At 44.2% G+C, this 130,780-nt stretch overlaps 5 protein-coding genes, 1 long non-coding RNA gene and 2 other non-coding genes across 13 annotated transcripts; 2 read left to right on the top strand and 6 right to left on the bottom strand.

Moving 5' to 3' along the window:
• Positions 1–17,765: 17,765 nt before the first annotated feature.
• Positions 17,766–17,898, bottom strand: LOC123741962 (small nucleolar RNA SNORA35). Its single transcript, XR_006769485.1, has one exon. It is a non-coding gene; the product is annotated as a small nucleolar RNA SNORA35 (small nucleolar RNA).
• A 348-nt stretch (positions 17,899–18,246) lies between these two features.
• Positions 18,247–22,219, bottom strand: LOC106596289 (40S ribosomal protein S8). The gene is made up of 6 exons (XM_014187600.2): positions 21,987–22,219; positions 20,912–21,018; positions 20,479–20,578; positions 19,945–20,120; positions 19,179–19,308; positions 18,247–18,400 (listed from the first exon to the last, which is right to left on the bottom strand). The coding sequence occupies exons 1-6, from the start codon at positions 21,988–21,990 to the stop codon at positions 18,291–18,293; spliced, it is 627 nt and encodes a 208-aa protein (XP_014043075.1). The 5' UTR covers positions 21,991–22,219; the 3' UTR covers positions 18,247–18,290.
• LOC123741945 (small nucleolar RNA SNORD38) lies at positions 20,351–20,419 on the bottom strand. The gene has a single exon (XR_006769468.1). It is a non-coding gene; the product is annotated as a small nucleolar RNA SNORD38 (small nucleolar RNA).
• A 24,917-nt stretch (positions 22,220–47,136) lies between the features above and the next one.
• Positions 47,137–62,930, bottom strand: LOC106596230 (SLIT and NTRK-like protein 5). Its single transcript, XM_014187542.2, has 2 exons — positions 62,539–62,930; positions 47,137–49,159 (listed from the first exon to the last, which is right to left on the bottom strand). The coding sequence occupies exons 1-2, from the start codon at positions 62,549–62,551 to the stop codon at positions 47,862–47,864; spliced, it is 1,311 nt and encodes a 436-aa protein (XP_014043017.2). The 5' UTR covers positions 62,552–62,930; the 3' UTR covers positions 47,137–47,861.
• A 4,803-nt stretch (positions 62,931–67,733) lies between these two features.
• Positions 67,734–81,020, top strand: LOC106596239 (zinc finger protein ZFMSA12A). 2 transcript variants are annotated; one of them, XM_014187551.2, is made up of 9 exons: positions 67,734–67,900; positions 69,920–70,122; positions 73,224–73,316; positions 73,538–73,633; positions 75,011–75,121; positions 76,291–76,414; positions 78,231–79,008; positions 79,737–79,854; positions 80,001–81,020. In XM_014187551.2, exons 1-9 carry the CDS (start codon positions 67,897–67,899, stop codon positions 80,580–80,582), a joined length of 2,109 nt encoding a protein of 702 aa, XP_014043026.1. In that variant the 5' UTR covers positions 67,734–67,896; the 3' UTR covers positions 80,583–81,020. The 2 variants fall into 2 exon arrangements, with proteins under 2 accessions (XP_014043026.1, XP_014043023.1); XM_014187548.2 differs by having other exon boundaries at positions 67,751–67,900; positions 69,917–70,122.
• znf414 (zinc finger protein 414) lies at positions 81,021–100,324 on the bottom strand. 5 transcript variants are annotated; one of them, XR_006769034.1, is made up of 8 exons: positions 100,023–100,324; positions 99,697–99,805; positions 95,612–95,725; positions 92,574–92,679; positions 91,841–92,415; positions 90,166–90,233; positions 81,361–81,513; positions 81,021–81,213 (listed from the first exon to the last, which is right to left on the bottom strand). XR_006769034.1 is itself a non-coding variant. In XM_014187585.2 (8 exons), the coding sequence occupies exons 1-7, from the start codon at positions 100,023–100,025 to the stop codon at positions 81,418–81,420; spliced, it is 1,071 nt and encodes a 356-aa protein (XP_014043060.2). In that variant the 5' UTR covers positions 100,026–100,324; the 3' UTR covers positions 81,021–81,213; positions 81,373–81,417. The 5 variants fall into 5 exon arrangements, 4 of the variants coding, with proteins under 4 accessions (XP_014043060.2, XP_045570350.1, XP_045570351.1 ...); XM_014187585.2 differs by having other exon boundaries at positions 81,373–81,513; XM_045714394.1 differs by lacking the exon at positions 90,166–90,233.
• On the top strand, positions 100,299–102,056 carry LOC123741590 (uncharacterized). The gene is made up of 4 exons (XR_006769035.1): positions 100,299–100,562; positions 100,825–101,160; positions 101,358–101,467; positions 101,676–102,056. It is a non-coding gene; the product is annotated as an uncharacterized lncRNA (long non-coding RNA).
• Positions 102,057–103,411: 1,355 nt separating this feature from the next.
• Positions 103,412–110,435, bottom strand: LOC106596202 (serine-rich adhesin for platelets). The gene is made up of 6 exons (XM_014187518.2): positions 110,262–110,435; positions 108,213–108,238; positions 107,306–107,980; positions 106,403–106,754; positions 104,612–105,761; positions 103,412–104,475 (listed from the first exon to the last, which is right to left on the bottom strand). The coding sequence occupies exons 1-6, from the start codon at positions 110,433–110,435 to the stop codon at positions 103,436–103,438; spliced, it is 3,417 nt and encodes a 1,138-aa protein (XP_014042993.2). The 3' UTR covers positions 103,412–103,435.
• Between the last annotated feature and the right edge of the window lie 20,345 nt (positions 110,436–130,780).

Genomic DNA, 130,780 nt, shown 5'->3' with positions numbered 1-130,780 from the left:
ACTGCAGTAGCTGGACTCCTCTCTGACCTGGTGGGAGTCTCCCCTACTGTCTCTTCCTCTTCTACTGCAGTAGCTGGACTCCTCTCTGACCTGGTGGGAGTCTCCCCTACTGTCTCTTCCTCTTCTACTGCAGTAGCTGGACTCCTCTCTGACCTGGTGGGAGTCTCCCCTACTGTCTCTTCCTCTTCTACTGCAGTAGCTGGACTCCTCTCTGACCTGGTGGGAGTCTCCCCTACTGTCTCTTCCTCTTCTACTGCAGTAGCTGGACTCCTCTCTGACCTGGTGGGAGTCTCCCCTACTGTCTCTTCCTCTTCTACTGCAGTAGCTGGACTCCTCTCTGACCTGGTGGGAGTCTCCCCTACTGTCTCTTCCTCTTCTACTGCAGTAGCTGGACTCCTCTCTGACCTGGTGGGAGTCTCCCCTACTGTCTCTTCCTCTTCTACTGCAGTAGCTGGACTCCTCTCTGACCTGGTGGGAGTCTCCCCTACTGTCTCTTCCTCTTCTACTGCAGTAGCTGGACTCCTCTCTGACCTGGTGGGAGTCTCCCCTACTGTCTCTTCCTCTTCTACTGCAGTAGCTGGACTCCTCTCTGACCTGGTGGGAGTCTCCCCTACTGTCTCTTCCTCTTCTACTGCAGTAGCTGGACTCCTCTCTGACCTGGTGAGAGTCTCCCCTACTGTCTCTTCCTCTTCTACTGCAGTAGCTGGACTCCTCTCTGACCTGGTGAGAGTCTCCCCTACTGTCTCTTCCTCTTCTACTGCAGTAGCTGGACTCCTCTCTGACCTGGTGAGAGTCTCCCCTACTGTCTCTTCCTCTTCTACTGCAGTAGCTGGACTCCTCTCTGACCTGGTGAGAGTCTCCCCTACTGTCTCTTCCTCTTCTACTGCAGTAGCTGGACTCCTCTCTGACCTGGTGAGAGTCTCCCCTACTGTCTCTTCCTCTTCTACTGCAGTAGCTGGACTCCTCTCTGACCTGGTGAGAGTCTCCCCTACTGTCTCTTCCTCTTCTACTGCAGTAGCTGGACTCCTCTCTGACCTGGTGAGAGTCTCCCCTACTGTCTCTTCCTCTTCTACTGCAGTAGCTGGACTCCTCTCTGACCTGGTGAGAGTCTCCCCTACTGTCTCTTCCTCTTCTACTGCAGTAGCTGGACTCCTCTCTGACCTGGTGAGAGTCTCCCCTACTGTCTCTTCCTCTTCTACTGCAGTAGCTGGACTCCTCTCTGACCTGGTGAGAGTCTCCCCTACTGTCTCTTCCTCTTCTACTGCAGTAGCTGGACTCCTCTCTGACCTGGTGAGAGTCTCCCCTACTGTCTCTTCCTCTTCTACTGCAGTAGCTGGACTCCTCTCTGACCTGGTGAGAGTCTCCCCTACTGTCTCTTCCTCTTCTACTGCAGTAGCTGGACTCCTCTCTGACCTGGTGAGAGTCTCCCCTACTGTCTCTTCCTCTTCTACTGCAGTAGCTGGACTCCTCTCTGACCTGGTGAGAGTCTCCCCTACTGTCTCTTCCTCTTCTACTGCAGTAGCTGGACTCCTCTCTGACCTGGTGAGAGTCTCCCCTACTGTCTCTTCCTCTTCTACTGCAGTAGCTGGACTCCTCTCTGACCTGGTGAGAGTCTCCCCTACTGTCTCTTCCTCTTCTACTGCAGTAGCTGGACTCCTCTCTGACCTGGTGAGAGTCTCCCCTACTGTCTCTTCCTCTTCTACTGCAGTAGCTGGACTCCTCTCTGACCTGGTGAGAGTCTCCCCTACTGTCTCTTCCTCTTCTACTGCAGTAGCTGGACTCCTCTCTGACCTGGTGAGAGTCTCCCCTACTGTCTCTTCCTCTTCTACTGCAGTAGCTGGACTCCTCTCTGACCTGGTGAGAGTCTCCCCTACTGTCTCTTCCTCTTCTACTGCAGTAGCTGGACTCCTCTCTGACCTGGTGAGAGTCTCCCCTACAGTCTCTTCCTCTTCTACTGCAGTAGCTGGACTCCTCTCTGACCTGGTGAGAGTCTCCCCTACTGTCTCTTCCTCTTCTACTGCAGTAGCTGGACTCCTCTCTGACCTGGTGAGAGTCTCCCCTACTGTCTCTTCCTCTTCTACTGCAGTAGCTGGACTCCTCTCTGACCTGGTGAGAGTCTCCCCTACTGTCTCTTCCTCTTCTACTGCAGTAGCTGGACTCCTCTCTGACCTGGTGAGAGTCTCCCCTACTGTCTCTTCCTCTTCTACTGCAGTAGCTGGACTCCTCTCTGACCTGGTGAGAGTCTCCCCTACTGTCTCTTCCTCTTCTACTGCAGTAGCTGGACTCCTCTCTGACCTGGTGAGAGTCTCCCCTACTGTCTCTTCCTCTTCTACTGCAGTAGCTGGACTCCTCTCTGACCTGGTGAGAGTCTCCCCTACTGTCTCTTCCTCTTCTACTGCAGTAGCTGGACTCCTCTCTGACCTGGTGAGAGTCTCCCCTACTGTCTCTTCCTCTTCTACTGCAGTAGCTGGACTCCTCTCTGACCTGGTGAGAGTCTCCCCTACTGTCTCTTCCTCTTCTACTGCAGTAGCTGGACTCCTCTCTGACCTGGTGAGAGTCTCCCCTACTGTCTCTTCCTCTTCTACTGCAGTAGCTGGACTCCTCTCTGACCTGGTGAGAGTCTCCCCTACTGTCTCTTCCTCTTCTACTGCAGTAGCTGGACTCCTCTCTGACCTGGTGGGAGTCTCCCCCTACTGTCTCTTCCTCTTCTACTGCAGTAGCTGGACTCCTCTCTGACCTGGTGAGAGTCTCCCCTACTGTCTCTTCCTCTTCTACTGCAGTAGCTGGACTCCTCTCTGACCTGGTGAGAGTCTCCCCTACTGTCTCTTCCTCTTCTACTGCAGTAGCTGGACTCCTCTCTGACCTGGTGAGAGTCTCCCCTACTGTCTCTTCCTCTTCTACTGCAGTAGCCGGACTCCTCTCTGACCTGGTGAGAGTCTCCCCTACTGTCTCTTCCTCTTCTACTGCAGTAGCCGGACTCCTCTCTGACCTGGTGAGAGTCTCCCCTACTGTCTCTTCCTCTTCTACTGCAGTAGCTGGGAGTGCCACCGCCAGGTCATCTCTCTACAGCCGACTGGCCTGTGCTTTGCAGTGATCCCTCCCCGAGGGGTGTCTCTCCCTCTTCCCTGGAGGATGGAGTTAGTAGGATGTTCCTGTTCTAGAACCTACCAACCAGCCACGGAGGCACGTCACTCACCGCGGAAGTCGAAAGCAGCCGTCCTTTAGCAATGGGGCCACACACACACACTGGACTGGATCCAGAGGTTCTGGCAACCTTCATTCCTGGGGGCTTCCTCTTCGAGATCGGATCCGGACGTACCTGCACCTTCATTCTTGGGGGCTTCCTCTTCGAGATCGGATCCGGACGTACCTGCACCTTCATTCTTGGGGGCTTCCTCTTCGAGATCGGATCCGGACGTACCTGCACCTTCGTTCCTGGGGGCTTCCTCTTCGAGATCGGATCCGGACGTAAAAGCACCTTGCTCCTCTGTTTTGTCTCCCTCTCAGGTGGCTTCTACCTCAGGTTCAGATCTTCAGAGCTCCCCCTCATTGGGACCGTGAGGGTGTCTGAGACTCCAGACCCTCCATCAGGCTGATTGAAATATTGACTGGCTTTCATCAAGCTGCCCACTTAAGAAAAAGCTTCAAACTGTAATCAGTGCCTGCAACCTGGTTCAGGTTATCAGTCAACCTACCAGGGTATTTACAAACAGCACAGGAATTAAATCATCAACATGTATCGATCACATCTTTACTAATGCTTTACTAATCTGCTTTAAAGCAGTATCCAAATCCATCAGATGTAGTGATCACAATATAGTAGCCATATCTAGGAAAACCAAAGCTCCAAAGGCTGGGCCTAATAAAGTGTACAATAGGACATACAATACGTTCTGTAGTGATTCCTATATTGTTGATGTAAGGAATATTTGTTGGTCCGTGATGTGGAACGAGGAGCAACCTGAAGAAGGCACAGTGATGCCGAAACATTCGTGTTTTTTTTTTTAACCCAATAAATTACCGACTTTCTTTGTTTTTATAAAACTTACAGTGTAATGAGGAGCAACCAGAGATGTTGTACTTGACACTTTTATTAAATTGCTTATTCCAGTTACTAATAAGCATCGACCTATTAAGAAAATGACTAAAAACTGTTCAAACCCTGTGAATTGATGAGGAATTGAAAAATGTTATGGTTGTAGAGGGGATGAGGCTAAAGGAATGGCAAATAAGTCTGGCTGCACAACCGATTAGCAAACGTACTGAAAATTGAGGAATCATGTGACTAAATTAAACAAAAAGAAAAAACTACTAATGAAACAAATATTCTTTATATTTATATCTTTTTATGTATGATAGTAAAAAGCATTGGAGCAACTTAAATGACATTTTGGGCAAAAAGGCAAACTCAGCTCCACCATTCATTGAATCAGATGGCTCATTCATCACAAAACGCACTGATATTGCCAAATACTTTAATGATGTTTCCATTGGCAAGATTATCAAATTTAGGCACGACAACAACAAATTCTGAACCTACACATCCATGCATAAATGACCAAATTATGAAAGACAAGCATCGTCCAACATTTTGACTGGTACTGTGTTATATATACACACACAGTTGAAGTCGGAAGTTTACATACACTTAGGTTGGAGTCATTAAAACTCGTTTTTCAACAACTCCACAAATTTCTTGTTAACAAACTATAGTTTTGGCAAGTCGGTTAGGACATCTACTTTGTGCATGACACAAGTAATTTTTCCAACAATTGTTTACAGACAGATTATTTCACTTATCATTCACTGTAATCATTCCCATGGGTCAGAAGTTTACATACACTAAGTTGACTGTGCCTATAAACAGCTTGGAAAATTCCAGAAAATTATGTCATGGCTTTAGAAGCTTCTGATAGGCTAATTGACATAATTTAAGTCAATTGGAGGTGTACCTGTGGATGTATTTCAAGGCCTACCTTCAAACTCAGTGCCTCTTTACTTGACATCATGGGAAAATCAAAAGAAATCAGCCAAGACCTCAGAAAACAATTGTAGACCTCCACAAGTCTGGTTCATCATTGGGATCAATTTCCAAATGCCTGAAGGTACCACGTTCATCTGTACAAACAATACTATGCAAGTATAAACACCATGGGACCACGCAGCCACCATACCGCTCAGGAAGGAGATGCGTTCTGTCTCCTAGAGATGAACGTACTTTGAATGCGAAAAGTGCAAATCAATCCCAGAATAACAGCAAAGGACCTTGTAAAGATGCTGGAGGAAACAGGTACAAAAGTATCTATATCCACAGTAAAACGAGTCCTATATCGACATAACCTGAAAGGCCGCTCAGCAAGGAAGAAGCCACTGCTCCAAAACCGCCATAAAAAAGCCAGACTATGGTTTGCAACTGTACATGGGGGCAAAGATTGTACTTTTTGCAGAAATGTCCTCTGGTCTGATGAAACATAAATAGAACTGTTTGGCCATAATGACCATCGTTATGTTTGGAGGAAAAAGGGGGGAGGCTTGCAAGCCGAAGAACACCATCCCAACCGTGAAGCACGGGGGTGGCAGCATCATGTTGTGGGGGTGCTTTGCTGCAGGAGGGACTGGTGCACTTCACAAAATAGATGGCATCATGAGAAAGGAAAAGTATGTGGATATATTGAAGCAACATCTCAAGACATCAGTCAGTAAGTTAAAGCTTGGTCACAAATGGGTCTTCCTAATGGACAATGACCCCAAGCATACTTCCAAAGTTGTGGCAAAATGGCTTAAGGGCAACAAAGTCAAGGTATTGGAGTGGCCATCACAAAGCCCTGACTTCAATCCTATAGAACATTTGTGGGCAGAACTAAAAAAGCGTGTGCGAGCAAGGAGGCCTACAAACCTGACTCAGTTACTCCAGCTTTGTCAGGAGGAATGGGCCAAAATTCACCCAACTTATTGTGGGAAGCTTGTGGAAGTCTACCCAAAACATTTGACCCAAGTTAAACAATTTAAAGGCAATGCTACCAAATACTAATTGAGTGTATGTAAACTTCTGTCCCACTGGGAATGTGACGAAAGAAATAAAGACTGAAATAAATCACTCTCTCTACTATTATTCTGACATTTCACATTCTTAAAATAAAGTGGTGATCCTAACTGACCTAAGACAGGGAATTTTTACTAGGATTAAATGTCAGGAATTGTGTTTCAATGGGTTTCAATGTATTTGATAAGGTGTATGTAAACTTCCCACTTCAACTGTATATAATGGTTTCTTTGCAGCAATTCAACCATTAAGGCCTGATTCAGTTGATGTTGAGATGTGTCTGTTACTTCCACTCTGTGAAGCATTTATTTGGGCTGTAATCTGAGGCTGGTATCTCTAATGAACTTATCCTCTGCAGCTGAGGTAACTCTGGATCTTCCTTTCCTGTGGTGGTCCTCATGAGAGCCAGTTTCATCATAGCGCTTGATGGTTTTTACGACTGCACTTGAAGAAACTATCAAAGTTCTTGACATTTTCCAGATTGACTGACCTTCATGTCATAAAGTAATGATGGATTGTCATTTCTCTTTGCTTATTTGAGCTGTTCTTGCCATAATATGGACTTGGTCTTTTACCAAATAGGGCTATCTTCTGTATACCACCCCTACCTTGTCACAACACAACTGATTGGCACAAACGAATTATGGAAAGAAATTCAACAAATTAACTTTTACCAAGGCACACCTGTTAATTGAAATGCATTCCAGGTGACTACCTCATGAAGCTGGTTGAGAGAATGCCAAGTGTGCAAAGCTGTCAAGGCAAATGGTGGCTACTTTGAAGAATCTCAAATATAAAATATACTTTGATTTGTTTAGCACTTTTTTTGTTATTACATGATTCCAGAGAGTGTCTATGATGTCATGTTGTCATGGAACACAACATAGAGACTGTCTATGATGTCATAGAACACAACATAGAGACTGTCTATGATGTCATGTTGTCATGGAACACAACATAGAGACTGTCTATGATGTCATAGAACACAACATAGAGACTGTCTATGATGTCATAGAACACAACATAGAGACTGTCTATGATGTCATGTTGTCATGGAACACAACATAGAGACTGTCTATGATGTCATAGAACACAACATACAGACTGTCTATGATGTCATAGAACACAACATAGAGACTGTCTATGATGTCATGTTGTCATGGAACACAATATAGAGACTGTCTATGATGTCATAGAACACAACATAGAGACTGTCTATGTTGTCATGGAACACAACATAGAGACTGTCTATGATGTCATGGAACACAACATAGAGACTGTCTATGATGTCATGTATTTCCAATAGAAACCTAACATCACTTACACACATGAGAGGCTCTTCTGTCATTCTGCCCAGATACTTCTTCCTTCTGAGCATCATTCCCTGCGATGATCACTGGCATCTGCTGTGAAGACCAAACAGACAAACTGGATTAGATCATGTCTGCAACCAGGGTTACAAAGATGAAAGCAATGCTCAATAACAGTACACTGAACCTCCAATATAGAGCCTCGAATATCTGTGTCCACCTAGTCTCGCATTGCCATCCTTCCAAGTCTAGTTCGTCACTGAAAAGGAAGCCTGAGAGCTGAGGTTACCATCAACCTGTTATATTAGAAAAGTATGTGGAAGCCTGCTGGTCGAACATCTCATTCCAAAATCATGGGCAGTAATATAGAGTTGCTTTCCCCATTGCTGCTATAACAGCCAGATGAATTGTAACGCCGACTGTGAGCCAGGCCTAATCGCCCAACATCAGTGCTCGTCCTCACTAATGCTCTTGTGACTGAATGGAAGCAAGTCCCCTGCAGCAATGTTCCAACATCTAGTGGAAAGCCTTCCCAGAAGAGTGGAGGCTGTTATAACAGCAAAGGGGGGGACCAACTCTATATTAATGCCCATGATCTTGAAATTAGATTTTTGACGAGCAGGTGTCCACACACACCTCTCATTTCTGCTATCAATCCCTCTCACCTTGCAGAGATCTGAATGACAAGGACACCGAGAGAGAGTTGGCTTCAATGGCAGTCTGCTCTGTCCAGGCTGTCCAGGCTGGTAGCTCTCCTGTGAAACCATATGCCAGCTCTTCTGTGATGAGGCGGGAGTCAAATATGCCCAGACCCTATTCCACCACAGTCCTCTGCAATGTGAGAGCTCATCAGGCCCAGCTCCCATGCTCTCTTGATGATAGGGAAAGGATACTGTGGGATTAAAAAGGGTTAGGGTATGTTTGTCCAATATGAAGCTGCCGCTGGTTGGACTGACAAGCCACTCAATGGACACTAAGGTCATCTTTCAGATTCTGCTTCAATACAGATGAAAGCATGCCACATATTGGTATACAACTAGGTTGAGAAAGACCCCAGTACCAAGTTGAGGTCTTCTACTCACTTCCCCACTCCTGTCATTAGGCTGCTGCTGCAGCAGGGACAATCTCCCCACTCCTGTCATTAGGCTGCTGCTGCAGCAGGGACAATCTCCCCACTCCTGTCATTAGGCTGCTGCTGCAGCAGGGACAATCTCCCCACTCCTGTCATGAGGCTGCTGCAGCAGGGACAATCTCCCCACTCCTGTCATGAGGCTGCTGCTGCAGCAGGGACAATCTCCCCACTCCTGTCATTAGGCTGCTGCTGCAGCAGGGACAATCTCCCCACTCCTGTCATTAGGCTGCTGCTGCAGCAGGGACAATCTCCCCACTCCTGTCATTAGGCTGCTGCTGCAGCAGGGACAATCTCCCCACTCCTGTCATTAGGCTGCTGCTGCAGCAGGGACAATCTCCCCACTCCTGTTATAGGCTGCTGCAGCAGAGACAATCTCCCCACTCCTGTTATAGGCTGCTGCAGCAGGGACAATCTCCCCACTCCTGTTATAGGCTGCTGCAGCAGGGACAATCTCCCCACTCCTGTTATAGGCTGCTGCAGCAGAGACAATCTCCCCACTCCTGTCATTAGGCTGCTGCAGCAGGGACAATCTCCCCACTCCTGTCATTAGGCTGCTGCAGCAGAGACAATCTCCCCACTCCTGTCATTAGGCTGCTGCAGCAGAGACAATCTCCCCACTCCTGTCATTAGGCTGCTGCAGCCGGGACAATCTCCCCACTCCTGTCATAGGCTGCTGCAGCAGAGACAATCTCCCCACTCCTGTCATTAGGCTGCTGCAGCAGAGACAATCTCCTGCCGGGAAAACTTCCTGGTTAGCTCCTGGAACTCTTTCTACTGGTCTGTCATCTCTGTTGGTAGTCAGACAAGGGGGTGGGGAAGAGAGAGGGAGGGGGAAAGCAAAAGAGAGAGAGAGAGAGAGGGGGAGGGGGGAAAAGCAAAAGAGAGAGAGAGAGGGGCGGGGGGAGAGAGAGAGAGGGGGAGGGGGGAAAGCAAAAGAGAGAGAGGGGGAGGGTGGGAGAAGAGAGGGGGAAGAGAGAGAGAGGGGAGGGGGGGAGAGAGAGAGGGAGGGGGGAGAAAGAGAGAGAGAAAGGGGAGAAAGAGAGAGAGAGGGAGGGGGAAGAGAGAGAGAGGGAGGGGGGAGAGAGAGAGGGAGAGGGGAGAGAGAGAGAGAGAAAGGGGAGAAAGAGAGAGAGAGGGAGGGGGAAGAGAGAGAGAGGGAGGGGGGAGAGAGAGAGAGGGAGGGGGAGAGAGAGAGTGGGAGGGGGGAGAGAGAGGGAGGGGGAGAGAGAGAGAGAGGGAGGGGGAGAGAGAGAGAGAGAGAGAGGGAGGGGGAAGAGAGAGAGAGGGAGGGGAGAGACGGAGGGAGGGGAGAGAGAGAGGGGAGAGAGGGAAGACAGAGAGAGAGAAAGAGAGATAGAGGGAGGAGAGAGACGGAGGGGAGAGAGGGAGGGAGAGGAGAGGGAGGGGGGGCTATAAGAGACCTCCGCTGTACAGTCTATAAATACATAGCCATGTGTTGACAGAGAGCCCTGGATAACAGCTCCACAGAGAGCCCTGGATAACAGCTCCACAGAGAGCCCTGGATAACAGCTCCACAGAGAGCCCTGGATAACAGCTCCACAGAGAGCCCTGGATAACAGCTCCACAGAGGGCCCTGGATAACAGCTCCACAGAGAGCCCTGGATAACAGCTCCACAGAGAGCCCTGGATAACAGCTCCACAGAGAGCCCTGGATAACAGCTCCACAGAGAGCCCTGGATAACAGCTCCACAGAGGGCCCTGGATAACAGCTCCACAGAGAGCCCTGGATAACAGCTCCACAGAGAGCCCTGGATAACAGCTCCACAGAGAGCCCTGGATAACAGCTCCACAGAGTGACCTGTCCAGGCTACTCACTGGGAGCTGGTAGCGGATACAGCACCGCCGCTCTGCAGCCGCAGGCCCGACGGTACCCCCCCCTGCTCTCAGAGCCTTGACGAGACATGGGGAAAGGGCATGGAGCCTATCAACACCTACAATAACCTTGTGGTTGTGCAATGGGACACAGTGAGCTAACTAATATACTTCCTTGATGTACACTACTTAGTAGGTTAACGAGAATGTTAAAAAAAAATGCTAACTAGGTCATCATTAACTGACAGATAACTAAAATAAGAAGTTGATTTAACTGGTTTTAACATGGGGTTAGATGGCTGGCTGTCAAGCTAGCTCACAACACACACTAGCATGTTACATATGGAGCAGAAATAGTCCAATGCTCTTCACACTAGATTTACTCTGAGATTAGCGTTAGATTGATTAGCTAGTTAGCGATCTCTCGAGAAACATGTCAATAACAAAAAGTTTAAATAGGTCTTCTACAACGGTTACATTAAAAACAACTATGTGTTTATTATGTATATTTACCTTGTTGAACAGCATTGTTCTGATACCGCAGTAGACCGTAGTACCAAAACCACCCCAACTACATTTTGTCCCACAATGATTTAGTTTCTCTGTTTTTACCAGCACATGATGTTTCTGTGTCAGTCAGGAGATGACTTTTCACCTGCTTTCTACTAATCTGACAATTAATCTGGATGGTTGTACAGTCGTCTCAAATAAAACTGTGAAGGACCTCGGCGTTACTCTGGACCCTGATCTCTCTTTTGAAGAACATATCAAGACTGTTTCAAGGACAGCTTTTTTCCATCTACATAACATTGCAAAAATCAGAAACTTTCTGTCCAAAAATGACGCAGAAAAATGTATCCATGCCTTTGTTACTTCTAGGTTGGACTACTGCAATGCTCTACTTTCCGGCTACCCGGATAAAGCACTAAATAAACTTCAGTTAGTGCTAAATACGGCTGCTAGAATCCTGACTAGAACCAAAAAATTTGATCATATTACTCCAGTGCTAGCCTCCCTACACTGGCTTTCTGTTAAGGCAAGGGCTGATTTCAAGGTTTTACTGCTAACCTACAAAGCATTACATGGGCTTGCTCCTACCTATCTTTCCGATTTGGTCCTGCCGTACATACCTACACGTACGCTACGGTCACAAGACGCAGGCCTCCTAATTGTTCCTAGAATTTCTAAGCAAACGGCTGGAGGTAGGGCTTTCTCCTTTAGAGCTCCATTTTTATGGAATGGTCTGCCTACCCATGTGAGATACACAGACTCGGTCTCAACCTTTAAGTCTTTACTGAAGACATATCTCTTCAGTAGGTCCTATTATTGAGTGTAGTCTGGCCCAGGGGTGTGAAGGTGAACGGAAAGGCACTGGAGCAACGAACCGCCCTTGCTGTCTCTGCCTGGCCGGTTTCCCCTCTCTCCACTGGGATTCTCTGCCTCTACCCCTATTACGGGGGCTGCGTCACTGGCTTACTGGTGTTCTTCCATGCCGTCCCTGGGAGGGGTGCGTCACTTGAGTGGGTTGAGTCACTGACGTGGTCTTCCTGTCTTTGTGGGCTACACTCGGCCTTGTCCCGGGATGGTATGTTGGTGGTTGGAGATATCCCTCCAGTGGTGTGGAGGCTGTGCTTTGGCAAAGTGGGTGGGGTTATATCCTACCTGTTTGGCCCTGTCCGGGGGTATCATCGGATGGGGCCACAGTGTCTCCTGACCCCTCCTGTCTCAGCCTCCAGTATTTATGCTGCAGTAGTTTATGTGTCGGGGGGCTAGGGTCAGTCTGTCACATCTGGAGTATTTCTCTTGTCTTTTCCGGTGTCCTGTGTGAATTTAAATATGCTCTCTCTAATGCTCTCTTTCTCTTTCTTTCTTTCTCTCTCTCGGAGGACCTGAGCCCTAGGACCATGCCTCAAGACTACCTGGCTTGATGACTCCTTGCTGTCCCCAGTTCACCTGGCCGTGCTGCTGCTCCAGTTCCAACTGTTCTGCCTGCAGCTATGGAACCCTGACCTGTTCACCGGACGTGCTACCTGTCCCAGACCTGTTGTCCCAGACCTGCTGGAAGCCTGACCTATTCACCGGACGTGCTACCTGTCCCAGCCCTGCTGTTTTCAACTCTCTAGAGACAGCAGGAGCGGTAGAGATACTCTCAAAGATCGGCTATGAAAAAGCCAACTGACACTTACTCTTGTGTTACTGACTTGTTGCACCCTCGACAACTACTATGATTATTATTATTTGACCATGCTGGTCATTTATGAACATTTGAACATCTAGGCCATGTGCTGTTATAATCTCCACCCGGCACAGCCAGAAGAGGACTGGCCACCACTCATAGCCTGGTTCCTCTCTAGGTTTCTTCCTAGGTTTTGGCCTTTCTAGGGAGTTTTTCCTAGCCACCGTGCTTCTACACCTGCATTGCTTGCTGTTTGGGGTTTTAGGCTGGGTTTCTGTACAGCACTTTGTGATATCAGCTGATGTAAGAAGGGCTATATAAATACATTTGATTTGATTAGTAGACCTTACAGTGAAATACTGAATACAACAGGTGTAGTAGACTTTACAGTGAAATACTGAATACAACAGGTGTAGTAGACCTTACAGTGAAATGTTTACTTACAGGCTCTAACCAATAGTGCAAAAAAGGTATTAGGTGAACAATATGTAGGTAAAGAAATAAAACAACAGTAAAAAGACAGGCTATATACAGTAGCGAGGCTATAAAAGTAGCGAGGCTACATACAGACAGCTGTTAGTCAGGCTTATTGAGGTAGATTGTACATGTAGATATGGTTAAAGTGACTATGCATATATGATGAACAGAGAGTAGCAGTAGCGTAAAAGAGGGGTTGGCGGGTGGCGGGACACAATGCAGATAGCCCGGTTAGCCAATGTGTGGGAGCACTGGTTGGTCTGGCCAATTGAGTTAGTATGAATGTATAGTTAAAGTGACTATGCATATACAATGAGGTAAAAAAGTATTTGATCCCCTGCTGATTTTGTACGTTTGCCCACTGACAAAGAAATGATCAGTCTATAATTTTAATGGTAGGTTTATTTGAACAGTGAGAGACAGAATAACAACAAAAATATCCAGAAAAACGCATGTCAAAAATGTTATAAATCGATTTGCATTTTAATGAGGGAAATAAGTATTTGACCCCCTCTCACTCAGAAAGATTTCTGGCTCCCAGGTGTCTTTTATACAGGTAACGAGCTGAGATTAGGAGCACACTCTTAAAGGGAGTGCTCCTAATCTCAGTTTGTTACCTGTATAAAAGACACCTGTCCCACAGAAGCAATCAATCAATCAGATTCCAAACTCTCCACCATGGCCAAGACCAAAGAGCTCTCCAAGGATGTCAGGGACAAGATTGTAGACCTACACAAGGCTGGAATGGGCTACAAGACCATCGCCAAGCAGCTTGGTGAGAAGGTGACAACAGTTGGTGCAATTATTCGCAAATGGAAGAAACACAAAAGAACTGTCAATCTCCCTCGGCCTGGGGCTCCATGCAAGATCTCACCTCGTGGAGTTGCAATGATCATGAGAACGGTGAGGAATCAGCCCAGAACTACACGGGAGGATCTTGTCAATTATCTCAAGGCAGCTGGGACCATAGTCACCAAGAAAACAATTGGTAACACACTACACCGTGAAGGACTGAAATCCTGCAGCGCCCGCAAGGTCCCCCTGCTCAAGAAAGCACATATACATGCCCGTCTGAAGTTTGCCAATGAACATCTGAATGACTCAGAGGACAACTGGGTGAAAGTGTTGTGGTCAGATGAAACCAAAATGGAGCTCTTTGGCATCAACTCAACTCGCCGTGTTTGGAGGAGGAGGAATGCTGCCTATGACCCCAAGAACACCATCACCACCGTCAAACATGGAGGTACAAACATTATGCTTTGGGGGTGTTTTTCTGCTAAGGGGACAGGGCAACTTCACCGCATCAAAGGGACGATGGACAGAGCCATGTACCGTCAAATCTTGGGTGAGAACCTCCTTCCCTCAGCCAGGGCATTGAAAATGGGTCGTGGATGGGTATTCCAGCATGACAATGACCCAAGAGCAATTCCTGAGGGGGACACCAAAAGTATCGCTGTAACACATAGCCTACATTGTAATATGGTAAATGTATATTGAGGAACCAAAGAAATAAGGTGTTTGCCGTACTCCTAACTACCGGTACCCAAAACTACACAACAGCAATACCATTGCCTTTAACAAATCTTAGTTCAGTCACCAGTTTAAGTTGAGAGTGGGGGTATCCATGGCATTTTCCAATTATGTTCCTATTTTACAAGTTAAAAAAATTGAGAACCTTTCATAATGTTGCCAAACAAAGACTCAACAAACTTACCTGAGACTCCCTGTCTCTGCCAGTCTGTCCCTGCATATCTGTCCCCAACTCTGCTGTCTGTGTGCTATCTGTTGCCTGCTCTGCCTAATGACATCAATGTGAAACATTTCCATTAGAATTTCATTTCTTTCTTATGAACATTTTATCAACTAGTCTTTGAGATATTAGGCTACTAGGGTTCTTTGCGTTTTGGTGTACTGAAAAATACTCTGATGTCCGTCTTTTATTTTTCTGCCTTTTTTCTACCTGGCTGGCTGGCTACACACACACAGTGTGTAGGTTATTTACAGTAGGAGATGGGCTTCTATCATCTTATCTCTTATCATTCTATTTGGGCTTCGATCTAAAAGGTAGCTAGCAAATGTGAAACGGATTAAAATGATAAAAGTTGACACCATTTACACAACATATGCTGCAACCTTTTGTAATTTTAATAGTTTGTTTCATATTGGCTGGCTTCCAACAATAGCTGAATTTGCAAAGCTAGCGAGCACCAATTCCGTTTCAGTGGTGTTTGCTATAATCTTTGCTACTTGGGTTAAATAAAGGTGAAATAAAATAAATAAAAGTTCCCTTGCGGCAATTTAGCTTTTGCAACGAGACCATTAAATATATTTAAGACAATGGTAGAAGAGAGTGTAGTTCTGTTCAGTTTGGACTTCAGTTTATCGCTAACCTTATCACAGGGACTTTGAAGCACTAACTTACATCATCTGCATGCTGATCTTGGAATAAATTGACAATAGCAAAGATTCCATTTTTGACGAGGCCACATAAATGGAATAGGTACTAGCTAGCTTAATAGTTAATATTTGCATGCTAGCTCTGCATATTCAGCTAGTGTGTGTGCGCGATTGACTGGATTAACCTCACGTCAGTTACGTTCATTGCCTTTCAGACAGTAGATACGACCTCTACGTTACCTTGCCAACTAAGGAACTGGCAGTGGATCAAACCATTGTGAGGCAAAGGGTAGGGGGGTCGCAATCTTTTGAAACTTAAAAACGAGCTATTAAGTGTCTATAATCAGCACAATTGCTTTCATTGCGTATTATTAATATTATTTAAATTACATAGTTATGTTTCAGTGATATATTGGGGGGGACAAATCATATTTTTCCCAGGATGGGGGGGGTCGTGTCCCCCCCGGGATTTCCGCCCCTGCCCAAAACACACAGCCAAGGCAACAAAGGAGTGGCTCAAGAAGAAGCACATTAAGGTCCTGGAGTGGCCTAGCCAGTCTCCAGACCTTAATCCCATAGACAATCTGTGGAGGGAGCTGAAGGTTCGAGTTGCCAAACGTCAGCCTCGAAACCTTAATGACTTGGAGAAGATCTGCAAAGAGGAGTGGGACAAAATCCCTCCTGAGATGTGTGCAAACCTGGTGGCCAACTACAAGAAACGTCTGACCTCTGTGATTGCCAACAAGGGTTTTGCCACCAAGTACTAAGTCATGTTTTGCAGAGGGGTCAAATACTCATTTCCCTCATTAAAATGCAAATCAATTTATAACATTTTTTACATGCTTTTTCTGGATATTTTTGTTGTTATTCTGTCTCTCACTGTTCAAATAAACCTACCATTAAAATGATAGACTGATAATTTCTTTGTCAGTGGGCAAATGTACAAAATCAGCAGGGGATCAAATACTTTTTTCCCCCACTGTATGATAAACAGTAGCAGCAGCGTAAAAGAGGGGTTGGGGTGGGCACACATTGCAAATAGTCCAGGTAGCCATTTGATTACCTGTTCAGGAGTCTTATGGCTTGGGGGTAAAAACTGTTGAGAAGACTTTATTGTCCTAGACTTGGCATATTGAGATGTACCAACAAACTAGAATGGTCCAAAACACACCAAGACAGTCGTGAAAAGGGCACGTGAAAACCTATTCCCCCTCAGGAGACTAAAAATATCACACTATGTATTTATTCATGTAAGTTTTCACGTACTGAATAAAAATCTAAAGTTCAATGTGTTTCCATTTGTATTTTCAACTCCACCGATAGTTTTATAACATTATATGAGTGAGATTATTTTTTATTTTTGTCAAACGGCAGTCAAGCATCGACCACCAGAAAAAGACCCTCTATGCTCCTTCACCACCCTGTGAAGTTCATTATAACTTATTTCATCTGTTGCCTAATAAACTTCACGGTTTCCCCCAGGTCCTAGTGGGAGAGGTCCAGAAACACCGTATCATTACGTGACCTCCCAAGTTTACATCCGATATGGTTACTATAGCAATATTTCCACATAAATGCAATTCCTCCACCATTTCCAGTTATAATAAATCAACTAGTCTACAAGTAGGGAGCAACTTTTGTTTTTACTTGCTCTCTCTCTCTCACACACAGGAATCAGTCCCATTGACCTGCCAGTGGTGTAAAGTACTTAAGTAAAAATGCTTTAAAGTTCTACTTTAGTAGTTTTTTGGGGGGTATCCTACGAGCTGGGCGTAAATCAGGCAATATAGAAAATGTACTACTTTAGCAAGGAAAATACTCAATGCTGCTGCGGTCAGACAGGGGTAAGTCCTCCATTCATCTGTATGGCCCGTTGCTCAATCTGCCCGATTCCACCTGGTAACGCAATCGGAATCATGTGATCCTAATTTAACCCACAGCAAGTCCCACCCAGTTGACTATTCAAAGACGTCCCAAATGGGGCTTCCCTGCTGAAACAGGTTTTTGGGCACTAGAGTACCACACCTACGGTAAAGACCCCGCCACCCGGGGTAAAGACCTCAGAGAAAAGTCCTTTGGAACCGTGTTGGCTGAGTATCTGCATTCTAACTAGACCAGTAAGCGGGAACAAGACCGACATGTTAGGAAAAGGCTGGACAGGTTTCCGTTTCTGAACGACTATATGTGAAAGACTAATCCCCCCCCCCAAAAAAACCATGCAGTAAACTTTCATTTAGACCATAAAAGGTACGATAAAGTTCAGGCAAGAGGCGACTAGAAAACCTCATCCAAGTCAGTTTAATAAATCAACTTCAACCCCCCCCCCAAGAAAAGACAAAATCGATCAGATCAACATTTCACTTTATTTCAAACAGATTTCAATGAAATAACCGTAAATATTGTTCTTCTGCCATCGAAAGGGAGGGGCCAGTGTTGTGGCCAGCCCTTCTGCCTGTGGCGGAGATTGATTTGGCATTGGAATGAGACAGGAGAGCCATGGAGATGGTAGACCTGGCACTAGACAATGCGGCGGTGGCAGCAAAAAAATTCAACAAATTTAAAAAACACTCAAAAGAAACCTGAGTGGAAGATTAGACTCGTCAACCCTGATTTAACCACTAAGGAAGACCGTCTACGGCAACCATTTCAGAAACCAGAAACGGCACACATCTGAATGTGCTTTAGCCAAGTCTGCTGAACAAATTCAGAATGCAACTAGACTAAACCACCATGTGCAGGAATCAATACTGAGTAAGTTGAGTTAAATTAAAAAATATTTAAAAATGTAAAAAATACTCTACAGTAGTCAACCACCCAAGAAGATCATAAAGCTAAAAACGAAAAAAATAAATAAAAAAAAGACAAGTTGACAGCGATGTGGGATTTGTGTTTTTATTGACGTGGTAGTATGAAACAGCGGATCTATTTGCCCTTCTTGGCCTTTATCTTCCTCAGGTAAAACTCCAGCTCCTTGCCTTCCAACACGTAGCCATCCACCCTGCCGCACTGGCCGGGCTTGGAGGCAATGCAGGCTGGGAGATAGGGAGAGAAAAAAAGGAAGGTAGTTAATGGAGAAAAGGAGTTTAGGAGATAAAGTTGGGAGATAAGAAGAAGGGGCAAGACACGGAGAGAAAGGTACAATTATTACCAAGTCAAAGACAAGCGCACCAACTAGCAAGTAACAAAAGTCCCATCAGAAAAAGTTCCAAGGTGCATCACCGAGGATCCAGTAACAGAACTGGGTTTTAAGATGTTTTATCATGAACCTCATAATGCAGTCCCACACGGTGAGCCAGTCCAGCACCAACACTCAATTGAACTCATTCAAATTGGGTCAATTAGGTGTTAGTACATACCAGCTTGTCTCCCATTTGGGACACAAACCTTAAGCCTGCACTTCCTATGCACCCCCCAAAATCCAATCCCAAGAGACCTGCAGGGAGTGCAGGCTTTTGTTCCAGCCCTACACCGTCACAGCCAATCAGTCAGTTGTGAAAACCATGAATAAATCCCCTTGTGTGTGTGTTAATAAGCATGTCACAGATTAGGTCACCTAGTAGCACGAGCTCTGAAGTTAATGGTCTGGAACCAAAGCCTATACTTAGTCCCAGGACCCAGATTGAAGAGCAGTGCTATAATTAAGGCCTGGACACACAAAGCTCTGAGTAGGTGTGCTGATAGAGGATCAGTTGCCTTTTAATAAGATATCTGATTTGGACAGATCCTAAAACCGTCCCGGGCCCCGGAGCCCCCCCAAGAGTCTCCCGGGCCGGCCGTGCTAACCAGTAGAAGCAGAGGTTGTAGACTCACCGAGGAGTTTCCCCTGCATGAACTGTTCCTCCAGGAGAGCGCTGATCTTGCAGTTCTTCTTACGCTCGTCAAACTTCTTCTGAATCTTCTTCGACCTCTTCTTGTTGATCACCTCCTCCTCCTCTGGAGTCTAAAACAGGAAAAACACAGACTGATGTTAGGCAATTAATGGACACAATGCTGCAATATAAACACCTGTGATTGACTAGTGCAGCTGCCCAGTGTAGCCATCCCCATGGTAAGAGCACTAGTAATTTAGCTGTAATATCAGAACATTCAATTCCACAGAACATTTAGTGTCACTAAGTTCTCTTGCATTGTAATAAATCCAAGGTCATTCTCAGAGTCACGAATATCAATCAATCAGTCACTCAGTAGCAGAACTGGACAAAGTTATCTTCATAGAAGACCAGAGATTCTAATCAATAATTATGGACAAACATGAATGTTTCACAGGACTCTGGACAATCAAATCACATTGTATTGGACACATATTCAGCAGATGTTATTGCAGGTGTAGTGAAAGGCTTGTGTTCCTAGCTCCAACAGTGAGGTAATATCTAACAATACACAAATCTAAAGTTAAAAAAGCCACAGCGGCCTCGGCCGTTGTCTGCCTTACGCAAAGGAGAGTATGAGGAAAAAAAGGGAGCCACTTGGGACACAATCTGTTGACTGGTACATAACAGCATAAAGGCTTGCCGGAGGTAGTGCACTATGTAAGGAAACACATAGGAGCCATTTGGGACAGTCTTTCAGGACGTACAAGCTTGGCTCCCTTCTTGCGTCCCAGAGGAGTGGCGAAGTGGGCCTCATACCACTGCCTGTAAGGCAGGCTGTCGACGAGAACGATGCAGTTCTTCACCAAGGTCTTGGTTCTCACCAACTCGTTGTTAGAGGCGTTGTACACGACGTCGATGATCCTGGTTTTACGAGTGCAGCCTGAAGAATAAAGGCTGAGCGTCAATACCGCGTGCATAGCAAAATGATGTGAAACTACTAGAGGAATTTATGAAAGGTAATAATGAATAGGTATGAAACATTAAAAGAAAGAGCAGCCTGGAGAATGAACACAACGACCATTCAGCATAAAAACCTGAAACAGGCTGTAGCATGGGGTGAAATCAGAGTTCAACAGTTTGGTTTTAATGACTAAATCTAGCCTTTTTGTCTTTCTCAGAGTCACGAATATCGTCACAAGCATTCAGCAGCAGAACTGGACATGGATATCTTCACAGAAAGACAGCACTATTACCCTCCAACTGATTACCACAAAGAACATGAGTGACGAGAGACTTACACTCAGAGCCCCAGGAGAAGTTACCCACGTCGACCCTCAGAGCACGGTACTTCTTGTTGCCGCCGCGGGTCCTCACCGTGTGAATACGACGGGGTCCAATCTAGGACAAGGGGGGGGGGGGGAAGATTGGGAAACATTTGTTTTTTAGTAGAAAACAAATATACATATATTGCCACAATGGCTACACATGTCCTATTGTTTATTATCGGTGTGTCAGTGTAACTATGACAGTCCGGGTCATTGGTAGGTCCTAAACTTTGAACCAAAACGGTCAAAACAGACCTACCTATGGTCTGTGTCTAATCATCCACACTCCTGTTGAACTAGTGCCCATTCCCCACACCGATATCACAGGCATCAACTCTATGTTGAGGTTACTATAGCTCGGTCCACCTTTATAAAATCACTAGAGGTGATTCGGTATGGTTTTTACCTTGGTGTTTGCGGGAGGACGACCCAGCTCATACTTCCTCTTCTTGTGGTAGGGCTTCCGTTTGCCGCCGGTCTTGCGGCGTTTATGCCAGTTGTCCCTAGAGATACCTGGGTCACAGAAACGAAGAGGCAAGACACTGGTGAGAAAGGAGCAAACTACTGAATTAACACAACAGAAGAAAAAAACAGTTAACCTTTTACGTGCTTTTGAATGTCAGTTCTCCAAGGTGTTTATCCGCACTGTAATGTCAGAAACCTTATTGTCATCATTTTCACTCAAGCACACAGCTACTCCGAATAGATTGCAATTTACCAGTAGACCTACAGTCTTAAGTCTTCTCAAGTATCCCCAGGGGTCTTAGGTGTCCCCCCCGGGGTAGGAAACCGCTGCAGTACCACTAGCCAGCCAAGTACACATGGCTAACACGTTTCCCCTCCTACGCTAGCATGGCTGTGAGTAGCCATTAGCAAACGTTAGCATAGCATCGTGGAGAAAGGGTAGACAGCTGACATACTACCTAGGTTAGTAGATAGACACTGCAGTCTAGTAGATATACAAAATAAAAAAACTCCGTACCAATGCAGATTTAATCGCGATACAACGTAATGAATTCAGTGAGCTAAAAACGTGGCAGACATCCGAAGGCCAAGCGCTAGCGAACCACTGCAAAACCACTAGCTAGTTATCAACGAGGACTTTGCTAGCGAAATTTCTACCAAACCATGCAACCCAGAAATGTATATTAACATTTAGGGGATAAACTAGACTTAGAAACAGTAAATATTACAAGCGACTGAGTACAATTCGAGAAATAGTTACAAAATTAAGCTCAATTACATGTCAACTGAACACTATCCCATGAGAGCCGCCATCTTGTTACATGTCAAGACATTGTTTAACAATAAATCCTTAAAAAAATATATATATATCAAATGGGTTATCCGTATAATTTAAAAACATAACCATTTTATATTAAAATACACTTTAACATGACAAACCATTATAGATATAGTCCTGATGTAAAACAACAGATGGCCAAGGATTTTCTTAGCGACCAGAAGATGAAAACACGTACCCATTCTAACGCGCCGGGTAGAAAGAGAACACGCAAAGGATCATGGGGGGAGTTTGACGGTGTCAAGATATCGCGAGATTGTAAAACAAAGAAAAGAGCAATTCTTCTTCGGATATCTTCAAATGCAGTTCAACAACCTGGAAATTGAACTTCCGTCATGTATTTATGACCAGACTGTAAAACCACCCAGGATATACTTGAATGCCCCAAAATTATTACTGCTGTGATTCAACGGACATGTGGCTGAAATGGGATTTTGGAAGCAGGGGAAACGTTTCTCATTATTTTTAACAAACAAAATATCTCCCATAAATTGCTATGTGAATTTTATTTAACCTTTATTTAACTGGGCAAGTCAGTTATGGCTAGGGGGCAGTATTTTCACGTCTGGATAAAAAACATACCCGATTTAATCTGGTTACCACTCCTACCCAGTAACTAGAATATGCATATACTTATTACATATGGATAGAAAACACCCTAAAGTTTCTAAAACTGTTTGAATGGTGTCTGTGAGTATAACAGAACTCAAATGGCAGGTCAAAACCTGAGAGATTCCTTTGCAGGAAGTGGCCTGTCTGACCATTTCTTGAACTTCTTTTCCATCTCTATCTTTTACTAAGGATCTCTGCTCTAACGTGACACTTCCTACATCTTCCATAGTCGCTCAGAGCCCGGGAAAAAACAGAATGTCGTCATTCCAGCCCCAGGCTGAAACACATTATCGCCTTTCTCAAGTGGCCGATCAAGGGACTCTGGGCTTAGGCGCATGACCCGACTGCCCCCGCCTTTGTGATTTTTTCCTCTGTTTGCGAAAAGGAGATTCCCTGTCGGAATATTATCGCTTTTCTACGAGAAAAATGGCGTAAAAATTGATTTCAAACAGCGGTTGACATGCTTGGAAGTACGGTAATGGAATATTTAGATTTTTTTTGTCACGAATTGCGCCATGCGCACGACCCTTCTTTACCATTTCGGATAGTGTCTGGGACACACGAACAAAACGCCGCTATTCGGATATAACGATGGATTATTTTGGACCAAACCAACATTTGTTATTGAAGTAGCAGTCCTGGGAGTGCATTCTGACGAAGACAACAAAAGGTAATGAAACTTTTATAATAGTAAATCTGATTTTGGTGAAGGCTAAACTTGCCGGGTGTCTAAATAGCTAGCCCGTGATGGCTGGGCTATGTACTTAGAATATTGCAAAATGTGCTTTCACCAAAAAGCTATTTTAAAATCGGACATATCGAGTGCATAGAGGAGGTCTGTATCTATAATTCTTAAAATAATTGTTATACTTTTTGTGAACGTTTATCGTGAGTAATTTAGTAAAATGTTAGCGAATTCCCCGGGAATGTTTGCGGGGGGTATGCTAGTTCTGAATGTCACATGCTAATGTAAAAAGCTGGTTTTTAATATAAATATGAACTTGATTGAACAAAACATGCATGTATTGTGTAACATAATGTCCTAGGGTTGTCATCTGATGAAGATCATCAAAGGTTAGTGCTGCATTTAGCTGTCTTCTGGGTTTTTGTGACATTATATGCTAGCTTGAAAAATGGGTGTCTGATTATTTCTGGCTTGGTACTCTGCTGACATAATCTAATGTTTTGCTTTCGTTGTAAAGCCTTTTTGAAATCGGACAGTGTGGTTAGATAAAGGAGAGTCTTATCTTTAAAATGCTGTGAAATAGTCATATGTTTGAAAAATTGAAGTTTTTGTATTTTAGAGGAGTTTGTATTTCGCGCCACGCCTATCATTGGATATTGGAGCAGGTGTTCCGCTAGCGGAACGTCTAGATGTAAGAGGTTTTAAGAACAAATTCTTATTTTCAATGACGGCCTAGGAACAGTGGGTTACTTCCAGTTACTGGCCCAACGCTCTAACCACTAGGCCACCTGCCTCTAACCACTAGACCACCTGCCTCTAACCACTAGACCACCTGCCTCTAACCACTAGACCACCTGCCTCTAACCACTAGACCACCTGCCTCTAACCACTAGACCACCTGCCTCTCTAACCACTAGGCTACCTGCCTCTCTAACCACTAGGCTACCTGCCTCTAACCACGAGACCACCTGCCTCTAACCACTAGGCTACCTGCCTCTCTAACCACTAGGCTACCTGCCACCCCTCTAACCACTAGGCTACCTGCCACCCCTCTAACCACTAGGCTACCTGCCTCTAACCACTAGGCTACCTGCCACCCCTCTAACCACTAGGCTACCTGCCTCTCTAACCACTAGGCTACCTGCCACCCCTCTAACCACTAGGCTACCTGCCTCTAACCACTAGGCTACCTGCCACCCCTCTAACCACTAGGCTACCTGCCTCTCTAACCACTAGGCTACCTGCCTCTAACCACTAGGCTACCTGCCTCTAACCACTAGGCTACCTGCCACCCCTCTAACCACTAGGCTACCTGCCTCTAACCACTAGGCTACCTGCCACCCCTCTAACCACTAGGCTACCTGCCTCTCTAACCACTAGGCTACCTGCCTCTAACCACTAGGCTACCTGCCTCTAACCACTAGGCTACCTGCCTCTCTAACCACTAGGCTACCTGCCTCTCTAACCACTAGGCTACCTGCCTCTCTAACCACTAGGCTACCTGCCTCTCTAACCACTAGGCTACCTGCCTCTCTAACCACTAGGCTACCTGCCTCTCTAACCACCAGGCTACCTGCCTCTCTAACCACTAGGCTACCTGCCTCTCTAACCGCTAGGCTACCTGCCTCTCTAACCGCTAGGCTACCTGCCTCTCTAACCACTAGGCTACCTGCCTCTCTAACCACTAGGCTACCTGCCTCTCTAACCACTAGGCTACCTGCCTCTCTAACCACCAGGCTACCTGCCTCTCTAACCACCAGGCTACCTGCCTCTCTAACCACCAGGCTAACTGCCTCTCTAACCACTAGGCTACCTACCTCTCTAACCGCTAGGCTACCTGCCTCTAACCGCTAGGCTACCTGCCTCTAACCGCTAGGCTACCTGCCTCTAACCGCTAGGCTACCTTCCTCTCTAACCACTAGGCTACCTTCCTCTCTAACCACTAGGCTACCTGCCTCTCTAACCACCAGGCTACCTGCCTCTCTAACCACCAGGCTACCTGCCTCTCTAACCACCAGGCTACCTGCCTCTCTAACCACTAGGCTACCTGCCTCTCTAACCACTAGGCTACCTGACTCTAACCACTAGGCTACCTGCCTCTAACCGCTAGGCTACCTGCCTCTAACCGCTAGGCTACCTTCCTCTCTAACCACTAGGCTACCTGCCTCTCTAACCGCTAGGCTACCTTCCTCTCTAACCACTAGGCTACCTGCCTCTAACCACTAGGCTACCTGCCTCTAACCGCTAGGCTACCTGCCTCTAACCACTAGGCTACCTTCCTCTCTAACCACTAGGCTACCTGCCTCTAACCACTAGGCTACCTGCCTCTAACCGCTAGGCTACCTGCCTCTCTAACCACTAGGCTACCTGCCTCTCTAACCACTAGGCTACCTGCCTCTCTAACCACTAGGCTACCTGCCTCTCTAACCACTAGGCTACCTGCCTCTCTAACCACTAGGCTACCTGCCTCTCTAACCACTAGGCTACCTGCCTCTCTAACCACTAGGCTACCTTCCTCTCTAACCACTAGGCTACCTGCCTCTAACCACTAGGCTACCTTCCTCTCTAACCACTAGGCTACCTGCCTCTCTAACCACTAGGCTACCTGCCTCTCTAACCACTAGGCTACCTACCTCTCTAACCACTAGGCTACCTGCCTCTCTAACCGCTAGGCTACCTTCCTCTCTAACCGCTAGGCTACCTGCCTCTCTAACCACTAGGCTACCTACCTCTCTAACCGCTAGGCTACCTGCTCCTCTAACCGCTAGGCTACCTACCTCTCTAACCGCTAGGCTACCTGCCTCTCTAACCACTAGGCTACCTTCCTCTCTAACCACTAGGCTACCTGCCTCTCTAACCACTAGGCTACCTGCCTCTCTAACCACTAGGCTACCTACCTCTCTAACCGCTAGGCTACCTGCCTCTAACCACTAGGCTACCTGCCTCTAACCGCTAGGCTACCTTCCTCTCTAACCGCTAGGCTACCTGCCTCTAACCGCTAGGCTACCTGCCTCTAACCACTAGGCTACCTGCCTCTAACCGCTAGGCTACCTGCCTCTAACCGCTAGGCTACCTACCTCTCTAACCGCTAGGCTACCTGCCTCTCTAACTGCTAGGCTACCTTCCTCTCTAACCACTAGGCTACCTACCTCTCTAACCGCTAGGCTACCTGCCATGGTACTACATGACTCATTCGTTGTCAAGGCAGCCAAATTCTCATTATTTTTCTAATTGGCCTTTTGACCAATCACATCAGATAATTTTACATCAGATTTTTCTTTTACCCAGAGCTGACCGGTTACCCCATTCAGTGTTAAAAATATCAGAATCTGTCTGTCTAAACAGTCACTTTGTGAAAAGGTTTGGCTATTAGACTATTCTTGCTATTCTTGCTATTCTTGCTATTCTTGCTATTCTAAGAAATACTTACATTTCTATAACTGCCCTCTTCAGATTCAAGAAAACATAACATCTCAAACACGTTTTTTTGTTGTTCATTCATTTGAATATTCCCCTTATTATGAAGAGACATACCAGAAGTAATGTATATTACATTTAATCACATGAGTTTATTATGTACAGTACAGCTGTAATAGCCTGTCAACTGTGTAGATATGGTAAGCATGATCATAGGCAGCAGCTACAGTTAGGGATGCTGCGTTCAGAACATTAGCCAATCGGCGTTCTCGACGTGTTCAAAGCACGTGAATGCACACAAACTCCTTGCTCCCAAATTCACAAGTAGTATTTTCTGAGAATGGCTGGAGGTTGGTAAGGGGACATGGTCACTCCTCCCAGGGACTCATGTCTGTGTCAAATGGCTACACAGTTGTAGGCAGAGTAGCGCAGATTGTCCTCACACAACTTTGCACTGCAGGGGACAGGATACAGACAGACAGTTAGGGAAATAGATAAACCTTAAATTATTAAATAACATTGGTATTATTTTATGGTTATGTGCTGCTCTTGTGTGATTCATTCTAGAGCTAGAGGACTCCTGATATCTCCAGGAGTGATTCTAGAGCTAGAGGACTCCTGATATCTCCAGGAGTGATTAGCTAGAGGACTCCTGATATCTCCAGGAGTGATTCTAGAGCTAGAGGACTCCTGATATCTCCAGGAGTGATTCTAGAGGACTCCTGATATCTCCAGGAGTGATACTAGAGCTAGAGGACTCCTGATATCTCCAGGAGTGATTCTAGAGGACTCCTGATATCTCCAGGAGTGATTCTATAGCTAGAGGACTCCTGATATCTCCAGGAGTGATACTAGAGCTAGAGGACTCCTGCTATCTCCAGGAGTGATTCTAGAGGACTCCTGATATCTCCAGGAGTGATTCTATAGCTAGAGGACTCCAGATATCTCCAGGAGTGATACTAAAGCTAGAGGACTCCTGATATCTCCAGGAGTGATTCTAGAGGACTCCTGATATCTCCAGGAGTGATTCTAGAGGACTCCTGATATCTCCAGGAGGGATCCTGGAGCTAGAGGACTCCTGATATCTCCAGGAGTGATTCTATAGCTAGAGGACTCCTGATATCTCCAGGAGTGATTCTATAGCTAGAGGACCTCTGATATCTCCAGGAGTGATAAGTATCATCGTGTTGTCTTTATCTGTTGTGGTCTAGTACTGTCTTTTTGCTAGCTAGGTCCATCTACTGTAAGTGCTGCCTGCTTTCCCTCGTGGCCTATTTGTGAACTGATGACTGCTCATCATTTGCAGATAGTTGTTGATACCAACCAGGATTAAGGGGCGGGGAAATGTGTGGCTTGTTTTGGTAATCAGTGGCTGTATTGGAGGGTGGAGTGGTTTCTACTCTCCTTAGTACTTCAGTCTCCCCTGGTTTCTCAGCGACCGCTGTAAGCGGCGGTCGTGTCGGTGGCGGTTTTGTCACAAAACTAAGGACGGTCGCAAAAAACAAAAACGGTTCTGTGTAGTTGTTCTGCGTAGGAAAGACGGATGGCTTAACGCCACTCTCTCAGTTGAGAATCTTACCTAGTTATTTTCTGATGATCTAATTTTCAATATTTTTGTAGCTTTGGCAACTGTGTGTGTTTCCTATAGCTGTTCGCACCTTTCCCTGTAGGCTTTACAGATGCTCCCTACCACTTGGCTGCAACCCTTTTCATTTAGTGTACCCTGCATGCACAACTCATGTGGAATTCCAGGTCTCTGGCAGTGTTTGGAACTGCTGATCTGCAGTCAAGAAAGCAGGGTTCATCTCAGCCTATGCTACTCTTCAGGCCCTTGACTTTGTTTTGGTCCTGACGGAGACATGGATCACCCCAGAGAACGCTGCTTTTTCATCTGACTACGTTTTCTCTCATAGTCCAAGAGTCTCTCTCTCTCTCTCTCTCTCTCTCTCTCTCTCTCTCTCTCTCTCTCTCTCTCTCTCTCTCTCTCTCTCTCTCTCTCTCTCTCTCTCTCTCTCTCTCTCTCTCTCTCTCTCTCTCTCTCTCTCTCTCTCTCTCTCTCTCTCTCTCTCTCTCTCTCTCTCTCTCTCTCTCTCTCTCTCTCTCTCTCTCTCTCTCTCTCTCTCTCTCTCTCTCTCTCTAACTCACTCAGCCCCTTACCCAGATGGTCTCTCTCTCTAACCACTCAGCCCCTACCCAGATGGTCTCTCTAACCACTCAGCCCCTACCCAGATGGTCTCTCTCTAACCACTACTCTCTCCTCTTCTATCATCTCTCCCTTCTGCTAATTCCTTCTCCCTCCTGTCTCTTGATTCTGCCTCTTTGACCCTGCGTTCCTCCCTTTCCGCATCCTCTGATTTGCACTGTCCCCTTTGCTCCCCGGCCAGCTCGGCCCTCCCCTCCTGCTGAGTAAATCATTGCAAGCTTACAGAACACGGCTACGGGAAGCTGAGCCTTCTCTTCCTCTGTATTCGCTGCTAAAGCCACTTTCTATCATTCTAAATGTCAAGCCTCTAACTCTAAGAAAACGTTTCAACCCCCGTCCCCTAGACGACTTTGTCAACCACTCTGAAAAGAAGTATGACGACATCCGCTCCTCATTCACTCAACCTATTGAGTCCACTGGTCTCACTCACACAGAACTACCCTACGCCTTGACCTCTTTCTCTCCTCTCTCTCTCCTGATGAAATTCTGCGACTAGTGAGGTCCGACCACCCGACAACCTGCCTTCTCGACCACCATCCCCTCTTCCCTTCCCCATATCATCTCTGTAGACCTTCTCACTTCCCTCATCAACTCACCCCTGACCACTGGCTGCGTCCCCTCTGCCTTCAACATGTCCTGAGACGCTCCCTTCCTCAAGAAACCAAGACTCGACTCATCTGACGTCAAAAACTATAGACCCTTTCTTTCTTTTCTTTCCAAAACACTTGAGCGTGTTGACTCTGACCAACTCTCTTGTTATCGCTCAATGACGACAGAAGATTCCTCCCAAACCGTTCATCAGCACTCTAGCCTCTCGATCAGCTCCTGGAAAAGAATAGGACATGGAGGTGGACAGAACACAGTGTGGAAATACATTTCTTGAGGCAAAACGGCTCATCACTGCTGAACAGGTCCTGATGCGTTCTGAACTGCCAGTGAACTTGTGATGTGTCCCCTTATGGCTTAGGGGCTGTCCTTTCACACACACTGAAAGATGAGTCAGAGAGGCCAGTGGCCTTTGAGTCACGGACATTGAATAATGCAGAGAAGTACTTACTCACAAATTTACAAAGAAGCACCGGCGATAGTGTGAGGCGTCAATAAATTCCACGCATACCTAAATGGAAAGCGTTTCACACCGGTTACGAATCACCAGCCGTTCCTTTCCATTTTCAGTTCAAAGAAAGGCATACTGGCAATGAAAGCGGGCCAGGTTACAGCGATACACCTAGTTCCTTGCTGGTCATATGCGTGACATTGAGTTTAAGCCAGATGAATAATCCAGACTGCCCTGTTCAAGAGAAAGACAAAGGAGTGTGGATGCAGTGGACATTTTCCATACCTCTCAGCTAGAGGCACTACCTGCCACAAACACAGTTATCAAATGGGAGACAAGGAAAGATGTGACCTTGTCAAAAGTATACACCTACACCATGTCAGGATGGCCAGCTACAGGCAGAAAGGAGCTGAGAAAACAAAAATGACAATGTACCAAGGATGTTTGATGTGGGGAATGAGAGTCATGATACCCCAGAAATGACAACATTAGGTTTTGCAGCAACTACATGAAGGGCATGTTGGAATTGTCAAAATGAAGCTGCTGGCGAGGAGTTACATCTGGTGGTTCGGTCTGGACCAGCGAGGAGCCACTTCTGGTGGTTCGGTCTGGCCCAGCGAGGAGCCACTTCTGGTGGTTCGGTCTGGACCAGCGAGGAGCCACTTCTGGTGGTTCGGTCTGGCCCAGCGAGGAGCCACTTCTGGTGGTTCGGTCTGGACCAGCGAGGAGCCACTTCTGGTGGTTCGGTCTGGACCAGCGAGGAGCCACTTCTGGTGGTTCGGTCTGGACCAGCGAGGAGCCACTTCTGGTGGTTCGGTCTGGACCAGCGAGGAGCCACTTCTGGTGGCCCGGTCTGGATCAGCGATCACTGACTCTTCCACCTCAGCTCAGACTATAGAGTGGCTCATGTGTAGATGGTGATGCTATAGCAGAAGCTATAATGGAACAAGCACACACTGAGGATGTGCAGGAGCCTCCAGACAATACAAGACGCTACTCAGGAACGATGACACCGTCCACCAGACATACTGGACTTATAAAACACAATCAAAAAACTAAAGACAGTTCAAGTTCAAATCAAAAGATGCAAAATAACTACAACAAGTTCTGGGAAATGTTTGAGGTTGTAGTTTGATAAAAAGTAACTCTGATTGTATAAAGAGAAGGAATTTTATGTTCTGTTAATTACTGATGTCCCCTTTAAGAACGGAGCGCCCTTGGTCACGTGCAGTGTCACGCTGTTATTATTGGACGAACTAGCTTCAGTAACCGTGAAGCTCCAGTTCACTTCCTTGTATTCAGAGTCTTTCTTATTATATCAATTCGTAATAAGACACTACATCATGAATAAAGGCAAGTCACCTTGATGGGGAAAATATTCCTCCTGAGGTCTATTTAAACATTTTAGAATCAGTTACGTCCGCTATTTCTGGAAATTATTATTACAGCCGTTCACAAAGGTTCATTTGGGAGAGATTTGAACACAGCACTAATTAATCTTTTTTTTTTTTTTTTTTTTAAGGTAAGGATGCCACCCAGTGTTCCCCCATATCTTTTGATAAAAACAGATGTTAAATTGTTTTCCAATCTGTTGTCGTTCCGTCTTGAGACTTACCCAAATCCACACGGTCCAAAGCGGGGTTTGTTTAAAAATAACCCATGTGGACTATCCCATATCTCAGACGGTTCATCTGAAACTACAGCTCCTTGGCCTGTATTACCTCTCCATGCAAAAAAAGCTTTTGATAGACTAGAAGGGTCACATCTCTGGTCTGTATTATGGCGCATATGAGACTTGGCTCCAATTTCATTAATATGGTTAAAATTATATATACACTGCTCAAAAAAATAAAGGGAACACTTAAACAACACAATGTAACTCCAAGTCAATCACACTTCTGTGAAATCAAACTGTCCACTTAGGAAGGAACACTGATTGACAATACATTTCACATGCTGTTGTGCAAATGGAATAGACAACAGGTGGAAATTCTAGGCAATTAGCAAGACACCCCCAATAAAGGAGTGGTTCTGCAGGTGGTGACCACAGACCACTTCTCAGTTCCTATGCTTCCTGGCTGATGTTTTGGTAACTTTTGAATGCTGGCGGTGCTTTCACTCTAGTGGTAGCATGAGACGGAGTCTACAACCCACACAAGTGGCTCAGGTAGTGCAGCTCATCCAGGATGGCACATCAATGCGAGCTGTGGCAAGAAAGTTTGCTGTGTCTGTCAGCGTAGTGTCCAGAGCATGGAGGCGCTACCAGGAGACAGGCCAGTACATCAGGAGACGTGGAGGAGGCCGTAGGAGGAGGCCGTAGGAGGAGGCCGTAGGAGGGCAACAACCCAGCAGCAGGACCGCTACCTCCGCCTTTGTGCAAGGAGGAGCAGGAGAAGCACTGCCAGAGCCCTGCAAAATGACCTCCAGCAGGCCACAAATGTGCATGTGTCTGCTCAAACGGTCAGAAACAGACTCCATGAGGGTGGTATGAGGGCCCGACGTCCACAGGTGGGGGTTGTGCTTACAGCCCAACACCGTGCAGGACGTTTGGCATTTGCCAGAGAACACCAAGATTGGCAAATTCGCCACTGGCACCCTGTGCTCTTCACAGATGAAAGCAGGTTCACACTGAGCACATGTGACAGACGTGACAGAGTCTGGAGACGCCGTGGAGAACGTTCTGCTGCCTGCAACATCCTCCAGCATGACCGGTTTGGCGGTGGGTCAGTCATGGTGTGGGGTGGCATTTCTTTGGGGGGGCCGCACAGCCCTCCATGTGCTCGCCACAGGTAGCCTGACTGCCATTAGGTACCGAGATGAGATCCTCAGACCCCTTGTGAGACCATATGCTGGTGCGGTTGGCTCTGGGTTCCTCCTAATGCAAGACAATGCTAGACCTCATGTGGCTGGAGTGTGTCAGCAGTTCCTGCAAGAGGAAGGCATTGATGCTATGGACTGGCCTTCCCGTTCCCCAGACCTGAATCCAATTGAGCACATCATGTCTCGCTCCATCCACCAACGCCACGTTGGACTTTAGCTTCCCTCCAGGCCTGAGGGCAACACGCTTTCTAGTAGGCTTAGATTGAAGATGTGGCAAATAGGAGAGGCAATATCGTCCGCTATTATCCTCAGTAATTTTCCATCCAAGTTGTCAGAACTCGGTGGCTTGTCATTGTTGACAGACAACAATCACTGTTTCACCTCTTCCACTTTACGGAATTTAAATTACATTGCTTGTAACATAACAGCGTTTGTTGCTGCCAATCTTGCCAATAAAAAAAAAAAAATCATTAAAGTTGTTGGTATCAGTTGGTTTTGTGATGGAGCTGAGTTTGCCTTTTTTCCCCAGAATTTCATTTAAGTGGTGCTCCAAACGCTTTTTACGATCATTCTTTATTTAATTTATCTTGGTTTCATAGTGTAGTTTCTTCTTCTTTTTATTAAGTTTAGTCACATGATTTCTCAATGAGGTTTTCCTGATTGAACCCAGTTCTCTATTGAGAGATTTCTGACAATTCAAACACTCCAACACAGTCAATGAGAATCTCCCAAGGAACAATATACATCTTCTTTAAATGACACAGGACGATATTTATTTTCTCTCTCTCTCTCTCTCTCTCTCTCTCTCTCTCTCTCTCTCTCTCTCGGAACACCTGCTCCAATATCCAATGATAGGCGTGGCGCGAATTACAAATTCCTCAAAAATACAAAAACTTCAATTTTTCAAACATATGACTATTTCACAGCATTTTAAAGACAAGACTCTCCTTTATCTAACCACACTGTCCTATTTCAAAAAGGCTTTACAGCGAAAGAAAAACATTAGATTATGTCAGCAGAGTACCCAGCCAGAAATAATCAGACACCCATTTTTCAAGCTAGCATATAATGTCACAAAAACCCAGAAGACAGCTAAATGCAGCACTAACCTTTGATGATCTTCATCAGATGACACACCTAGGACATTATGTTACACAATACATGTATGTTTTGTTCAATCAAGTTCATATTTACATAAAAAAACTGCTTTTTACATTAGCATGTGACGTTCAGAACTAGCATAGCCCCCGCAAACTTCCGGGGAATTTGCTAACAATTTACTAAATTACTCACGATAAACGTTCACAAAAAGCATAACAATTATTTTAAGAATTATAGATACAGAACTCCTCTATGCACTCGATATGTCCGATTTTAAAATAGCTTTTTGGTGAAAGCACATTTTGCAATATTCTAAGTACATAGCCCAGCCATCACGGGCTAGCTATTTAGACACCCGGCAAGTTTAGCCTTCACCAAAATCAGATTTACTATTATAAAAGTTTGATTACCTTTTGTTGTCTTCGTCAGAATGCACTCCCAGGACTGCTACTTCAATAACAAATGTTGGTTTGGTCCAAAATAATCCATCGTTATAGCCGAATAGTGGTGTTTTGTTCGTGCGTCCCAGACACTATCTGAAATGGTAAATCAGGGTCGCGCGCATGGCGCAATTCGTGACAAAAGAATTCTAAATATTCCATTACCGTACTTCGAAGCATGTCAACCGCTGTTTAAAATCAATTTTTATGCAATTTATCTCGTAAAAAAGCGATAATATTCAGACCGGGAATCTCCTTTTCGGTAAACAGAGGAAAAATCACAAAGACGGGGGCGGCCAGTGAACGCGCCTAAGCCCACAGTCCCTTGATCGGCCACTTGAGAAAGGCGATAATGTGTTTCAGCTTGGGGCTGGAATGACGACATTCAGGTTTTTCCCGGGCTCTGAGAGCCTATTGGAGCCGTGGGAAGTGTCACGTTACCGCAGAGATCCTTTGTAATGGAATGAGATGTCAAAGAAAGCCAATAAATGGTCAGACAGGCCACTTCCTGTAAAGGAATCTCTCAGGTTTTGACCTGCCATTTGAGTTCTGTTATACTCACAGACACCATTCAAACAGTTTTAGAAACTTTGGAGTGTTTTCTATCCAAAGCCAATAATTATATGCATATTCTAGTTACTGGGCAGGAGTAATAACCAGATTAAATCGGGTACGTTTTTTATCCAGCCGTGAAAATACTGCCCCCAGCCATAACAGGTTACCTTGTCTCAGATGCCTTGTTGGGCTACTCTCCGTGAGCCCAGACTGCCCTCTGGTGGTCCTTCCACATTACACGCCCCGGACCAACAAATATTCTTTAGGTCAAAAAAAAAAACATACAATACGTTTTGTCGTGATTCCTATGACCTCTTATACACAATATTAGGCCCAGCCTTTGGTTTTCCTAGATATGGCTACTATATTGTGATCACTACATCTGATGGATCTGGATACTGCTTTAAAGCACATTTCTGCAGCATTAGTAAATATGTGATCAATACATGTTGATGATTTAATTCCTGTGCTGTTTGTAACTACCCTGGTAGGTAGACTGATAACCTGAACCAGGTTGCAGGCACTGGTTACAGTTTGAAGCTTTTTATTGAGTGGGCAGCTTGATGAAAGCCAGGCAATATTTAAAATCACCCAGAAAATATACCTCTATTGATATCGCAGACATTATCAAGCATTTCACACACGTTATCCAGATACTGATTGTTAGCACTTGGTGGTCTATAGCAGCTTCCCACCAGAATGGGCTTTAGGTGAGGCAGGTGAACCTGTAGCCATATTACTTCAACACTATTTAACATTTTCTGTAAATGTTATAACCTTGTATTTCTACCACTGTATCAAACTCAATATCTAAGTTAGTTTCAGAGATAGTCAGATCATGAATGTCATCTGTTACTAGCAATTTACTGATTTCATGAACCTTGTTTCTTAAGCTTCATATGTAAACGTGGGATATTTTGGGTTGCTTGATTGTTTTCATTTCTTTACTGTTATCCGAACATCCAGGACTTATGCCAGTAAATGGAACGTTGTTAGCGCGGTAAATGGAACGTTGTTAGCGCGGTAAATGGAACGTTGTTAGCACGGTAAATGGAACGTTGTTAGCACGGTAAATGGAACGTTGTTAGCGCGGTAAATGGAACGTTGTTAGCGCGGTAAATGGAACGTTGTTAGCACGGTAAATGGAACGTTGTTAGCACGGTGAATGGAACGTTGTTAGCGCGGTAAATGGAACGTTGTTAGCGCGGTAAATGGAACGTTGTTAGCACGGTAAATGGAACGTTGTTAGCACGGTAAATGGAACGTTGTTAGCGCGGTAAATGGAACGTTGTTAGCGCGGTAAATGGAACGTTGTTAGCACGGTAAATGGAACGTTGTTAGCACGGTAAATGGAACGTTGTTAGCACGGTAAATGGGCCGTTGTTAGCGCGGTAAATGGAACGTTGTCAGCGCGGTAAATGGAACGTTGTTAGCGCGGTAAATGGAACGTTGTTAGCGCGGTAAATGGAACGTTGTTAGCGCGGTAAATGGGCCGTTGTTAGCACGGTAAATGGAACGTTGTTAGCGCGGTAAATGGGCCGTTGTTAGCGCGGTAAATGGAACGTTGTTAGCACGGTAAATGGGCCGTTGTTCGCACAATTGTACGTCACAGAGAATGTTGACCCTGTGTTCTGCCAGGTAGAGAGTATTCTCTCGTTCCTGCAGTTTCTATTTGACAAGTAATGTTTACAGGCCAATAATAAGGTGTGCGCCTCAGCGATTTCTGCTTGTCATGAGTGTCTGTCTTTCCATTCTTGAAATGTTTCCTATTGGAGATGCGGCGGCTCAGACCGGTGTCTCAAGCCACGGTTCCGCAGTGGGATTTGGCATTGGTGCTGGAAATGCTTTGTAAGCCAAACTGTAGTCTGGTCAAGACCCAGGTGAGGACGACGAGGATGTAGATGAGATTCCGTGAGACGGTTTTTGACAGTTTGTGCAGAAATTATTCCGTTGTGCAAACCTACAGTTTCATCAGCTATCCGGTAGGCTGGTCCCAGGCAATCCCGCAGGTAAAGAAGCCGGATGTGGAGGTCCTGAGCTGACGTGGTTACACGTGGTCTGCGGTTGTGAGGCCGGTTGGACGTACTGCCAAATTCTCTAAAACGATGTTGGAGGCAGAAATTAACCAATTCTCTATCAACAGCTCTGGTGGACATTCCTGCAGTCAGTATGCCAATTGCTCGCTCCCTCCAAACTTGAGACATCTGTGGCATTGTGTTGTGTGACAAAAACTGCACATTTTAGAGTGGCATTTTAGTGTCCCCAGCACAAGGTGCACCTGTGTAATGATCATGCTGTTTAATCAGCTTCTTGATGTGCCACACCTGTCAGATGGTTGGATTATCTTGGCAAAATGTAAATGTAAGCTACTTAATCTCTGAAAGTAATTATTTATTATGAGAGGGCCATAAACAATAGCTAGAAAAGTTGCATACTCAAAAACAACAAAAAGTTAAAAATCTCCCCTTTCTGCCAAAAAATGGATTTGTATGTTTAGTGTTGGAGCTATAAATTGTGCTATAGTGATGAAACAACTCTCTCCTGCTGCGCTAACGACGTAACGATCACAGGCATGTGCTTTGTCAGTGACTGTGACGTAGGGTTCAGCCAGGAGTTGATGGACAGGCGGAAGAGCGAATTAAATGGTAGGAGGGACATGCCAGCTTCAAGTGGTTTCAGATTTCACATCCTACGTTACACATTTGCTCAGAAAATAAACTCTGTGCAACTTTGAACACCTTTTATTTTTCCTTCATAAAGAGTCTAACCTGAGGTCTGTCGCTCAAATAGTTTGTGAGCTATTGAAGTTTGAAGGTACGAATGTCGGGTGAATATCGAAGTCCTACCTTAGACCATCCAAGTGACACCATAGAAAACCACTAGAGGGCACTGTGCTCCGTCATATCGATGGTACCAGGCTTCAGTAAAAGTCATGCATCATTATCACGGCTGTTATTCAGCAGAATGTGACTTCTACAGTAACAATCCTGTGAGCAGTTCTCTGCTGCTTCTACAACAACAATCCTGTGAGCAGGTCTATGTGACTTCTACAATAACAAAGGGTACTGTGATACTTAATATCATAATGAGGGGCTATATTACAACAGGTAACTTTGACAAACCTGCAGTTTACCTGGCCTCCCAGGTGTTCATCAGTAAATATAACATACTACATCCTAGTATTCTCCGACACAGATACAATAGAGGCATGACAACCCCCAACTGAGAGGTTTTGACTTACCCAGCACAAAGGACATTGGGATAAAGATGACTTACCCAGCACAAAGGACATTGGGATAAAGATGACTTACCCAGCACAGAGGACATTGGGATAAAGATGACTTACCCAGCACAAAGGACACTGGGATAAAGATGACTTACCCAGCACAAAGGACACTGGGATAAAGATGACTTACCCAGCACAAAGGACACTGGGATAAAGATGACTTACCCAGCACAAAGGACATTGGGATAAAGATGACTTACCCAGCACAAAGGACACTGGGATAAAGATGACTTACCCAGCACAAAGGACATTGGGATAAAGATGACTTACCCAGCACAAAGGACACTGGGATAAAGATGACTTACCCAGCACAAAGGACATTGGGATAAAGATGACTTACCCAGCACAAAGGACACTGGGATAAAGATGACTTACCCAGCACAAAGGACACTGGGATAAAGATGACTTACCCAGCACAAAGGACACTGGGATAAAGATGACTTACCCAGCACAAAGGACACTGGGATAAAGATGACTTACCCAGCACAAAGGACATTGGGATAAAGATGACTTACCCAGCACAAAGGACACTGGGATAAAGATGACTTACCCAGCACAAAGGACATTGGGATAAAGATGACTTACCCAGCACAAAGGACACTGGGATAAAGATGACTTACCCAGCACAAAGGACACTGGGATAAAGGTGACTTCACCGAAGTCGGTCCCTCTCCTTGTTCGGGTGGCGGTCGAGGTCGACGTCACCGGCTTTCTAGCCATCGCCGATCCACTTTTCATTTTCCATTTGTTCTGTCTTTGTCTTACACACCTGGCTTCACTCAACCAATTACTTGTTCATTATTTAACCCTCTGTTCCCCGTGTTGTGTTTTGTGAGTGATTGTTTATTGTAATTCGGTCCGTCTTTGTGGGCTCGTGATGTTACTTTGTAAATTTGTCTTTTTGAGTAAAAGTACGTTGATTACTCATATCTGCTGTCCGGCGCCTGACTCTCTACACCAGCTACACACAGGACCATTACACCCAGCACAATAGACATTGGAATAAAGTTGACTTACCCAGCACAAAGGACATTGTTAGCTTGTAGTAAAAGCAAAACACCTGTAAAATTGTTTTGAACTTTATTTTGTTGAATGTCTAATGTAAGGTGTTTATTTTATATACAGCAGTACTGTGTGTAAAATCTACTGTATGTCACCCTCAATGACATTCAAGTACATCCCATCCTATCCGAAACTATCTATCTGTCCCATCCTATCCTAACCTATCTGTCCTATCTATCCCATCCTATCCCATCCTATCTATCCCATCCTATATATCCTATCCTATCTATCCCATCCTATATATCCTATCCTATCCTATCTATCCTATCCTATCTAACCTATCTATCCCATCCTATCTATCCCATCCTATCCCATCCTATCCCATCCTATCTATCCCATCCTATCTATCCCATCCTATCTATCCTATCCTATCTATCATATCCTATCTAACCTATCCTATCCTATCCTATCTTATCCCATTCTATCTATCCCATCCTATCTATCCTATCCTATCTATCCCATCCCATCCTATCCTATCCTATCCTATCTATCCTATCTATCCCATCCTATCCCATCCTATCTATCCTATCCTATCCTATCTATCCCATCCTATCTATCCCATCCTATCCTATCTATCCTATCCTATCTATCCCATCCTATCTATCCCATCCTATCTATCCCATCCCATCCTATCCCATCCTATCTATCCTATCCTATCTATCCTATCCTATCCTATCTATCCCATCCTATCTATCCCATCCTATCTATCCTATCTATCCTATCATATCCCATCCTATCTATCCCATCCTATCTATCCCATCCTATCTATCCTATCCTATCTAACCTATCTTATCCTATCCTATCTATCCTATCTATCCTATCTATCCTATTCTATCCCATCCCATCCCATCCTATCCTATCCTATCCTATCTATCCCATCCCATCCCATCCTATCCTATCCTATCTATCCTATCCTATCTATCCCATCCTATCTATCCCATCCTATCTATCCCATCCTATCTATCCCATCCTATCCTATCTATCCTATCCTATCTATCCCATCCTATCTATCCTATCTATCCTATCCCATCCTATCTATCCCATCCTATCTATCCCATCCTATCTATCCCATCCTATCTATCCCATCCTATCTATCCCATCCTATCTTATCCTATCCTATCTTATCCCATCCTATCCTATCTTATCCCATCCTATCTATCCTATCCCATCCCATCCCATCCTATCTATCCTATCCTATCTATCCCATCCTATCTATCCCATCCCATCCTATCCCATCCCATCCTATCCCATCCTATCTATCCTATCCTATCTATCCCATCCTATCTATCCCATCCTATCCTATCTATCCTATCCCATCCTATCTATCCCATCCTATCCTATCTATCCTATCCTATCTATCCTATACTATCCTATCTATCCTATCCTATCTATCCCATCCTATCTATCCCATCCTATCTATCCTATCCTATCTAACCTATCTTATCCTATCCTATCTTATCCCATCCTATCTTATCCCATCCTATCTATCCCATCCCATCCCATCCTATCTATCCTATCCTATCCTATCTATCCCATCCTATCTATCCCATCCCATCCTATCCCATCCCATCCTATCCCATCCTATCTATCCTATCCTATCTATCCCATCCTATCTATCCCATTCTATCCTATCTATCCTATCCTATCCCATCCTATCTATCCCATCCTATCTATCCCATCCTATCCTATCTATCCTATCCTATCTATCCTATACTATCCTATCTATCCTATCCTATCTATCCCATCCCATCCTATCCCATCCTATTCTATCTATCCTATCCTATCTATCCTATCCTATCTATCTTATCCCATCCTATCTATCCCATCCTATCTATCCCATCCTATCCTATCCTATCTATCCTATCCTATCTGTCCTATCTATCCTATACTATCTATCCTATCCCATCCTATCCCATCCTGTCCTATCTATCTATCTATCTATCTATCTATCTATCTATCTATCTATCTATCTATCTATCTATCTATCTATCTATCTATCTATCTATCTATCTATCTATCTATCTATCTATCTATCTATCTATCTATCTATCTATCTATCCTATCTATCCTATCTATCTATCTATCCTATCTATCTATCCTATCTATCTATCTATCTATCTATCTATCTATCCTATCTATTCCATCTTATTCTGTCCTATCTTATCCTATATATCCTATCCAAAATGTACAATTCTTGAAATTTAAAATTCAAATGTTTGATTTTTCAGAGTAATATAATGATGTTACAGCTAAGTTGAAAATCATTATAAAGGCATGTCCCCTCATACCTGTAAAGACTTCTAAAGAATCCAGTCCTTTTGTCCTTAGAAAGATAATTACTTCCCTCTCCTCTCATTTTAACCTTCCATGATGGCCTGTCAGAATCCATCATCGTCATTTTCAGATTTACAGGTTGGGTACTCTCTGAGAATGTTAATCAATGAATGCAACAAAAATTGAGGAAGTACACCAACACTGTGAAATTAAAAAGGCGTTTTTTTTTTTTTACAGTGATTGATTGATAGCATAGGGATAACTCCCCACAATATCACCCTGTACTGTTCAGAGCAGAACAAAATATGGTTTATGGAGGTACCACAAAACTGGAACAAAATGTTTTACACTGCCTATTTGAATGCCTGATTGACTTATATGGAGGACCAAACCTGCCATAATTAGAAATAAATTAATAAATCCATAAAAGCACACATAAATAGATAAATTAATCCCATCTAAATTATGATAATGAAAGAGTGTCAATCAAATGTACGTGGGTGGTATCAAACACACCGTTGGTTGATCAATGTCACGGCGTGTTGCTCCATTGCATTTGCCTGCAACGCTTAATTCAATGGAAACCTCACTGTACTGAACAACCAGTTGGAAAAAACTGTGTGATTATGGTGACCCAGAGGGCGATTGTCTATGTTGTGCTGCACAAATTTTGGCCACACCCATATTGATCAGGCCACACCCACCAAAAGGGATGCAAACATACCTCAAAGGATAAAGAACGATGCGCACCATTTTCGTAAAACGTGTCGTACAGTTCAAACCGTCACGCAACATTGGAAACGTTGAACCTAACTCAGCAGCACTACCAAGTCTAAGGCTACATGTCACATCCTGACCACAGTAAGTGGTTATTTTCTATGGTAGAGTAGGTCAGGGTGTGACAGGGGGTGTTTGTCTATGTTTTGTATTTCTATGTTCAGTTTCTAGTTTTGTATTTCTGTTGGTTTTGTTTGGTATGATCTCCAATTAGAGGCAGCTGGTCGTCGTTGTCTCTAATTGGAGGTCATATTTAAGCTGATGTTTGTCCCACCTGTTTTTGTGGGTGATTATATTTGTGAGTAGTGTTTGTTTCTCCTCTGCATCACGGTTTGTTGTTTTTGTAGATTTCAGTTAAATTGATGTATTGCTTAGTTTCACATGATTAAATAAATATGTGGAACTAAATACACGCTGCACTTTGGTCCGATCCTTTTGACAGCCGTGAAACTACGGCTCACCTGATTGCTGCTACTTGCCAGAAGAACTGGGCTACTGTCTACCTAGTTTGATTGTTTGTCATTTTGGACCATCAGAGGCTAGAAAATGCAATCGAGCAACGCTCTGTGACATTGACCAACCAATGTTGTGTTTACCACCCGGAGACGTTTGATTGACACCAACCTCATTATCATATTGGAGGAAGAAATACATAAATAAATGTATAAATAATATAAATGAATGAAAGTGTGAATAATTAGATTATAGTTAGATAAATCATTTTATACAGATATATAGAGAAAAATGTATTTCTTTTTGTCAGAATTTTTGTATTTCCTTGTTCATTTATTTATTTATGAGTGAATTTATTTATTAATAAATTTATTTATATATGTTTACATATATTTGTTAATTTATTTATAATTATTGCAGGTTTGGTCCTTCATAGACTGACAGCTGTGTAGAGCCCAACTACACTATATATACAAAAGTATGTGGACACCCATTCAAATTAGTGGATTCGGCTATTTCAACCACACCCGTTGCTGACAGGTGTATAAAATCGAGCACACAACCATGCAATCTCCATAGACAAACACTGGCAGTAGAATGGCCAGTACTGAAGAGCTCAGTAACATTCAACATTGCACCGTCATAGGATGCCACCTTTCCAGCAAGTCAGTTAATGAAATTTCTGCCCTGCTAGAGCTTCCCAGTCAACTGTAAGTGCTGTTAATGTGAAGTGGAAACGTCTAGGAGCAACAACGGCTCAGACGTGAAGTGGTAGGCCACACAAGCTCACAGAACATGACCACCAAGTGCTGAAGTACTTAGCGCGTAAAAATTGTCTGTCCTCAGTTGCAATACTCACTACCGAGTTCCAAATTGCCTCTGGAAGCAACGTCAGCACAAGAACTGTTCGTCGGGAGCTTCATGAAATGTGTTTCCAGGGCAGAGCAGCTGCACACAAGCCTAAGATCACCATGCTCAATGCGAAGCGTCGGCTAGAGTGGTGTAAAGCTCACCGCCATTGGATTCTGGAGCAGTGAAAACGCGTTCACTGGAGTGATGAATCACGCTTCACCATCTGGCAGTCCGACGGACGAATGCATAGTGTCAACTGTAAAGTTTGACATGCGTTTTTCTGGATTTTTTTGTTATTATTCTGTCTCTCACTGTTCAAATAAACCTACCATTAAAATTATAGACTGCGCATTTCTTTGTCAGTGGGCAAACGTACAAAATCAGCAGGGGATCAAATACTTTTTCCCCCTCACTGTAGATCCCTCACCCCTTTAGCCTGATCACTTGCCCGGTGAAGAAGACTGCAGAAAGGGCCTCAGAATCAGAGCAGAGCAATGTAGCTGGCTCACTCAATGTAGTTGCTGGTCCACCCACCATGGAACGGGTAATATCCGTTCTAATGATATTATTAATTCTATGGTTATAATTCCAGTCATTCTAATTCTGTGTTTCAGACCTCTCTGAGAACTGGATGGACAGAGGTCTACTCCAGCCCTGGGTGATTGTCTGAGTACCTGGTAACCCAATGCTATAATTACTACCTCCCACGATGGGTGAAATCAGAGCCTGGTACCATGGTTCTCTGACTCTCTGGTTCTCTGACTCTCTGGTTCCATGGTTCTCTGACTCTCTGGTTCTCTGACTCTCTGGTTCTCTGACTCTCTGGTTCTCTGACTCTCTGTTTCCATGGTTCTCTGACTCTCTGGTTCTCTGACTCTCTGGTTCTCTGACTCTCTGGTTCTCTGACTCTCTGGTTCTCTGACTCTCTGTTTCCATGGTTCTCTGACTCTCTGGTTCTCTGACTCTCTGGTTCTCTGACTCTCTGGTTCTCTGACTCTCTGGTTCTCTGACTCTCTGTTTCCATGGTTCTCTGACTCTCTGGTTCTCTGACTCTCTGGTTCTCTGACTCTCTGTTTCCATGGTTCTCTGACTCTCTGGTTCTCTGACTCTCTGGTTCTCTGACTCTCTGGTTCCATGGTTCTCTGACTCTCTGGTTCTCTGACTCTCTGTTTCCATGGTTCTCTGACTCTCTGGTTCTCTGACTCTCTGGTTCTCTGACTCTCTGGTTCCATGGTTCTCTGACTCTCTGGTTCTCTGACTCTCTGTTTCCATGGTTCTCTGACTCTCTGGTTCTCTGACTCTCTGGTTCTCTGACTCTCTGGTTCCATGGATCTCTGACTCTCTGGTTCTCTGACTCTCTGGTTCCATGGTTCTCTGACTCTCTGGCTCTCTGGTTCTCTGGTTCCATGGTTCTCTGACTCTCTGGCTCTCTGGTTCTCTGGTTCCATGGTTCTCTGGCTGACTGGCTGGTGAGGAAAGACTTCAGGTGAGGAGGGATTTCAGGTAGCTGACTGAGAAAGGTCTGGCCTGGGTCCTGGGTCGCTGTTGGGACAGAGAGAGGCTGAGAGGCCAAGGGAAGGGTTTCTCGTGTCAATTAAGTTGTGAAATTCCTGGATTACTCATTACATTAATAAAGTCCAATTTAATAAACAAATATGTTAGTTTAAAAAAGGTTAAATATTTATGCTGCAGTAGTTTATGTGTCGGAGGACTAGGGTCAGTCTGTTATATCTGGAGTATTTCTCCTGTCTAATCCGGTGTCCTGTGTGAATTTAAGTATGCTCTCTCTAATTCTCTCTTTCTCTCTTTCTTTCTCTCTCTCTCTCTCTCTCTCGGAGGACCTGAGCCCTAGGACCATGCCTCAGGACTACCTGTCCTGATGACTCCTTGCTGTCCCCAGTCCACCTGGCCGTGCTGCTGCTCCAGTTTCAACTGTTCTGCTTGCGGCTATGGAACCCTGACCTGTTCACCGGACGTGCTACCTTGTCCCAGACCTGCTGTTTTCAACTCTCTAGAGACAGCAGGAGCGGTAGAGATACTCTCAAAGATCGGCTATGAAAAGCCAACTGACATTTTTACTCCTGAGGTGCTGACCTGTTGCACCCTCGACAACCTCGACAACCACTGTGATTATTATTATTTGACCCTGCTGGTCATCTATGAACATTTGAACATCTTGGCCACGTTCTGTTATAATCTCCACCCGGCACAGCCAGAAGAGGACTGGCCACCCCTCATAGCCTGGTTCCTCTCTAGATTTCTTCCTAGGTTTTTGGCCTTTCTAGGGAGTTTTTCCTAGCCACCGTGCTTCTACATCTGCATTGCTTGCTGTTTGGGGTTTTAGGCTGGGTTTCTGTACAGAACTTTGTGACATCAGCTGATGTAAGAAGGGCTTTATAAATACATTTGATTGATTGATTGATTGATTGATTGATTAAAGAGATACTCCAGTATTTTGTATACTTTTTAGCCAGTAGTTCTGAAAGTAGAACTCACGAGCCAAAAATGGTCCCCGATTATTGTGTACTCCGTCACATATGTGCAGATATGTGCACCACGTCATTGCGCTCTCTCTCTCTCTGTTGTGTCCACTGAGCCGTTGGACCCGCCCAGCAACGTCATTGGATAACGCTGGGCAGGCCTCTTGCTGGCTGTCGCTCAAATGCGAGGGGCTGAAGCTCATTGACTAGAACTCAAATTGTTAGGAGGCTGGGCCACGTGGGGGGAAATGTAGGTAAAATGGCGCCGGTACAGAGAAAACAGTCGGTTTCAAAACTGGGTGGCTAATTGAAGACAGTAATTCTGCTCATAGATTTTGCATAGAACTACACATTGACACATCCAGCCCAAAGCAGGAGGTTGAAAAAATACTTTCTTAGTCGCCAAAGTACCGAAGCATGTCTTTAAAGGTACTAGACTGTGTACATATCTGGATGTCTTGGCAAAAGTGTAGTATTTATTAAATTTGGCAATGAGGTACGAAAACTAACATAGTTCAGCTAGCCAGTTAGTTTAGCAAGGGAAAACAAGACTGGGACAGGATATAGCTGCCCATACACACTAGGCTAATTCAGGAAGACAGATTTGTCATTTTTTAAAATGTTTTAAATCATCCTGATATCAGGAGATGGTGGTGAACAGATTTGATTTAATTGATTTAATTCAGAGACTGAAATGAATAAATCAGATGACTAATATTTATGGACATCGAATCGATATACAATCCTGGAATCAGCTGTAACTGTCAATAGTAAAAAAAAAAAAAAAAAAAACATAAAGCTTAAAACGATGTTTGAGTGAATAGAGAAAATGAATGGGGAAGTCGCACCCCGGACATGGTAACTTCTCCTCACCACTCTATAGCCTTGATGTACATGTAGTACCTATGGTGACCCATAGAGATAGACAGAGAACTCATCTTTACATCTGTGCCATTACGGCGTCTGTGACAGAATGGGAAGTGTCATTGAGGCCATCTCCATTTTGAAGTAGTTCATTTTCTTCTTCTTCTTCTTCTTCATTGGCATTGATTGCTCCCAACTCATAGGAATCCCCCATCCAGTTGACTACTTTAAAATGGTGGAAGCCCTCCATGTCCATGCTAAAATGATTTAAATCCTATGACGAGTCCTCTATGTATCTTTTACTGTGAATATTTAGCTAGCTCAAATGAGTCTTCAGTCTTACCACCTTGAACAACCTCAAGAGACAGCAATGAGAAAGAAACATAAAAATAACTTTTTTTTAAATTTATTTATCTCAAATAACAAATATGCAATTCAGACAAAGTACAAAAATGGACAGATACGATGTTTGACAATCTGAACATACAGAAATGAAGAAAACTAAATCTGTGCTTTTAGCCAAGAAGTGGTCACCTACAGTTTGTTTAACTTTCTGACATTGTAACAGTGTAAGAACAACGTAAAACATTTTTTAAATCTTTCCCAGACACACTTAGACAGTAATCCTTCTTATACATTACGTCGTTGTTGTTGATTATCTTGCAACAGTCATTTTAATTGTCAGTCGATGTCTATGTCACATTCATCAGGATAAGGTGTTGCATATGGTAGGTATCTTCCAACAGTGTCCTTTGTGGCATCCCATGTTGTATAGAACACAATACAGTAAGTCTGAGTGTGTGGTGGTGGTGGTGTTCAGGGTGATGTCATGGCAGTCCCATCCTGGAGATCTCAAGGTGACCTCACTTCCTGTCATATGATTGTGATCGACAAATTCAGTGTTCCGACCACATCTCTGTGGAACACTCTGTTTCACACGCACGCACGCACGCACGCACGCACGCACGCACGCACGCACGCACGCACGCACGCACGCACGCACGCACGCACGCACACACACACACACACACACACACACACACACACACACACACACAAGCCAGTCAGCCAGTCATGAGAGAGACACACTCCTTCTAGCGAACTTATGTCCGTTGTCACGACAGGTCAACACTCTCGTACTCTGCCTGATCCGAGGCCTGATCCGAGGCGTAGTCCGGGGCGTGATCTGAGTCGTCCAGGTCCATCCCTGGCACCAGACTGTAGTATTCAGTGGACTGGGTCATATAAGCCTTCTCCCTGTCTGCTGAATCCTTCATCATCTCCGTCACACTCACTGCATCCAACTCTGCTTGTCCGCCCAGACCCAGTTCGGGGCCCTCTGTCTGGGAGGAGGATCCAGGAGAAGGAGGGGAGTTGGGGAGGGAGTGAGGGAGGGACTCTATAGATTCTACTTTAATCTCCACCTCCTCATAAATGTCCCTGGTGGAGCCAAGAAGGGTGGAGGAGGGTCGTAGGAAGAGCTGGTCCTTCAACATCTCCTTCCTGTCACTGTCCCCCGCCGTGGGGAAGTTACTCCCTCCTCCGCCTGCTGGGGGCTTGGATCGGTGGTGGTGGTGGTGGTGGTGGTGGTGACCGTTGGGTGAATGAGAGTGGGAGGCCTTCTTCTTGGAGGAGCCGAAGGCCGGCTTCTCCTTCGTCTTTCTCTTCCTCCCACAGCACCAGCAGAGGACTAGACCGAGGAGGATGAGGAGGGGCAGGAGGATGAAAAGCGCCGTGAGCCCCAGTGGGCGGCACACGTCACCAGGCGCCACCGACCACACGAGCCGCCCAGCCAAGCTCCGAGGAGATGCGCAGGTGATGTTACCCACGATGCTCTGCAGGATGGTGTTGTTGTTGTTGTTGTCCAGCTCCTCTACCAGGGAGCAAGAGCAGTCCCAGGGGTTGTCTACCAGTTCCAGCCTCTCCAGACCCCGCAGAGACAACACAGAGGCGGGGAGAGAACGGAGGAGGTTGCCCCTGAGATCTAGCTCCTGAAGACCGTCAGATCCCCGGAGGAAATCCTCAGGTAGCTCCCTCAGCTGGTTCATGCCCAGCTCCAGCACCTTCAGGCTGGGTAGATCTGACAGGAAGTCCCCTGGGATGGAGGTCAGTCTGTTGTGACCCAGATAGACCTCTTGGAGAGGAGAGAGTGTGGTCTCTGTATCCTCCAGGTCTATCTGAGTGATGGTACAGTGAGACAGGTCCAGGAGCTGTAGTCTGGTCCTGTTGGTGAGCATGGCCCAGCGAACATGGCCGAACGTGGAGCCGGAGTAGTTCAGACAGCAGGTCTCAGCGGGTAGGACAGAGGGAAACTGGGCCAAAATGGTGGCTCCTGGACACTGACATCCCTCTGAGTGGATGGTCATCACAGGGAGAGTACACAGCAACAGCAGAGCCCACTGAGAGAACATCTCTGGAGAGAGAGAGAGAGAGAGAGAGAGAGAGAGAGAGAGAGCGAGAGAGAGATGAGAGAGAGAGAGAGACAGACAGAGACAGAGAGAGATAGAGAGAGAGAGACAGACAGACGTGTCATGATTGTAATTACAAAGTTGGCCCGTGCAGTTCCTCTCTCTCTCTCTCTCTCTCTCTCTCTCTCTCTCTCTCTCTCTCTCTCTCTCTCTCTCAATTCAATTTTAATTTAAGAGCTTTATTGGCATGGGAAACATGTTCACATTGCCAAAGCAAGTGAAGTAGATAATAAACACAAATGAAATAAATAATAAAAATTAACACTAAACATTACACTCACAGAAGTTCCAAAAGAATAAAGACATTTCAAATGTCATATTATGTCTATATACAGTGTCGTAACGATGTGCAAATAGTTAAAGTAGAAAAGGGAAAATATTTACAATGGTTTGGTGTTGTATTTACAATGGTGTTTGTTCTTCACTGGTTGCCCTTTTCTTGTGGCAACAGGTCACACATCTTGCTGCTGTGATGGCACACTGTGGTATTTCACCCAGTAGATATGGGAGTTTATCAAAATTGGATTTGTTTTCAAATTCTTTGTGTATCTGTGTAATCTGAGGGAAATATGTCTATCTAATATGGTCATACATTTGGCAGGAGGTTAGGAAGTGCAGCTCAGTTTCCACCTCATTTTGTGGGCAGTGTTGCACATAGCCTGTCTTCTCTTGAGAGCCAGGTCTGCCTACGGCGGCCTTTCTCAATAGCAAGGCTATGCTCACTGCGTCTGTACATAGTCAAAGCTTTCCTTAAGTTTGGGTCAGTCACAGTGGTCAGGTATTCTGCCACTGTGTACTCTCTGTTTAGGGACAAATAGTATTCTAGTTTCCTCAGTTTCTTTGTAAATTTTTTCCAATGTGTCAAGTAATTATCTTTTAATTTCCTCATGATTTGGTTGGGTCTAATTGTGTTGCTGTCCTGGGCCTCTCTCCCTCCCAGAGGGACATGCTATTTGTTGTTCCACAGAGATGTAACCAGGAATCCGTTACCCAGCAACCCCTGTAGCAACCCTTCTGAGGCTCCTGGCTGGTTGTTGACAAGTCGGAGAGGCCGTCGGCCTGGCGACGCGGAACGCTGGGAGATCAGACGTCCACCTCTCACGCCTGTCTACTGTATCGTGTCTGTTGTCTGTACTATATTGTTGTTGTGTTGAGTCTGTCTGTCTGTCAACTGTAATGGTCAACTCTGTAATGGTCAACTGTAATGGTCAACTGTAATGGTCAACTGTAATGGTCAACTGTAATGGTCAACTGTAATGGTCAACTCTGTAATGGTCAACTCTGTAATGGTCAACTGTAATGGTCAACTCTGTAATGGTCAACTCTGTAATGGTCAACTCTGTAATGGTCAACTGTAATGGTCAACTGTAATGGTCAACTCTGTAATGGTCAACTCTGTAATGGTCAACTGTAATGGTCAACTGTAATGGTCAACTCTGTAATGGTCAACTGTAATGGTCAACTCTGTAATGGTCAACTCTGTAATGGTCAACTCTGTAATGGTCAACTGTAATGGTCAACTCTGTAATGGTCAACTCTGTAATGGTCAACTGTAATGGTCAACTGTAATGGTCAACTCTGTAATGGTCAACTCTGTAATGGTCAACTCTGTAATGGTCAACTGTAATGGTCAACTGTAATGGTCAACTGTAATGGTCAACTGTAATGGTCAACTCTGTAATGGTCAACTGTAATGGTCAACTGTAATGGTCAACTGTAATGGTCAACTCTGTAATGGTCAACTGTAATGGTCAACTCTGTAATGGTCAACTGTAATGGTCAACTCTGTAATGGTCAACTCTGTAATGGTCAACTCTGTAATGGTCAACTGTAATGGTCAACTGTAATGGTCAACTGTAATGGTCAACTCTGTAATGGTCAACTGTAATGGTCAACTCTGTAATGGTCAACTGTAATGGTCAACTCTGTAATGGTCAACTGTAATGGTCAACTGTAATGGTCAACTGTAATGGTCAACTGTAATGGTCAACTGTAATGGTCAACTCTGTAATGGTCAACCTGTAATGGTCAACTGTAATGGTCAACAGATCCGAAATCCTGACTGTCTTCTCCGTCTGACTTGTGAAGGGGATTTTGGATTTTTTTTAAATTAAAGGTGATCAACAAAAGCTTCTTTATAGTTAAACAACTTTCTCTCCCAACTAACTCTAAAAAACTCATTTTAAACAGGCAGGAAAAGAGGGAGAGAAAGCCTGTATATTTGTGTGGCTGGCAGAAGAGAGAGAGAGAAAGCCTGTATCTGTGTGGCTGGCAGAAATACAGAGAGAGAGAAAGCCTGTATATTTATGTGGCTGGCAGAACGAGAGAGAGAGAAAGCCTGTATATTTGTGTGGCTGGCAGAACGAGAGAGAGAGAAAGCCTGTATATTTGTGTGGCTGGCAGAACGAGAGAGAGAGAAACCCTGTATCTGTGTGGCTGGCGGAACGAGAGAGAGAGAAACCCTGTATCTGTGTGGCTGGCAGAACGAGAGAGAGAGAAAGCCTGTATATTTGTGTGGATATGATGTCACACTTCCTCAACAACAATAGAACAGGAATAGAAGACAGGAACTCCCCAACAACCCAGCAGACTGACTGACTGACTCTCTAAAAGAGAGACTGAACAGAGTGGAAGATTGCCCACCCTTGCTCAATAACCCTGGATGTATTTGATTCCATTGAGCTGTAAAGAGAAAACACCTGTCTGTCACCTGTGAGGCTGTAACTAGCAGTAATAAGGCTGTACACTACCTGTATAATAAGAATGGCTTTCTATAACTATAACAGGGTTTCTATAACTATAACAGGGTTTCTATAACAGGGTTTCTATAACTATAACAGGGTTTCTATAACAGGGTTTCTATAACTATAACAGGGTTTCTATAACAGGGTTTCTATAACTATAACAGGGTTTCTATAACAGGGTTTCTATAACAGGGTTTCTATAACTATAACAGGGTTTCTATAACTATAACAGGGTTTCTATAACTATAACAGGGTTTCTATAACTATAACAGGGTTTCTATAACAGGGTTTCTATAACAGGGTTTCTATAACTATAACAGGGTTTCTCTATAACAGGGTTTCTATAACAGGGTTTCTATAACTATAACAGGGTTTCTATAACAGGGTTTCTATAACTATAACAGGGTTTCTATAACAGGGTTTCTATAACTATAACAGGGTTTCTATAACTATAACAGGGTTTCTATACAGTTTCTATAACAGGGTTTCTATACAGGGTTTCTATAACAGGGTTTCTATAACTATAACAGGGTTTCTATAACAGGGTTTCTAAACTATAACAGGGTTTCTATAACAGGGTTTCTATAACTATAACAGGGTTTCTATAACAGGGTTTCTATAACTATAACAGGGTTTCTATAACAGGGTTTCTATAACTATAACAGGGTTTCTATAACAGGGTTTCTATAACAGGGTTTCTATAACTATAACAGGGTTTCTATAACAGGGTTTCTATAACAGGGTTTCTATAACTATAACAGGGTTTCTATAACAGGGTTTCTATAACAGGGTTTCTATAACTATAACAGGGTTTCTATAACAGGGTTTCTATAACTATAACAGGGTTTCTATAACAGGGTTTCTATAACAGGGTTTCTATAACAGGGTTTCTATAACAGGGTTTCTATAACTATAACAGGGTTTCTATAACAGGGTTTCTATAACAGGGTTTCTATAACAGGGTTTCTATAACTATAACAGGGTTTCTATAACAGGGTTTCTATAACAGGGTTTCTATAACAGGGTTTCTATAACTATAACAGGGTTTCTATAACAGGGTTTCTATAACTATAACAGGGTTTCTATAACAGGGTTTCTATAACTATAACAGGGTTTCTATAACAGGGTTTCTATAACAGGGTTTCTATAACAGGGTTTCTATAACTATAACAGGGTTTCTATAACTATAACAGGGTTTCTATAACAGGGTTTCTATAACTATAACAGGGTTTCTATAACAGGGTTTCTATAACAGGGTTTCTATAACTATAACAGGGTTTCTATAACAGGGTTTCTATAACTATAACAGGGTTTCTATAACAGGGTTTCTATAACTATAACAGGGTTTCTATAACAGGGTTTCTATAACTATAACAGGGTTTCTATAACAGGGTTTCTATAACTATAACAGGGTTTCTATAACAGGGTTTCTATAACTATAACAGGGTTTCTATAACAGGGTTTCTATAACTATAACAGGGTTTCTATAACTATAACAGGGTTTCTATAACAGGGTTTCTATAACTATAACAGGGTTTCTATAACAGGGTTTCTATAACTATAACAGGGTTTCTATAACAGGGTTTCTATAACTATAACAGGGTTTCTATAACAGGGTTTCTATAACAGGGTTTCTATAACAGGGTTTCTATAACTATAACAGGGTTTCTATAACAGGGTTTCTATAACAGGGTTTCTATAACTATAACAGGGTTTCTATAACAGGGTTTCTATAACTATAACAGGGTTTAAATAACTATAACAGGGTTTCTATAACTATAACAGGGTTTCTATAACTATAACAGGGTTTCTATAACAGGGTTTCTATAACTATAACAGGGTTTCTATAACAGGGTTTCTATAACAGGGTTTCTATAACTATAACAGGGTTTCTATAACTATAACAGGGTTTCTATAACTATAACAGGGTTTCTATAACAGGGTTTCTATAACTATAACAGGGTTTATATAACAGGGTTTCTATAACAGGGTTTCTATAACAGGGTTTCTATAACTATAACAGGGTTTCTATAACAGGATTTCTATAACTATAACAGGGTTTAAATAACTATAACAGGGTTTCTATAACTATAACAGGGTTTATATAACAGGGTTTCTATAACTATAACAGGGTTTATATAACAGGGTTTCTATAACAGGGTTTCTATAACTATAACAGGGTTTCTATAACAGGGTTTCTATAACTATAACAGGGTTTCTATAACAGGGTTTCTATAACTATAACAGGGTTTCTATAACTATAACAGGGTTTCTATAACAGGGTTTCTATAACTATAACAGGGTTTCTATAACAGGGTTTCTATAACAGGGTTTCTATAACAGGGTTTCTATAACTATAACAGGGTTTCTATAACAGGGTTTCTATAACTATAACAGGGTTTCTATAACAGGGTTTCTATAACTATAACAGGGTTTCTATAACAGGGTTTCTATAACTATAACAGGGTTTCTATAACAGGGTTTCTATAACAGGGTTTCTATAACTATAACAGGGTTTCTATAACAGGGTTTCTATAACAGGGTTTCTATAACAGGGTTTCTATAACTATAACAGGGTTTAAATAACTATAACAGGGTTTCTATAACTATAACAGGGTTTCTATAACTATAACAGGGTTTCTATAACAGGGTTTCTATAACAGGGTTTCTATAACTATAACAGGGTTTAAATAACTATAACAGGGTTTCTATAACTATAACAGGGTTTATATAACAGGGTTTCTATAACAGGGTTTCTATAACTATAACAGGGTTTCTATAACAGGGTTTCTATAACTATAACAGGGTTTCTATAACAGGGTTTCTATAACAGGGTTTCTATAACTATAACAGGGTTTCTATAACAGGGTTTCTATAACTATAACAGGGTTTCTATAACAGGGTTTCTATAACTATAACAGGGTTTCTATAACTATAACAGGGTTTCTATAACAGGGTTTCTATAACAGGGTTTCTATAACAGGGTTTCTATAACAGGGTTTCTATAACAGGGTTTCTATAACTATAACAGGGTTTCTATAACAGGGTTTCTATAACTATAACAGGGTTTCTATAACAGGGTTTCTATAACTATAACAGGGTTTCTATAACAGGGTTTCTATAACTATAACAGGGTTTCTATAACTATAACAGGGTTTCTATAACAGGGTTTCTATAACTATAACAGGGTTTCTATAACAGGGTTTCTATAACAGGGTTTCTATAACTATAACAGGGTTTCTATAACAGGGTTTCTATAACTATAACAGGGTTTCTATAACAGGGTTTCTATAACTATAACAGGGTTTCTATAACAGGGTTTCTATAACAGGGTTTCTATAACTATAACAGGGTTTCTATAACAGGGTTTCTATAACAGGGTTTCTATAACAGGGTTTCTATAACTATAACAGGGTTTCTATAACAGGGTTTCTATAACAGGGTTTCTATAACAGGGTTTCTATAACTATAACAGGGTTTCTATAACAGGGTTTCTATAACTATAACAGGGTTTCTATAACAGGGTTTCTATAACTATAACAGGGTTTCTATAACAGGGTTTCTATAACTATAACAGGGTTTCTATAACAGGGTTTCTATAACTATAACAGGGTTTCCTATAACAGGGTTTCTATAACAGGGTTTCTATAACTATAACAGGGTTTCTATAACAGGGTTTCTATAACTATAACAGGGTTTCTATAACAGGGTTTCTATAACTATAACAGGGTTTCTATAACTATAACAGGGTTTCTATAACTATAACAGGGTTTCTATAACAGGGTTTCTATAACTATAACAGGGTTTCTATAACAGGGTTTCTATAACTATAACAGGGTTTCTATAACAGGGTTTCTATAACTATAACAGGGTTTCTATAACAGGGTTTCTATAACAGGGTTTCTATAACAGGGTTTCTATAACTATAACAGGGTTTCTATAACAGGGTTTCTATAACTATAACAGGGTTTCTATAACAGGGTTTCTATAACTATAACAGGGTTTCTATAACAGGGTTTCTATAACTATAACAGGGTTTCTATAACTATAACAGGGTTTCTATAACAGGGTTTCTATAACAGGGTTTCTATAACTATAACAGGGTTTCTATAACTATAACAGGGTTTCTATAACAGGGTTTCTATATCAGGGTTTCTATAACAGGGTTTCTATAACAGGGTTTCTATAACTATAACAGGGTTTCTATAACAGGGTTTCTATAACAGGGTTTCTATAACAGGGTTTCTATAACAGGGTTTCTATAACAGGGTTTCTATAACTATAACAGGGTTTCTATAACAGGGTTTCTATAACAGGGTTTCTATAACAGGGTTTCTATAACTATAACAGGGTTTCTATAACAGGGTTTCTATAACTATAACAGGGTTTCTATAACAGGGTTTCTATAACAGGGTTTCTATAACTATAACAGGGTTTAAATAACTATAACAGGGTTTCTATAACTATAACAGGGTTTCTTAAACTATGGGTCGGGACCCAGAGTGGACCCTGGGCATGTGAGAGGTGGGTCCTGAGTTATGAGAACTATTTCTTGTTAATTTAGGAGGAGGGATGGTTTAACTGTTATCATATAAACCCTGTACAGAGGTCTTCACCGTGTTAAAGTCACTTTGTTTTAACTCAGACATTTGATAGTCTGATGTAAACTCGAAATGTATGACTACATTTGATGCACTACACAGGTTACATTTTTGTATTTTATTTTTATTTCACCTTTATTTAACCAGGTAGGCAAGTTGAGAACAAGTCCTTTATTTAACCAGGTAGGCAAGTTGAGAACAAGTTCTCATTTACAACTGCGACCTGGCCAAGATAAAGCAAAGCAGTTTCGACAACATACAACAACACAGAGTTACACATGGCGTAAAAACAAACATACAGTCAAATAATACAGTAGAAAAATAAGTCTATATACAATGTGAGCAAATAAGGTGAGATAAGGGAGGTAAAGGCAAAAAATAGGCCATGGTGGCGAGGTAAATACAATATAGCAAGTAAAACACTGGAATAGTAGATTTGCAGTGGAAGAAAGTGCAAAGTAGAAATAGAAATAATGGAGTGCAAAGGAGCAAAATAAATAAATACAGTAAGGGAAGAGGTAGTTGTTTGGGCTAAATTATAGATGGGCTATGTACAGGTGCAGTGATCTGTGAGCTGCTCTGACAGCTGGTTACTAGTTAACACGCTATGAATGTTTTCTAAAATCAGGTGTGTTAACAGCTTGGCTAGAATAAAACCTTGCATTCAGAGCAGACCATAGTTTAACCATGTGCTCCAATAGACTATAGTATCCAATCTTTGCCTGCTGGTCACACTACATCCAGATGAAACTTCATCCATAGTTATTTACCAACAGGAAGACATGTATCTGGGTATTTTCTTAGTAAAAACACAGGCGAGTTTGAGGGAGGAAGTTGATTTGTTTACAAAAAGAGTGAAGCATTATCCAACACTGTCTCTATCAAAGATAGTATCCCATAGAGACTGTGGATTGCGACTGTCACTGTTTTCTCTAGCCTCAAACGCCACCCTATTCCCTATATAGTGCACTACCGTTGACCAAAAGCCCAGAGTGCACTACATTGAGAATAGGGTGGTATTTGGGATTCACATCGACCTCTTGTTATTTATACTCAGTATCATTTGCATCCTTCACAGCTTTATGGAAAGGCTTTGTTGAAACTCAGGACTAGAAAAATAGGCCTCAAAAGTTCTGCTACAATCTATTACAACGGAAAGAGACTGTTTACTGTTGCAGTATTATAAACAGAACTATTCTGACTGAAGGAGACTTTATTTTGATGTATTTAACACACACACACACACACACACACATTCATTGATACGCATAGATCAATCAGGCTATCTTCTACGAGGCTCTGAAGGCTATCCAACAGTCTAGACAACAGATAGGCTGGTCATTTATTCACCTCATCATTGATTGAAATGATCGGATCAAGTAAACATACGGAGAGGTTGGGTTGTGGTCCCCCCCAATCACTTGATTCAGTAGGGACACTGTACTGAATCTAGGGATTCCTTGGTTAAAATAAAATCCCCTCTGCCTTTTGGAAGTAAAAGTGCTACATTGTATGCTAACGCTGTGATTAGAGGTTATATACTGTAGCTGTTTAACAGCGCACCTTCAGAATCCATATCGCACAGCAACGATCACTTCACCAGTCACTTAATCTAATCCAACAAGAATTACATGACATTTGTTTGTTGAAGTGATTGAAACGTGTGCTAACAGTTTGGTTCAACAGTCCACGTTAAGATCCATGATAGACCTACTAGTTAACCCATCCATGTGTAGTCTAATGCTCTGGTCTGATACTAGTTAACCCATCCATGTGTAGTCTAATGCTCTGGTCTGACACTAGTTAACCCATCCATGTGTAGTCTATTGCTCTGGTCTGATACTAGTTAACCCATCCATGTGTAGTCTAATGCTCTGGTCTGATACTAGTTAACCCATCTATGTGTAGTCTAATGCTCTGGTCTGATACTAGTTAACCCATCCATGTGTAGTCTAATGCTCTGGTCTGATTCTAGTTAACCCATCTATGTTTAGTCTAATGCTCTGGTCTGATACTAGTTAACCCATCCATGTGTAGTCTAATGCTCTGGTCTGATACTAGTTAACCCATCCATGTGTAGTCTAATGCTCTGGTCTGATACTAGTTAACCCATCCATGTGTAGTCTAATGCTCTGGTCTGATACTAGTTAACCCATCCATGTGTAGTCTAATACTCTGGTCTGATACTAGTTAACCCATCCATGTGTAGTCTAATGCTCTGGTCTGATACTAGTTAACCCATCCATGTGTAGTCTAATGCTCTGGTCTGATACTAGTTAACCCATCCATGTGTAGTCTAATGCTCTGGTCTGATACTAGTTAACCCATCCATGTGTAGTCTAATGCTCTGGTCTGACACTAGTTAACCCATCCATGTGTAGTCTATTGCTCTGGTCTGATACTAGTTAACCCATCCATGTGTAGTCTAATGCTCTGGTCTGACACTAGTTAACCCATCCATGTGTAGTCTAATGCTCTGGTCTGATTCTAGTTAACCCATCCATGTGTAGTCTATTGCTCTGGTCTGATACTAGTTAACCCATCCATGTGTAGTCTAATGCTCTGGTCTGATACTAGTTAACCCATCTATGTGTAGTCTAATGCTCTGGTCTGATACTAGTTAACCCATCCATGTGTAGTCTAATGCTCTGGTCTGATTCTAGTTAACCCATCTATGTTTAGTCTAATGCTCTGGTCTGATACTAGTTAACCCATCCATGTGTAGTCTAATGCTCTGGTCTGACACTAGTTAACCCATCCATGTGTAGTCTATTGCTCTGGTCTGATACTAGTTAACCCATCCATGTGTAGTCTATTGCTCTGGTCTGATACTAGTTAACCCATCCATGTGTAGTCTAATGCTCTGGTCTGATACTAGTTAACCCATCTATGTGTAGTCTAATGCTCTGGTCTGATACTAGTTAACCCATCCATGTGTAGTCTAATGCTCTGGTCTGATTCTAGTTAACCCATCTATGTGTAGTCTAATGCTCTGGTCTGATACTAGTTAACCCATCCATGTGTAGTCTAATGCTCTGGTCTGATACTAGTTAACCCATCCATGTGTAGTCTAATGCTCTGGTCTGATTCTAGTTAACCCATCCATGTGTAGTCTAATGCTCTGGTCTGATTCTAGTTAACCCATCTATGTTTAGTCTAATGCTCTGGTCTGATACTAGTTAACCCATCCATGTGTAGTCTAATGCTCTGGTCTGATTCTAGTTAACCCATCTATGTGTAGTCTAATGCTCTGGTCTGATACTAGTTAATATGAGTGACTCTGGTAGCCATGGCAACAGAGTCTAAAGGTTGGCGTGATTGATAATATTTCAAAGTCTGTTCTGCTGTACGATTATACAACAGGAAAGATGTAGTCTGGGGTTTTATCACAGAACAGAACAGGCAAACAGCCGTATTGACTGACGAGGGTGTCTCGCTGTGCGTTTGGAAATCCCAGTCGTGGGGCCGTGTGTCCCTAATGGCATCATATTTCCTATGTACTTTTCTGGTCAAATATAGTGCACTATATAGGGATGAGGGTGCTATAGTAGTGCACTATATATAGGCATTAGGGTGCTATAGTAGTGCACTATATAGGGATGAGGGTACCATTTGGGACTCAAGTCTCTCACTGAGGTCAAAGGTTGAGGATGACTAATGCACTATGTAGCCTGCTATGAAACAGCTCGTCGACAGGGCGACGTCCCAAATGCCGTCCTATTCCCTATTGGCCTTGATCAGAAGTAGTTCACTATATATAGGGAATAGGGTGCCATTTGGCAAACAGCAGCAGGCCTATCCGCTTGTCTATTTCAACACTTGGTATTATCTAAACAGTTAGTTTCTGGGGAATGTGTCGTCTTGGAGTAGGTCTACAGTAGAGTTCTTCAGGTGCAGAGTGAGAATTCTCAGGGGCGGTATTTGGAAGTGTTCGTGAAATACACTACATGACCAAAAGTATGTGGACACTTGCTTGTCCGACATCTTATTCTAAAATCATGGGTATTAATATGGAGTTGTTCCCCCCCTTTGCTGCTATAACAGCCTCCACTCTTCTGGGAAGGCTTTCCACTAGATGTTGGAACATTGCTGTAGTGGACTTGCTTCCATTCAGCCACAAGAACACAAGTGAGGTCGAGTGCTGATGTTGGGCGATTAGGCCTGGCTCGCAGTCGGCGTTCCAATTCATCCCAAAGGTGTTCGATGGGGTTGAGGTCAGGGCTCTGTGCAGGCCAGCCAAGTTCTTCCACACTGATCTCGACAAACCATTTCTGTATGGACCTGGCTTTGTGCACGGGGGCATTGTCATGCTGAAACAGGAAAGGGCCTTACCCAAACTGTTGCCACAAAGTTGGAAGCACAGAATAGTCTAGAATGACATTGTATGCTGTAGCTTTAAGATTTCCCTTCACTGTAACTAAGAGGCCATGAAAACAGCCCCAGACCATTATTCCTCCTCCACCAAACCCAGAGTCCAATGGCGGTGAGCTTTACACCACTCCAGCCGACGCTTGGCATTGCGCATGGTGATCTTAGGCTTGTGTGCGGCTGCTCGGCCATGGAAACCCATTTCATGAAGCTCCCGACGAACAGATCTTGTGCTGACGTTGCTTCCAGAGGCAGTTTGGAACTCGGTGAGTGAGTGTTGCAAACGAGGACAGACAATTTTTACACGTTACGCGCTTCATCACTCAGCGGTCCCGTTCTGTGAACTTGTGTGGCCCTACCACTTCACGGCTTAGCCGTTGTTGCTCTTAGTTGTTTCCACTTCATAATAACAGCACTTACAGTAGCAGGGCAGAGCGGCACCCCCCAGTTTGACGAACTGACTTGTTGGAAAGGTTTCATCCTGTGACGGTGCAACGTTGAAAGTCACTGTGCTCTTCAGTACGGGCCATTCTACTGCCAATGTTTGTCTATGGAGATTGCATGGCTGTGTGCTCAAAAAAAACAAAAAAAATCATTGTGTGCCAGAAATCCACTAATTTGAAGGGATGTCCACATACTGCTGTATATAGAGTGTATCTTACGGTGTGTGCTGAGTGATAGATCATTGTATGGGTGTGTGTGTGTGTGTGTGTGTGGAGTAGGTAGAGAGAGATCTTATCTTAGGGTGTGTGTGTGTGTGTGTGTGTGTGTGTGTGTGTGTGTGTGTGTGTGTGTGTGTGTGTGTGTGTGTGTGTGTGTGTGTGTGTGTGTGTCTCTGTGTGTGTGTGTGTGTGTGTGTGTGTGTGTGTGTGTGTGTGTGTGTGTGTGTGTGTGTGTGTGTGTAGAATGGCTAAAGAGAGAGAGAGAGAGAGAGCTCTTTGGGTGTGTAGGCCTACAGAGAGACATTGTTATGTGTGTACTGTGTTACTGTAGTCAAGAGAGCATAGGAAAGGAGGAAAGGAAAGGAGGAGAGGAAAGGAAAGGAGGAGAGGAAAGGAGGTGAGGTTTATTCTAAGGACTAAGGTGATCTCATTCTGGAACAATGTGAGCTGTTACATTCTCTCTCGCTGAGTTTCCTCAAAGATAATGGCTTGGCCCTTATTTCTGATAAATACAATTTTTTCAGACTGTATAGCTTATTGCATGACTCTTTTTGATGTGTTTTTTTTTTGTGTACATCTTTTTAAATGTAAGGCAGATGAAATTCAATACAAGACTTGACTGAATGTTAGATTAAACTAATCAGCTGTTCAACAAAAGTAATTCCCTCTGCTTATCAACCAAATGGTTACACCTAGTTACAGCAATAACAAGTTAACAATTGACTTTAAAAAACATGTCTAAAACAAAACAAAACGACTTACAGATGCAGCACACTTAGCCGGTTTTAAATTATATCACTGAGTAATATAAATATTACAAACTATATTCTAATAAAGCATAAATGAACAACAATATGAACTTTTTTTCCCCTATTCCCCATTTCACATATGGCAAAATAAACTTTAATAATATTGTAGCGACCCTGAATGAATGTATCATTTATCTTACCTTTAACGCCCATGGCTGCAACCTGTTGCCTCGTCTTCAGTAGACGCACATAGCCTTCTCAACACGACTGTCAACCTGGTCCGCCACAGCCAGCGTGTATCCCGCTGTAAAACGTTTAGCCTACAGCGGTGACGGAAGCCGCGACCTCGTCATCACGTCAACCTAAATAACGAAGTGATTTAGTAACTATAGAGTCACCCATCGCTGATCTCTCCTGGGTCTTATCCCTATGGGTGTGTCTCCTGTCCCTGCCTCCCCGCTAATGCACAGCAGGACAAGTTTAAACGGAATGTGGAAATCTTATTTTAGAGGGTGTGTGTAGACGCGCACGGTAGGTGCGTGACTGAAACGTTGACATAGGATAAAATAACACTAACTTTCCTTTTAAGCACAGTCGGTATAGTTGGTACACAGTCGGTATAGTTTATGCTAAAAGAGCAATAACTTTCCTTTTAAGCACAGTCGGTATAGTTGGTATTTGGTACTATACCGCGCCCCAGTAATATTGTAGTTTAGTACTAGTGCGCCCTCTGGTGGTCGTCGATGGATAAGTCTTAAACGTCAAGTTCCAAATCCTCTGACAGGGCCTGTTTGTCCCTGTCCGGGGGATATCATCGGATGGGGCCACAGTGTCTACCGACCCCTCCTGTCTCAGCCTCCAGTATTTATGCTGCAGTAGTTTATGTGTCGGGGGGGGGGGGCTCTCTGATTCAGAGGGCTTGGGTTAAATGTGGAAGACACATTTCAGTCGAATAACTGACTAGGTATCTTTCACTTCAAACGTACACATTGTTTACTTGCTGATATGTCTTTGCCCAGTTTACACGGAGTCTACAAAACATTAGGAACACCTTCCTAATATTGATTTGCACCACCATTTTCCCCTCAGAACAGCCTCAATTCGACGAGGCATGAACTCTACAAGGTGTCGAAATTGTTCCACAGGGATGCTGGCCCATGTTGACTCCAGTGCTTCTCACAGTTGTCAAGTTGGCTGGATGTCCTTTAGGTGGTGGACCATTCTAACCCATGGTTAACTATATACTTACCCATGGTTAACTATAGACCTACCCATAATAACTATATACCTACCCATGATAACTATATACCTACCCATTATAATTGTATACCTACCCATGGTTACTATAGACCTACCCATAATAACTTTATACCTACCCATGGTAACTATAAGCCTACCCATGGTAACTACAGGCCTACCCATGGTAACTAAAGACCTACCCATGGTAACTATATACCTACCCATGGTAACTATAGGCCTACCCATGGTAACTATAGGCCTACCCATGGTAACTACAGGCCTACCCATGGTAACTATACACCTACCCATGGTAACTATTGGTCTACCCATGGTAACTACAGGTCTACCCATGGTAACTATAGACCTACCCATGGTAACTACAGGCCTACCCATGGTAACTATATACCTACCCATGGTAACTATATACCTACCCATGGTAACTATAGACCTACCCATGGTAACTATAGGCCTACCCATGGTAACTATAGACCTACCCATGGTAACTATAGACCTACCCATGGTAACTACAGACCTACCCATGGAAACTTTTTACCTACCCATGGTAACTACAGGCCTACCCATGGTAACTGCAGACCTACCCATGGTAACTACAGGCCTACCCATGGTAACTACATGCCTACCCATGGTAACTGCAGACCTACCCATGGTAACTATAGACCTACCCATGGTAACTACAGGCCTACCCATGGTAACTATATACCTACCCATGGTAACTGCAGACCTACCCATGGTAACTATAGGCCTACCCATGGTAACTACAGGCCTACCCATGGTAACTATATACCTACCCATGGTAACTATAGACCTACCCATGGTAACTATAGACCTACCCATGGTAACTACAGGCCTACCCATGGTAACTATATACCTACCTATGATAACTTTTTGAATAACCTACCACTTCTCTTCGAATGGTCCCTCTCCCACTCCTCACGAGTCAAAGTAAACACACCATTATTTGGAGTGGTTAACCTGAACCCTACAAAATTATCCTCATCTGACAAAACACACTTCAGCATATCCTTATTTAGATATCAATTTCTCCAGTTACATACTGTTCATCTGATTCAGAGATTACCAGGTCAACCTCTCCTCTTACATACTGTTCATCTGATTCAGAGATTACCAGGTTAACCTCTCTAGTTACATACTGTTCATCTGATTCAGAGATTACCAGGTTAACCTCTCTAGTTACATACTGTTCATCTGATTCAGAGATTACCAGGTCAACCTCTCCTCTTACATACTGTTCATCTGATTCAGAGATTACCAGGTCAAGCTCTCCTCTTACATACTGTTCATCTGATTCAGAGATTACCAGGTCAACCTCTCTAGTTACATACTGTTCATCTGATTCAGAGATTACCAGGTTAACCTCTCTAGTTACATACTGTTCATCTGATTCAGAGATTACCAGGTTTAGAACCCGAGGCTCCTTTAAATCCTCTTTACCATTGTGTTTAATGTCACCTTGTTGTCACTTAGCAATATAATGTATCAATGTGTCAAAGCCCCTTTTAAGGTTAAATCCATTTCGCAGTGGCTGTACATGATTCTGAGTTGCATAGAAAAGTAGCAGATTCCACATCGTTTTGACTATCTGGAGATATGCCAGACGAATTTAAGTAATACCAATTTGTACAAATATCAAATGCTATCATTACTCGTTTACTGTTATTTGGTGATTTACAGAAACAAAACAGTGTTTTGGGTTTATTTTGCTGTATGACCCATTACATTTACATTACATTTTTGCCATTTAGCAGACGCTCTTATCCAGAGCGACATACAGTAGTGAGTGCATACCTTTTCGTACTGGTCCCCCGTGGGAATTCCTCACCATATTTACAGTTGAAGTCAGAAGTTTACATACACTTAGGTTGAAGTCATTAAAACTTGTTTTTCAACCACTCCCCAAATGTCTTGTTAATTTTAACAAACTATAGTTTTGGCAAGTCGGTTAGGACATCTACTTTGTGCATGACACAAGTCATTTTTCTAACAATTGTTTACAGACAGATTATTTCACTGTGTAATTCACTGTATTACAATTCCAGTGGGTCAGAAGTTTACATACAATAATATGACTGTGCCTTTAAACAGCTTGGAAAATTCCAGGAAATGATATCATGGCTTTAGAAGCTTCTGATAGGCTAATTGACATCATTTGAGTCAAAAAAAAAATTGTAGACCTCCACAAGTCTGGTTCATCCTTGGGAGCAATTTCCAAATGCCATTGCAAACTTCCTCCAGCATGTATTGCCATGGAAACAGCACTGTTTCATTATGCTGCATGACAACATGTATTGCCATGGAAACAGCAATGTTTCATTATGCTGCATGACAATGTGTATTGCCATGGAAACAGCATGATAATCCAAACATGTATTTTATTTTTTCCCCTTTCTTTTGCAATTCTTAACTTTCTGGCGCTCCCCAACATCACAACCACCTCATACAATTTATGTCTCAAATTTGGTGGTTCAACAGCATTTATGATCTATGCCTTTATCAGTACAGTTATCTCCACAGTTAACTCAATTACCACAGACAACAGCATCACTATCAGTACAGTTATCTCCACAGTTAACTCAGTTACCACAGACAACAGCATCACTATCAGTACAGTTATCTCCACAGTTAACTCAGTTACCACAGACAACAGCATCACTATCAATACAGTTATCTCCACAGTTAACTCAATTACCACAGACAACAGCATCACTATCAGTACAGTTATCTCCACAGTTAACTCAATTACCACAGACAACAGCATCACTATCAGTACAGTTATCTCCACAGTTAACTCAGTTACCACAGACAACAGCATCACTATCAGTACAGTTATCTCCACAGTTAACTCAATTACCACAGACAACAGCATCACTATCAGTACAGTTATCTCCACAGTTAACTCAATTACCACAGACAACAGCATCACTATCAGTACAGTTATCTCCCCAGTTAACTCAGTTACCACAGACAACAGCATCACTATCAGTACAGTTATCTCCACAGTTAACTCAATTACCACAGACAACAGCATCACTATCAGTACAGTTATCTCCACAGTTAACTCAATTACCACAGACAACAGCATCACTATCAGTACAGTTATCTCCACAGTTAACTCAGTTACCACAGACAACAGCATCACTATCAGTATGAACTCGGTAGGACTTGGGGAAGACGTCCACCTCCAGGTCACATGCCACCGTTCACTTTACCCTGTGAATATGGATATTTTAGGTTTTGCAAGAATTTTTCCTGTACAGTGCTATATTTTCTACTGTAGTGTCCAGGTAACCCTCTTTAAGCTGTTTGACCCCAGTAAAAGGCCAGCAGCACTCCGTATTATTCAGAGCCACATGAAATGACACCATATAAAGATTCTACAGACCCCCAACTCCACTTTTACATTGGCACAAATAATACTTTTTTTCTCTAGAATCCAATACGCAATACATATACAATGATTTAAATTGGGGGAATTTATTTGACCTTGGAAGATGTTTTAAAAGCCAAATTTAATGGAAATGTCACTTTTAAAAAATTAACAAATAGTTATCATTGTTAATGTTTAGACAATTATTTTTCATACATTATGAATAAATACAGGTTAATTACACCTTTATACTATTACGTGAGGGACTTTTATTTGAAAACCCCCCCCCAGAAATTCTGTGATCCGGAGAGACCTCTATCTATCTCTATGGAGCTGCTCATGCTGTCACAGACGCTATAAACCGCACAGATAGAAAGATAAGACCTCTATCTACCTCTATGGAGCTGCTCATGCTGTCACAGACGCTATAAACGGCACAGATAGAAAGATAAGACCTCTATCTACCTCTATCGAGCTGCTCGTGCTGTCACAGACGCTATAAACGGCACGGATAGAAAGATAAGACCTCTATCTACCTCTATGGAGCTGCTCAGCTGTCACAAGCTATAAAAACCTCTATGGAGCTGCTCATGCTGTCACAGACGCTATAAACGGCACAGATATAAAGATAAGACCTCTATCTACCTCTATGGAGCTGCTCATGCTGTCACAGACGCTATAAACGGCACAGATATAAAGATAAGACCTCTATCTACCTCTATGCACCAACCAACCATAAGGACTGTTTCCGGAAGTACATTTGCTTCTTTTTTTTTTATAACCAACAAAGAAAACGCCAAAAATGGTGTCCTTGTGCTAACTAGCAAAACATTTTTTTTTTTATATAAATACAACGCTCATTTCATTTTGTCTTTATAACAATCCGAAGCGTTAAGTTGCTTAGAGGTGCAACATGGGTATGTATTAACTAAAGTCGTATATTTTGTTTGTAGTTTAGCTAATATGCTTCTATATGTAGCTTAGCTATCTTGCTTCGGCCCTCCGTTACATGTTTTATCTGGCTGTAGCCTTAGTAGCCCAGATCAAACTGTACTCGTCACATGCTTAATAATACGGGGCCCTTCCCAACAATGCAGGGGAGAATGAAAGCTCAGTTGCTCAGTTGGTAGAGCATGGTGTTTGCAACGCCAGGGTTGTGGGTTCGATTCCCACGGGGGACCCGTACGGGGGAAAAAATTCTATGAAATGTATGTATTCACTACTGTACGTCGCTCTGGATAAGAGCGTCTGCTAAAATGACAAAAAATGTAAATGTAAAATGTAATGCATACACAATGAATAAGGACAACTTGTTTTTACACGGGTAACCAGTTTTATTAACAGTGTCAGCCAACACTATTGTTTTATCAGTGACAACGTGTTTGTGGCATCGATCTTCCGTTTACACAAAGGTGTTGTGGGGAATTAGCAGTCCACTCTGTCTTCAGTAAACATTTTTGTGTTTGGACTATTTCTCGCTGATAATGAAAGATGAAGGTCCTTATGTTCCCAACATCGTAACGTGTGAGGTTCATGGACCAAAAATGCTATTTTATACAGTTTTCCAGATGTTCTGCTTGCAGAAAATTCAAAGTTGTCAAGCTATTTCTAAATTCTTTTGTCAAATTTCTCCTCTCCCCTTTCTTTAAAATCAAATTTTATTGGTTGAATACACATTTATCAAATGTACATTTATCAAGGGTACTGTGGTGTTGAACGCTGAGCTGTAGTCAATGAACAGCATTCTTACATAGGAATTCCCTCTGTCCAGGTGGGAAAGGGCAGTGTGGAGTGTGATTGAGATTGCGTCATCTGTGGCTCTGTTGGGGCGGTATGCGAATTGGAGTGGATCTAGGGGTTCAGGGATGTTGTGAGCCATGACCAGCCTTTCAAAGCGCTTTATGGTTACAGACGTGAGAGTGCTAAGTCATTTAGTCATTTAGGCAGGTTACCTTCGCTTCCTTGGGCACGGGGACTATGGTGGTCTGTTTGAAACATGTTGGTATTACAGACTCAGACAGGGACAGGTTGAAAATGTCAGTGAAGACACTTGCCAGTTGGTCCGCGCATGCTCTGAGTACACGTCCTGGTAATCCGTCTGGCCCTGCGGCCTTGTGAATGTCGACCTGTTTAAAGGTCTTACTCACATCGGCTACGGAAAGTGTGATTACAGTTGTCCGGAACATGGTGCTCTCATGCATGCTTCAGTGTTGCTTGCCTCGACGCGAGCATGGAAGGCATTTAGCCCGTCTGGTAGGCTCGCGTCACTGGGTTTTCCTTATGTAGTCCGTAATAGTTTGCAAGCCCTGCCGTAATAGGATTCCACCTTGTTCCTACATTGTCATTTTGCCTGTTTGAGGCGGTCGTAGCGGGACTTGTATGCGTTCGTGTCCTCAGCCATAGCGTCAGGGTACACTACAATAGCCCTGTGAGCGGTAGCCCTGTCCTTTAGTGCAGACCCGGGGGTGTTAATCCAGGGGAAGCAGCTAACTGGGGACTGAGGTGGTTAACTCGTCAACGCTATCGTCGGCGTCCCAGAAACATTTGTCAGCAGCTATCAAAGCTGCAGCATAGTCTCCTCTTCAGAGGAACATTTCTCTATGGGGCGTGTAAAGGGCTACTTCCTTTTGTGAGCTTCTGCTTGTAAAAAATGAAGCAGGAGTGTAGAATCATGATCTGATTTGCAGAAAGGAGGACGAAGGACGGCCTTTCACTTGCTTGTGTTGGTTTCGTTTATTTAGACAATGAACTATGCCTCACTACGGTGACTCAACCTCGTCTCTGCCTCCCTCTCCTCCCGTCTCTCTGCCTCCCTCTCCTCCCGTCTCTCTGCCTCCCTCTCCTCCCGTCTCTCTGCCTCCCTCTCCTCCCGTCTCTCTGCCTCCCTCTCCTCCCGTCTCTCTGCCTCCCTCTCCTCCCGTCTCTCCTCCTAGCAGAATCTCCCTTTCCTCTGCCCTCCCTGGGCCTGCTGGTCCCTCCTCTCCGGATGATGTCAGCTGTTATGTGGCAGGTGGTGCGCCAGGGCAACACAAAGCATTATGGGAAGCTGGAGGAGTTTGTGTCCATGGTAACGGAGGTGGTTCCAGAACTCCTGTCCAACAGACAGAGGTGGCTGCTCATCCTGGCTCTCAGAGGACGGGTAAGAGATTCAGAATCAATCTCAGGGATATTTCTGCTGTTTGAAATCCTTAGGCGTCCAAACAGTGTAAAAAATAAATAATATAAATTCAATGCATTCAGAAAGTATTCAGACCCCTTGACTTTTTACACATTTTGTTACGTTACATCCTTATTCTAAAATGGATCAAAGGTAAAATGTCTGCAAATGTATAATAAAAAATAAAAACATATCTTATTTACATAAGTATTCAGACCCTTTGCTATGAGACTCGAAGTTGAGCTCAGGTGCATCCTGTTTCCATTGATCGTCCTTGAGATGTTTCTACAACTTGATTGGAGTCCACCTGTGGTAAATTCTATTGATTGGACATGATTTGGAAAGGCACACACCTGTCTATATAAGGTCCCACAGTTGACAGTGCATGTCAGAGCAAAAACCAAGTCATGAGGTTGAAGGAATTGTCCATAGAGCTCCGAGACATGATTGTGTCGAGGCACAGATCTGGGTAAGGGTACCAAAAAATGTATGCATCATTGAAGGCCCCCAAGAACACAGTGGCCTCCATCATTCTTAAATGGAAGAAGTATGGAACCACCAAGACTCTTCCTAGAGCTGGCCACCTGGCCAAACTGATAAAATCGGGATAGAAGGGCCTTGGTCAGGGAGGTGACCAAGAACCTTATGGTCACTCTGACAGAGATTCAGAGTTGTTCCGCTGTGGAGATGGGTGAACCTTCCAGAAGGACAACCATCTCTGCAACATTCTGCCAATCAGGCCTTTATGGTAGAGTGACCAAACGGAAGCCACTCCTCAGTAAAAGACACATGACAGCCCGCTTGGAGTTTGCCATAAGGCACCTAAAGGACTCTGAGCAAGAGAAACAATATTCTCTGGTCTGATGAAACCAAGATTGAACTCTTTGGCCTGAATACCAACTGTCACATCTGGAGGAAACCTGAAGGATGGTGGTGGCAGCATCATTACATTTACATTTTAGTAATTTAGCAGACGCTCTTATCCAGAGCGACTTACAGTAGTGAATGCATACATTTCATTTTTTTTCATTTCATACATTTTTTTTTCCTTTTTCGTATGCATTGGGGATGTTTTTCAGCGGCAGAGACTGGGAGACTAGTCAGGATTGAGGGAAAGATGAATGGCGCAAAGTACAGAGATCCTTGAGATCCTTCGGGACAAGTCTCTGAGTGGCCCAGCAAGAGCCCGGACTTGAACCCGATCAAACATCTCTGGAGAAACCTGAAAAATAGCTGTACAGCGACGCTCCCCATCCAACCTGACAGAGCTTGAGAGGATCTGCAGAGAAGAATGGGAGAAACTCCCCAAATACAGGTGTGCCAAAAAAAATGATTTAATCCATTGTAGAATAAGGCTGTAACATAACAAAGTGGGAAAAGTCCAGGGGTCTGAATACTTTCTGACTGCACTGTGTGTATATATATATATATATATTTATTTATTTATTTATTTCAAAATTAATTGTTGGGTTGGAAAAACTATTTCAGTGTTAACTTAAATGACTAAAAACCCAGATATTAATAATTAAGGATCGGCGTTCCGTCAACGGGACAGTTGTAAATCATGCAGCGTTTTTATGTCAAGATCACAGATTTTAAAGAAACAACAAATGTCGGTGCATATTAAATGTCTTATATCGGCTGAAAGCTTAAATACTTGTTAATATAACTGCTCTGTCCAATTTACAGTAGCTATTACTGAGAAATAATACCATGCTATTGTTTGAGGAGAGCTCCTAACACTTTTTTTCACCGCGATAGGTTTGATAAATTCATCTCTGAAGGTGAAATGTGTACTTACATTCTGAAATCTTGCTCTGATTTATCATCCAAAGGGTCCCAGAGATAACATGAAGTGTCATTTTGTTAGGTGAAAAAAGGATTTCATATCCTAAAATGGTCCAAATGGCATGCAAGATCGATTTCTGTATTTCCACTTGTTCAACTTGCAAAGAAAGGAATCTGTGAAGATCTCACTCTAAATGTTGTTTCAATGAGTCAAATCACGTTCGTATTTATTCCTCAGAGATCCTAGAATGTATCCAGACTTCACTATATCATTAGGGGTGTAGTATATCCGATAGGACACCATATTTGGTCAGAGAGCGACGCCTTCATGGCCCGCTGATGACGTGGGCGGTCATCACTTGAACGACTGTCTTTGTCAAAGAAGCACCAATCGGGGTCGAACAAAGCTAGCTAGATAGCCAATGAGCTGGGCTTTACAGGAGTATCCAGAAACCATGTATATTTCATTTTGGACAGAAATTATAAGGATTTTCAGAGTTATGAAGTTATGAAAACTGGTTGTTTTGCAAATGTTGAACTTATAATACGGCTACTAATACTTGGAAAGCTAATTCGAAAATCCAAGTATACAGATTTGATGATATTCTTGCCGAAAAATTGAATATGAATGCGAATGCCTCCTTCACGATTTGCCCAAATGTACCTGGGAACTTCACACTGAAAGTCTTGTAGTTCACTCATACTTCAAGTTATCCATCTGAAACTTTTGCGTGCACACTGCTGCCATCTTGTGGACACTATTGGAATTACAACCAGAGTGATGACTAGAAATACGACTTTTCTCTTGCATTTCGAAGATGGTGGTAGAAAAAGACCGGGGTTTTTTTCTTTGTATTTTCTTCTACCAGATCTATTGTGTTATACTCTCCTACATTCCTTTCACATTTCCATAAACCTCAGTGTTTCCTTTCAAATGGTATCAAGAATATGCATATCCTTGCTTCAGGGCCTGAGCTACAGGCAGTTAAGCTTCAATTTAATTTAAGCTCGACCTTGGGATCCTTACTGGTAATGTATACGACAACAGTAAATGTCTGTTTCGGTGTTCATATGACCGACCTATGTCGGACCAAACCTCAAATGCTAATGGAGAGTTGAAACTGCTTGTTGTCAGAGAGGAAGACGTGATCTTTCATCTCGACTTTGTTGTTGTGAGTGTCAGAGTGGAGGGGCTTGGCGTCTGTGTGAGAAGGTGCACACAGCACAAGAGCGTCTGTGATTGGAGGCTGCGGATAAGTTGAATGCACGTGGTAACTGGTTGGTTCTCTTCTCAGGTGACCCTGGAACTGTTCCGATCTGGACATCCTGATGACCTCGAGGCTGTTCAAACACACCTGGATAGAATCACAGCATCTGGTCTGAAACAGGTGTGTTTCATCAACTGGGGAGATATTTTGACAAGCACATTCTTCTTGAACAGTAATGAGCAGTTCCCTGGATACAGATTCAAACTAAGTCCTAGACTAAAAAGCACTTATCAAAGATGATTCTCTATTTTGTTTGCTTTTTAGTCCAGCACTAGGCTGTCTCCAGGAAACCGACACTGTGTCCAGCTTGTGATGTTTGTCTGGACCCTTATGTGTTGCAGTCAAACGACGCCGCGATTGAATTTGCTGAATCCAACTTCCTGAAGCTGATCCAGAGCTTAGTAGAAGACCCAGATAGAAGGGAACACTTCTTCAAGGTATAATAGAGCCTAGTGGAAGACCCAGATAGGAGGGGACACGAGGCTGCTAAACTCTAACAGGGCACCTAACCTCTATGATCTCTTCTCAGATCATGAAGCTTCATGTTAGTGTTTTAATCTCAAGGCAGGATGCTGTTTTAAAGTATTGGAACAGTGATAAACTCTCTTTCCCTTCACTATGGTTGTTGGGTTTCCCCTCTGGGATCTTTAACTTCTTGCGGATTATGTGGGACGGTACCGTCCCATTTCAACAATTTCCGGTGAAATTGCAGAGCGCCAAATTCAAATTAAATTACTATAAATATAAAACTTTCATGAAATCACAAGTGCAATACATCAAACTAAAGCTTAACTTTAATCCAGCCGCCGTGTCAGATTTCAAAAAGGCTTTACGGCGAAAGAAAACCATGCGATTATCTGAGGACAGCGCCCAGCACACAAATGCATAACAAATCATTTTCAACCAGGGAGGTGCGACACGAAAGTCAGAAATAGCGATATAAAATATGCCTTACCTTTTGAAGATCTTCTTCTGTTGGCACTCCAAAAGGTCCCAGTTACATTACAAATGGTCCTTTTGTTTGATAATGTCCTTCTTTATATCCATAAAAAATCAGTTTAGCTGGCGCGCTTCAGTCAATAATCCATTCGGTTTCCCTCCTTCAAAATGAATCCCAAACGTTACCAATAAACTTATCCAAACAAGTCAATCAACGTTTATAATCAAACCTTAGGTACCCTAATACGCAAATAAACGATACAATTTAAGACTGAGAATCGTTATTGTCTTTACCGGAGAAGAATACCAAAGAACGTGTTCTCATTCACGCGCTTGGAAACACTACAGCCAAAATGGGAGCCACCTAGAAAAAATACTATTTCTGCCTCATTTTTCCAAAAACCAGCCTGAAACTCTTTCTAAAGACTGACATCTAGTGGAAGCCATAGGAACTGCAACCGGGTATGATTTCGCCCTATTATAAAAGTGCCAACCGTTGAAATCAATGGTAGCATGATTTTTTTTGTTGGGGGGGAGAGAAATGGTTTGTTTGGGGTTTCGCCTCGGGAGGAGGGGCCTAGAATGTGGATCTTCTCGGGAGGAGGGGCCTAGAATGTGGATATTCTCGGGAGGAGGGGCCTAGAATGTGGATCTGTTCTGTTATACTCCGACATTATTTGTACAGTTTTAGAAACTTCAGAGTGTTTTCTATCCAAATCTACCAATTATATGCATATCCTAGCTTCTGTGCCTGAGTAGCAGGCAGTTTACTTTGGGCACGCTTTTCATCCGGACGTCAAAATACCGCCCCCTATCCCAAAGAAGTTTAAAGTATCATCTCTAACTAAGGTCCTAACTTTGACTCTGTCTGTCAGGTGGTGTTCCCGGTGGAGTATGGTCCTAACTTTGACTCATCGCTGCAAACTCTGGTGTGCCACTTCCTGTCTAGACTGGAGGAGCTGCTGCCGGTCCCAGACTTCAAACAGGTACACAGTTGGACAGCAGTGCTACAATGTCCGAATACCCATACTTGTGTTGTAAATGGAAGGCATTTTTAGTTATGCGAAAATTGACTCATTTCAGCTCTTCATTCAGTAGAATTCACTACTGAGGAACAGTCTTTCCAGACAACAGCTGATGAGGGGAGGCGCTGTACCAAAATGAACTAATGGCAGGAATCAACACATTAGATTACGCGCTCTCAGGAGGAGGGGCCTAGAATAATGAGATTCTCGGGAGGAGAAGCCTAGTATCATGAGATTCTCGGGAGGAGGAGCCTAGTATCATGAGATTCTCGGGAGGAGGAGCCTAGTATCATGATATTCTCGGGAGGAGGAGCCTAGTATCATGAGATTCTCGGCAGGAGGAGCCTAGTATAATGAGATTCTCGGCAGGAGGAGGAGCCTAGAATGTGGAGATTCTCGGCAGGAGGAGGAGCCTAGAATGTGGAGATTCTCGGCAGGAGGAGGGGCCTAGAATGTGGAGATTCTCGGGAGGAGGGGCCTAGAATGTGGAGATTCTCGGGAGGAGGAGGAGCCTAGAATGTTATGTGTTGCTTACTGCGTTTATTTCTACTAAACAGTATGTAGTATGATTCGTACACAGTAAGTAGTAGGCCAGACAGATTTGGGACATGGCCAGTGACACTGAGTTTTCAGATCAATGAGTAACACAAGGTAAGACTGGTCCGTTGTTCCTCTGAACAGTCCGGTGTCAAGATAAAATGATTATACAGGGTTGGAACAAATCATGGTTATTTCGAATAAACTGGGTAGTTCAAGCCCTGAATGCTGATTGGCTGACAGCTGTGATATATAAGACTGTATATTACCGATATGACAAATATTTTGACGTTGGGTAATCAGTTTATAACAGCAATAAGGCACCTCGGGGGTTTGTGGTATATGGCCAATATACCACGGCTAAGGGCTGTATCCAGGCACTCCGCATTGCGTCGTGCTTAAGAACAGCCCTTAGCCGTGGTATATTGGCCATATACCACACACCCCCGAGGTGCCTTATTGCTTACATGACAATTCATTTGTGTATGTAGAATAACTAAAACATTTACAAGCATTTCGCTACACCCACAATAACATCTGCTGAACGTGTGTATGTGACCAATACAATGTGATTTTTCTTTTTCTTTGTTCAGACTGCGTTGTTGATCAGTGCTGCCCCCTCTGTTCTGGAGGACTACATGCGCTGTGTCTCTCACGGAGAGGACCTGAAGTCTCTGCTACAGAACCAACACTGCCCCGGGAAGCTGCCCAAGAGCGGTAAGCCTCTGTCTGCAGTCCACATGGCAACCTTATTCCCTTTTATAATGCTCTACTGTTGACCAGGGTCCACGGGGTTCCGGTTAAAAGTAGTGTAATATAAAGGGAATAGGGTCCCAGTGTTGTAGTAGTGCACTATATAGGGTCCCAGTGTTGTAGTAGTGCACTATATAGGGTCCCAGTGTCGTAGTAGTGCACTATATAGGATCCCAGTGTCGTAGTAGTGCACTATATAGGGTCCCAGTGTCGTAGTAGTGCACTATATAGGGTCCCAGTGTCGTAGTAGGGCACTATATAGGGAATAGGGTCCCAGTGTTGTAGTAGGGCACTATATAGGGAATAGGGTCCCAGTGTTATAGTAGTGCACTATATAGGGTCCCAGTGTTGTAGTAGGGCACTATATAGGGAATAGGGTCATAGTAGTGTACTATATCGGGAATAGGATCCCAGTGTTGTAGTAGTGCACTATATAGGATCCCAGTGTCGTAGTAGTGCACTATATAGGATCCCAGTGTCGTAGTAGTGCACTATATAGGGTCCCAGTGTCGTAGTAGGGCACTATATAGGGTCCCAGTGTTGTAGTAGGGCACTATATAGGGTCCCAGTGTTGTAGTAGTGCACTATATAGGATCCCAGTGTCGTAGTAGTGCATTATATAGGGTCCCAGTGTCGTAGTAGTGCACTATATAGGGTCCCAGTGTCGTAGTAGGGCACTATATAGGGAATAGGGTCCCAGTGTTGTAGTAGGGCACTATATAGGGAATAGGGTCCCAGTGTTATAGTAGTGCACTATATAGGGTCCCAGTGTTGTAGTAGGGCACTATATAGGGAATAGGGTCATAGTAGTGTACTATATCGGGAATAGGATCCCAGTGTTGTAGTAGTGCACTATATAGGATCCCAGTGTCGTAGTAGTGCACTATATAGGATCCCAGTGTCGTAGTAGTGCACTATATAGGGTCCCAGTGTTGTAGTAGGGCACTATATAGGGTCCCAGTGTTGTAGTAGGGCACTATATAGGGTCCCAGTGTTGTAGTAGGGCACTATATAGGGTCCCGGTGTTGTAGTAGTGCACTATATAGGGTCCCAGTGTCGTAGTAGTGCAGTATATAGGGAATAGGGTCGTAGTAGGGCACTATATAGGGAATAGGGTCCCAGTGTTGTAGTAGTGCACTATATAGGGTCCCAGTGTTGTAGTAGTGCACTATATAGGGTCCCAGTGTTGTAGTAGTGCACTATATAGGGAATAGGGTCCCAGTGTTATAGTAGTGCACTATATAGGGAATAGGGTCCCAGTGTTGTAGTAGTGCACTATATAGGGTCCCAGTGTTGTAGTAGTGTACTATATCGGGAATAGGGTCCCAGTGTTGTAGTAGTGCACTATATAGGGTCCCAGTGTTGTAGTAGTGTACTATATCGGGAATAGGGTCCCAGTGTTGTAGTAGTGCACTATATAGGGTCCCAGTGTTGTAGTAGGGCACTATATAGGGTCCCGGTGTCGTAGTAGGGCACTATATAGGGTCCCGGTGTCGTAGTAGGGCACTATATAGGGAATAGGGTCCCTGTGTCGTAGTAGGGCACTATATAGGGAATAGGGTCCCAGTAGGGCACTATATAGGGAATAGGGTCCCAGTGTCGTAGTAGGGCACTATATAGGGTCCCGGTGTCGTAGTAGGGCACTATATAGGGAATAGGTGCCATTTGGGATGCATATTCTGTCTGACTGTTGAAGTGCTATAGCATTATATTTCACTAACCTATAGAATAATCACCTTTTCCCATCTTCTTTCCATTGGTCCTGGTTGTCGCCGTTCAGTTCCCTCGAGAACAGAGGACCGTCTCCTCGTCTCGTTATCCTTCCCTCCATCACTGAGACTGGCCAATGCCTCGCGCCACAGCGCCCGCGACAGCCCGCCCTTGGAGATCATGACTGACAGTTTGACCGGCCAATGGGTTGAGTCAAAAGCAAGTACGGATGATAGAATGACTGGAACAGAGTCAGTAGAAAGCCAAGGATCTGAAGGAAAAGATCAGCTGAAGGAGAGACCGAAACTAAGATTGAAGTCTGAGGAAGGAAGAGAAGCGGTTGTCTCTGAGCACCAATACTCCTTGAGCAGCGCTACAGCTGAACACGACTCGGCCCAGTCAACAACAACAACAACAACAACAGCAGCCTCCTCCTCCTCCTCCAGTGTGTCATCAGAGCAGCCGCGGCAACGAGTGGCTCACAAGTGTCCCCAATGTGGCCGTTGTTTCATCTACCTCTATGAGATGTTAGAGCACCAGAGACTTCACACGGGGGAGAATCCTTACAAGTGTTCCCAGTGCGGTAAGACTTTCAGAAGGTCCTCGGAGATGTCCACCCACCGTCGGACACAGTGCTCCAACGCCGCCTATGTCTGTATTAAATGTGGAAGCAGTTTTGAGTCGATCAGGGAGCGGATCAGACACCGGTGTAGTGGCGGTAGACGGGCCAGCGGTTCGGGTCAAGCGGGTCAGTTTGAGTGTCCGCAGTGTGGGAAAATCTTCAAGTGGCACAACTCGTTAAAAAAACACCTGGTAACCCACACCACTGACAAGGTCTTCAACTGCAGGTATATATTATACTGATATCCTATTGCTGTATGTGTAGTCCCAAATGGGACCCTATATATATATATAGTGTACTAGTTTTGACCAGGGCCCCCCATGTAGGGAATAGGGTGCCATTTGGGATACCCGTCTGTGATTCATGATTGTTGAGTACATGTTTTTTTTTTACTTGTACAGTCCCCCTGCCCTTCGGAAAGTTCTCTGTCCTGTAAGGTGAACAGTCAATAACTACATCCCAAATTACACCCTATTCAGGGCACTAGTTTTGACCAGAGATATCCATCTATCTCTATCTATCTATCTATATATATCTCTATCTATCTATATATATCTCTATCTATCTATATATATCTCTATCTATCTATATATATCTCTATCTATCTATATATATCTCTATCTATCTATATATATCTCTATCTATATATCTCTATCTATATATATCTCTATCTATCTATATCTCTATCTCTATCTATCTATATATCTATCTATCTATCTATCTATCTATCTATCTATCTCTATCTATCTATCTCTATATCTATCTATCTCTATCTATCTATCTCTATATCTCTATCTATCTATCTCTATATCTCTATATATCTCTATCTATATCTCTATCTATCTATATCTATATCTCTATCTATCTATCTCTATCTATCTCTATCTATATCTATCTATCTGGAATAGACTGTAATTTAGCACACAGACAATCTGCTAACCTATGTATTGCCAGGTACTGTGGGGAGGGACCATTCCCAGGCGTGGCGGAGCTGAGGGCCCACCAGAAGGCCCACGGTGCAGAAGACAAACCCTACAAGTGTAAACAGTGTGGAAAGGGCTTCAGCTCACAGGTATTGATTAGTAAAACCACCGAATCTAGAGGTTAACCCTGATTTCAGACAAGAAAAACGCTGTATGTTGTTATTATTATACTAAAACGGTTGAGACGACTAATATTATTATAAAATTGTCTTTTTAATGAAATGATTTCATTTAGGTCTGGCAGAATAACCACGAGCAACGCCACTCCCAAGAGAGGTCCAAGATCTGCTCCAGCTGTGGAAAGGCCTTCAGGTGCAAAGGAGACCTGAAGCTCCACATGCGAACTCACACCGGCGAGAGACCGTACCAATGCACCTACTGCGCCAAGCGGTTCTCTGTGAACGGAAACCTCACGATACACATCAGGACTCACACGGGGGAGAAACCTTTCCTCTGCTCCGACTGCGGCAAGGCCTTCTGCTCTGCAGGAGAGCTACAGATCCACAGGAGAACACACACTGGGGAGAGACCGTACAAGTGCACCGTCTGCGAGAAAGGTTTCACCATGGCCAGTAAGGTCACGCTTCACATGCGCGTACATACAGGAGTACGGCCTTACATCTGCCACGAGTGTGGTAAGGCATTCTCACGCGGTGCGGAGTTGAAGAAACACGTTCTGAATCACACTGGGGTGAGACCGTACCCATGTCATCTCTGTTCTAAGACCTACACCTGTCTGAATCACCTGAAGAGACATTTAAAGACTCACTCTGGCTCCCAGTCGTTGGATATGAGCAGTGGCTCGACTGTAGTATAATGGACCACTTGGCGGAGGAAATGCATATAGCCCTTATTTAAACACGATGTTGTCGATTTTTTTTATAAAATGTTTTTATTTTCTAACGACTGCTTTATGCTAGTTGTAAGGCGCGGTGGTTAAAAGTCGACCGAGTTTCATTACTTTTTGTTTAATGTCAGGACGAGGAAGTGGAATGTTTTTTTTTTTTTTTTTGCTGCTGTAGAGTTGCGCCTGGGAACATTTTGTCTTAATGTCACCAGCTTGCTGCAGCAGATGGTGATTTGTTGAAATTTCACATGCCGAGTTTTCAACTTTATCAGCGTTGCCTATCAAAGTCAGAACTATAATTTGTGGTCCTTCCCAACCAATCTAGTTACGAGGGGGTGTGATGTTGTCAATACATTTTCTGCACATACAAAAAAAAAAAACAAAAAAAAAATCGCTTGAATACCATGATCAAGTTTAATTATGTTTATTGAAATGAATCACTTTTCACAGGAAAATAAAAAAAAAAGGTGATGAAACTAGTTCCACTAACGCCATATTATTGAACGGTCCTCTCTCGTGTGGGCGTGGAGTCAGAGACAGGTGTAGGTGTTGGCCTCCGTAGCTGAAGACACTTTAGTCTGTGAAGAGGGCACATGGCCGTCTAAAAATGAAGAGGACCGAGTGAGACGAGGCAACACACGCACACACACACACCAAATCAGTCCTTATTAACCAAAGGATCCCTCAAATGTTACAGCATAGACGATGGGATTTACTAGACAACAGAGGCTATAATAGACAGTGGTACCCGTGTCGTTACCAGGCCTGGCAGCAGGGCTCTTGTGTTGGCCCTTGATGTGGGCAGTCATCTCCTTCCTGTTTGGGGTGGAGTGGCCACACTGGACACAGCTGTAGCGCCCCTTGGTGTGTTTCCATAGAATACGGCCGTTGAAGGATTGACCTGGAGGGAAGAGGTGTAACTCTGTACATTAACCATGGTCCAATCCCAAAATGGACTCCTAGACCCTTGGGGAGGAGCTGAGGGTGTAAACATGGTAGGTAGTAGCTGCCCTTTGCTCTCTGATAGGCTTAGGTAGAAGTTACACCAATCAAATCCTCTCACATCTCCCTAAGGGGTAGGGTCTAGTGGTCCATATTGTTAACACGTGGGATAGTGGTTTCAGATTGATGTAAGGTCAAAGCATGTGTAGCCTAAAAAGCACAAGGTTTTTGACAAGGGCGGGCGGGGTGGGAAAGTGGAAGCTGGTGAACATGAATCAACATTGAAGTGAAGGCAGCCAGACAGCAAAGCCACAAGCCCTCAGCCCTGTACTACTTGAAAGCCACAAGCCCTCAGCCCTGTACTACTTGAAAGCCACAAGCCCTCAGCCCTGTACTACTTGAAAGCCACAAGCCCTCAGCCCTGTACTACTTGAAAGCCACAAGCCCTCAGCCCTGTACTACTTGAAAGCCACAAGCCCTCAGCCCTGTACTACTTGAAAGCCACAAGCCCTCAGCCCTGTACTACTTGAAAGCCACAATGAACCTATAGCTCTTCACATCACAGACCTCTACTAAAAGGAAGTTGGCGCTTGGGCACAGACAGGGGCCTTGTTCAGTAGGTACCAGATGGAACGAGAGATAGTATGATAAAGAACGCTCATCTGCATGTTCTGTAGACAAAGGTTTTACGTTAACGGACCCAGACATCTGAATGGTAGTTAATCCTTAAAAAGTCTAATATCAATCTAAGTAACAATAATAAATCCAAAATCTGTCAGTTTAAGCTATAGATATCAGTCTTTTGCTTGGGCTGCATCTCTCAATCCACCACATATACGCCGATGTCGGGCCTTCTGCATCTGCGGTGGAAGAGCTCTAGAGTGGTGTTTGTCAGATCATGTATTCTCTCTCACAGGTGTCTGAAAGGTTTGGCCTAAAAAAACTCAAGTGTCACAAGGACTCGGAGGGTTTTTGTGCCAACAAAAATGAGGGGTTAAATATGTGTCCAAATAAAACCATATTTCCTGAGCTTTCATATACAGAGCATTTGGAAAGTATTCAGACACCTTGGCTTTTTCCACGTTACGTTACAGCCTCATTCTAAAACGGATTAAATAGTTTCCCCCCCCCCTCATCAATCTACACACAATACCCCATAATGACAAAGCAAAAACAGGTTTATAGAATTTTTTGCAAAAGTATTAAAAATAAAGTTATGTAGACCCTTCACTCAGAACTTTGTTGAAGCACTTTTGGCAGCGATTACAGCCTCGAGTCTTCTTGGGTACGACGCTACAAGCTTGGCAACACCTGTATTTTGGGGAGTTTCTCTCATTCTTCTCTGCAGATCCTCTCAATCTCTGTCAGGTTGGACGGGGAGCATCGCTACTTTCAGGTCTCTCCAGAGATGTTCGCTCGGGTTCAAGTCTGGGCATTTTTTGTTGTTGCCAGTTCTGAATGTGTTATTCTATATCGGCTATAGTTATATATATATATAGTTATATATATATAGTTATATATTTATAGTCTTAGACTTTTAGAGGTTAATACCCCTGCTGGTGAAAGCATACACACCTTGCTGTGTCAGTGAATCTGGGAGTTGGACAGGTTGAATGATGGATTGGTTAGGTGATTGGTTAGGCCGGGGCAGGAAAAGGGAAGCCAAGTCAGCAGGAAGGGGAGGAAGCCAATAACGCAGGTTAGCATTGGAGGAAGAAGCAGGAGAATTCCATTGGATATGACCAGAGGGCAGTTTAGTGGTCTCTCTCTCTCTCTAGTTGTGTGTTTAGTGGTTCTCTCTCTCTCTCTCTCTCTCTAGTTGTGTGTTTAGTGGTCTCTCTCTCTCTCTCTCTCTAGTTGTGTGTTTAGTGGTCTCTCTCTCTCTCTCTCTCTCTAGTTGTGTGTTTGGTGGTCTCTCTCTCTCTCTCTCTAGTTGTGTGTTTAGTGGTCTCTCTCTCTCTCTCTCTCTAGTTGTGTGTTTAGTGGTCTCTCTCTCTCTAGTTGTGTGTTTAGTGGTCTCTCTCTCTCTCTCTCTAGTTGTGTTTAGTGGTCTCTCTCTCTCTCTCTCTCTCTACTTGTGTTTAGTGGTCTCTCTCTCTCTCTCTCTCTCTACTTGTGTTTAGTGGTCTCTCTCTCTCTCTCTCTCTCTCTAGTTGTGTGTTTAGTGGTCTCTCTCTCTCTCTAGTTGTGTGTTTAGTGGTCTCTCTCTCTCTCTCTCTCGCTCTCTCTAGTTGTGTGTTTAGTGGTCTCTCTCTCTCGCTCTCTCTAGTTGTGTGTTTAGTGGTCTCTCTCTCTCTCTCTCTCTCTCTCTAGTTGTGTGTTTAGTGGTCTCTCTCTCTCTCTCTCTCTCTAGTTGTGTGTTTAGTGGTCTCTCTCTCTCTCTCTCTCTCTAGTTGTGTGTTTAGTGGTCTCTCTCTCTCTCTCTCTCTCTCTCTCTCTCTCTCGTTGTGTGTTTAGTGGTCTCTCTCTCTCTCTCTCTCTCGTTGTGTGTTTAGTGGTCTCTCTCTCTCTCTCTCTCTAGTTGTGTGTTTAGTGGTCTCTCTCTCTCTCTCTAGTTGTGTGTTTAGTGGTCTCTCTCTCTCTCTCTCTCTAGTTGTGTGTTTAGTGGTGTCTCTCTCTCTCTCTCTCTAGTTGTGTGTTTAGTGGTCTCTCTCTCTCTCTCTCTAGTTGTGTGTTTGGTGGTCTCTCTCTCTCTAGTTGTGTGTTTAGTGGTCTCTCTCTCTCTCTCTCTAGTTGTGTGTTTAGTGGTCTCTCTCTCTCTCTAGTTGTGTGTTTAGTGGTCTCTCTCTAGTTGTGTGTTTAGTGGTCTCTCTCTCTCTCTCTCTCTCTCTCTCTCTCTAGTTGTGTGTTTAGTGGTCTCTCTCTCTCTCTCTCTCTAGTTGTGTGTTTAGTGGTCTCTCTCTCTCTCTCTCTCTCTCTAGTTGTGTGTTTAGTGGTCTCTCTCTCTCTCTAGTTGTGTGTTTAGTGGTCTCTCTCTCTCTCTCTAGTTGTGTGTTTAGTGGTCTCTCTCTCTCTCTAGTTGTGTGTTTAGTGGTCTCTCTCTCTCTCTCTCTCTCTCTAGTTGTGTGTTTAGTGGTCTCTCTCTCTCTCTAGTTGTGTGTTTAGTGGTCTCTCTCTCTCTCTCTCTCTCTCTAGTTGTGTGTTTAGTGGTCTCTCTCTCTCTAGTTGTGTGTTTAGTGGTCTCTCTCTCTCTCTCTAGTTGTGTGTTTAGTGGTCTCTCTCTCTCTCTCTAGTTGTGTGTTTAGTGGTCTCTCTCTCTCTCTCTCTCTCTCTCTAGTTGTGTGTTTAGTGGTCTCTCTCTCTCTCTAGTTGTGTGTTTAGTGGTCTCTCTCTCTCTCTCTCTCTAGTTGTGTGTTTAGTGGTCTCTCTCTCTCTCTCTCTCTAGTTGTGTGTTTAGTGGTCTCTCTCTCTCTCTCTCTCTAGTTGTGTGTTTAGTGGTCTCTCTCTCTCTCTCTAGTTGTGTGTTTAGTGGTCTCTCTCTCTCTCTCTCTCTAGTTGTGTGTTTAGTGGTCTCTCTCTCTCTCTCTCTCTAGTTGTGTGTTTAGTGGTCTCTCTCTCTCTCTCTAGTTGTGTGTTTAGTGGTCTCTCTCTCTCTCTCTAGTTGTGTGTTTAGTGGTCTCTCTCTCTCTCTCTCTAGTTGTGTGTTTAGTGGTCTCTCTCTCTCTTTCTAGTTGTGTGTTTAGTGGTCTCTCTCTCTCTCTCTCTCTCTCTCGTTGTGTGTTTGGTGGTCTCTCTCTCTCTCTCTCTCTAGTTGTGTGTTTGGTGGTCTCTCTCTCTCTCTCTCTCTAGTTGTGTGTTTAGTGGTCTCTCTCTCTCTCTCTCTAGTTGTGTGTTTAGTGGTCTCTCTCTCTCTCTCTCTCTAGTTGTGTGTTTAGTGGTCTCTCTCTCTCTAGTTGTGTGTTTAGTGGTCTCTCTCTCTCTAGTTGTGTGTTTAGTGGTCTCTCTCTCTCTCTCTCTCTACTTGTGTTTAGTGGTCTCTCTCTCTCTCTCTCTACTTGTGTTTAGTGGTCTCTCTCTCTCTCTCTCTCTACTTGTGTTTAGTGGTCTCTCTCTCTCTCTAGTTGTGTGTTTAGTGGTCTCTCTCTCTCTCTCTACTTGTGTTTAGTGGTCTCTCTCTCTCTCTCTCTCGCTCTCTCTAGTTGTGTGTTTAGTGGTCTCTCTCTCTCGCTCTCTCTAGTTGTGTGTTTAGTGGTCTCTCTCTCTCTCTCTCTAGTTGTGTGTTTAGTGGTCTCTCTCTCTCTCTCTCTAGTTGTGTGTTTAGTGGTCTCTCTCTCTCTCTCTCTCTCTCTCTAGTTGTGTGTTTAGTGGTCTCTCTCTCTCTAGTTGTGTGTTTAGTGGTCTCTCTCTCTCTAGTTGTGTGTTTAGTGGTCTCTCTCTCTCTCTCTCTCTACTTGTGTTTAGTGGTCTCTCTCTCTCTCTCTCTACTTGTGTTTAGTGGTCTCTCTCTCTCTCTCTCTCTACTTGTGTTTAGTGGTCTCTCTCTCTCTCTCTCTCTCTAGTTGTGTGTTTAGTGGTCTCTCTCTCTCTCGCTCTAGTTGTGTGTTTAGTGGTCTCTCTCTCTCTCTCTCTCGCTCTCTCTAGTTGTGTGTTTAGTGGTCTCTCTCTCTCGCTCTCTAGTTGTGTGTTTAGTGGTCTCTCTCTCTCTCTCTCTAGTTGTGTGTTTAGTGGTCTCTCTCTCTCTCGTTGTGTGTTTAGTGGTCTCTCTCTCTCTCTCTCTCTAGTTGTGTGTTTAGTGGTCTCTCTCTCTCTCTCTAGTTGTGTGTTTAGTGGCTCTCTCTCTCTCTCTCTCTAGTTGTGTGTTTAGTGGTCTCTCTCTCTCTCTCTCTAGTTGTGTGTTTAGTGGTCTCTCTCTCTCTCTCTCTCTCTCTAGTTGTGTGTTTAGTGGTCTCTCTCTCTCTCTCTCTAGTTGTGTGTTTAGTGGTCTCTCTCTCTCTCTCTCTCTCTAGTTGTGTGTTTAGTGGTCTCTCTCTCTCTCTCTCTCTCTAGTTGTGTGTTTAGTGGTCTCTCTCTCTCTCTAGTTGTGTGTTTAGTGGTCTCTCTCTCTCTCTCTCTCTCTCTAGTTGTGTGTTTAGTGGTCTCTCTCTCTCTCTAGTTGTGTGTTTAGTGGTCTCTCTCTCTCTCTCTAGTTGTGTGTTTAGTGGTCTCTCTCTCTCTCTCTAGTTGTGTGTTTAGTGGTTCTCTCTCTCTCTCTCTAGTTGTGTGTTTAGTGGTCTCTCTCTCTCTCTCTAGTTGTGTGTTTAGTGGTTCTCTCTCTCTCTCTCTAGTTGTGTGTTTAGTGGTCTCTCTCTCTCTCTCTCTCTCTAGTTGTGTGTTTAGTGGTCTCTCTCTCTCTCTCTCTCTCTAGTTGTGTGTTTAGTGGTCTCTCTCTCTCTCTCTCTCTCTAGTTGTGTGTTTAGTGGTCTCTCTCTCTCTCTCTCTCTCTAGTTGTGTGTTTAGTGGTCTCTCTCTCTCTCTCTCTCTAGTTGTGTGTTTAGTGGTCTCTCTCTCTCTAGTTGTGTGTTTAGTGGTCTCTCTCTCTCTCTCTCTAGTTGTGTGTTTAGTGGTCTCTCTCTCTCTCTCTCTAGTTGTGTGTTTAGTGGTCTCTCTCTCTCTCTAGTTGTGTGTTTAGTGGTCTCTCTCTCTCTCTCTAGTTGTGTGTTTAGTGGTCTCTCTCTCTCTCTCTCTCTCTCTCTAGTTGTGTGTTTAGTGGTCTCTCTCTCTCTCTCTCTCTCTCTAGTTGTGTGTTTAGTGGTCTCTCTCTCTCTCTCTCTCTCTCTAGTTGTGTGTTTAGTGGTCTCTCTCTCTCTCTCTCTCTCTCTAGTTGTGTGTTTAGTGGTCTCTCTCTCTCTCTCTCTCTCTAGTTGTGTGTTTAGTGGTCTCTCTCTCTCTCTCTCTAGTTGTGTGTTTAGTGGTCTCTCTCTCTCTCTCTCTCTCTCTCTCTCTAGTTGTGTGTTTAGTGGTCTCTCTCTCTCTCTCTCTCTAGTTGTGTGTTTAGTGGTCTCTCTCTCTCTCTCTAGTTGTGTGTTTAGTGGTCTCTCTCTCTCTCTAGTTGTGTGTTTAGTGGTCTCTCTCTCTCTCTCTCTCTCTAGTTGTGTGTTTAGTGGCTCTCTCTCTCTCTCTAGTTGTGTGTTTAGTGGTCTCTCTCTCTCTCTAGTTGTGTGTTTAGTGGTCTCTCTCTCTCTCTCTCTCTCTAGTTGTGTGTTTAGTGGTCTCTCTCTCTCTCTCTAGTTGTGTGTTTAGTGGTCTCTCTCTCTCTCTCTAGTTGTGTGTTTAGTGGTCTCTCTCTCTCTCTAGTTGTGTGTTTAGTGGTCTCTCTCTCTCTCTCTCTCTCTAGTTGTGTGTTTAGTGGTCTCTCTCTCTCTCTCTCTCTCTCTAGTTGTGTGTTTAGTGGTCTCTCTCTCTCTCTCTCTCTCTCTCTCTAGTTGTGTGTTTAGTGGTCTCTCTCTCTCTCTCTCTCTCTCTAGTTGTGTGTTTAGTGGTCTCTCTCTCTCTCTCTCTAGTTGTGTGTTTAGTGGTCTCTCTCTCTCTCTCTCTCTCTCTAGTTGTGTGTTTAGTGGTCTCTCTCTCTCTCTCTCTCTAGTTGTGTGTTTAGTGGTCTCTCTCTCTCTCTCTCTCTAGTTGTGTGTTTAGTGGTCTCTCTCTCTCTCTCTCTCTAGTTGTGTGTTTAGTGGTCTCTCTCTCTCTCTCTCTCTCTAGTTGTGTGTTTAGTGGTCTCTCTCTCTCTCTCTCTCCTAGTTGTGTGTTTAGTGGTCTCTCTCTCTCTCTCTCTAGTTGTGTGTTTAGTGGTCTCTCTCTCTCTCTCTCTCTCTCTCTCTAGTTGTGTGTTTAGTGGTCTCTCTCTCTCTCTCTCTAGTTGTGTGTTTAGTGGTCTCTCTCTCTCTCTCTCTAGTTGTGTGTTTAGTGGTCTCTCTCTCTCTCTCTATTTGTGTGTTTAGTGGTCTCTCTCTCTCTCTCTAGTTGTGTGTTTAGTGGTCTCTCTCTCTCTCTAGTTGTGTGTTTAGTGGTCTCTCTCTCTCTCTCTAGTTGTGTGTTTAGTGGTCTCTCTCTCTCTCTAGTTGTGTGTTTAGTGGTCTCTCTCTCTCTCTAGTTGTGTGTTTAGTGGCTCTCTCTCTCTCTCTCTCTCTCTAGTTGTGTGTTTAGTGGTCTCTCTCTCTCTCTCTCTCTCTCTAGTTGTGTGTTTAGTGGTTCTCTCTCTCTCTCTCTCTCTAGTTGTGTGTTTAGTGGTCTCTCTCTCTCTCTCTCTCTCTCTAGTTGTGTGTTTAGTGGTCTCTCTCTCTCTAGTTGTGTGTTTAGTGGTCTCTCTCTCTCTCTAGTTGTGTGTTTAGTGGTCTCTCTCTCTCTCTAGTTGTGTGTTTAGTGGTCTCTCTCTCTCTCTAGTTGTGTGTTTAGTGGTCTCTCTCTCTCTCTAGTTGTGTGTTTAGTGGTCTCTCTCTCTCTCTAGTTGTGTGTTTAGTGGTCTCTCTCTCTCTCTCTCTCTCTCTCTCTAGTTGTGTGTTTAGTGGTCTCTCTCTCTCTCTAGTTGTGTGTTTAGTGGTCTCTCTCTCTCTCTCTCTCTCTCTCTCTCTCTAGTTGTGTGTTTAGTGGTCTCTCTCTCTCTCTCTCTAGTTGTGTGTTTAGTGGTCTCTCTCTCTCTCTCTCTCTCTCTCTCTCTAGTTGTGTGTTTAGTGGTCTCTCTCTCTCTCTCTCTAGTTGTGTGTTTAGTGGTCTCTCTCTCTCTCTAGTTGTGTGTTTAGTGGTCTCTCTCTCTCTCTAGTTGTGTGTTTAGTGGTCTCTCTCTCTCTCTAGTTGTGTGTTTAGTGGTCTCTCTCTCTCTCTCTAGTTGTGTGTTTAGTGGTCTCTCTCTCTCTCTAGTTGTGTGTTTAGTGGTCTCTCTCTCTCTCTAGTTGTGTGTTTAGTGGTCTCTCTCTCTCTCTCTCTAGTTGTGTGTTTAGTGGTCTCTCTCTCTCTCTCTCTAGTTGTGTGTTTAGTGGTCTCTCTCTCTCTCTCTCTAGTTGTGTGTTTAGTGGTCTCTCTCTCTCTCTCTCTAGTTGTGTGTTTAGTGGTCTCTCTCTCTCTCTCTCTCTAGTTGTGTGTTTAGTGGTCTCTCTCTCTCTCTCTCTAGTTGTGTGTTTAGTGGTCTCTCTCTCTCTCTCTCTAGTTGTGTGTTTAGTGGTCTCTCTCTCTCTCTCTCTAGTTGTGTGTTTAGTGGTCTCTCTCTCTCTCTCTCTAGTTGTGTGTTTAGTGGTCTCTCTCTCTCTCTCTCTCTAGTTGTGTGTTTAGTGGTCTCTCTCTCTCTCTCTAGTTGTGTGTTTAGTGGTTCTCTCTCTCTCTCTAGTTGTGTGTTTAGTGGTCTCTCTCTCTCTCTCTAGTTGTGTGTTTAGTGGTCTCTCTCTCTCTCTCTAGTTGTGTGTTTAGTGGTCTCTCTCTCTCTCTAGTTGTGTGTTTAGTGGTCTCTCTCTCTCTCTCTCTCTCTAGTTGTGTGTTTAGTGGTCTCTCTCTCTCTCTCTCTCTAGTTGTGTGTTTAGTGGTCTCTCTCTCTCTCTAGTTGTGTGTTTAGTGGTCTCTCTCTCTCTCTCTCTAGTTGTGTGTTTAGTGGTCTCTCTCTCTCTCTCTCTAGTTGTGTTTAGTGTGTAGTTGTTTCTCCACGTCTCACCTGTGCTCCATCTCTAGATAACCTGTGACTGGCTGGAGGAGAGGCCCATCTGTGACTTAGAGGAGCGTCTGGCAGGACACGATAAAAACACAGTTCAATCAGCAAGTCGGTCTGTCTGTCTCATCCAGGGATCTCCAACAGGACAAGCCTGGTGGTCCCAGATCTGTTTAGCCCCAACTCCTATGGTCGTTGCAGTTGACTATAGCACAAACAGACCTGGGACCAGGCTAAAATAGGACTACTATTCAACGTGAACTGACACGGCCGTGAAATCCAAGCAACTTCTGAACGAAAATGTTCAATATATATATATTTACTCATGGTAGGAGTGGTCTGAAAGAGACTTCTTACGACCTTAATGCCCAAAAACATTCAGGAGATACAGCACCAGTCAAAAGATTGGACACCTTCTCGTTCCAGGGTTTTTACTTTATTTTTTTAATATTTTCTACATTGTAGAATAATAGTGAAGACATCAAAACTATGAAATAACACATATGGAATCATGGAGTAACCAGAAGGAAAAAAAAGTGTTAAATTAAAATAGATTTTGTTTTTGAGATTCTTCAAAATAGCCTTTACCTTGAGGGACAGCTTTACACACTCTTTATTTACTACATGATTCCATATGTGTTATTTCATAGTTTGAATGTTTTCACTATTATTCTACAATGTAGAAAATAGTAGAAAATAAAGCAAAAACCCTTGAATGAGAAGGTGTTGTAACCCTTTTTGACCGGTAATGTAGACGTGCTCAGAGGTGACCCGTTTTGTCCAACCCTACGATATCCATACTTTCATCAGCGGGAAATAAAATAGTTGAGTTTGATATAATTTAATACTTTTTTTCCCTTTCTACATTTTCACATTGTAGCTTAGACCCTATTTTACATCATCATCATCATCGGAGGAGTTTTGTGTTGTTCCCACCATCTGATCGCATTATTTTGAATATAGGGTGGGTGTCATGTTTTGGCTGATACATGTACTAACAAAAAAAATGGGAATAAAATTACAATTTCAACCTTCAAAATGGAGATGTTGACTTGAACGGGAATATCGTTTGTTTTAATTGATACTGTCAATCCTCCGTAGGAAAACCTATTGAAATCATACAACGAGAAAACAACAGACATTTAACGGGTTGGTTGACCGGCGGCCATCATGAGCAGTGATTGTAATTTGTAATTCGATGTACCAGATAAAACACAGCGGTCTGGAGGGAGGGGTCATTTCAGAGAGATGGACCCCTACAGACCGCTGCGTTTTAGATTGTGGGGGGGGGTCCATCTCTCTGATTGAAATGGCCCCCATCATCCTGTATTCAAGAGAAAGTCTCGACCACAACACAACCGCCTCCGATTACATAAAATAGGGTCTAATCTTCAACATAATTATGCAAAAACTGTTTTTTAACAAATCATAGTTCACATATTTAGATAATTGATGTTAAAAGTTAAACTTTTTTTAATTTTATATATATATATATATGAGTTTGACAACCCTGTTTTTAAAGCTTTTAAGTGATATCAACTCAACACGGACGGGTCAACGTGGAGCACCGATCTCTCCTAAAAAAACAGGCCTGCGGTCGAAAAAAAAGAAATCAAATAGAAATGCCAACATTTCTTAACCCTGAGATTCAACCAAACAAGCTGACTGTTATTATATTCACCTTGATTCTTCCTCCAGCGAGCGTTCGAGACGGGCGCGGTGGAGGTTTGGGGTGGCGTAGAGGAAGCTAGAGCAGAAGGGACGGGCCTGGGAGATCTCTGTTGCTGTAGCGCCGATCCAGAAACTTCCAGTGGAGATTGAAGGTACTGTGAGAAGGAACCGAAAGATCCCTCGGGGAGCTGCTCTGTGAGGCTTGGGGGCTGGGCGACTGACAATCCACCACCACCAACACCTCCCTCCTGGAGGGAGGAAGCCCCAGGGAGCAAGGCCGAGTTGAGGTCCAGGCCGAGGAGAGATCCATCCTCCGGGGGCTGGTAAGGGGAGGGAGCCAGGGCAGAGAGATGTTCAGACCCAGTGGACCCAGGGATAGGGTGAGAGGGCTCGGACTCCATGGGCTCTTGCTGCTGTGGGGTCTCCTGGTCTGTAGCCATGGGAACGGCAGCGTCGGGGTCAGGGTCAGGCATGACCTCTGCCTGCTCGCCAGCCTTGGCCTTGCTCTTAGCCACCTTAGCGCAGGTGTGGAGATGTTTGAGGAGGGCACGGTAGGAGCGCAGCTTGGACCGACAACTCTGACACCTGGTAGAGAGAAAGAGGGGAATCATTTACGGGTTGGGAAGCAAGACAATCATCACACTTGTCAGAGGGACATCTGGAGAATGACGAGTCTCTTCGTGTGTAACACACACACACACACACACACACACACACACACACACACACACACAGATACCTACAGGAAGTACGTGTTGGGTTTGTGGTGCTGTCTCATGTGTTCCATCAGATGTTGCATGCTGGGAAAGGAGCCGTTGCAGCCGATAGAGGAGCAGAGGAAAACTTTACCTGAGAGGAGGGCACGGGAGAACATTTGATATTAAACTGATTATGGCTGGAGGGAAAATATCTTTCAAATCGGGCGTAAAGGTCAAAATTGGAAGTAAGCATACGCCAATTAAAAACACCTAGTTTTCTGAGCGATCTTTCGAATTATTAGGACGTGTAAACACCTTAAAAAAACAAAAAAACATCGGTATTCCAGCTGTTGATTTGATCTGCGCCAGCCAACCTCCCCCCTCCAGGTGGAGCGCCAGCCAGCCTCCCCCCTCCAGGTGGAGCGCCAGCCAGCCTCCCCCCTCCAGGTGGAGCGCCAGCCAGCCTCCCCCCTCCAGGTGGAGCGCCAGCCAGCCTCCCCCCTCCAGGTGGAGCGCCAGCCAGCCTCCCCCCTCCAGGTGGAGCGCCAGCCAGCCTCCCCCCTCCAGGTGCAGCTCCCCCTCATGTGCGAGTCAAGTGAGTTCGGTAAAAACAATGTATATATCATAAAATCGTTTCCACACCAACTTTTCAAGATGGTGGATAGCCTGTCTTTTCCTCGGATCAGTGTTTGTAGCTGAAAAACTTTTAGTGGATTTTCGTCTCCATTTACCTTCGTTTCTTCTGGCTGTGAACACACTGGACAATAGTGTAATATTGTAAACAGAGTTATTAATACAAAACAGGTCTGCTGAAACCTTTAAGGCCTATTTGGATATACCTGGGCACCCTATCCTGCACCGGGGCATTATCTGAGCGGACTCCTGCTGCTTTCATCCTTCCACTTGACATTGTGCCTTGGATGTTTTTGGACTACTGTCCAACTTGAACTCCACTTGGATTGACTCTTTTGGACTTTCCACCGACCTGTCCTGGAAACTAGATCCCCTCCAAGGTGCTTCTCTGCTGGCTATCATCCTGGAAACTACATCCCCTCCAAGGTGCTTCTCTGCTGGCTATCATCCTGGAAACTACATCCCCTCCAAGGTGCTTCTCTGCTGGCTATCATCCTGGAAACTACATCCCCTCCAAGGTGCTTCTCTGCTGGCTATCATCCTGGAAACTACATCCCCTCCAAGGTGCTTCTCTGCTGGCTATCATCCTGGAAACTACATCCCCTCCAAGGTGCTTCTCTGCTGGCTATCATCCTGGAAACTAGATCCCCTCCAAGATGCTTCTCTGCTGGCTATCATCCTGGAAACTACATCCCCTCCAAGGTGCTTCTCTGCTGGCTATCATCCTGGAAACTACATCCCCTCCAAGGTGCTTCTCTGCTGGCTATCATCCTGGAAACTACATCCCCTCCAAGGTGCTTCTCTGCTGGCTATCATCCTGGAAACTACATCCCCTCCAAGATGCTTCTCTGTGGGTCCTGGTGCTGGCTGGGTTCTAGTCTGTGGTTGGGTTTATTGTGGGTCCTGGTGCTGGCTGGGTTCTAGTCTGTGGTTGGGTTTATTGTGGGTCCTGGTGCTGGCTGGGTTCTAGTCTGTGGTTGGGTTTATTGTGGGTCCTGGTGCTGGCTGGGTTCTAGTCTGTGGTTGGGTTTATTGTGGGTCCTGGTGCTGGCTGGGTTCTAGTCTGTGGTTGGGTTTATTGTGGGTCCTGGTGCTGGCTGGGTTCTAGTCTGTGGTTGGGTTTATTGTGGGTCCTGGTGCTGGCTGGGTTCTAGTCTGTGGTTGGGTTTATTGTGGGTCCTGGTGCTGGCTGGGTTCTAGTCTGTGGTTGGGTTTATTGTGGGTCCTGGTGCTGGCTGGGTTCTAGTCTGTGGTTGGGTTTATTGTGGGTCCTGGTGCTGGCTGGGTTCTAGTCTGTGGTTGGGTTTATTGTGGGTCCTGGTGCTGGCTGGGTTCTAGTCTGTGGTTGGGTTTATTGTGGGTCCTGGTGCTGGCTGGGTTCTAGTCTGTGGTTGGGTTTATTGTGGGTCCTGGTGCTGGCTGGGTTCTAGTCTGTGGTTGGGTTTATTGTGGGTCCTGGTGCTGGCTGGGTTCTAGTCTGTGGTTGGGTTTATTGTGGGTCCTGGTGCTGGCTGGGTTCTAGTCTGTGGTTGGGTTATTGTGGGTCCTGGTGCTGGCTGGGTTCTAGTCTGTGGTTGGGTTTATTGTGGGTCCTAGTGCTGGCTGGGTTCTAGTCTGTGGTTGGGTTTATTGTGGGTCCTGGTGCTGGCTGGGTTCTAGTCTGTGGTTGGGTTTATTGTGGGTCCTGGTGCTGGCTGGGTTCTAGTCTGTGGTTGGGTTTATTGTGGGTCCTGGTGCTGGCTGGGTTCTAGTCTGTGGTTGGGTTTACTGTGGGTCCTAGTGCTGGCTGGGTTCTAGTCTGTGGTTGGGTTTATTGTGGGTCCTGGTGCTGGCTGGGTTCTAGTCTGTGGTTGGGTTTATTGTGGGTCCTGGTGCTGGCTGGGTTCTAGTCTGTGGTTGGGTTTATTGTGGGTCCTGGTGCTGGCTGGGTTCTAGTCTGTGGTTGGGTTTATTGTGGGTCCTGGTGCTGGCTGGGTTCTAGTCTGTGGTTGGGTTTATTGTGGGTCCTGGTGCTGGCTGGGTTCTAGTCTGTGGTTGGGTTTATTGTGGGTCCTGGTGTTTCGTTTTTGCGTCTTTTACTTTCAGTAAGGTACACCAGCTGAAAATACAATCTTGTTGGTTATGGAAAAAGATATTTCACAGCAGTTTAGATGGTACGATGATTCTGTACACAATACTTGCTTGTTTTATCACATTAACTTTAATTATGAGAACTAATAGAATTTCATCAACCAGGAAACAACAAGAGCGATTTCTGCATAGTGCAGCTTTAATCCGACTATAATAATTGTAACTGTCCTCAGTGATGGTTTTTTTTTTTTGTATCATCACACACACACGCAGCAGTTCAGATACTTCTGAGTCTGACCTTTATCCAACAAGTAAATCTTTATTCATAAAACCATGTCTCCTCCCAGATCCAGGAAGTGTGTTGTATTCTATGAGCTTACCTGGGAGGGACTGAGTAGGGATGTGATTCTGGTGGTCCTTGATGTGTTTGGCCAGGCTGTCTGTGTCCGTGTAGACACGATGGCAACCATATAACGTGCATGTTATTCTCTGACCTATAGAGAGAGGAAACACAACAGCTTTCTTGTTTTAAATGTTTTAAACAGTTGCGGTCGATAAATATTGTTCAGTGACAACACGCTTGTGGATTCCGTTTACACACAGGTGTTCGGAGACGCAGATAGCAAATTAAACACAGGCAGTCTTCTCCCTGTTTCCCGTAAACAAGCGCTGTAGCGTGTAAATATGGCCGTGTGAGAACCCTAACCCTATAAAAAAAAAAAGGTTTTTAGTAATTTAAACCTTTTTAAAAAAAAATATTTCTCACTAATATGAAAGATACTTTTGGTCATGTAGTGTATGTGGACACCGGCTCGTCCAACATCTCATTCCAAAATCATGGGTATTAATATGGAGTTGGTCCCCCCCTTTGCTGCTATAACAGCCTCCACTCTTCTGGGAAGGCTTTCCACTAGATGTTGGAACATTGCTGCTATAACAGCCTCCACTCTTCTGGGAAGGCTTTCCACTAGATGTTGGAACATTGCTGCTATAACAGCCTCCACTCTTCTGGGAAGGCTTTCCACTAGATGTTGGAACATTGCTGCTATAACAGCCTCCACTCTTCTGGGAAGGCTTTCCACTAGATGTTGGAACATTGCTGCGGGGACTTGCTTCCATTCAGCCACAGGAGCATTAGTGAGGTCGAGTGCTGATGTTGGGGGGTAAAAGGGGTAAAAGTATTTTTTTTTTTAAAGATTTCCCTTCAGTAGAACTAAGGGACCAAGCCCGAGCCATCAAAAACAGCAAATTTTTTCTAAATACTTACTTTTCTGCTCACTAGCTGTACAAGGAAATACCAAGTACTAAACAGTTGTGCAAACTTGTGCACTATCCAGGTACCATCTCTGCTGATCTTGTCTGCCAATAACGTTCTCTGTACCTAAAACACAGCTGGTGACAGCTTGAGAGACGTCTCGTCCAACAAAAACGCCAACAGTGTGATTTATTTAGTTATAAAAAAAAAAAATGTGATACCATCTATTCAATCTGTAAGATAACTCCAAACTTGACTTATAGAACGCAGCAACCTTAGCTGGCTAGCTAAAACAAGTAGACCTGTTGCTAGCTAGCAGGAGCAAATAGCTTAATCACTAGCTATAGGCCAAGTATTGTAAAGCTAATACAGTCAACAAGGCAGGGGTGTATTCATTATGCCGATTCTGTTGCAAAAGCATTTAGCAACAGAATCCGTTTATTCCAAAATGGGAAAACGCGGCCCCCTCCCCATTTTGTTCCATTTGGTTCCTAAACAACAAACGGTTTCCGTAATGAATATGCCTCCATGACTCACTAATTTCATTCATGCTGACAAATAAGAAATGGCACATTTATCAATAGGTCTAGTTTTCAGGAAGATGCAGAGCACCCTGCATCTATCAGGTGGCATCTTCCCTGTGGCTCAGTTGGTAGAGCATGGTGTTTGACTAAAATGTAAATGTAAAAATGTTAAGAGCGCTGGGCCAGTAACCAGAAGGCTGCTGGATCAAATCCCTGAGCTGACAAGTTAAAAATCTGTCGTTCTGCCCCTGAGCAAGGCAGTTAACCCACTGTTCCTCGGACACCGAAGATGTGGATGTCGACTATAGCAGCCCCCCCGCACCGCTCTGATTCAGAAGGGTTGGGTTAAATGCAGAACACACATTTCAGTTGAATACATTCAGTTGGATGACTGACTTGGTATCCCCCATTTTCCATTCTGTAGCCTAGTTGTAATTTTAGAATCAGAATATAGAATCAGTTTGACGAGGTGAAAAACAGATTGTTTTACTATTATTGTTTTCGATGGTGCCCAAGGTTGATTGCTCTGCTATTCTATTAGCAATTTAGCGTTGTTTTTTTAATGTGGATTATTATTTTTTGGAGTAGCTAATCAATCTTGTCATTCTGAATGTCAACGTTGAAATCAGTTAAAGAAATTGGACTTTCATGCCATCGACAAAGTAGCGCTGTTTGTTTTCGACCCTGCTCTCTCCTTCAATTCTTTTTGGAGAACATCTCCCGCCGAGGACCCTCGCTCACTACATCTGGACAGAAAAATGAATCCATGCATTCATTTTGTTCAAGAATTGATTATGTGAACACAGTACTTGCAAAATCAATTCACAAACTACAGCTCTTCCCCCCCAAAAAAGTGCCTCTAGGACTGAGCCACGAATAAACCAGTCTGTCCACATCGCCCCCGTCCAGCTCATCTACGTCGGCTACCTTTTCCTCAAGAGATTGACTACACAATTATCCTTGTCTACAAAGCCCTAAATGACATCGGACCCGCATACCTACTCTCCCCCTGACCCTCCATGCACCCTACATTCAAGCTCTGCCAAACTGCGCCACCTCCACACACTTTACATCCATGCCCCCCAGGACCAGTCTCCTCCCTGCCCCCCAGGACCAGTCTCCTCCAGTCATGTGTTGCTGCCATGCTGTGTCGTCGTCATGTGTTGCTGCCATGCTGTGTTGCTGCCATGCTGTGTTGCTGCCATGCTGTGTTGCTGCCATGCTGTGTTGCTGCCATGCTGTGTTGCTGCCATGCTGTGTTGCGTTGTCGTCATGTGTTGCTGCCATGCTGTGTTGCTGCCATGCTGTGTTGCTGCCATGCTGTGTTGCTGCCATGCTGTGTTGCTGCCATGCTGTGTCGTGTTGGTGTCTTAGGTCTCTCTTTAGGTCTCTCTTGTCATGTGTGTTTTGTCATATATTTTTTATTTTATTTATTTTTAATCCCAGTCCCCACAGGAGACCTTTTGTTAGGCCGTCATTGAAAATCAGAATTTGTTCTTACCTGACTTGCCTAGTTAGATAAAGGTTAAAAGTTCTGACCCCTCCCAGACGGTAGTGTGAGGTCCCAAAGCGTCATCACATGGTATTGTTACTTTGACACAAGCATCGCTACGTTGTGTCGAATCCGTAGTTATTTGAAAACTGCATCGGAACGTCAGATGGTGACATGCAGTTCGAACGAGTCAGTATTTTCTCTTTACTGCCTTGCGAGTCATGATTATTTTTTTTCACCCCCCCCCCCAGAGTGACTCGTTCATTTCACCTGCTGTATACACTGGGTAGACTGGACACATTTTTCGGATAAAAAAAACTAGTTCATTGCATATGCCGTGGAGCCAAGTTTCATAAATATTACCATATGTCCCAACTACTTGTTGTAGTTTTTTAGTAAATAAATAAAAATAAAAAAACTGGCATTATTTTAGTGCATTTTTCACCCTGTCAGCACCAACTCTCCTTCCCAACATCCTATTCCCAGTTTATTGTTCTATGTCACAATGCCCGCTTCTCTATTGTTGACAATGAGACAGGGAAACGCTGCTGGAGCTCCCCCCATTGTTTTCATATGGAGAGAGGCATGCTGGTATATTTCGACAAATATCAAACAATGTGTATATTTATCAGGATAATCTCCTCTTTCTAATTACATAAAGTTGGGCAGCGTAATCTGCTGTCATCGATCGCTAGACCAGAACTAGTCCAAATTGTCACTGGTTTCCTACTTCCTTGTTACGCAGACATCAGCACTACTGGCACTATCGAGGTGCGGATGTTTACTTTCTACACGAGTTGTTACTTTTCAGTTTCGTTTCAAAAACCTGTTGGTAGTTGGAAAATAAAAAAGGGATACCTTTTGTTGTTGTGCCATTTCGGGCGAAATTGAACTCTAAGCATCACTCCAGTGAGAAGAGGCTCTGTAAACGTTTAATGCCATTAATTTACTATGATGACCTCGCTACTGTTCCACCTCAGCCAACTTTCTCTTTGTCCATTTTTCAGCCTCGGATGAATTTGACTCGTTCAATTATCCAAATTAAAATGAAAGAAATTGAGTCGAACAATTCGTTCTTTAAAAATAGCCTAACTTCCCACGACGGAGCTCCGGGAAACTCCGTTATCAAATCATCTCATCCCTATTAAATTAGCGTTAGTTAATAGTATAAAATGTGTAGTTGTTACATGAAACCTTGGGTTGTGTTGGCAGCAGCAGGCTGCTGCAGTAGTGGTGGTGCAGAGGCCATCCCAGTAGACAGGTCAGTGTTGGGAGAAGACGACAGCAGTCTCACTAGTTCAGACTACCTAAAACAAATTAATCCACGCTGTTATATCAATATAACGTTAGGTTATGCATGTTTAATTTAATTATATTCATTTAACTATATTCATTCCATGGCTAGCTAACCAGGCAGAACCAGACACTTTACGCTAGCTAGCTTATATTAGCTAAACATAATAAAATATAAACTACCGAAATGATTATCTAGCTATGTAAACCAGACAAATAACTCTTACCATTGCCGATTACGATTATTAATCTTAGTCGTTGACCATTTTTACGAGAAAGAAGGAAAAACGTTTTGAAGTGTTGATCGGTTTCTTTACCAGCGACGTTACAAAACAAAAGTACTTCCGGGTTACGGAATATCGGAAATGTTCAGCAACAACAAAAACTCCCCAAATAATTTTGTTAAAAGTGTCGTTGACACAGTGGCGATTTTAGCATGTAAATAAAACAATGTTAGATGCATGCCAGCAAAGACACTAAACAATACATGACCTGCAGTATAACGGTGACAAGCGGTGACCAACACACTGGTGCATGTACACTAGATAGCGGTAAATGACCGCTTCAGCCGCCCAGGGCGAATCGCTTATGGGTGTGCGGATAGTATATGGTAGTATATGGTGCTTCAATAATTCAGCAGAGCAAGTTTGTATGAAGGTCTGGTTATTAATAAATGACTACATAGTTAAATAGTAATATCCTCTAAAACGCTCTGGTGACAAACAAACCTTTTCCAATTGTCCACATGGCTGGGAGAACCTATTCAAGTAAGTAAATACATGTTGAAAATGTTTGTTTAAAAAAAAAAAATGTATTAAATATGTATTATTAGGCAACTAGCTACAGTGCAGGCTAACTCAAATGAGCTGCTAAATGAGCTAATAGTTAGCTATCTAGACAATTTCACACACTGTATAGATAGCTAGCTAAGTGAATGAAATATAACCAGTTACCTAACTTCATATTAACTAGCTATCTTGATGTATTTATCACTGTAAACAAAACAAAAAAAACTCAATGCATTTGTAGGTAGCTAACAGCCATGGAGGAGGGTGAAAGGATAGTAGCCCCAGCTGTCAAAGTGAGAGAGGAGGCTATTCTGGATAGGGCAGGTACTTTTGTGTTGTTCCTGTCCCTAGAAGTATGGACGGAGATAATAGTAACATAATATTCAGTGTGGTGTAATTTCAGTATAATGAAGTCTGTTTCTTGTGAGGTTTTCTGTCCTCTGATAAAGAGAGCTATGAAAGCCAGTCTGCATATGAAGAGGTCCCAATGAAGAACATTGGTTCTCAGTCCTGGGGACTGAAAGGGGGGCACGTTTTTGCTGATTCAAATGATCAACTCATCATCAAGCTTCAAGTGGTATTTATGTATTCATTTGTGATGCCATCATTGATATGATCCTGTTATTGTCACATGCTACACATGTACATATGTGTGCCCATGCATCTATCAATCCAATGTTATGATTTGTTATCAGGGATATTATACTTTAGTAATCCACAATGACCTGGTGATGTAACAGTCTAATAATGACATTATCTTCCATATTCCTACAGATACCTTGTAACTAGAGATTCCTTCAAAACGATTGCCTACAGTTACCGTGTAGGGCACTGCAAGGTTGGGTGACCAGGGCCATCTGGGACTGCCTCCTGGAGGAATTCAGGTGTGTGAAGGCTACCTGTGTCCTGCGTAACTTCATGAGGATGGACACGAGGACCAGGAGGGGATCTGCAGCTTCGCCGCCGTGTGCCAGAGGAGAAGTCTGCTGCTCTGCGGCATGTTTCAAGGATGGGGTGTTAGAATAAATAATAAAAGCATGGTTAAGCCTTGTTATCTCTCTCTCTCTCTCTCCATCTGTCTCTCGTCTGCAGGTATGTTTTGATGTGAGAGAGGATGCCAACCCCCAGTCCCGTCATCGCCACCTCACCCTCTTTTAAGAACCTTTGAGCCGACTAAAGACACTATTGTGATGAACTGAGAGAATATTCCGGTTGCACTGTGATTCATTAATCACGTGCTGCCTTCCCTGCTCCTCTGTTCTTACCTCTTTCCCTTTCTGTCTTATACACCTCTCTCGCCACCTCTTTCTTCCTGTTTTTATAATGCACAGATGTGCATTGAAGTACAGATTGAACTTGTATTTATAATGCATGTATTTATAAATAAAATAAAATTGTATTGGTCACATGCACCAAATACAACAGTTGTAGACCTTACAGTGAAATGCTTACTTACGAGCCCCTAACCGAAAGTGCAGTTTAAAAAAATATGGATAAGAATAAGAGATAAAAGTAACAAGTAATTAGAGAGGAGCAGTAAAAAATAACAATATATACAGGGGGGTGCTGGTACAGAGGCCTTCAATTTTTGGGGCCTTCCTCTGACACAGACAGGTATAGAGGTCCTGGATGGCAGGAAGCTTGGCCCCAGTGATGTACTGGGCCATACGCACTACCCTCTGTAGTGCCTTGCGGTCGGAGGCCGAGCAGTTGCCATACCAGGCAGTGATGCAACCAGTCAGGATGCTCTCAATGGTGCAGCTGTAGAACTTTTTGAGGATCTGAGGACCCATGTCAAATCTTTTCAGTGTCCTGAGGGGGAATTGGTTTTGTCGTGCCCTCTTCACGACTGTCATGATGTGCTTGGACCCAGGGGCCGTTCTGGGGGGGCCCAGTGCCCCTGTGACAACCATTTTGGACCCCCTAAATGTGGAGTATGAAATCATTTTTACATAACACATTTTTGCTATCGTTCTTTTTTTACAACCGTTATTAGACAGTGGCAACGCGGAACACTAATGATTATGAACATGGTCTGTTGCAGGCTAATGCAGTGAAGAAAACGATATGACAACAATAACGTCTAATGTAACTGGCCCCTCTAACAGTACAACTGGCCCCAGCTTGGCCCCCCCATTCCAGCCTTGTGTAGGTCTACAATCTTGTCCCTGACATCCTTGGAGAGCTCTTTGGTCTTGGCCATGGTGGAGAGTTTGGAATCTGATTGATTGATTGCTTCTGTGGACAGGTGTCTTTTATACAGGTAACAAACTGAGATTAGGAGCACTCCCTTTAAGAGTGTGCTCCTAATCTCAGCTCGTTACCTGTATAAAAGACACCTGGGAGCCAGAAATCGTTCTGATTGAGAGGGGGTCAAATACTTATTTCCCTCATTAAAATGCAAATCAATTTATAACATTTTTGACATGCGTTTTTCTGGATTTTGTGTTGTTGTTATTCTGTCTCTCACTGTTCAAATAAACCTACCATTAAAATTATAGACTGATCATTTCTTTATCAGTGGGCAAACGTACAAAATCAGCAGGGGATCAAATACTTTTTTACCTCATCGTATGTAAACTTCAGACTTCAACTGTATATCTTTTTTTTATACCTACAGGAGTCCTAAAATTAGCTAAATGATCCATCTTAAAACAATTCCATATGTTAGCTTAATATGGAATTGTCTTAGATGCCAATAAAGGCCATAACTTAATATTATGATACCTTTAACAGCCACATCGGATGGATTACTAGAAACAAGTCCAAGTTAACCATGTGAAATAAAAAAACTTTTTTATTAGTTAAAGAAAATGTATCAGTTCTGAATCGTCTTGTACCGAGACAAATAGTCAATGTAGATCTGTTGTAAACACAAAAAGCCTTTCAGTGTCAGTGTCATAACACAACAGTCGTATGGGGTTGGAGGCAGAGCGGGGTCCTGAGACGGCGTCTATGCCGGTCCAAGTCTCCAGAGCTGAGCTGTGAGGACGAGCTGCTGGGGAGGTCGAGGGGGTGGCTGAAGATGTGGGCTTCATCACCGGATTCTCCTCCTGACGCCTCAGCGCCTCTGGCTCCATAGAAGACACGTATCCCTCCGCTGCCGACGTATCCCTCCGCCTTAGTTGCGCAGGGCGTTTCAGAGGGGCGAGCGCTGCTGCCTGGATGGGCTGCCTAGTTGACTGCCTGGTTGCAGAGGAAAGGGTTGTCTGGCTGGTGGCCACCGTGCCAGGGAGGGGTTTGAGCTTGACTTCCAGACAGTTCCTCTTCACATGCATCTCCAGCTGGCGTCTCTCCTGGGTCAGGGTCACTGGGTTTGGGGACATCTGGAGGGAGGACTCGTCCAGAGATTGGCTGGTCTGGGTGGGTCTGGTAGTGTGGTTCTCGGCTGGCTGGGGAGTAATGGTGCAGCTGGTGCTGGTGAAGGGAGTCTTCTCCACAGGCCTGCTTTTGGTAGGTGAGCTGTTGGCAGGTGAGCTGTTGGCAGGTGAGCTGTTGGCAGGTGAGCTGTTTAAATTGTCATTGAGTTTGGCTGTAGCTGCAGGACTAGTAGCCTGGGTCTCCTCTCTCTCCTCCCCTGGCCTTGTCCTGTCACTCAGCCTGAAACACAACTCCGTGTTTCGCTGCCCTCGGCCAACATGGTCGCTCACGTTGCCCATGATCTTGCCAGGGATCTTAACCGTCTTGCCGTCGCCGGAAGCGGAGGGGGCATGGGCAGCCAGTTCGGCAAGGTGGTCTCCCACGTACCTGGTGACCAGCTTGGGGAATCCCCAGAGGCGCTGGCTCTGCTTGCGGCGGACGTGGGACTCCAGCTTCTCCTGGATATCCTGGGTGATGAAGGTGATCTGGACCTCACCCTGCAGGTACATCCGGATGGACGGCTTGTCCTGACCTTTAGAAAATAAAATACAGATTGTGGGTGCAGGGGTACATTTTTTTTACAGTGTTGATATTTGGGGCAGTGACTTCAAGCATCAAAAAGGAGATTAAGCTTGGTAGTGTTAACTCTTATAAAGACTTGGGTTTACCTTTACCCTCCGACCCACTGCAATGGAGACTAGGAGGGTTGTTGACACACTGTAGGGGGAAGGCTGGAAGGCTGGTGGTTTTCCTGGCGATCCTTTTTGTTTTAGCTTGAGATGAGGTGGAGGTAGAGGTCGGGTTACAGGTGGTGGTTGAGGTGGACTGGGTGGTATCGAGGTGGGTGGAGGTGGGCTGGGTGGTATCAAGGTGGGTGGAGGTAGAGGTGGGGTTACAGGTGGTTGAGGTGGACTGGGTGGTATCAAGGTGGGTTGAGGTAGAGGTGGGCTGGGTGGTATCGAGGTGGGCGGAGGTAGAGGTGGACTGGGTGGTATCGAGGTGGGTGAAGGTAGAGGTGGACTGGGTGGTATCGAGGTGGGTGGAGGTAGAGGTGGGCTGGGTGGTATCGAGGTGGGTGGAGGTAGAGGTGGACTGGGTGGTATCGAGGTGGGTGGAGGTAGAGGTGGACTGGGTGGTATCGAGGTGGGTGAAGGTAGAGGTGGACTGGGTGGTATCGAGGTGGGTGGAGGTTGAGGTGGGCTGGGTGGTATCGAGGTGGGTGGAGGTAGAGGTGGGGTTACAGGTGGTTGAGGTGGACTGGGTGGTATCGAGGTGGGTGGAGGTAGAGGTGGACTGGGTGGTATCGAGGTGGGTGGAGGTAGAGGTGGACTGGGTGGTATCGAGGTGGGTGGAGGTAGAGGTGGGCTGGGTGGCATCGAGGTGGGTGGAGGTAGAGGTGGACTGGGTGGTATCGAGGTGGGTGGTGGTTGAGGTGGACTGGGTGGTATCGAGGTGGGTGGAGGTTGAGGTGGGCTGGGTGGTATCGAGGTGGGTGGAGGTAGAGGTGGGCTGGGTGGTATCGAGGTGGGTGGAGGTAGAGGTGGGGTTACAGGTGGTTGAGGTGGACTGGGTGGTATCGAGGTGGGTGGAGGTAGAGGTGGACTGGGTGGTATCGAGGTGGGCGGAGGTAGAGGTGGGGTTACAGGTGGTTGAGGTGGACTGGGTGGTATCGAGGTGGGTGGAGGTAGAGGTGGACTGGATGGTATCGAGGTAGGTGGAGGTAGAGGTGGACTGGGTGGTATCGAGGTGGGCGGAGGTAGAGGTGGGGTTACAGGTGGTGGTGGTCCCTCCTTCCTTCAGTCTCTCATTATGGGCTACCTTCGATTAGATTACATCAGATTACATTAGATTACATCAGATTACATCAGAATACATTAGATTACATTAGATTACATCAGATTACATCAGAATACATCAGATTACATTAGATTACATCAGATTACATCAGAATACATCAGATTACATCAGATTACATCAGATTACCACCAAACCCAACAACTCCTCACCAGGGGTGCGTCCAAAATGGCACCCTATTCCCTACGTACATATATATAGTGCACTACCTTAGACCAGAGTTATGTCACCTTATTCCCTATATAGTGCACTACCTTAGACCAGAGTTCTAGGGCACCCTATTCCCTATATAGTACACTACCTTAGACCAGAATTCTATGGCACCCTATTCCCTATACAGTGCACTACTTTAGACCAGAGTTATGTCACCTTATTCCCTATATAGTGCACTACCTTAGACCAGAGTTCTGTGGCACCCTATTCCCTATATAGTGCACTACCTTAGACCAGAGCCCTATGGCACCCTATTCCCTATATAGTGCACTACTTTAGACCAGAGTTCTATGGCACCCTATTCCCTATATAGTACACTATTTTTGATCACAGATCTATGGGGGATAAAATGCCATTTGGGACGCAAAAATGATATTTTAAAGGGTACAGACCTTCTGTTGCACATTGACTTCCAGGGTTCGTTGGTGCCAGCTGTGCAGCACAGGCGGGTCACTTTTCCCTGGAACGATCTCAAACAGTTGTCTCACTGAAATAATCCGTCTCACTGTCATCGGAGTCTTGGAATGGTCTACACGGTCGGCATTCTGAGTCTTGGAGCAATCAGAGGGGTTGGAGAGGTCTTTGCAGCCAGGTGAAGACTTAACAGTAGTAGCAACCACAGGAACATAGTCCCCTTTGTCGTCCATCTTGGTGGTGTCGTAGTAAACGATAGTAGGCTGCCGAGGGCTTTGATGATACTCCAGAGGCAGGCGTGAATCAGGAGGAGTCAGATACTTAGAGGAGCTAGGGGAGGAGTCACATACTTAGAGGAGCTAGGGGAGGAGTCAGATACTTAGAGGAGCTAGGGGAGGAGTCAGATACTTAGAGGAGCTAGGGGAGGAGTCACATACTTAGAGGAGCTAGGGAGGAGTCAGATACTTAGAGGAGCTAGGGGAGGAGTCACATACTTAGAGGAGCTAGGGGAGGAGTCACATACTTAGAGGAGCTAGGGGAGGAGTCAGATACTTAGAGGAGCTAGAGGAGGAGTCAGATACTTAGAGGAGCTAGAGGAGGAGTCAGATACTTAGAGGAGCTAGGGGAGGAGTCACATACTTAGAGGAGCTAGGGGAGGAGTCAGATACTTAGAGGAGCTAGGGGAGGAGTCAGATACTTAGAGGAGCTAGGGGAGGAGTCACATACTTAGAGGAGCTAGGGGAGGAGTCAGATACTTAGAGGAGCTAGGGGAGGAGTCACATACTTAGAGGAGCTAGGGGAGGAGTCACATACTTAGAGGAGCTAGGGGAGGAGTCAGATACTTAGAGGAACTAGGGGAGGAGTTAGAAGGATTCACGTACCTCGAGGGGCTGGGAGAGGAGCAGCGGGAGGCATTTTCGGAGGAGCGGCAAGTAGAACGGCAGGAGGCGTGGCAGGAGGTGTTGGATGCTTGCGTGTTGCCATGGTATCTGACGTGCCCCTCATCATCTCCTGGTAGTGGGCTAAGACTACATGGTTGTCTGGGGCTTTCCACTGGGCTGGGGCTATCCAATGGGTGAGGGCAATCCAGGCTATCCAATGGGTAGGGTCTATCCAGACTACCGCCCAGGAACCTGTCCGGCCGTTTGTTACAGTGTCGGCAGGTGCTGCAGTCACCACCACTAGATCTGGAGGAGGATCTAGACGATCCGGAAGATCTACAATGTGATCTAGAATGTGTTTTAGTTCTAGAGGTGTTTCTGCAGGAGGACCTCCCAGAGCAGGAGTCAGAGGTGTAGCTGCAGGAGGACCTCCCAGAGCAGGAGTCAGAGGTGTAGCTGCAGGAGGACCTCCCAGAGCAGGAGTCAGAGGTGTAGCTGCAGGAGGACCTCCCAGAGCAGGAGTCAGAACCATAGCAGCAGCAGGAGGAGAGGTCAAAGTTCGCTTCAGCGTTCAGTCTGTCTATCTGTAGCTTCTTCATGTCCAGCAGCCCCTCCAAGTGCTGGAGGTATTTGTAGTTGAGGGTGACTCCCTCTGTGAACCTGTTGACCAGGTTTCTGCAGGACAAAAATCAATCAATCTCAAATGGCACCCTAATTAATCCCCTGTGCACTACTTTTGACTAGAGCCCTATGGGTCCTGGTCAAAAGTAGTGCACTACATAGGGAATAGGGTGTAATTAGTTTTTTAATTCTGAATTATTCAATGGTAATCTTTTACTTTTATTTTTTTATTAACCCACATGAAAGATCCCTTTGAATTCACAATAAATTATGAAAGAGGACTTACGAGTCAATCTCGTCGTAGACCTCATCCTGTTGAAAAAAGCCACAGCAAAAATTGGTATAAGGATCATAAAATAGACATTTAAGGCCTAAATTCTGCCTGTCTGGAAATCTGCTTCCTACAGTATATGTCACACAAACGTAGAGTAAGCCTACTGGCACAACTACTAGATCTGAAGATGGCGCCGACAGAGAGGGTCGCCTCACTTCTAGTCCTTAGGAAACTTTGCAGTATTTTTTTTTTTTTTTAAAATGTATTATTTCTTACATTGTTAGCCCAGAAAATCTTAAGTGTTATTACATACAGCCAGGAAGCTTTTCCATCCCTTTACTTAGATTTGTGTGTATTAGGTAGTTGTTGTGGAATTGTTAGATTACTTGCTCAGATATTGCTGCACTGTCAGAACTAGAAGCACAAGCATTTCGCTACACTCCAATAACATCAGCTAACCATGTGTATGTGACCAATAAAATGTGATTTGATGGGGGTGCCTGGTGGTAAGATGGTACAACTGCAATAATTTGTGTTTACTATTATTTACTACTATTAAACTCGTTTTCTGTTCATTATTGATATAAATGATAATGGGATTGGGTAGAAAAATACATCTGGGATATGTATATATTGGCCCCATTCTGCATGGAGAACTCTCAGTTCTGTTTTGGGCCCCATTCTGCATGGAGAGATCTCAGCTCAGTTTTATAAGTGGTGAGCTCCTGATATTGTAGCAAACTCAGGGCATAGCCCTGAACAGGACTCGAACCAGAGTCCAGCAACTGTCAAGGTAACACCTTAACCGTTACACCAAGAGGTCTGAACCCATTGATGAGGAGACTAGATGTTGGCTTAAGGTTGTTACAATACCCCCTTCCTTCAGGAGAGTATGTCCCCACGCTTCTCTATACCCAAGTCCCTCACGTGGACACGCCTCTCCGAGGTCCCCACGGCCATCTGACATCAATATAGCAAATTCAGGGGGTATCCCCAACTGGGACTCGAAACCGGTTCCATCGACTGTCGAGGTAACACCTTAATAACCGTTACGCCAAGAGCTCCGAACCCGTTGATGAGATCGCTAGGTGCTGGTTTAAAGTTGTTACAATATGCTCTTATCTATTCAGTTCTGGGGGATTGGAGTCAGACATGCTCTGCTTTATGATAGACAGTTTAGTTTGAGTTAAGTCGGGTCACGCTTTTTCCCCTCTTCCCTTCTCTCCCCCTTGTGGTTGATATCAAGTGATCTGGAACAATAGTTTTCCATTTCTATTAGTTTTATCATCCAAAACTTGGAGAAAAAGGGAGCGATATAAAATAAGGAACAATGGTCGGCTGACAGGCCTGCTCCTGCCAACGTGAAACACGTAGGTGTATTAGCCCACCAGTCTGAGCAAGCGACACAGTGAGAGGTGTTTTCCGCCCGCTGGTGTTGGATCGAGGTGAGCACTTTTCTCCACGGTGGATCGCATAGCTGTCCATTTGTGCTTAGTTTTAATAGGCACAATCTTAGTGAAAACATCTCTCTCTTCTTCTCTCTCCTTGTAATTATGTAGTACAAATAAATATGTGCCCTGTTCACAACGGTCTATTCCTAGGCAGTGCGTGAGTTTCAAGTTTGGGGAAGCTAGCAAGTTATCCCGTGTGGCTCAGTTGGTAGAGCATGGTGTTTGCTAACGCCAGGGTTGTGGGTTCGATTCCCACGGGGGACCAGTACGGAGAGAAAAAAATGTATGCATTCACTACTGTAAGTCGCTCTGGATAAGAGCTTCTGCTAAATGACTAAAATGTAAATCCTACCATTTCTACAGATCTGTATGTCAGTTATAAAATTGCCACATTTATTTCAATTAACTTTAGGCTGCAGTGACTACTGTTACCGAATCTTGTCCTATATGCTTAGGCTACTCATCACATTAGGAATTGTATTTTATTGATAGCCTGCAAATACTTGGTGATTTATTTCAACCCCACACCCCCATCCACTGCAGCACTCCCTACTCAAAAACGTCTTCCTGCTGCAACGTCTACGGGCTTGGCGTACAGCACAGTACTTACATTATCTTTCCGCAGATGGATAACCCAGAAGAGGAAAAGGAGAACGGAGAGGAGAGCCACGAATAGTTTGAAGTACCCGCTGACCACCTCTGAGCCTAACTTCTCCTCGGAGGCTTGGACGAGCCGGGGCACTAGTTTACGGAGGCCACAGTCCTCGACTGAATTAGCGAACATAATGGCTTCTTCAGTCACACATCATCCACGACCACCGTAGGATGAAAGATGGCCAAAAAATGCGCACGGAGATGTAGCTTCTTCTATCCAGTGCTGTTTAGATAATGCGTTGTTTTACCAAAGGGGAAACTTGGGGGTTGAAGTAATAAGCAATATCACACTGTTACCGAGCTGTTTGATGGATACAGTGAGTCTGACCACAGCGGGATGTCCTGGAACACGGTAATAATGGCAGGTTACGCGCCAAGCTATTATGATGAAATAATTGGTGTTCTGCGTTACGCAACGCAATGGAATTGGAAACAGTTCTGGTACAACAAAACCCCACGTTTCCAAATTCCAAAATCCTGCGGTGTCGATTTACCCCCAAAATGCGCTCTTTGTAGTCATAGACTAGGTCTACTCTACTGTAATGCAATCTGTATTTTACCCAAAGAGAAAATAGCAATCGTTAGGTATATATGTTATTGTTGTCGGGTGAGGATTCCACAAATAAAAAAATGGAAACAGCATCACCAACCTTTTGTTGATGGACACTTTATTGGGCTCCTGCCCACAATATTAGGTGATTCAGACAAACTGATATGACTAAATAAAAGTTTACTGCTGCTGCTGAGCAGTAGACTACATGTTGAGGAATGAATAAGGCAGAATAGTTCATCATGTAAGTTATTAATATACACAAATACACACATCAAAACCAAATGTCTTTTGTCCATTTTTTTTAAACTAAGATCACTTGAAAAATGATAACTGATACTTTCAATACTTTTCACAGTTTGTATTTAAAATAGGCCTAACAATGTTGTACAACATCCAGTGAAACAATATATCATGTTTTAAATCAGAGCTGTAATATATCTAGAAGCAAGGCCACCTGGAATCATGTTTTAAGTCAGAGCTGTAATATATCTAGAAGCAAGGCCACCTGGAATCATGTTTTAAGTCAGAGCTGTAATATATCTAGAAGCAAGGCCACCTGGAATCATGTTTTAAGTCAGAGCTGTAAATATATCTAGAAGCAAGGCCACCTGGAATCATGTTTTAAATCACAGCTATAAATATATCTAGAAGCAAGGCCACCTGGAATCATGTTTTAGATCAGAGCTGTAAATATATCTAGAAGGGTTGAACCATGTGGATGTGAAGGAACGTCTCACCAACCCAACCACATGCACTCACACATGCCAGGATTTGGCTTGACCGTTGCCTCAAGGGGATTGACAGAGGGCACACAGAGGTAAGCAGGTCTGGTGGAATAAACCAAATAAAAACGTTATATTTAGATACATTAGAAAGTATGTTACAACTTAAAAGTTTAATATCGTGAAGTTTCGATTTTTAATCTTTTGGACATCAGAAAATGTTGAAGAAATCCTATTGAAGGATCTGCATTCATATGATAAGATATATAAAACCTAGCAGAGAGTAAATCCAAATGACAACCTCTTAGAAAATAATATAAACTATTGGAAGGATACAGGTTGTGAGGAGAGACGCTGGCAGACGAGAAGCAAGTACAGGGAGTGAACATTTAATAAATAACCGACATGAAACAAGCAAGGACAGCGTCTAGACAGGGGAAACATAACGACAATAATGCTGACACAGGGATCAAACTGAGGAACAGACAGATATAGGGGAGGTAATCAACAAAGTGATGGAGTCCAGGTGAGTCCAAATGAAGCGCTGATGCGCGTAACGACGGTGACAGGTGTGCGTAATGATGATCAGCCTGGCGCCCTCGAGCGGGAGCAGGCGTGTGACAGTATCCCCCCCCTCTAGGGGCACCACCCGGCGTCCCACCTGGGCAAGCCTGACGGGCCGGCCGAGACGCGGGAGCCCGACGAGCCGGCTAAGGCATCCCCGGTTCCTTCGGCAGCGGCACCCGGACCCGACGTCACCAACCAAAACAAAAAAAACCTAAAAGAAACTCCCTGATGTTTCCAATATTGGTGTCAGCCTTCTGTGAGGACAGATGCTGGGAGAAGAGAAGCAAGTACAGGCAGTGAACATTTAATAAATAACTGACATGAAACAAACAAGGGCAGCGTCTGGACAGGGGAAACTTAACAATATTGCTGACACAGGGATCAAACTGAGGAACAGACAGATATAAGGGAGGTAATCAACAAAGTGATGGAGTCCAGGTGAGTCCAAATGAAGCGCTGATGCGCGTAACGACGGTGACAGGTGTGCGTAATGATGATCAGCCTGGCGCCCTCGAGCACCTGGGAGGGGGAGCGTGAGCAGGCGTGACATAGGTATGATAGGTATGAATGACTCAATAGACCATGCCTCCTGGGAATGTTATAAAGTCCAAAAATTATTGATGGAGTTAGAAAGTTGGCTGTCAGAAGCATTACAATGTAATACAATCCGATGAAGTATCGTCCATCATCTTGAGAAAAAAACCTACACTTTAAAAAAAAAGGGAAATCAACCTCCATCGTTAACACAATGGAAAGGTGAAATGCTTTATTATCTAAATGTTGAAAGTGCGCGGGCCACGGAGAGAAACAAAATGGTGCAGTTTGAGGCCATGTGGCGGAGAGTGATGCGGGCGCTTGAGATGGGGGGGGAGGAGCAGGTGGGTCTGTGTAGGGGTGATGTTGTGGATGTTTGTGAGGGCTGTTTGCTGTTGTTTGTATGTGCACGTTTTGTAATGTTTTTTTGTTTTTTTAAAAGAAACATCTTACAAAAAGAAGAAAGTATGTTTGGGTCGAGGTGTGCCTGACTGGGTTTAAACCTGTGGTCCTGTATGGCTCAGTTGTTTGGGTAGAGGTGTGCCTGACTGGGTTTAAACCTGTGGTCCTGTATGGCTCAGTTGTTTGGGTCGAGGTGTGCCTGACTGGGTTTAAACCTGTGGTCCTGTATGGCTCAGTTGTTTGGGTAGAGGTGTGCCTGACTGGGTTTAAACCTGTGGTTCTGTATGGCTCAGTTGTTTGGGTAGAGGTGTGCCTGACTGGGTTTAAACCTGTGGTCCTGTATGGCTCAGTTGTTTGGGTAGAGGTGTGCCTGACTGGGTTTAAACCTGTGGTCCTGTATGGCTCAGTTGTTTGGGTAGAGGTGTGCCTGACTGGGTTTAAACCTGTGGTCCTGTATGGCTCAGTTGTTTGGGTAGAGGTGTGCCTGACTGGGTTTAAACCTGTGGTCCTGTATGGCTCAGTTGTTTGGGTAGAGGTGTGCCTGACTGGGTTTAAACCTGTGGTCCTGTATGGCTCAGTTGTTTGGGTAGAGGTGTGCCTGACTGGGTTTAAACCTGTGGTCCTGTATGGCTCAGTTGTTTGGGTAGAGGTGTGCCTGACTGGGTTTAAACCTGTGGTTCTGTATGACTCAGTTGTTTGGGTAGAGGTGTGCCTGACTGGGTTTAAACCTGTGGTTCTGTATGGCTCAGTTGTTTGGGTAGAGGTGTGCCTGACTGGGTTTAAACCTGTGGTCCTGTATGGCTCAGTTGTTTGGGTAGAGGTGTGCCTGACTGGGTTTAAACCTGTGGTTCTGTATGGCTCAGTTGTTTGGGTAGTGGTGTGCCTGACTGGGTTTAAACCTGTGGTCCTGTATGGCTCAGTTGTTTGGGTAGTGGTGTGCCTGACTGGGTTTAAACCTGTGGTCCTGTATGGCTCAGTTGTTTGGGTAGAGGTGTGCCTGACTGGGTTTAAACCTGTGGTCCTGTATGGCTCAGTTGTTTGGGTAGAGGTGTGCCTGACTGGGTTTAAACCTGTGGTTCTGTATGGCTCAGTTGTTTGGGTAGTGGTGTGCCTGACTGGGTTTAAACCTGTGGTCCTGTATGGCTCAGTTGTTTGGGTAGAGGTGTGCCTGACTGGGTTTAAACCTGTGGTCCTGTATGGCTCAGTTGTTTGGGTAGAGGTGTGCCTGACTGGGTTTAAACCTGTGGTCCTGTATGGCTCAGTTGTTTGGGTAGTGGTGTGCCTGACTGGGTTTAAACCTGTGGTCCTGTATGGCTCAGTTGTTTGGGTAGAGGTGTGCCTGACTGGGTTTAAACCTGTGGTTCTGTATGGCTCAGTTGTTTGGGTCGAGGTGTGCCTGACTGGGTTTAAACCTGTGGTTCTGTATGGCTCAGTTGTTTGGGTCGAGGTGTGCCTGACTGGGTTTAAACCTGTGGTTCTGTATGGCTCAGTTGTTTGGGTAGAGGTGTGCCTGACTGGGTTTAAACCTGTGGTCCTGTATGGCTCAGTTGTTTGGGTAGTGGTGTGCCTGACTGGGTTTAAACCTGTGGTCCTGTATGGCTCAGTTGTTTGGGTAGAGGTGTGCCTGACTGGGTTTAAACCTGTGGTTCTGTATGGCTCAGTTGTTTGGGTAGAGGTGTGCCTGACTGGGTTTAAACCTGTGGTCCTGTATGGCTCAGTTGTTTGGGTAGAGGTGTGCCTGACTGGGTTTGAACCTGTGGTTCTGTATGGCTCAGTTGTTTGGGTAGTGGTGTGCCTGACTGGGTTTAAACCTGTGGTTCTGTATGGCTCAGTTGTTTGGGTAGTGGTGTGCCTGACTGGGTTTAAACCTGTGGTCCTGTATGACTCAGTTGTTTGGGTAGAGGTGTGCCTGACTGGGTTTAAACCTGTGGTCCTGTATGGCTCAGTTGTTTGGGTAGAGGTGTGCCTGACTGGGTTTAAACCTGTGGTTCTGTATGGCTCAGTTGTTTGGGTAGAGGTGTGCCTGACTGGGTTTAAACCTGTGGTTCTGTATGGCTCAGTTGTTTGGGTAGAGGTGTGCCTGACTGGGTTTAAACCTGTGGTCCTGTATGACTCAGTTGTTTGGGTCGAGGTGTGCCTGACTGGGTTTAAACCTGTGGTCCTGTATGGCTCAGTTGTTTGGGTAGTGGTGTGCCTGACTGGGTTTAAACCTGTGGTTCTGTATGGCTCAGTTGTTTGGGTAGTGGTGTGCCTGACTGGGTTTAAACCTGTGGTCCTGTATGGCTCAGTTGTTTGGGTAGAGGTGTGCCTGACTGGGTTTAAACCTGTGGTCCTGTATGGCTCAGTTGTTTGGGTAGAGGTGTGCCTGACTGGGTTTAAACCTGTGGTTCTGTATGGCTCAGTTGTTTGGGTAGAGGTGTGCCTGACTGGGTTTAAACCTGTGGTTCTGTATGGCTCAGTTGTTTGGGTAGAGGTGTGCCTGACTGGGTTTAAACCTGTGGTCCTGTATGACTCAGTTGTTTGGGTCGAGGTGTGCCTGACTGGGTTTAAACCTGTGGTCCTGTATGGCTCAGTTGTTTGGGTAGTGGTGTGCCTGACTGGGTTTAAACCTGTGGTTCTGTATGGCTCAGTTGTTTGGGTAGTGGTGTGCCTGACTGGGTTTAAACCTGTGGTCCTGTATGACTCAGTTGTTTGGGTCGAGGTGTGCCTGACTGGGTTTAAACCTGTGGTCCTGTATGGCTCAGTTGTTTGGGTAGTGGTGTGCCTGACTGGGTTTAAACCTGTGGTCCTGTATGGCTCAGTTGTTTGGGTAGTGGTGTGCCTGACTGGGTTTAAACCTGTGGTCCTGTATGGCTCAGTTGTTTGGGTAGTGGTGTGCCTGACTGGGTTTAAACCTGTGGTCCTGTATGGCTCAGTTGTTTGGGTAGTGGTGTGCCTGACTGGGTTTAAACCTGTGGTCCTGTATGGCTCAGTTGTTTGGGTAGTGGTGTGCCTGACTGGGTTTAAACCTGTGGTCCTGTATGACTCAGTTGTTTGGGTAGAGGTGTGCCTGACTGGGTTTAAACCTGTGGTTCTGTATGGCTCAGTTGTTTGGGTAGAGGTGTGCCTGACTGGGTTTAAACCTGTGGTTCTGTATGGCTCAGTTGTTTGGGTAGAGGTGTGCCTGACTGGGTTTAAACCTGTGGTTCTGTATGGCTCAGTTGTTTGGGTCGAGGTGTGCCTGACTGGGTTTAAACCTGTGGTTCTGTATGGCTCAGTTGTTTGGGTCGAGGTGTGCCTGACTGGGTTTAAACCTGTGGTTCTGTATGGCTCAGTTGTTTGGGTAGAGGTGTGCCTGACTGGGTTTAAACCTGTGGTCCTGTATGGCTCAGTTGTTTGGGTAGAGGTGTGCCTGACTGGGTTTAAACCTGTGATCCTGTATGACTCAGTTGTTTGGGTCGAGGTGTGCCTGACTGGGTTTAAACCTGTGGTTCTGTATGGCTCAGTTGTTTGGGTAGAGGTGTGCCTGACTGGGTTTAAACCTGTGGTCCTGTATGGCTCAGTTGTTTGGGTCGAGGTGTGCCTGACTGGGTTTAAACCTGTGGTCCTGTATGACTCAGTTGTTTGGGTAGAGGTGTGCCTGACTGGGTTTAAACCTGTGGTCCTGTATGGCTCTGTTGTTTGGGTAGAGGTGTGCCTGAATGGGTTTAAACCTGTGGTCCTGTATGGCTCAGTTGTTTGGGTAGAGGTGTGCCTGACTGGGTTTAAACCTGTGGTTCTGTATGGCTCAGTTGTTTGGGTCGAGGTGTGCCTGACTGGGTTTAAACCTGTGGTCCTGTATGGCTCAGTTGTTTGGGTAGAGGTGTGCCTGACTGGGTTTAAACCTGTGGTTCTGTATGGCTCAGTTGTTTGGGTAGAGGTGTGCCTGACTGGGTTTAAACCTGTGGTTCTGTATGACTCAGTTGTTTGGGTCGAGGTGTGCCTGACTGGGTTTAAACCTGTGGTTCTGTATGGCTCAGTTGTTTGGGTAGAGGTGTGCCTGACTGGGTTTAAACCTGTGGTTCTGTATGGCTCAGTTGTTTGGGTAGAGGTGTGCCTGACTGGGTTTAAACCTGTGGTTCTGTATGGCTCAGTTGTTTGGGTAGAGGTGTGCCTGACTGGGTTTAAACCTGTGGTCCTGTATGGCTCAGTTGTTTGGGTCGAGGTGTGCCTGACTGGGTTTAAACCTGTGGTCCTGTATGACTCAGTTGTTTGGGTAGAGGTGTGCCTGACTGGGTTTAAACCTGTGGTCCTGTATGGCTCTGTTGTTTGGGTAGAGGTGTGCCTGAATGGGTTTAAACCTGTGGTCCTGTATGGCTCAGTTGTTTGGGTAGAGGTGTGCCTGACTGGGTTTAAACCTGTGGTTCTGTATGGCTCAGTTGTTTGGGTCGAGGTGTGCCTGACTGGGTTTAAACCTGTGGTCCTGTATGGCTCAGTTGTTTGGGTAGAGGTGTGCCTGACTGGGTTTAAACCTGTGGTTCTGTATGGCTCAGTTGTTTGGGTAGAGGTGTGCCTGACTGGGTTTAAACCTGTGGTTCTGTATGACTCAGTTGTTTGGGTCGAGGTGTGCCTGACTGGGTTTAAACCTGTGGTTCTGTATGGCTCAGTTGTTTGGGTAGAGGTGTGCCTGACTGGGTTTAAACCTGTGGTTCTGTATGGCTCAGTTGTTTGGGTAGAGGTGTGCCTGACTGGGTTTAAACCTGTGGTTCTGTATGGCTCAGTTGTTTGGGTAGAGGTGTGCCTGACTGGGTTTAAACCTGTGGTTCTGTATGGCTCAGTTGTTTGGGTAGTGGTGTGCCTGACTGGGTTTAAACCTGTGGTTCTGTATGGCTCAGTTGTTTGGGTAGAGGTGTGCCTGACTGGGTTTAAACCTGTGGTTCTGTATGGCTCAGTTGTTTGGGTAGTGGTGTGCCTGACTGGGTTTAAACCTGTGGTTCTGTATGGCTCAGTTGTTTGGGTAGAGGTGTGCCTGACTGGGTTTAAACCTGTGGTCCTGTATGGCTCAGTTGTTTGGGTAGAGGTGTGCCTGACTGGGTTTAAACCTGTGGTTCTGTATGGCTCAGTTGTTTGGGTAGAGGTGTGCCTGACTGGGTTTAAACCTGTGGTCCTGTATGGCTCAGTTGTTTGGGTAGAGGTGTGCCTGACTGGGTTTAAACCTGTGGTCCTGTATGGCTCAGTTGTTTGGGTAGAGGTGTGCCTGACTGGGTTTGAACCTGTGGTTCTGTATGGCTCAGTTGTTTGGGTAGAGGTGTGCCTGACTGGGTTTGAACCTGTGGTTCTGTATGGCTCAGTTGTTTGGGTCGAGGTGTGCCTGACTGGGTTTAAACCTGTGGTTCTGTATGGCTCAGTTGTTTGGGTCGAGGTGTGCCTGACTGGGTTTAAACCTGTGATCCTGTATGGCTCAGTTGTTTGGGTAGAGGTGTGCCTGACTGGGTTTAAACCTGTGGTCCTGTATGGCTCAGTTGTTTGGGTCGAGGTGTGCCTGACTGGGTTTAAACCTGTGGTCCTGTATGACTCAGTTGTTAGAGCATGGCGCTTGCACTGTCAGGCTTGTGGGTTTGATTCCCGGTACCACACAACCACCAATGAAGTGTATGTATGTATGCATGTATGACTGTAAGTCCACTTGGATAAAAGTGTCTGCTGAAAGACTGTATTAGCCCACTGAGCTGAAGCCTAGGCACTGGCTCAGGGAGCTAACACAATACTCTCTGACAATGTTACTCATCATGTAGAACTAAATTCACTAAACCACCTGTTACATGTTGAATGTCTTACCTCCCACCACTGAGGTGGCTCTGTCCCATAGTAGCTGGCTGCTTATAACGTTAGCTTTGGGCAACAGGGTTTAGTAGCTGGCTGCTTATAACGTTAGCTTTGGGCAACAGGGTTTAGTAGCTGGCTGCTTATAACGTTAGCTTTGGGCAACAGGGTTAAGTAGCTGCCTGCTTATAACGTTAGCTTTGGGCAACAGGGTTGTGACTGTGTGAAATCACCTCCCCAGTCAGCCTATTGTGTGTATTGACATTCATATTGCACTGTACAGCTTTACCTAAGGATTGGGGATCAATGAAATGGGGTATCAGTCTACTCAATACCTAAGATATTTTTTCCCAACGTCCTCCTCGGAGTTATCAGACTCCAAAACATCCACACAGTATTGTTTTTCCTCAGGAATAGTGTTCAATACACAAAGGTTGACAATAAATGTGGCTCAATTCACAGTTGTTTCACAAGTCCCACAATAAGAGGTACGATGCTAATGTTCTCTGTGTGTCACTGAGTAGACTGATACCCCATGTCATTGATCCACAATCTATAGGTAAGGCTGTACAGTGAAATAAGTATGACTCCCAATGCAATTCTAAAGTCTAATACATCCAGTGTGATTTCAACAGATTTTTGTCAGATTAACACATTGTCTTTTGTTGATTTTATATAAACATTCCAACCTCGTTTAGCATGATCTATTCAATTATGGTATAATTCTACTATTTGTATTCATTTGCGTCACTGTCAATGACATACTTTTATTTTGAAGGCTGTACCGCAGAGTCCAGGATTGTGGCTAATCCTTATTGTGTCTAGCTTCACATAGATGGGTCCGACCTTCATTAATCAAATAAGACCTGACTTATAAATTAGGGTTATTTTAGATGACACCTAGCTATATAGTTAACTAGTTATACTGAAATAGATGATATCGTTTTGCTATGTTTTTTGGGGGAAGAACATTGTTTGCATTTATGAGCTAGCTATTACCAGCACATTAGTGGCGAGAGACAACTTTACCAGCATCATAGCAGAGGTATCGATGAATCGTTGTGACATATGAAATACGAGTGATGGTGTAATCAATGTGTAATAACTACGTAGAAAATTAATCAACGCGTTAAATGATTAAAGTGACGTGCAGTCATATTCAGGTCCTGATTGGTCAACAAGCTTATTTGACACGTTAAATGGTGTTATATACATTTACATTTTAGTCATTTAGCAGACGCTCTTATCCAGAGCGACTTACAGTAGTGAATGCATACATTTTATACATTTTGTTTCCGCTGTACTGGTCCCCCGTGGGAATCGAACCCACAACCCTGGCGTTGCAAACACCATGCTCTACCAACTGAGCCACACGGCACCACATCACGAGTCTCTTTTTTGACACATGCAAAGACCCCAAACGGTGTTCCATATTATCATATATAGGTGTCGTTCCCATTGTCCTTCTCCCCAGCTCCCACTCACAGAGAGAATGTGATGTTGGGTAGGCTGCAGCTAACGTTCAGGAATACATGGCCATCTTTCCACCACTCCCTGGCATGTCTGGCCTTTTGATGGAAGGGTAACCAGAGCCAAAAATGGACCACAGAAACAAACACTTATTTATAAAGCAACAACATGTTATAAATGAAACTGAACAAAGTTAAATGCTCTATACTAAATCTATTAGGAAAAACAGAGAGAATTATTAACCTGAGAAAGACGTTCCTTACGCAAACTGAAGGAAAACAGTTGGCTCAGACTTACCCATGACTTTGACCAGGACAAAGGCTATTTAATCCACTAGATCAGGGACGTACTGTCAGTCAGTCCTACATTCGTAGAAGAAAAGGTGCTCTCTAGAACCTAAAAGGGATCTTCCGCTGTTCCCATAGGAACAACCCTTTGAATACGTCTTCTTCTTCTTCTTCCAGAGTGTACAGCTGGACGATATGACCCAAAATCCATATCACGATCAATGTACTAAATGCTCATGATAACGATAAATAGAGAGATCAAATCAAATCAAATGTATTTATATAGCCCTTCTTAGATCAGCTGATATCTCAAAGTGCTGTACTGAAACCCCCAGCCTAAAACCCCCAAACAGCAAGCAATGCAGGTGTAGAAGCTACATTTAAAGATACATTTAAAACATTAATTTGCACCACAGTATTTTTTTTTTTTTTACCTGTTATGGATAGGGGGCAGTATTTTCACGGCCGGATAAAAAACGTACCCGATTTAATCTGGTTATTACTCCTGCCCAGAAACTAGAATATGCATATAATTGTTTGATTTGGATAGAAAACGCCCTAAAGTTTCTAAAACTGTTTGAATGGTGTCTGTGAGTATAACAGAACTCATATGGCAGGCAAAAACCTGAGAAGATTCTATATGGGAAGTGCCCTGTCTGACCATTTCTTGGCCTTCTGTAGCCTCTTTATCGAAAATAGAGGATCTCTGCTGTAACGTGACATTTTCTAAGGCTCCCATAGGCTCTCAGAAGGCGCCAGAACGGGGAATGATGACTCTGCAGTCCCTGGCTGAAAAACAGTAGGGCTTTTGGAAAGTGGTCGTTCTGAGAACAATGACACTGGTGCGCTCGTGCATGTGACGACTCCATTTTCCATTTTCAGTGTTTGAACGAAAACAAGGTCTCCCGGTTGGAATATTATCGCTATTTTACGAGAAAAATCGCATAAAAATTGATTTTAAACAGCGTTTGACATGCTTCGAAGTACGGTAATGGAATATTTAGAATTTTTTGTCACGATATGTGCCGGCGCGTCACCCTTCGGATAGTGTCTTGAACGCAAAAACAAAACGCAGCTATTTGGATATAACTATGGATTATTTGGAACCAAAATAACATTGGGTGTTAAAGTAGAAGTCCTGGTGTAACAGTGTAGGTTCCGTCCCTCTCTTCGCCCCAACCTGGGCTCGAACCAGGGACCCTCTGCACACATCAACAACAGACACCCCACGAAGCATCGTTACCCATCGCGCCACAAAAGCCGCAGCCCTTGCAACGCAAGGGGAAACCCTACTTCAAGTCTCCAAGCGAGTGACGTCACCGATTGAAATGCTATTAGCACGCACCACCGCTAACTAACTAGCCATTTCACATCGGTTACACTGGGAGTGCATTCTGACGAAGAACAGCAAAGGTAATCCAATTTTTCTTATAGTAAATCTGAGTTTGGTGAGGGCCAAACTTGGTGGGTGTCAAAATAGCTAGCCATGATGGCCGGGCTATGTACTCAGAATATTGCAAAATGTGCTTTCACCGAAAAGCTATTTTAAAATCGGACACCGCGATTGCATAAAGGAGTTCTGTATCTATAATTCTTAAAATAATTGTTATGTTTTTTGTGAACGTTTATCGTGAGTAATTTAGTAAATTCACCGGAAGTTTTCGGTGGGTATGCTAGTTCTGAACGTCACATGCTAATGTCAAAAGCTGGTTTTTGATATAAATATGAACTTGATTGAACAAAACATGCATGTATTGTATAACATAATGTCCTAGGTGTGTCATCTGATGAAGATCATCAAAGGTTAGTGCTGCATTTAGCTGTGGTTTTGGTTTTTGTGACATTATATGCTAGCTTGAAAAATGGGTGTGTGATTATTTTTGGCAGGGTACTCTCCTGACATAATCTAATGTTTTGCTTTCGTTGTAAAGCCTTTTTGAAATCGGACAATGTGGTTAGATAAAGGAGAGTCTTGTCTTTAAAATGGTGTGAAATAGTCATATGTTTGAGAAATTGAAGTTTTTTGATTGTTGAGGTGTTTGTAATTCGCGCCACGCCCTATCATTGGATATTGGCGAGGCGTTCCGCTAGCGGAACATCTAGATGTAAGAGGTTTTAATATTACCCTTTAAACTACTACTACTACTACTACTACTACTACTACTTTCAATGTTGTAGCCATCAATTGTCACATTAACAATCACCCATATTAAAAAAAAAACTATGTTATTTCAAACATCACATATCTCTAGTAGGGCCTTATAGTTTATTTATCGTCATGAACAATATCAGAAAAATGTCCATGATTGGTGGATGGTTTGTTCGATTATTTTTGGTTTATCAACCCAGCTCTACTCAGTCCTGCTGGTAATATACTGCCTATCCACTACAGGAGGCTGGTGTTACCTTAATTGGGGAGGACGGGCTCGTGGAAAATGGCTGGAGCGGAATTAGCGGAACGGTATCAAATACATCAAACACATGGTTTCTATGTGTTTTGATGCCATTCCATTTGCTCCGTTCCCGGACATTATTATAAGCCGTTCTCTCCCCTCAGTAGCCTCCTGTGATGTCCAGCTGCTTGTTCACAGCTTCATGTGTCCACTGAGTTCCCTTCAAACACAGAAGGGCAGTGTGGAAACTACCTACAGGGTTTGAGATGTCACACCTCTATCGGAAATACAGGTCTGAGTAGCTCTCATGATAAACTAGCAGATGGTTTGATAACATTGGCCAATAGTTCACATCCTCTTATGATTGATACTATTCTTAACTTACAAAGCACATAGGACTGGTGTATAGTAGCCTAGTGTAGGCATATCATGCATTGAAGGTTAAAACGTGGATAGTCAAGAAATATCCAAATATCCACAAATATCCACTTAATATCCAAATATCCGCACAGCGTGTTTTTTTTTACCCCCCACCCCCGTGAGTTTATGACTAACTATTCTCCAAACCAAGTTAGGATAGCTAGTTTTTTTTTTAATCTGTGAGAGAAGCTAGCCACAATAGGATTAGCCACAATAGTGGAATTTTCAGTTTCACCCTCAAAATGAAAGAGAATATTCCAGCAGCGTCCAACTACTAAACATACACAGAACATGGTTGCCATGTTCTCAGAATATAAAGGTATCGATGTTTTAGACACATTTTCATGGGAACGTTGCTTGAAGATGTGTCCCAAAAAAAAACACAAAAACATTTACACATCACGTCTTACATTTTTAGTCATTTAGCAGACGCTCTTATCCAGAGCGACTTACAGTAGTTTTGTTACTGTTGCTGAGACAATCAAAGTCCTGATTGATAAACCACTGGTCCATTCGTAGTTCCTTGTCTGTTGGCAGGGTTAGAGAGAGAGAGAGAGAGAGAGAGAGAGAGAGAGAGAGAGAGAGAGAGAGAGAGAGACACAGACAGACAGACAGACAGACAGACAGACAGACAGACAGAGCTTTTAACATAGTGCATTCAATTGAAATATTTGACATACGTGATTACATTGTGCGTGTCCGATCGTCCTGCTACGCCACCGTGTCAGGTATCAATTCATCTGACTATTCTCTCATCATTGATTTTATTAAGTTATTTCAGCAATTGAAGGGTTTTCTGTATAGTTGTGTAATGTTGGTGGGGCATATTGACCTGTTTTAATGTTACTCCTCACACCTATCATGTTATTCCAGATCGACACAATGCCTAGAGAGAAGGGGTTAGGGTTTATTCAGGACAGGGCCTAACTATACTGGAGAGGAGGGGTTAGGGTTTATTCAGGACAGGGCCTAACTATACTGGAGAGAAGGGGTTAGGGTTTATTCAGGACAGGGCCTAACTATACTGGAGAGGAGGGGTTAGGGGTTATTCTGGACAGGGCCTAACTATACTGGAGAGGAGGGGTTAAGGGTTATTCTGGACAGGGCCTAACTATACTGGAGAGGAGGGGTTAGGGTTTATTCTGGACAGGGCCTAACTATACTGGGGAGGAGGGGTTAGGGTTTATTCAGGACAGGGCCTAACTATACTGGAGAGGAGGGGTTAGGGGTTATTCAGGACAGGGCCTAACTATACTGGAGAGGAGGGGTTAGGGGTTATTCAGGACAGGGCCTAACTATACTGGAGAGGAGGGGTTAGGGTTTATTCAGGACAGGGCCTAACTATACTGGAGAGGAGGGGTTAGGGTTTATTCAGGACAGGGCCTAACTATACTGGAGAGGAGGGGTTAGGGTTTATTCAGGACAGGGCCTAACTATACTGGAGAGGAGGGGTTAAGGGTTATTCTGGACAGGGCTTAACTATACTGGAGAGTAGGGGTTAGGGTTTATTCAGGACAGGGCCTAACTATACTGGGGAGGAGGGGTTAGGGTTTATTCAGGACAGGGCCTAACTATACTGGAGAGGAGGGGTTAGGGGTTATTCAGGACAGGGCCTAACTATACTGGAGAGGAGGGGTTAGGGTTTATTCAGGACAGGGCCTAACTATACTGGAGAGGAGGGGTTAGGGGTTATTCAGGACAGGGCCTAACTATACTGGAGAGGAGGGGTTAGGGGTTATTCAGGACAGGGCCTAACTATACTGGAGAGAAGGGGTTAGGGGTTATTCAGGACAGGGCCTAACTATACTGGAGAGGAGGGGTTAGGGTTTATTCAGGACAGGGCCTAACTATACTGGAGAGGAGGGGTTAAGGGTTATTCTGGACAGGGCCTAACTATACTGGAGAGGAGGGGTTAAGGGTTATTCTGGACAGGGCTTAACTATACTGGAGAGAAGGGGTTAGGGGTTATTCAGGACAGGGCCTAACTATACTGGAGAGGAGGGGTTAGGGTTTATTCAGGACAGGGCCTAACTATACTGGAGAGGAGGGGTTAGGGGTTATTCAGGACAGGGCCTAACTATACTGGGGAGGAGGGGTTAGGGGTTATTCAGGACAGGGCCTAACTATACTGGAGAGGAGGGGTTAGGGGTTATTCAGGACAGGGCCTAACTATACTGGAGAGGAGGGGTTATTCAGGACAGGGCCTAACTATACTGGAGAGGAGGGGTTAGGGGTTATTCAGGACAGGGCCTAACTATACTGGAGAGGAGGGGTTAGGGTTTATTCAGGACAGGGCCTAACTATACTGGAGAGGAGGGGTTAGGGGTTATTCAGGACAGGGCCTAACTATACTGGAGAGGAGGGGTTAGGGGTTATTCAGGACAGGGCCTAACTATACTGGAGAGGAGGGGTTAGGGTTTATTCAGGACAGGGCCTAACTATACTGGAGAGGAGGGGTTAGGGTTTATTCAGGACAGGGCCTAACTATACTGGAGAGGAGGGGTTAGGGTTTATTCAGGACAGGGCCTAACTATACTGGAGAGGAGGGGTTAGGGTTTATTCAGGACAGGGCCTAACTATACTGGAGAGGAGGGGTTAGGGTTTATTCAGGACAGGGCCTAACTATACTGGAGAGGAGGGGTTAGGGGTTATTCAGGACAGGGCCTAACTATACTGGGGAGAAGGGGTTAGGGTTTATTCAGGACAGGGCCTAACTATACTGGGGAGAAGGGGGTTATTCAGGACAGGGCCTAACTATACTGGAGAGGAGGGGTTAGGGGTTATTCAGGACAGGGCCTAACTATACTGGGGAGAAGGGGTTAGGGGGTTATTCAGGACAGGGCCTAACTATACTGGGGAGAAGGGGTTATTCAGGACAGGGCCTAACTATACTGGAGAGGAGGGGTTAGGGGTTATTCTGGACAGGGCTTAACTATACTGGAGAGGAGGGGTTAGGGGTTATTCTGGACAGGGCTTAACTATACTGGAGAGGAGGGGTTAGGGGTTATTCTGGACAGGGCCTAACTATACTGGAGAGGAGGGGTTAGGGGTTATTCAGGACAGGGCCTAACTATACTGGAGAGGAGGGGTTAGGGGTTATTCTGGACAGGGCTTAACTATACTGGAGAGGAGGGGTTAGGGGTTATTCTGGACAGGGCTTAACTATACTGGAGAGGAGGGGTTAGGGGTTATTCTGGACAGGGCTTAACTATACTGGAGAGGAGGGGTTAAGGGTTATTCTGGACAGGGCTTAACTATACTGGAGAGGAGGGGTTAGGGGTTATTCTGGACAGGGCTTAACTATACTGGAGAGGAGGGGTTAGGGGTTATTCTGGACAGGGCTTAACTATACTGATAGTCGTTTCCTCTCACCCCGTCGAGGGTGTTTTCTTGCCTAACATCAGTATTTGGAGACGGTATATTGATTATATTTGTGTTCTATGGAGGGGTGATGCAGAACAGCTCCAGGTGCTCCATGCTTTTCTTAACTCCTGTTCTGAACATCTGAGATTCACTCTGTAATCTGACACCCGTCAAATCAGTTTCCTGGATCTTCTGATGTTGTGTGAAGATAATGTTCTATACACTGATCTTTACAGGAAACCGACTGATCTTTACAGGAAACCTACTGATCTTTACAGGAAACCTACTGATCTTTACAGGAAACCTACTGATCTTTACAGGAAACCTACTGATCCTAACAGGAAACCTACTGATCCTAACAGGAAACCTACTGATCTTTACAGGAAACCTACTGATCGTAACAGGAAACCTACTGATCCTAACAGGAAACCTACTGATCGTAACAGGAAACCTACTGATCCTAACAGGAAACCTACTGATCTTTACAGGAAACCTACTGATCGTAACAGGAAACCTACTGATCGTAACAGGAAACCTACTGATCCTAACAGGAAACCTACTGATCCTAACAGGAAACCTACTGATCGTAACAGGAAACCTACTGATCCTAACAGGAAACCTACTGATCCTAACAGGAAACCTACTGATCCTAACAGGAAACCTACTGATCGTAACAGGAAACCTACTGATCGTAACAGGAAACCTACTGATCGTAACAGGAAACCTACTGATCCTAACAGGAAACCTACTGATCGTAACAGGAAACCTACTAATCTTTACAGGAAACCTACTGATCCTAACAGGAAACCTACTGATCGTAACAGGAAACCCACTGATCGTAACAGGAAACCTACTGATCCTAACAGGAAACCTACTGATCTTTACAGGAAACCTACTGATCGTAACAGGAAACCTACTGATCCTAACAGGAAACCTACTGATCGTAACAGGAAACCTACTGATCGTAACAGGAAACCTACTGATCCTAACAGGAAACCTACTGATCCTAACAGGAAACCTACTGATCCTAACAGGAAACCTACTGATCCTAACAGGAAACCTACTGATCGTAACAGGAAACCTACTGATCCTAACAGGAAACCTACTGATCCTAACAGGAAACCTACTGATCCTAACAGGAAACCTACTGATCGTAACAGGAAACCTACTGATCGTAACAGGAAACCTACTGATCCTAACAGGAAACCTACTGATCCTAACAGGAAACCTACTGATCCTAACAGGAAACCTACTGATCGTAACAGGAAACCCACTGATCGTAACAGGAAACCCACTGATCGTAACAGGAAACCAACTGATCGTAACAGGAAACCTACTGATCTTTACAGGAAACCTACTGATATTTACAGGAAACCTACTGATCGTAACAGGAAACCTACTAATCTTTACAGGAAACCTACTAATCTTTACAGGAAACCTACTAATCTTTACAGGAAACCTACTGATCTTTACAGGAAACCTACTAATCTTTACAGGAAACCTACTGATCGTAACAGGAAACCTACTGATCGTAACAGGAAACCTACTGATCGTAACAGGAAACCTACTGATCTTTACAGGAAACCTACTGATCTTTACAGGAAACCTACTGATCTTTACAGGAAACCTACTGATCGTAACAGGAAACCTACTGATCGTAACAGGAAACCTACTGATCGTAACAGGAAACCTACTGATCGTAACAGGAAACCTACTAATTTTTACAGGAAACCTACTAATCTTTACAGGAAACCTACTGATCTTTACAGGAAACCTACTAATCTTTACAGGAAACCTACTAATCTTTACAGGAAACCTACTGATCGTAACAGGAAACCTACTGATCGTAACAGGAAACCTAATCTTTACAGGAAACCTACTGATCTTTACAGGAAACCTACTGATCTTTACAGGAAACCTACTGATCGTAACAGGAAACCTACTGATCGTAACAGGAAACCTACTGATCGTAACAGGAAACCTACTGATCGTAACAGGAAACCTAATCTTTACAGGAAACCTACTGATCTTTACAGGAAACCTACTGATCTTTACAGGAAACCTACTGATCTTTACAGGAAATCTACTGATCGTAACAGGAAACCTACTGATCGTAACAGGAAACCTACTGATCGTAACAGGAAATCTACTGATCCTAACAGGAAACCTTTTGATCGTAACTGGAAACCCACTGATCTTTACAGGAAACCTACTGATCGTAACAGTTTGTTGAGGGCTAATAGTTGTCACCCACTTCCCTTGAAAAACAGTTTGCCCCACAGCCACTCCTGTCGAATCAAAAGAATTTGCAAAAAACAATCAGATTTCGACAGAAATATGGCTGAGACGCAAAGAAAGTTCAAGGAGAAGGGGTACAAAAATGATCAGATTAATATTGCCATTGAGAAAATTCAAAACAAAACGAGACATAACTTTTTTCAATGTCAGTCTCGTAAAAAGACGCATTCTTGCGTTCTAACTGCCCGCTATTCAAAGTGCTCTGAACAAATTAAGGGAATCGTTCACAAACATCGGCACATTCTAAGATCCGATGATAGTCTCGGTAATGTGTTTTCGGACCTTCCCTTGGTCGTATTCTCGCGGGGCAGAAACCTCAGAGATCAATTGGTACACTCTGATTTACCACCCCAAGATATTCCTGAACAATGTCTATTTGCGCCCCCTACTGGATGGAAACTACAAGTGTAATGGCTGAGCTCAATGCAATGGCACTTATAAATGTAGATCCTTAACTCCCCCAAACAGGGAAACAGATCCCAATCAAAGGTGTTATTACGTGCTCCACTAAGGCAGTTATTTATCTTATAACTTGTCCTTGTGGTAAAAAATGATGTGGGTAAAACAAAGCGTGAATTAAAAGTACGTATCTCAGAGCTTCGTAGCACCATTTGGTGGTAAAAGTCGACTTACCCAGTTGCGGCCCACTTTTCGGAAGCAAACCACTCGATTTCGTCTCTGCGTTATATCGGCATCGAACATGTCACCCTCCCTAGGAGAGGGGGTGACCTTGATAATGTATTGTTAAAATGAGAGGCTGCCTGGATCTTTAACTTAAAGACCCTTGCTCCCTTCGGTCTCAATGTAGACTTTGATCTGAAGCCATTCTTGTGATTACTGTGACTTTGCCATTGTAATTGTTTGTAAGCTTGTGTCGTCTAAAATGAATCTATGATCGTATGCTATCCATTAGTTTTTTGTATGCTGTTCTTTGTATGTCATTTTAATATTTGAGAATTAACCAATGATATTAGGCCATACTTGGCCATGATTACAGACACCTGTGTGTCTTTTGACACTATATAAAACGAGTCATCTCTCAGTGCTTGTGATGATACCCTGATGAAGACAGCTTGGCTGTCGAAACATTGGATATGAAAATTTTTGTATCTGAGCTCCTAGTGTGCTGCTCTCCTTTATTCTGGAACGAACTACAAAAATCTCTGAAACTGGAAACACTTATCTCCCTCACTAGCTTTAAGCACCAGCTGTCAGAGCAGCTCACAGATTACTACACCTGTACATAGCCCATCTATAAATAGCCCAAACAACTACCTCTTCCCCTACTGTATTTATTTATTTTGCTGCTTTGCACCCCATTATTTCTACTTGCACTTTCTTCCACTGCAAATCTACCATTCTAGTGTTTTACTTGCTATATTGTATTTACTTTGCCACCATGGCCTTTTTTTGCCTTTACCTCCCTTATCTCACCTCATTTGCTCACATTGTATATAGACTTATTTTTCTACTGTATTATTTGACTGTAGGTTTGTTTTTACTCCATGTGTAACTCTGTTGTTGTATGTTGTCGAAACTGCTTTGCTTTATCTTGGCCAGGTCGCAGTTGTAAATGAGGACTTGTTCTCAACTTGCCTACCTGGTTAAATAAAGGTTAAATATTTTATTTTTTAAATCAAGTTTTCTACTCCGCTAGCCAGCACCTCGCCTTAATAGGTGTGCGT

This window comes from Salmo salar, chromosome ssa03 (genome assembly GCF_905237065.1).
Source record: "Salmo salar chromosome ssa03, Ssal_v3.1, whole genome shotgun sequence".
In the NCBI taxonomy this organism is placed as follows: Eukaryota; Metazoa; Chordata; class Actinopteri; order Salmoniformes; family Salmonidae; genus Salmo; species Salmo salar.
Note: the sequence above shows the minus strand (reverse complement) of the source record. Positions and strands in the feature narration are given on the sequence as shown.

Coding starts and splice junctions, on each gene's coding strand:
- LOC106596239 (XM_014187548.2), top strand. Junction 70,123..73,223: donor TCCTGGCTCTCAGAGGACGG/GTAAGAGATTCA, acceptor TTCTCTTCTCAG/GTGACCCTGGAACTGTTCCG. Junction 73,634..75,010: donor GAAGGGAACACTTCTTCAAG/GTATAATAGAGC, acceptor TCTGTCTGTCAG/GTGGTGTTCCCGGTGGAGTA.
- LOC106596202 (XM_014187518.2), bottom strand. CDS start 110,435: ATGTTCGCTAATTCAGTCGAGGACTGTGGCCTCCGTAAACTAGTGCCC. Junction 107,981..108,212: donor GTCTACGACGAGATTGACTC/GTAAGTCCTCTT, acceptor TTTGTCCTGCAG/AAACCTGGTCAACAGGTTCA. Junction 106,755..107,305: donor TCCTCTCCCAGCCCCTCGAG/GTACGTGAATCC, acceptor CTCCTCCCCTAG/CTCCTCTAAGTATCTGACTC.
- LOC106596289 (XM_014187600.2), bottom strand. Junction 20,579..20,911: donor GTCCTCCCGCAAACACCAAG/GTAAAAACCATA, acceptor CCCTTGTCCTAG/ATTGGACCCCGTCGTATTCA. Junction 18,401..19,178: donor CATGCAGGGGAAACTCCTCG/GTGAGTCTACAA, acceptor CCTATCTCCCAG/CCTGCATTGCCTCCAAGCCC.
- znf414 (XM_045714394.1), bottom strand. Junction 95,726..99,696: donor TGCTGCCAACACAACCCAAG/GTTTCATGTAAC, acceptor CTCTCTCTATAG/GTCAGAGAATAACATGCACG. Junction 81,514..91,840: donor TCGCTGGAGGAAGAATCAAG/GTGAATATAATA, acceptor TCTTCCCTCCAG/GTCAATCCTTCAACGGCCGT.